The sequence below is a fragment of the Podarcis muralis genome, chromosome 7 (assembly GCF_964188315.1).
Source record: "Podarcis muralis chromosome 7, rPodMur119.hap1.1, whole genome shotgun sequence".
Lineage (NCBI taxonomy): Eukaryota > Metazoa > Chordata > Lepidosauria > Squamata > Lacertidae > Podarcis > Podarcis muralis.
Genome location: NC_135661.1, coordinates 28,336,794 through 28,458,689, shown reverse-complemented (window position 1 = coordinate 28,458,689; position 121,896 = coordinate 28,336,794). Strand labels below are relative to the sequence as shown.

General features: G+C 47.7%; 3 protein-coding genes and 1 long non-coding RNA gene across 8 annotated transcripts; 2 read left to right on the top strand and 2 right to left on the bottom strand.

Annotated features, from left to right (window-relative positions):
* Positions 1–586: 586 nt before the first annotated feature.
* Positions 587–5,489, top strand: HES3 (hes family bHLH transcription factor 3). Its single transcript, XM_028740473.2, has 4 exons — positions 587–774; positions 1,763–1,858; positions 2,656–2,740; positions 3,927–5,489. The coding sequence occupies exons 1-4, from the start codon at positions 643–645 to the stop codon at positions 4,331–4,333; spliced, it is 720 nt and encodes a 239-aa protein (XP_028596306.2). The 5' UTR covers positions 587–642; the 3' UTR covers positions 4,334–5,489.
* Positions 5,490–9,516: 4,027 nt separating this feature from the next.
* GPR153 (G protein-coupled receptor 153) lies at positions 9,517–44,207 on the bottom strand. Its single transcript, XM_028740474.2, has 6 exons — positions 44,070–44,207; positions 25,915–26,455; positions 24,801–25,230; positions 18,416–18,605; positions 17,313–17,497; positions 9,517–16,043 (listed from the first exon to the last, which is right to left on the bottom strand). The coding sequence occupies exons 2-6, from the start codon at positions 26,292–26,294 to the stop codon at positions 15,216–15,218; spliced, it is 2,013 nt and encodes a 670-aa protein (XP_028596307.2). The 5' UTR covers positions 26,295–26,455; positions 44,070–44,207; the 3' UTR covers positions 9,517–15,215.
* Positions 44,208–44,461: 254 nt separating this feature from the next.
* Positions 44,462–58,725, top strand: LOC114602352 (uncharacterized). 2 transcript variants are annotated; one of them, XR_013393599.1, is made up of 4 exons: positions 44,462–44,597; positions 46,064–46,422; positions 49,799–49,945; positions 58,220–58,725. It is a non-coding gene; the product is annotated as an uncharacterized LOC114602352 (long non-coding RNA). The 2 variants fall into 2 exon arrangements; XR_003707895.2 differs by lacking the exon at positions 58,220–58,725 and having other exon boundaries at positions 49,799–50,043.
* Positions 50,180–115,631, bottom strand: ACOT7 (acyl-CoA thioesterase 7). 4 transcript variants are annotated; one of them, XM_028740476.2, is made up of 10 exons: positions 115,392–115,622; positions 101,410–101,527; positions 99,707–99,863; positions 93,756–93,847; positions 93,083–93,197; positions 88,371–88,385; positions 87,261–87,347; positions 73,669–73,785; positions 61,642–61,826; positions 50,180–51,207 (listed from the first exon to the last, which is right to left on the bottom strand). In XM_028740476.2, the coding sequence occupies exons 1-10, from the start codon at positions 115,472–115,474 to the stop codon at positions 51,103–51,105; spliced, it is 1,074 nt and encodes a 357-aa protein (XP_028596309.1). In that variant the 5' UTR covers positions 115,475–115,622; the 3' UTR covers positions 50,180–51,102. The 4 variants fall into 4 exon arrangements, with proteins under 4 accessions (XP_028596309.1, XP_028596311.1, XP_077787577.1 ...); XM_028740478.2 differs by lacking the exon at positions 115,392–115,622 and adding an exon at positions 103,503–103,631; XM_077931451.1 differs by lacking the exon at positions 61,642–61,826 and having other exon boundaries at positions 115,392–115,631.
* Between the last annotated feature and the right edge of the window lie 6,265 nt (positions 115,632–121,896).

Genomic DNA, 121,896 nt, shown 5'->3' with positions numbered 1-121,896 from the left:
TCGTGCAGCAGCGGCACGGCGGCAGCGGGAGGCCCCATTAGCTAAAGTGGTGCTTCAGGCTAAGAACAGTTTCAGGTTAAGTACGGACCTCCGGAACGAATTAAGTACTTAACCCGAGGTACCACTGCATTTGGATTAAGCAAGCGCCAGGATCCAAGTGCCATAATCAACTCATTATTATTTGGCCTGGGCGTTTTTACAGGAGACAAAACAGTCCCCACTTGAGCCTTTAAAGCAGTCGTCCCTGGGGTTAAGCAAGTGCTTAACTGATCAACAAAGAGGTTATGGAGTCCCTTTTGGCTTCCCTCCTGATCCTAGCTTGTTTGTAGGCTGTGTGGAAATGGGAAAGCGCTTTGTACATGCTCGAGGGACATTACAATGAGGAACAATTCACCAGGGGCGTGGGGTGGGTGTTGCTGCCTTCCACCACCAAGCCCCTCTTCCTCTCCCCAAAGGCCTGGATGTTTCTAAGTAGGCAAAGCGCATGATAACAAATCTGTCCTTAAAGCGGGACCTGAAAGCCGTTTGATGCAGGCAGATCCCAATGCCTGTATCCCGCCCTCCATCTCTCTGCAAGCCGCTACCCTCTCCTCCACCCTCCACCACTTCCCTCCCCTTTGCGGGGGAGGTTCCCCAGCCTGAATGGACCCATTGAAATGGAAAAACGACTCCGGAGATAAAATGCCACCTCCTTGGTGCAGGGAGGGCAGAGGATGCAGGATGGGTACGGACCACAGACTGCAAGAGAGGAGGGCGCTCAATTCCTTCCGCAAGGTTGGTGGGTCTGATGCTACAGATGGGAGCAAAAGGACAGGGGGCAGCCTACCTGCCCTCCCTCCCCAGGGTGGAAACAGAAAAGGGTCCCTTTGCCATGTGTTTTTGCCCAGGGGTTAATGTGTTCCCAAGATCAGCATGGCACCTGTTTCCAATGCCAGGAATAGTTGGAGATTCCCCTGAGCTTATATAGGGAGAAACTGCAAAAAGCCAGTAGTCAATATCTAGACAAAAAAAGATTGCTCTGACCTGAAAGCTCTTCCCCACCCACCCACAATCTACAGGTGTCTGGCAACTCTCTGTAGGCAGTAGGGGCACCAGCAAAAAATATGGGGGGGCACAGAAGGGGAAAAGTTTATTTCTATGTGGGCAAGTTGTGTTGTGCCCCACATAATAACATCTCTGAAAGATAATTAACAGTCTCTGTTAATGGCAGAAGTCCAGCCACAGGAGGCAGACAAGTGGTGAGAGTGAGATTCTTTGTGGGGGGTGCTTGCCCCTCTGCCCCCCCCCCGGCACCACCTATGTCTTTATTCTGTGGTGGAAAGAATGCACTCTGTGTGCACTCAGGAGTCTCTTCATCTCTTCTCGCTTCAGAAGTTGTATACCTTTTTTAAAAAATGGCATTTGAGACAAAAAAAATTGTAGTAAGCAACGAATGAATATGTAATAATATGGTATTATGTGATATAATGTGGTTTAAGTTCCAGAGTTAAGCCTGGCTGATACCTGAAAGGCAGTGCGGTGTAATGGTCAGAGTGTTGGACTTCTAAGTGTTCTAATTTCCTCCGCTTCCATTAAGCTTGGGAATCAGTCCCTGCCTCTCAGCCTAACCTACCTCACAGGGTGGTTGTTGTCGTTGGGATTAAATTAGGAGGGGGAGAACTGTGCATGCCACCTTGAGCTCCTTGGAGGGGGGGAAGTGGGACTGAAATGTAATAAATAAAATAAACAAATAAATAGATCCCCCCCGTGTGCATTTTCTCAGGTCTCCAAACCCCTCATGGAGAAGAGGAGACGAGCTCGCATCAACCTCTCCCTAGAGCAACTCAAAGCTCTGCTGGAAAAGAACTACTCCCATCAGGTGAGGCTCCCACTTCCCTTGCATTTCCAGGAGAGAGGGAGAGTCAGGGAGCCAGTTTATCTCCATGGAAGCGGGTTACATTTTACTTTGAAAATGACAGAGGCAGGAGCACAAAGGACCCCCTTCTCCTCTTCACCCTCTCCGTCTTTTTACCTTTTTCATCACACCAGTGTTGGAAGAACGGAGCAGCTCAGTGGTGGAGCACTTGCTTGGCATGCAGAAGGTCCTAGTTTTAATCCCCAGTGGTAGGACTGGGGATGTCTCCTGCCTGAAACCCTGGAGAGCCACTGCTAGTCAGTGAGGACAATAACACACTAGATGCATCAATAGTCTGGCTTAGTATAGGGCGGATTCTGATGTTCGTAAGTGCAGGATGGGGTGGGGGTGGGGGTCGGCAGAAGGGAGGCGCTTGGTACATCAGGGGACAGGTGGTGAGACTCCAGTACCCTTGCTTTAGAACCAGCAACGTTGAAATAGGGGCCCATCTCATCCCCCTGTAGTGTTGTGTTCCAGACCAAAACCTAGATTCAAAGCCCCACTCAGCCATGGAAAATCTGCTTGGGTGACCTTGGGGGCTAGCCACTGGCTCTCAGTTTAACCCACCTCGCAAGGCTGCTGTGGGGATTAAATGAGTGGACATGGGATAGAAATGCAATAAATAAGTTACTTCCATCCTTCGACCCAGCTGAGAGAGAAGCCAACAGAGTTATGGGGGGAAGTCATTCACTAAGGGCAGGACAGGAAGAAATGTCCCCAGTAACCCCTTGGCTTTCTTTGGTTTGGTGGGGAAATTGCAGATCCGGAAACGCAAGCTGGAGAAGGCAGACATCCTGGAGCTGAGCGTAAAGTACATGAAGAGCCTACAGCCCTTGGCCCACCAAGGTAAGCCACCCAAATGGAACCATGGAACCCAATTAAGGAAGCATTGGTAGATTAACATTTTAGCTGATTGACATAGGGGAAAGCAACACCTCAAAAAAGATTGATTGCTTCAGCTATAATGCTACACACACTTGGGTCTAAGCCCCCTTGAGCTCAATGGAGCCTACTCCTAAGTAGACATGCACAGGGTTGCACTGTCCCTTGGGTTTCTAGAATGATGTATCAAAGAAGCCATAGTTTCAGAAGAGGCATTCTCTTTCTGCCCACACAGAGGCAGAGATGCCGCTTGCTGTTCACAGTTAGTAGCCATATTTTTTAAAATAAATAAAAAAAGTTGGGTTTTTTTGTTTTTAAAAGTCTGCTGACTGATCATTCAAGGACACATTTTCATTAAAACAAAACAAAACGTACTGCAGTTGATTAACCGACTAATTGACCAAACACTACAAGTGCTAGCAAATTGTAACTGATCATCAGACCATCACAGTTCTGAGCAAAAATAAAAAAGGAAGATCAGCTGGAGTCCTAGCAGAGTGTTTTTACACAATCGACTCTTGCAGGACACAAATTAATAGTGACCAGGTGGCTCCCCAGTTGTTATTGGGGTACAACTCCCATCATTCTTGGCTGTTAGCCTGAGGCTACTGGGAGTTGAAGTCCAGAGACGTCTGAAGGGCCCCAGGTGAACCTTCACTGCCTCTGACAAGAGCAGCTTCTGATAATTAACCTCTAGTGGTTCCGAAAGTGGGCAAGAACACTCTCTATGGGACAGTGGGATTAACTGGGGGGCAGGGGCAAGGGAGTGGGGTGGCAGCACTGGAAATGTAAAATACTACCAGACTTTGGAAAGCTGGATCTAGCTAATTAATTTTGTTGAATTAGCGAAACCAATTAGTTTTAATTTGATTTTGAATCAATGCACAATTAATTGCTCCTGTTCTGAATTTTATTCTTCCTCAGTGGGTCGTGCAAACAGATATTCTGAATAATGCTTTGTATAGAGTAGGGGACAATGCGGGTGAGTTTATGGAACCAAGAGGACGGTAGCCTGAAAAAGTTTGCGAGCCACTGGCTTAAGCCTTAAAGAGTGGTCATCTCCCCTATCTTGACTCCTGGAGCGCGAGTGGGACTGGGAGCGTAAGCGGCTCAGTCTCCATCCGACTTCCCGACTTCTTTCCTCCTCCAGGGGTGCCGCTGACCAAGAGCGCCGATTACCAGGCCGGTTTTCGGAGTTGCCTGCAAGGAGTGCGCCAGTTCCTGCTGCGCTCCGAAGCGGCCAGCGAAGCTTCCTGCTCCTCTTCCTTCCAGCTCCTGCACCAGCTCGCCCGAGTTCTGCCCATGGCCGCTGCCGGAGGCGTCTTCAGCACCACGGACAGCGACCCGCAGGCGGCGCCCCCCAAAGCCCGGCTGGCCGCGCTGGGCAGCCCTGGGGGGCCGACGACGACGACTCTCAGGAAAGCGAGGCCGCTGAAGAGCCGAGGGTGCGAGGCCTCCTTCCCCGCGGTGGGAGGCCGCAACCAGGCGGGGAGCGATCGGGGCCAGAGCGGGCAGGCGCTTCCTGAGCGGAGCCAAGAGCTGTGGCGGCCTTGGTAAGAAACCGGTGCGCCCTGGCCGTGCGCTCTCGCCGTGCGCTCTGGTGCTGCGTCTCCATTTCGGCCTCCGCCTGCGCGCTAGGTTGGGACTTGCCATGCTATGTACATTTACATGAGAGTAAACCCCACTGATCTCCATGGCGCTTGCTCCCGAGGAAACACGCATGGGCTCCGTGTGTGGCACTCGTCCTAGAACGCTGTAGAGGCACTACGGTTTGCTTGAGGGGCTGGGAGGGGGCCTTTGAAGACTGGCGGAGAGACTATTTCTCGAGTTCCATGAACGCTGTGGACCCACAAGGGATACTTTGCTCTTCCTTAAAATGCGTAAGCTGGGTGGTTCCGATCCAGACCTCAAAGGCCCAGAGTCCGGGTTCCAACTGAACCAAGCGTTTAGTTTCAACGAAGACCTGGTTCTGTCTGAACTGAGCCCCCATTCTGTGTTGGGCACCGGATTCTGACGCTTTAAAAATCCTTCCTAGCCCCGTGCCCCTATTTTGTATTAAAATTGGGCGGGGAGGCAACGCAAGAAAAACAAAACGTGTCAGAAAAAAACGTTTTCACCAGGGACAGGCAGGCAGTAGAAGAGAGGAGGCTTCACCTGTTGGATTCCTGCCCATTGCAAAGCTGTTAAAGGCACATAGCCCCCTACATTGGGAGTAGGAGTTAATATGACAACCCCGTTTTCAAATTTTTTTTTGGGGGGGGAGTCAGGAAAATTGGGAGGGATGAACAGGGCAGTATGAAATTGCCAGTTGTGGAGGGGAGTTGTGGGGGGGGGGAATTAAATGATCCTTGGGGTCCCATCCAACTCTACCATTCTATTATTCTTATGCCCTAAGCAGCCACAGGATTCAGCAAGGGACACTTTTACATGAAAGCAGCATTGCTGCCAGATAAGGGCTCGTTGGAGCTAGTTGTTTTTTTTTAATAAAAAAGGTGGCAACCTTTGCACAGGATCAGGCCCACTTCCTTTTCTGTAGTTCTGTGCATTTCCCCTCAGAGGAAGGAAAATGTAGCTTTTACGACGTTGACTTTTCTATCTATAACTCCTGTTTCTTTTTTAAACGGTTTCTTAATAAAACTAGTGTACAGTTACTTTAAAACAATGTAATAACTTTAATAATAAAAATAAAAATAAAACATTGCCTTACCCCAAACTTGGTGTGGGTCTCCTCTTTTCCACAATTCAGAAGGCTAGAATCAGCTACTGGTGCATCCCTCAACTTCTGCCCTAGGTTACTGCTTGAACCCTGCCACCTGTGTGATGTAGTGACAGCCCCCAACTTGGGTGGTTTTCAATGGAGGACCAGGCTATCATTTGCCCCTAGCTCCCATGTCAGAGGCAGCTTCCCAGATATGAGTTGCTGGGGAGTCAGCTCCTGTTACGCTCAAGTCATGCTTATGGACCTTCTTGGCCACTGTGAAAACAGGATGCTGGACTAGATGGGCATGATCCATCAAGGCTCTGCGAAGCCAGCCCCCAGAGAGGAGGGCACTTGTTGCAACTCTGCATGAGTCACCATTCTAGGGTTTTCTTCTTTGCACTTTCTAAAGCTAATATGTGATTTCTAGCTGCTTCTCAGCCCGTGGCCAGTGCCTATAAAATGTCTGGCTCTGTTGATCTGTTGTCTAACTTCATCTGCTGGGTATTTTAAAAATACAGGATGGGCGCATAGACACCACCTTATACCGTAAACCAACTGACTGACAAACATATCTACATGCCTCTAGCTACCATCCCAAACATACCAAACAGTCCATTGTATATAGCCAGGCACTACGTTACAGCCATATCTGTTCCAATTCTACAGACAGAGACTCTCACCTAAGAGATCTACAGCAAACCTTTTTAGAACTAAAATACCCAGCAGATGAAGTTAGACAACAGATCAACAGAGCCAGACTGATACCCAGAGAGAACTTGCTGCAAGACAGACCCAAAAAAGAAAATAACAGAACACATACAGCTCCCAAGTTAAAACAGTACAACGCATCATCAGAGATCTACAACCTCTCCTGGACAATGACAGTTCTCTTTCTCAAGCTCTGGGAGGAAGACCTTTCATTGCCTACAGACAGCCACCCAATCTTAAACAACTCCTAACCCACAATAATACTACAACCAGACTCAACACGGACACTGGCACCAGAGCCTGCAATAAACCCAGATGCCAACTTTGCTGCCACATACACCCGGACAACACCATTACTGGTCCCAACAACATCACACATACCATCTTGGGACTATTTAATTGCTCATCGTCTAACATTGTGTATGCCATCAAATGCCAACAGTGTCCTTCAGCTCTCTATATTGGACAAACAGGCCAAACCTTACGCCAAAGAATAAACGGACATAAATCTGACATCAAGAATCACAAGACAGAGAAACCAGTAGGAGAACACTTCAATCTCCCAGGACATTCTATACAAGATCTCAAAGTAGCTGTTTTACTACAAAGGAATTTCAGAAATAGACTGGAAAGAGAAGCTGCTGAATTGCAACTCATTACCAAACTTAAAACCATGGAGAGGCCTGGTCTGAACAAAGACATTTGATTCTTATCTCATTATACATGACAAAGCCATTTTTCACCTTCTCACCCCTTGCTTTTTCCTGTAAGACCTATTGCAGTCGTTAAGAGTCGTCAACAGGCTCATCACAGCTATCTGCCAATCACCCATTCCCACCACCCTTCTGAGTAATACCCCTCCCCACCTTCTCACTATATAGAAGGATCTGGCAACTTCTGTTTCAGTGTATCTGAAGAAGTGTGCATGCACACGAAAGCTCATACCAAGAACTAACTTAGTTGGTCTTTAAGGTGCTACTGGAAGGAATTTTTTTTGTTCTTACATTGATGAGAAAGAGAGCAATCCCCAGCCTGCACAATTGTCCCCAATCCTTATTCTAGGGGAAGGAAGAAACCCACCAACAATTGCTGTGGAACGTGTTGAAATGGCCTCATTGAAACGGCCAGGAGTTGGAGTTAATTCCTTGTCTGTCACAGCAGCCTGAATCATGGGAGAATCAAGCTTATTCCTGAGTGCCAAAAATAAAGGAAGAGGAGAAACCTTCCCTTAACGATTTGAAGCTCCCTGTGGGGCTTTTTTTATACGAGGTGCTAATTACGGTTAAGATTGAGGGGGATTTACAAAGGGCACTTGGAGATGGTTGCTGATTAACTGGGTCATTCAGTCGGCACCTGAAGCCATTAAGGTTCATTTGACTCAGAGGGGCTGTTGCATTTCCCATCCTGCTTTCAGAGGCTTCTCTTTGGAGAATCTGGCTGGCTGCTGTGAACAGATGCTGTTGAGCTAATTGGGCCCTTGGCTTGATCTAGTAGCAGGACTCAGACGAGGTCCTTAAGAGCTCATATAGCAGGGGAGGGACTGTATCTTCATGCATAAGAAATAACCTCAAGGGTGTTAGGCTCAGCCAGGAAGTGGGTTGCTTTACCTTTTGGAAGATTCGTGGGCTTCTGTTAAGGTAGGTCCAGTTGTGGCCGACTCTGGGGTTGTGGCACTCATCTCGCTTTATTGGCTGAGGGAGCCGGCGTACAGCTTCCGGGTCATGTGGCCAGCATGACTAAGCCGCTTCTGGCAAACCAGAGCAACGCACAGAAATGCCGTTTACCTTCCCACTGGAGCGGTACCTATTTATCTACTTGCACTTTGACATGCTTTCAAACTGCTAGGTTGGCAGGAGCAGGGACCGAGCAACGGGAGCTTACCCCGTCGCGGGGATTCGAACCGCCGACCTTCTGATCGGCAAGTCCTAGGCTCTGTGGTTTAACCCACAGAGCCACCCACGTCCCTGGGCTTCTGTTAGGCGGGTATTAACACCCTAGCTTTCTATGACTGCTTCAAACCCAAGGAATTTGGGTGGGTGCCTGTGATGCCCTTGCCAACCACTAGGTGGGAGTGATTCCATGCAAAATTCCAGCTGTTTGCCAAACGAGAAGCGTATTAAAAATCAAGGAGCCATTTCCTTCGTTTCCCCAGTCTTAATGCTACTACTAAGCCATGCTTAGCAGCAACGGCTGAAACCCCCCACACACACACACTCTTGTCTCCTTCCGTTCTGCTACTGGGAACCAGATTTCACTACCCTGTGGAAAGGATAGATGACCAGAGACTGGGAAATGTGTTATTTTACACCAGATGGGGTTGGACTCCAAGCTCCAAGAAGCCCCAGCGTAGCCTTGGTGAGGGATGATGTGAGTTGCAGCCAGCAACATCTGGAGAGCCACAGGCTCCCCACCTTTGATGAAGATGTTTAAACAGCATGAGGGAGCCTCGAGGGACATCCATAGGTTAATGGGTCAATGCATTGGACAACAGTCCACTGGGCCACTTAGGAAAGACCAGAACTAGCACCAAGCTTCAGGTAGGTAGCCGTGTTGGTCTGACGCAGTCGAGATATATAGATAGATAGATAGATAGATAGATAGATAGATAGATAATGTCCAGTAGCACCTTAGAGACCTTAGCAGCAAGCTGTGCTCCTCATCCTAATCCTGGTCATATTTGGGTAAGGTGAGCCTGAAAAATCTCGTCAAGAAAAGGAAAGGAAATTACAGGAGGGGAGAGTGCTCTCGTGCTTAAATCCTGCCTGCTGCTTTCCCTCAGGCATCTGGTCTGCCACTGTGAGAACAGGGTGCTGGAATAGATGGGCAATTGGCCTGATCCTGCAGGCTGCCTTTGTGCTTATCAAGCTTTTGTCTTACTGCCAGAATGACTCAATGAAAATCAGGTCCAAGAAAAAGAAAACATCCAATTCTAAAAAAAAAAAAAGAGGGGATACTTTCCATTGGTAAATTCAGACAAGCAGGCATTTTTACATACTGTATTTGCCAGAATATCCAACTGGAGAGAAAATCATCATGCCAATCAGTGTAGATGATACTAAGCAAAGATGGACCAATGGCCTGACTCGGTAAAATGCACTTCCTATGTATTTCTGTGTGTTCCTTTTTTGGACTACAACTCCCATGAGCCCCAGCCATTTTGGACTACAACTTCATGCTCGCTGAAGTTGATGGGAGTTGTAGTCCAAAACATCTGGAAGGCACCAGGTTGGATTACATAGGCTTGCCCTTGGGTGGGTTTGTTTTTTGTTTTTGTTTTTTGGTAACTAAAAAGGAGGCCAATGAGGTTTAGAGACAAAGAAAATAACAGACGGGTTTTTGTTTTCGTTTTTAATTTGGTCTTTAAGAGAAAGGAACCCTCAAAGTGGTTGGAAAAAAAGAGCAAACTACAAACAGTTTGGAAAAACCGATGAATAAAACTTTTTTTTTTTTAATCTGGTTTCGAGACAAATCCAGACACAAATCAGAAAGTTTGTCTTTGCACAGAGTGGAACGTCACCAAGAGAAAGGGACAGGACACAAAACAGAAATGGAGTCCTTTTCTGAGCTGGCCGAGAGAAGCCTCAGCGCTGGAATAAACACTCCCCACCCCAATCCCGTGGTCTTCTAGCAGTAGAAAGGTATTGCCTGGCTAGGCCTATGAATTTCAGCCTCCGGCATAGTATTCTTTATAGCCAAGGTGGTGAGTTTTTTCTTTAAAAAAGTATTATTTCCCAAAAGGTCAGTAAAAACATGGGATCTGGTTTCTGAGATACGGTGACCCTCCCAACGGGTTTGGAAAAGTATTGCCTTGTGACACTACAAAGAGTTAAAAAGATACAGTACAACAAAAGGGTTAAGCATCTCATCTTGCTCACCCCACCTCTTACCTGACTGCTTTCTGCAAAAAAGAAATCCAATATAGGCTCATCAACGGGACTATCGATGTTCGTCAGATATTAATTACCAGCATCGTTATTGTCAAACCCTTAAAAGGCACAACATCCATAATATATTTGTGGGGAGGTGGAATATCAAGTGGTTGGAATAATAATAATAATAATGAAAAAACAGTGCCCCAGACGTCTGTTGGTCACGCCACTGCGACCAAGAAGTCTGTTGGTCACACCACAGAGAGCCATGGCTGTTTTCCTGGCACAACATCTTTTTCCCTGTGGGGGGGAAGGAGGGAGGCAGTCTTGTTCCAAAGGTGCAACCTCTACAGTTAGCCTTCAAATAATTACTGCTCCCTACGACTTTGGACATTCAATGGCGGACGCAGCGAAAGAGCCCCTTTCTGGAAACCACAGCCCAAACTGACTGATCTCCTCTCAGCAACTGGCATCCTTCTCCCCCTTGCAAACCCACAATGCGGGGCGGGGGGGGGGGGGCGGGACCCCATCCTGTGGCCTGTGCGAGAACAAACTACACTTGAGATGAAGTGAGGGATCATCACAATTCCTCTGAGCTACCCTTTTCGACACAGGCGCTGCTGCTGCACCGGTTCAGACGCGAGTTAGCATCTGTAAGCATGAGCACTAGAAGCATGCTTTTTCGGCGCTGCTGTTGTTTTTCAGTAAAAGGAAGAAAAGCCATGGGGAAGGATGTGCACTGAGCACTTCTGCGCCCTAGAACCTGCCTTTTGAGATGCTCTGCCCTGATGATGAAGAAGAAGAGTTTGGATTTGATATCCCGCTTTATACCTGAAGAAGTCTCAAAGAGACTCAAAGAGGCTAACAATCTCCTTTCCCTTCCTCCCCCACAACAAACACTCTGTGAGGTGAGTGAGGCTGAGAGACTTCAGAGCAGTGTGACTAGCCCAAGGTCACCCAGCAGCTGCATGTGGAGGAGCAGGGAATCGAACCCAGATTACGAGTCCACCACTCTTAACCACTGCACCACACTGGCCTCCCTCTGTGGATTTCATAGTGATGGGGTGAGGGGAATAAATCTGCTACAATGATTAAAACAGTACAAGTTTCAAAGTGCAACCAATCCCACCCAGCCCCACCCCAAGATGTTTTTGAACCCTCCACATCCCCCACACCACAAATACAGGCATGCATAACAACCCCTTCCTTGACCTATGAGGAAAATGCTCATCCTCCCAAAGGCCCCATATTTATTCTTAAAGCGCTGGGGAATAAATTACGAATGATGCCAATCTACATTTTGGAAAGCTGTCTCCAGATTTGGCACCCAAGACAGGTGACCATCCTAAAACAGATTGGGGTAGGGGGTGGGGTGGGGGGGCACTTGAACCAATGCATCAACTCTCCACTGCAGATTGTTTTCTTTTTCAAGTTGTGGACCATATGATGGCAAACAGGCAAGCCATTGTTTGTTCCTGTATCTCTCAAACATTTGTATATGTACAGTGGTACCTCTGGTTACGTACTTAATTCATTCCGGAGTTCCGTTCTTAACCTGAAACTGTTCTTGACCTGAAGCACCACTTTAGCTAATGGTGCCTCCTGCTGCCGCTGCACGATTTCTGTTCTCATCCTGAAGCAAAGTTCTTAACCTGAGGTACTATTTCTGGGTTAGCGGAATCTGTAACCTGAAGCGTATGTAACCTGAAGCATATCTAAGCAGAGGTACCACTGTAATAGCAATTGCATTGCTACTCCCACCCCCAAGACCAATGCAGTACCGTAATTCTTTTCAGGGATTGTGACCCAAAGGATGCAAATTTGCATTTTGTGTCTTATGTTTAACTTCAATTTCGTCGCATTGTGTTTCTTTATTTCTCCACTCCTTGTATGTTATTGAAGTGTATGTCCTTTCTTAAATAATCCAAAATCCAAAAGGGAAAAATAAGGAACACCCAACAGGTTTCAGTGAGATGAGAATGTTCCTCCACAGCACAGGATTATAGCTCTGTTATCAAGGCAGCATCTGCCTCGGATGTGGGGGGACGCTCAAATAAATTATCAATTTCCGGCACCCTAAAGTGGTACAGCCTGCTCTCCACCTCTGGACTCTATCATCTCATTCTGCTCTGCTTGCAGAAGGTCCCAGGTCCAATCCTGACAGCATCTCCAAGTGGGGTGCAGAGAATGTCCCCTATGCCTGAAACCCTGGAAGAACCATTGTTGCCACTCAGGGTGGACAATATACTGAGCGAGATGAACCAGTTTGGTCTCAGTGCAAAGCAGTGTCCTAGGTGTAGATCTGCCCAGCGAAGGGATGAAAACAGCCATGGACAATGTGGGTTGATTTCAAAAGCTGTGTGCAAATAGGTTTTGAAGAGGAAGGAAAAGGGGCACCTCATATTTCTGCCTGCTCTTCAGCAGCTAAAAGGCACAGATCCCCCATTTCTGCTGCTCCAGGGAGTAGGGCCCGCACCATGGGATAATAATAATAATAATAATAATAATAATAATAATAATACCCCGCCAATCTGGCTGGGTTTCCCCAGCCACTCTGGGCGGCTCCCAAACAGATTATTATTAACAATAATAATAATAAAGCGATAAAACTTCAAACATTAAAAGCTTCCCTAAGCAGGGCTGCCCTCAGATGTCTTCTAAAAGTCAGATAGTTGTTTATTTCCTTGACATCTGATGGGAGGGCGTTCCACAGGGCGGGCGCCACCACCGAGAAGGCCCTCTGCCTGGTTCCCTGTAGCTTCACTTTTCACAGTGAGGAAACCAGCAGAAGGCCCTCGGAGCGGGACCTCAGTGTCTGGGCTGAACGATGGGTTGGAGATGAGAAAGGAGATTCTGATGAAGAACATTCTGACGGCAAGAGCTGTTTGACAGCAGAATGGACAACCTCAGAAGGTGGTGGACTCTCCTTCCTTGGAGGTTTCAAAGCAGAGGTTGGATGGCCACCTGTCATGGATTCTCTAGCTGCGGTTCCTGCACCGCACTAGATTGGACTTGAAACGGTGGCATATCCAGCCATTAGCTGAACGTAAACAAGCACCGAATCTGGTTCTATCTTAGCTCAAGGAAGCTTCTCGTGACTCCACTGGGAGAACCTCCTGCCCCAGAGGGAGGAGACTGTTTGACTGAAGACAATGCACCTGAAAGCAAAAATGTTGAGGACTCTACAAATACTAACTCCCTCCCTCCCCTCCCTTCTCCACTTGCCCTCATTCCTTTCCCAGGCATCTATTTCCCTAAAGCAAACCTTTTCGTCTCCCCTGCTACCAAGACAACATCACACACACAGTCGTGCACGCAAGACGGAACTCAAGCAGGAAACTTTGTGCTGACCCTAATGGTCCTAACATTAACTTGCCCCATGCTTAACTGGAAAAGTGACAGTGGCCAGGGGTTCAAAGCAGCCTGAAAGAGAGGCCCAGTCTCCCCACCCTGCCATCACGTAATGTGCTTTCAAATAAATAACTGGGAGTGAACTCTTTATTTTTGCTGCTGGGGCCAGATGAACTTCCACTTCCCACCAGCTCATTTTCAAAGAGCAGCATGGGGCTGTTTACAAAGGGGCTTTCAAACAGCCCTGTGCTGTGCTTTGAAGTCCCAACAACCAACTGGGCCTTCAAAGCACAGTGGCATAGTGATGTCAGGTGATTGGCAGGTGGGCAGCCACTCCCACCAGTCAAATTTGGCCCACCTGGGATGGGGAGATAAGGATCCAGCCCAAGGGCTAGAAAAGATTCCTTCCCCGCCAGTACCAAAGACATGCCACCCACCCTACATACAGAAAAACCAGAAAGGTGACGATCCCCTCCCATCATTTTCCAACCCAGCAGGCTGAAAACAGTAGCCCCAGGTGCAACACTACAATTTGAATGACGCATGCAGGTGGTGCTCCAGGCCACACAGCAGGGGCGCTGCAGCGATGCCCTGATTTTGTGTTTTTAAAAAATATCACTAGATGTTCCTGGGGCTCAGGAGAGAACAGGAGGATGGGTTGCAGCTTTGGCCCTTAACACTGTGCCTGTCGTGCTTTTTCTCCCCTGGAGAAACGCCCATTGCAGGGGGTTAGATTAGATGACCCTAGAATCATAAAGCACAGTTTCTACCTGCAATCTGCTGCTTCAGATCAGACCAGAGGCAGCAAATCAACCCATGGTGTGGGTGGCAGGGCTTTGGCACTGGAAAGGTGGTGGTGGCGGTGGTGAAATCTCCATCCTGTGGGCCAAATGTGTGTGTCAGAAGCTGCTGCCTTGAGTCCCAGGAACAGAGGGGAGAAAGCCCCAAATGCCAACATAGACTAAACCCTTATTCCAGCCTAATATTGTTGGACTCCAAGTCCCAGCAGCCAGTTTAACCAACAGTTTCTTCTCTCTCCTTGCCCATCAGCTGCCAGGCTAGATTCCACAGGGACCTCATCCTGCAACACCCTACGGTTCAGGGGATGGAGCATATCAGCACCGAGCTTTGCACCTGCCTCAAACCCTTTGCTTGTGCAGTGATATCATGGACAAATGGAACACAAACACACAGCTCTTGTCCCGCAAACCAGGACTGATGGAGGAAAGGGGAACACAGACTGCTTTGCCACCTTGCCAAAATCCTCCTCCGAGAAATTCGGTGACCCCCCCACCCCCACCCTTTTGCAAGCCCGTAGCTTTCGTCAACAGCCTCATCCAGGGGACGCATCGCGGGGTCATTTGATACAGAAAACTCATGCACAACTTTACATTGTCTTAGAAAGTACCAGGTGCGGGACACGGGATTATTAAAAAAATGGAAAATTCCTGATCGGGCCCAGCTAGTGGCTGCAGCTGGAAGTAAGGAAGGAAGAAGGAAAGGGGAAAGTGCACCCCACCGCCCTTCTGCTGGCGAGGTCTGGTTCAGCCAAGAGGGACATGGGTCTCCAAGCTGCTCCGCTGCAGCTCCCGAGTCCTCAAATCATCCTGTCCGCCCTCCTCCTTCTCCTCCATCCTCCTGCTTTTTTGCAAAACACGCAAGAGAGGCTGGAGTTTTGGTTTCTTTGGTGCTGTGCCCAGTCCTCTTTAAATAAACAACAAAAGCCTGGACCACGAAGAGGAGAAGACTTTTCCCGAGAGAAAGAGAAAACTGAACGGGACCCGCCAGTGGATTCTGGTGCTTTATGCTTCTAGGAGCTTGAACCCATGGAATCCGAGTGGTACGTGGCATACCCGGAGGAGGCTGAGGGCGTGCTCAGGAAGCTGCTGGTACTGCCCTTGCTTCCGCCCTTCCGGAGCTCCTCCTGGCCCCCCCAGGAGGGGCTGAGGCCTGTCCGGAAGCCCTCTGGCTCGGAGCAGCAGCTGCTGGCTGGGCGTTCCTCAGGAGCTTCGTATAGCTGGATGCGGATCTGCTCCAGGCACGGGGAGCCGGCGCTGCCTTTAGGGAAGAAGTTCTTGGTATCCTCCTGGGCCAGGAAAGGGCCTGGGACCATCAGGGAGCACCCCCGGCCTTGGGCCGAGAGGCGCCGCAAGCCCTGAGGTTCCCGCTCAAAATTGGTCAAGGGGAAGTTGGCAAGGTTGGCCGAGCAATGGCGGAACGTGTCCGGGATGAGGGAGACGGATGCAGAGCGCAGAGGGCCCTTCCTGGGGCTGGGCAGGGGGCTGGTGTCGATGAAGTTCACCCCTTCCTCCTTGCTGAAGCACTTGTAGCCTCCAGGCCCCCCGCCACTGCCGCCGCCGCCGCCCTTGTAGTAGTCTTCCGGAGGGAAGGGCCTGAGGGACAAGGTGCTCTCGGCGGACTTCCGGCGCCTGCGGTGTGGGTGCTGCCCTTCCTCTTGATAGGACAGGAGGCTGCTACTGCTCCTCCGGCGCTCGTAGCCGTGCCCCCGCGGGAGGAGGAGCTGGGCCAGGCTGGCGGCCATGTCCCCACTGGCCCCCCAGTGCTGGAGGTAGGCCGAGATCTGGCTGGTCGTCCAAATGTCCGTTTCGTCGTGGGAGAAGCGCCGGGTGGGGGGGACCTGCGGGAGGAGGAATGGAGAAGCTTCAGAGTGATTGCCGCCTCTGCACTGGGTTCAAGGGCTCTCAAAGGCCACATTCACACTGTACCATTGAAGCACTGTGATACCACTTAGAACAGTCATGGCTTCTCCCAAGGAATTCTGGGAAGGGGACGGAGAGTTGTTTGTAGGCCCCTATTCTCCTCACAGAGCTACAACTCCTTGTGAAGAGCGATTGGTTGTTTCACAACTCTGGGAATTGTAGTTCTGTGAGAGGAATGGAAGGGGCCTCCTAACAGCTCTCAGCACCTTTTACAAACTACCCTTCCCAGAATTCTTCTGGGGAAGCCATGACTGTTTAAAGTGGTATCATAGAGCTTTATATGGAAGGTGTGAATGTGGTCCTGGAGCACCCACAGGTTAGCCACCCCTGTTCCACAATTTCTCTGGCAGGTGCCTTAGAAAGGGTTCTTGGAGCTGTGCAAGACAACACATTTGAACCATTATTCCGCTTTAAACAGTCATGTCCTCCCCCCAGAGAATTCTGGGAACTGTACATCTCTCAGTCGGTAGAGCATGAGACTTGTGGGTTCGAGCCCCACATTGGGCAAAAGATTCCTGCATTGCTGGGGTTGGACTAGATGACCCTTGTGGTCCCTTCTCTGAAGTAGGTGAATGGAACTTAACTCCAGGACCGAGCAGTCTCAATCCATGATAAGTAAGCTGCAACGTAACACCTCTAATGTTTCTGAGCTTCTTTTCACACCATCCACAGTTGACAGGACTCGGCAGATGGGAACTGGGACTTAGAGATGTACGCATGGTTTTTTAAGACAGCTGAAAGCGAAAAGCAGCCAGAGGGGAGGAATGGGCCTTGTGTGGGGTGGAAGGAGGGGCAGAGCAGCACCATCACTGCTAAAGAACACAGAAGTGCCATTACATTAGCTGTGATCCCTGCATTACAGCGGGTTGGACTACATGACCTTTGGGGTGTCCCTCCCAACTTGACAATTATATGATTACCTTTTCCCCATTCTCCTCCCTGGTAGGTGGTAGAAAGCAGTTACACTTTTCACTTCTCCTGTTCACTGGGATGCAACACAAACCCTCTGCAGCTCAGTGGTTAGAGCACCTGCTTCCCATTCAGAAGGACCCAGTAAAGCTGGAAAAGATTCCCTGTCTGAAAACCCAGAGACCTGCTGCCACTCAGTTGAGGTGTTACTAATCTAGGTGGGCGAGTGATCTGACTCAGTATTTTAAGGCAGATACCTGTACCCCCCCCCCACTTACCTGCAGATACTGCATCTTGTCCTCTGAGGGAGGCTTTGTAGGGTAGGCTTGGGGGATGCCCCTCTCCAGGGCCGAGAGGTCGTATTTGGCAATGTGGTCCAAGGTCAGGGCGTCCCCAGCAAAGTTGTAATCGTAGGGCCGCTCGTACATCAGGTCTGTATGGATCACCCCGTCCAGGCTGTTTTCTGCAGTCCCAGAGGAAGCAAAGCTGCATTAAAAAGGGTGGGGTGGGGTCCACTGCTAAGAACTTTGGGCGAAGGGGTCGGGGCCACAGCCATGAAGGACCCACTCCTCCAAGATGTCAAAGCCCACCTCTCTAATTTCTTTTTTTTTTTTGAGGGGGAGGGGGTTTCCTTTGTGGGGGGGAAGTAAGCAGCAAGTTTCTCCTCTTTCACATTGTGTGGCAGGACTTTGGAACTCCCTGCCTAATGATATCAGGCAGTCTCCTTCGCCAGACTCTTTCCGGAACCTGCTAAAAACAAGCCTGTCCAGTTATATAGGATGTTGGCATGCACTCCGATCCATTCTTTTATTGCCAATTTTCATTCTTTTCTGAATGTTTTAAGTAGCTGCTGCCTTTTTTAAATGGTTCTCACTGCTAATTCTTATTGCTTTCTTCCTTTTCGCAAACCGCTCTGAGGTCTTGGTTTTTACACCCAAGTGAAATATATAAATTCCACAAACATGTTATGGAGAATACATGGAAGGGAAGGTAGAGTCAGCATTCCACCTGAATGCTCACTACGATATTAGCAGATAGACTATGCTGGAGGGCAGGGATGAATGCGGACAGATATAACCGCACTGCAGGGAGTTGGATTAACTCACCCTTTGGGTCCCTTCCGATTCTACAGTTCACTTGGGCTAGGAGGGGCACATGGAATGCATTTGCTGGCTGCCTTGGGTTTCTTCCTGGTCTTGTCCATCATTTCCTACTGCTCCCAAACATCAGCCTTGCAACTGAAGAGGACTGAGGTTCAGCCAAGATGCTGTCCTCCGTTCACGTAGGAAAGACACAATGCCCAGGACTGGACTGGACTGCCCAAACACCCTACCTCCAGAATTTGGAGGACTCCCCCCGCAAAAAAACAATTACCACTCACCTTCCCCCACATCGTCATTGGACATGACGGCCACACACTTCTCCCAGATGGACCTGATGTCAGCTCGGTAGCGGTCACAAGCCCAGAGGAAAAGCGGGAGCAGGAGGGACTGGACGACCGAGCACCAGAGGACGCAGAGGATCATCCAGTTGTAGGCCACGTCCGACTTCAAGCTGGCAAAGCTCACCACCTGCAGGACAAGGCACCAGGGACATCGGTAGGGGCTCCTAACAGGCCCTCAAGACTCTCACGGTGGGCAGTGGGCACATTGGCTGGTGGGGTATCTAATGCAGCCGCACTGTGGAAGCTAAGCTGGTCTCAGGCTGGTCAGGGCTTGGATGGGTGCCTGCCTGCCTGGGACCACCACAGACCCGGACTTGAGTTTCACAGAAAATAGGAAGGGTACAAGTATAGTTTTTTGGTTTTTTTTTAAAAAAGTCCTTCATGCAGCACATAGCTGAACTGCAGCACTCACTCCCACAGGAGGCAGTGGTGGTTTTAAGAGAGAATAAGACAAATTCATGGGGGAGTTGATGGCTACTATGTTCTGCCTAAGTTAGATGCAACAATGCTTCTGAAAACCAGCTGCTGGAAACCACTGGAGGGGAGAGGGTGCTCTTGCTGGTTTCCCTTTGGAGCACCTGCAAGAACAGGAAGCTGGACTGGATCAGGCCATTGGCGTGATCCAGCAGGCTCTTCTTATGATCTTAAGCAGAGTGCAAGCTGATGGTGGAGCTCCAGAACAGCTTGCATCTGGTGATGGTTTCAAGAGAAAAGGTGAGAGAAGGCAGTAGATGACTGAGCAGATTGGCAGAGCAACATAAGAAGGTTTCTGCTGGATCAGGCCAACTTGGGAGACCCATCTAGTCCTGTATCCTGTTCTCAGTGTGGCCAACCAGATGCCTGTGTAAAACCAGCAAGCAGGACCCAAGCCCAAGGGCAGCATTTTCTCCTCCTGTGGTTTCCAGCAGCTGGTGTTCAGGAGCATGACTGCTTCTGACTGTGGAGGCAAAGCATAGCCCATTATGGCTAGTAGTCATGGATAGCCACCTCTTCCTCCATGAATCTGTCCAATCCTCTTTGAAAGCCATCCAAGTGGGTGGTCAACCCTGTCTCCTGTGGGAGCGAGCTGCATAGCTTAACGAAGAAGGACTTTCTGTCACCTGTCCTGGATCTTGCAGCTTCATCGGATGTTCACAAGTCCCAGTGCCATGAGAGACGCGACTCTTCCCTTTGTACAGAAGGCACATCCTGTGCAAAGGTGTGTACCTTCCTGCTCTACAAAAGGAAATAGGTTTCTACACAGGAGCAAACCTCTCTCTTCTCCATCCAAACAAGCAAGAGGCACCACACATGGAGTCTGTTGAGTTGATCTTGTCCAGCATAGCCTACACAGACTGGCAGGTTCCTTCTAAGACTGCAGGCAGATATTCTCTCCCAACTTTTTCTGTGGAGCTGGGAATTGGAGTGGGAACTTCTGCGTGCAATGCAGATGGCTCTACTACTGAGCTGTGGCCCTTTCCCAGCTAGGCAGAAGCAGTCAAAGAGGGCGTGGTCAGTAAGGAGGCGTGGCCTGGGCAGAATTCTGAGATCCAGGGGAAAGGTTCCTGCCCCAAAGAGCCTACATTCTCAACTGAGACACATGTATGTGGTGGTGACACAATGCACAAGGAAGGCATTTAGATTCATATTATTTTATTTTTTATTTATTCCAAAAGGGAAGGGACTCATTCCAACACTTAGCATTGAAGTCTAGCTGCAAAAAGCCTTTTCTTTCCCCAGTGGAGCACATTTCCTTTTTGCTAGCCTCAGCCCTGTCTGGAGACTCAAAATCGCGGCACGGACATTCAGCCTGTCCAATGCAAAGCCATCCAATTAATAACATCTTTGAATTTAAATTGGGGGCCAGAAGGGTGAGGGTGGTGAGGGTAGATGGGAGGGGAGCCAAAACCGGAACACGTGGACATTTATATCAATCAAGGCTAGAAAACAGAGGTTTCCCCCACTGTTAATCAATGTTTCATTAGCACCCCCAGTGCAAGCCAAATTCAAATTAACTTAATTTGATCTTTATAAATTGAGTGCGTAATGTCTCTCAGCAGAACAGAGCCGTGGCGGTGAATCAGGCTTGAAGTACATGAGGGAGGATTTCGGCTTGCGGGTGGGTGAGTGGGAAGGAGGAGAACCTCATTTCCATTTTTATAAACGAAAAGGAATGGAGGAAGGAAGAGCTACAGAATGATGCTTCCAAGAAGAACAGACTACCCAGTCAGACACATCCTACCCCCCCCCCCACGCTCCTGCTGAAGCTGCCATACGTTTACAAATTTTGCAGCCATGTGGGTGGAGGGAGTATGGCACAGTGGTTAGATTGCTGGAGAGGTGTGGAATCCCGGTTCAAATCCCCATCCCACCATAAGTTTCACTGGGTGACCTTAGCCTAATCTCTGTCTCTCTCTCTCTCTCAGCCTAACCCTACTGTGGACTTCTCTAACACGCTCAATGTGGGGATGCCATTGAAAAGAGAGCTTCAATTGGTCCAGAATGCTGCAGCCAGACTGCTGATGGGAGCCAACAAGGGAACAGAGACAGCAGTCCCTAGTAGAGTGGTACCTCAGGTTAAGTACTTAATTCGTTCCAGAGGTCCGTTCTTAACCTGAAACTGTTCTTAACCTGAAGCACCATTTTAGCTAATGGGGCCTCCCGCTGCTGCCGCGCCACCAGAGCATGATTTCTGTTCTCATCCTGAAGCAAAGTTCTTAACCTGAGGTAATATTTCCGGGTTAGCGGAGTCTGTAACCTGAAGCGTATGTAACCCAAAGTACCACTGTAGTCTAATAACAACAGCAAGCTCACAAAGATTTCACAGTCCAAAGATTACTCTTTAAAAAGGTAGGGTTTGTTCTCCATTGACTAAGACGAACCCCTGATGGCTCAGGTATCACATCTACTCACAGGAAGAGTCCTCTATCCATTTCCATTGCTAGGCCCTATTCCATTCAACTGATTCACAAAATCTCTTTTGAAAGCCCAAGATCAGGACACGGAGACAAAACCTGCAAACATTCCACTTAGTAATGTTTGCTCAGAGACCCCCTTAAGGTTAACATCTCAGCAACGCTCCCTTCACCGTGATGCCCAAGCCAAGAGAGCTCTTCCATGACATCAGAGCAGCTAAGCCAATGGCAGCCCAAGCTGGCTGCGACGCCTCCCCTCCCTCTCTCCATCCTGACTGCTTGAGGGTGGACAGCACTGTCACCCACAATTGTAAGAGTTTTAGAGATGAAAGAGGAGTGATCTGCTGAATTTCACTCTGTCTTTTAGGGTGTAAAATGCAGCAGAGATTCTCCCAACCCAGTTCTTCCCTTGAGGCCCAGCACCTTTTCCAAGCGCACACATCAAAGGAACACAGAGTTCTTTCCACCCGCTCAAACTGTACATCCTTTCCCCCTCCCTCCTGGCCTCCAGGGAACGAGCAATCTGAAAAGAAATTCTGTTGCTGTCCAGCCCCACCACTCTGGCAGCTAAAATCCTGTAAGGTTTAACCCTCTTTTAAAAAGCACCAGAGATCAGTTGGGGAGGAAGGCAGCTAGTTACTTAGTTGGGGGCCAGTTTGGGCACCAAAAAATAAAGTAGACATACATTGGGTTCTCTCTGTTTTATGTCAATGACTTTCCCTTTGCTTTCCAAACAAGGAGAGGGAGTGTGGCTTCTTGGATAAGAAGCCAAGATGCTGTGGATCTTCAAATCTGGGCATAGCCCGGTGTGGGGCTTAGCAAGCCACTGTTTAGCCAGCCTCCAACTCACTCCCATCTATGTTACGGATTGGGCTTCTGCCATCTAGTGGGTTACTCAAAGGAATACTGGCAGAGACAAAAGGAAAAAGAATTCCAGTGGCTGATAGGAACTCATCTGCCTATGTTGAGTTTACATAACAATATGAGAAAGAGCCCTGCTGGATCAGGCCAATGGCCCACCTAGTCCAGCATCCTGTCCCCACCTTGGCCGACCAGGTGCCCCAGTGGGAAACCAGCAAGCAGGACCCGAGTGCAAGAACACCCTCTGCCCTCCTGGAGCTGCAGGCAACTGGTATTCAGAAGCATTGTTGCACCCAAATGTGGTGGCAGAGCAGAGCCATCACGGCTAGTAGCCAGTGATAGCCATGAATTTGTCTGATTCTCTTTTAAAGCCATCCACGTTGGTGGCCCTCATTGCTTCCTGCAGGAGGGAGTTCCATAGTTTAAAGCTGAACACTGCGTGAATAAGTCCGTTATTTGATCTGTCTTGGATTTTCCAACACTGAGCTTCACTGGACAGCAACAAGTTCTAGTGTTATGGGGGGGGGGCTTTTCCCCGTCCTTGGGGGGCCCTTCCAACTCTGAAGTGATGATTGGCTGGCCCCACACAGGGGGAAAACCAGCTCTGCCCTGATCAGCCTATCTCAATATTGATTCATTGGACTTTGATCTGCCACTGACCTTCCATGGAAAGGACTTGCGTGCTTGGCTACATGCTTCTTCCTGCCATTGTTTGTTCAAATTCCCCTTGCACGCTCCTGATTTCCACAGGAATCATACATACAGCTTCTCTGCCTTCACCTTGACTGGCAACCACCCTCTAATAAAACGATTCATCTGGATTAATTGGGAGAGCTGGAAGACGCTGCTTATTGTTCTGGAAAGTGATTAGAAACCCTTGGAATGGCAGGCAGGCAGGCATCGGGCGCGATGCCAGAGAGATAAGAACAAACCAGGACATGGGGCACCGGAACATAAGGCTTCTCCTCGTTGGGCTCCAGCCTCCGAGATGCCTTTTCTTGATTTCCAGATGATGGCAAGGCAGCAGCGGCTATGTTTAGCCGGAGCCGTCTCAGTGGGCTGCAGGGAGGTCCTGGGAAGGGGGACTGTGGGAGGCTTGGAATCCAGTCTTGGCAGGCAGGCTGTTTTCCAAGGGAGTGGAGGAGGAACCACGTGCAACAAAGGCATGCTCCTAGGGCTTGCTTTATCATCTAAGGGAGGGAATGAAAGCCCACGGAGTGACTGCAGCTTGCTAACTAGGGGAGATGTGCCTGAAACGTACCCTGGTTTCTGGAGAGGGATACACACAGGTCCCTTGTTGGCACTGTTAAGAGCCATCAGGGGATCCATTATGTTTGAAAACTCGGGTTCTCTAGCCAAGGGGAAAGTAACGTAACCATTTTGGCATTTTTTGCAAGTCAGCCTGTTCTGGGCATCATACCAGGTTGCTCTGCCCAGTGCCCTTCAGGTCTCAGACTCGGTGCCTCCTGCCTTTGGGGAGTCAGACAATATCATCTGGAGGGACTGCTCAACATTCCCCAACCTCAGCGGTTCTCAACCTGTGGGTCCCCAGATGTTGTTGGACTACAACTCCCATCATCCCTGAGCTCTGGCCTTGCTAGCTAGGGGTGATGGGAGTTGTAGTTCAACAACATCTGGGGACCCACAGGTTCAGAAAGGCTGCAAAACCAAGTGCCTTCCAGATGTTGTTGGGGACCAAGTGCCATCTTCCATGATAGTTAAGGATGATGGCCAAAACTGATGAGAGTTGGGAGACCAAGAACACCTGGAAGTCTCTCTCTCTCTCTCTCTCTCTCTCTCTCTCTCTCTCTCTCTCTCTCTCTGTGTGTGTGTGCGTGTGTGTGTGTGGTTCCATCTGCACTGTACATTAAACCTGCACCATACCACTGTAAACAGTCAGGGCTTTCCCCAAAGCATCCTGTGTAGTGTAGTTTGCTGAGGCTGCTGAGAGTTGTTAGGAGAGCCCCACTCCCCTTACTGAACTACAATTCCCAAGTCCCCCGTGATGAGAGATTGATCATTAAAGCACCCTAGGAATTGTAGGTAGGTGAGGGGGATATGGGGCTCTCCTCACAACTCTCAGCACCTTTAAAAACTACGTTTCCTTTCTCCTTGATCATTCTGGTTGCCCTTTCCTGAACCTTTTCCTCTTTGAGGCAAGGCAACCAGAACTGTGCACGGCATTCCAAACACAGTGGCACCCTAGAATTGTATACTGTATCCACTGTATACATTATTAATACTGGCTGTTTTATTTTCAATTCCTTTCCTAATCTACATAGCGGGAAATTTGCCTTTTTCACAGCCACTGCACACTGGGTTGAGATTTTCATTCAGCTGTTTACTACACCAATGTCTCATGCCTGGTCCATCACCGCCAGTTCAGAACGTATAGGTAAAGGTAAGTTTTTTTGCTCCAACATGCATCAATTTACACTTGTTTACATGGGGTTGCATTTGCCATTTTCCTGCCCTTTCACTTGGTTTGGAAAGAGCTCTTTGCAAGCCCTTTCTATTGCAGAGACCCTGGACAACTTAGTACCACCAGCAATTGCAACCACACTCACCAGTATAGGAAAGCCCATGAGGAAGTCGTAGATGAAAACGATCCCCGCGATCAGATAGGTGATCTGCAAAGAAGTCTTAATGGGTTCTGAGCCATCAATGGATGAGCGCCTCTTGCCTTGAGCATCCTCCACCACGATGGTGGGGACGTTGAATTTGTTCTTGTCGGTGTGGTTGCCTGCCTGGATGGAGAAAGTTTGGAAGAGGGCAATGGCAACGCAGACCACGCCCATGACCACGCTCCCGCTGATCAGGAGCAGGAAGCAGACGCCAAAGCCCAGGCCGATCTCGGTGACGATGAAGCGGCAGTCGGTGGCGTAGAAGCGCTCCGTGGTGTCGTGCCAGCCCACGGCCGGCAGCGTGGAGAGGATGAAGGACACCATCCAGATACCCATGACGGTGTGGACCGCTTGCTTCTTGGTGTTGCTTAACCTAGAGAGGGGAGGAAAAAAGACACCTCCCCTTAGGACAAAGCCACATTTTCCGTATCCTTTCGGCTGAAAGCGAAACAGATCATCCCAAGCGTTTGGCAATGGCAACCATACAATCCTAGAATTGTTGAGTTGGAAGGTACACCAAGGGTCATCTTGTCCAACCCCCCTGGAGTGCAGGAATCACAGCAATAGGACCTCTGGCACAAGGTTTCCCAAGCTTGGGTCTCCAGATGTTGATGGACTACAACTCCCATCATCCCTAGCTAGAAGGATCAGTGGATGATAGGAGTTGTAGTCCAAAAGCAGCTGGAGACCCAAGTTTGGGAAACCTTTTTTTGCGGCAGATGCCCATCCAACCTGTTTAAAAACCTCCAGTGAAGGTGAGATCCACCACCTTCCAAGGTCATCCATTCCACTGCTGAACAGCTCTTGCCATCAGAAAGCTCTTCCAAATGTTTATAGTCAGAACCTCCTTCCTTGTCATTTGAATCTATTGTTTTGGGTCCTCCTCTCTGGAGCAGCAGAAGACAAGCTTGCTGCACCTTCCATGGTGAAAGCCCTTCTCTAGCTGTAATTCCTACACTGCAGGGGTTGGACCAAATGATCCTTGGGGAGTTCCTCTCCACTCTACAATTCTATGATTCTGTGACCACCGTGGGACTCATCCAGAGACGGGACTTGCCTGTAGTTCACCGGCCAGCGGACCATCCACATCCGGTGATAGGAGAGGGAGGTGACTGAGAAGCAGGTGACCAGAGTCAAGGTGTAGAAGGTGGAGACGAAGACTTTGCAGAGGCCCTCGCTCCACTGGTAGTCAGAGTTTTGGCGGCGGAGCTGGACGACCGAGTACATGGTGATGGGAATGGCAATGTTAAGGATGTGCGTCCCGGCCAGTGTGCAGATGAGGAACTCCAGGGGCTTCCATTTCTTCTGCTTGGCACTCACACTGAGGATCCCCCAGGCGTTGGCCAGGACGGAGAGCCCTGAGCAAACCAGCCAAGCCACAGCATTCCTGTTCAAGGTCTGCTCATCATCCATGGTGGAGGGAGGAGTAGTGGCCATCTGGCGAGGCCAGGTGAGGATGACGTACCAGGAAGAAGGAGGGGAGGAGATGCATCCTACAAGTGGGCCGGGGCCATCAAGGGTGCATCAGGGAAGTGGGGGGATCCCACCCAAGGACCGACGGGGAAGCAGCGCCCGGGGTGGTCCTATGGCTCATGGTTCTGGAAGGAAAACAAGAGACAGCTCAGGAAACAAAGAGAGCATCACCACATGCAAAAGGTTTGCGTGAAATTGATATCCTGCTGGATTGCAAGGCTCAAACAGAGGAGGAACAAAACATAGGAAGAACAGGCTGGATTAAGCCCATCTAGTCCACCATCTTGTTCCTGCAGTGGACCCAGGCACAACAACCCTCTCCCCTCCTGCGGTTCCCGGTATTTGGAGGCATAGTTAAACTGTGGAACTCACTTCCACAGACGGCGGTGATGGCCACCAACTCAGGATGGCTTCAAAAGAGGATTAGGCAGATACATGAAGCAGAAGGCTCTCAACAGCTACTAGCCAGGAGGGCTATTGCTTTGGCTCCATAGGTGGCATCAATGCCTCTGAATACGAGTTGCTGGAAACCACAGGAGAGAGGGCTCCTGTGCTCGGGTCCTGTTTGCAGGTTTCGCATGGGGTCATTTGTGTGGCTGCTGTGAGAACAGGATGCTGGACTAGATGGGCCCAGTGGCGTAGCGTGGGTTGTCAGCACCCGGGGCAAGGCAAGTAATTTGCGCCCCCTAACCCGTGGATTTGTGCCCCCTAAGCCGTGGATTTGTGCCCCCTAACCTGTGGATTTGCCCTAACCCCAGATGTTGCGCCCGGTGCGGCCAGCCCCCCCTGCACCCCCCACGCTACGCCACTGGATGGGCCATTGACCTGATCCAGGAGGCTCATTTTATGTTCTTATGTTAAACCCCTTTCAACCCCCAGAGGGGGCTCTTGAGATTAGCATAAAGCAGCAACAACAACATGAGACACATATACTGTTCCCAACCAGGGAGCAACCTCTGATTCACTGAACTGTGGGCACCCACGTTTTTGAGGCACGATGCAAAGCCCACTGCCCCCATGTTAGGCAGCTAGCAGCCAGCAGCCCAATGCTTGGAGTCATGGTGGCTGGAAATGGAGTGTGCTGCCCTTATATCGAGCCAAGCCATTAGTCCCGCAACGCCAGTAGCCTCTACTCTCCTTTTTTATTGGGAGATGCTGGGGACCAAACCAGGGATCTTGGCTTTGCAGCTTAGGTGAGCGTAAGACAGTGGTGGAGTGCTAAATTCTGGTTTACCAGCTCAGCCTGGCAGCCTCCTCCACCACGGCAACGGTCCCCAAAGAGAATCCAAATATGCAGGCTACTGAGTCAACCCACTTGCACATAGCCAGCCACTCCCATCAGCTGACGGTCCTCGAGTACAGTCATACCTCGGGTTACAGCCGCTTCAGGTTGCGTTTTTTCAGGTTATGGACCGCTGAAACACGGAAGTACCGGAACGGGTTACTTCTGGGTTTTGGCGGTTGCGCATGCGCAGATGTGCTAAATCACACTTTGCACATGAACAGAAATGCCAAATCACAAGCCGCACGGGTTGCGAACATGCATCTTGCACGGATCACGTTCGCAACCCGAGTGTCCGCTGTAGATGCTTCTGAAGTCAAACACATTGCTAGCAAAAAGACCTTTGAAGCAGCTGAAATGAGGAAAGCTCATTTACTAAGAGGTGCTGGCTGCTGGGGGCTCCTCTCCTCCTGAGCTACCTTTACAGCTTGCTCTCTTAGCATTCCAGCTTTTTGCATTTCAGCATTTTGCTGAAATCTCTACCCTCGATGCTGCCTCCATTGAGCTTTGGCAACCTGGTCCTTATCCGCTTCCAAATCCCCAATCTTGGCTTGGCCCTTCAAAGGGTCTACTTATTATTCTGTCTGGCTGCAAAAAAAAAAAAAAAAAAAAAAAAGGAAAGGAAAGGAAAGGAAAGAAATACTTCTGCTCCGGAGGATCTTCAACAAAGGTGGTCAAGGAGCAATGGTCAGAAGAGCACCAAATCAGCTGCCAAGCACCTCCCAAACAGACAAAATGCACATCATTTTGGACTCCTGTTGGGGTCCATGACCACCGCAGGGAGGCATCTCACTAACATGTAAGAACAGTTCAGACTACAGGTGAGAGAACAGCCTGGAACATTCCCGTACAACAGCGTTGGGGGGGTTGGACTAGATGACTCTCGGGGTCCCATCCAGCTCTACACTTCCTTGACTCTATGATTCTAACTCTTCCAGAACGTACTGAGTAAGCAAAGCTTGGGCAGCAGTTACTGGGAATTGCAGGTGGGCAGAGCGGTGTTGCACTCCTGTCCCGCTTGATGGTTTCCCACTGGGGGCATCTGGGTTGCCACTGTGAGAACAGGATGCTGGACTAGATGGGCCACTGGCCTGATCCTGCAGGGCTCTCTTAAAGAGCTGAGTCAGAACAGTTGTCCCAACCTGGCCACCAACTTGGATGGCTTTGTAAAACAAGTTCATGGAGGATAAAGCTACCAATGGCTGCTAGCCAAGATGGCTATGCTCTGCCTCCCTGTTTGGAGGAAGTCATGCTCCCCATGGTTCTCTCCCTCCCCATTTAATCCTCACATCAGCCCTGCGAGTTACTTCAGGCTGAGAGAGGCAGCGACTGGCCCAAGGCCACCCAGTGAGCTTAATGGCTGACTTGAGTTTTGAACCCGGATCTCACTCAGGTCCTAACCTGATGCTCTAACCACTACACCACACCGACTTTCATGACCCCCACCCCAGGCCTGAGTTCCCACCCATGGAGAACTCAGCCAGCCCCACTCTACACAGCAACCACCCCCTTTCATCTGCCTAGCTCCACCTTTTTCTTGGTCACACTAGAGTGTGACAGAATGCTGAGAGCAGAGCAGTAGACAAGCGGGAAAGGTTGTCAAGAACTGGCTCTAAGGCAGATTATCACCACCTCCTCACAGTATATGCTCACCAGTTTAAGAGGCTGGTTTTTTGTTTTGTTAACATTTACATTTTTCCACTTCTTTTCCATCTTTTGCTTTAAAAAACGAAAAAATGCTCCTTCGACCTTCAGGATGTGACATTATCTGTCAGGGTGAGATTTAATATTTAATCTGCAAAGCTTCCTGCAGCTCTAAGCAAGACTTAATGAAATATGTCTTTTGCTATTTATTTTACATTTTTTCTCTGCACAATTCCTAAGGAGCAAGGCCGGGGGCAAAAAGGGAGTGGTGCTGTTTCCTCCTGGGAGCGCTTGGCCGTTTGCTGCAGACAGCCAGCTGCTCACCCTGCTGGGTCAAAAGGCATATGCTGTTCCTGGAGGAATCCACCATGCTGGCCCTCAGGACAAACTCCATTATCAGTTCTCCTGCCTCACAGCTGACCCTGAACACGGTGAGCCCAACCCTTGACTGCATTCCTTTTCTTGCAAAACTTGCATTGTTTGAGCAACTGTCTCAAGGCTCAAGCACTCTCATTTCTGCACCAGCAGAACGCAAAAGGGTTCCTTAGGAACTGGCTTTAAGACCATGTCAGACCATTGCTCCATCTTGCTCAGCACTGTCAACACAGACTGGGGCTCAAAGCAGGAAGTCTCTCCCAACCCTACACGGAAAGGATGCCGGATGCCAGGGATTGACCCTTCTGTATGCAAAGCAGACGCTCTACTGCTGAGCTATGGCCACTCCCCTAAAAATAAAGTAGAATGCTAGTCCTCATGATAGATAGATAATTTATTACGGTCAAAGACCAGCTCGCATAACACAATAAAAACAGCGTTCATAAAGATGAATCAGAGCAGATTGCAGCAATAGCTCATGAGTTAAAATTTAAATATATACATACACCCGTACAACTGAGATTTGGGCCACCATAAAAATTGACCCTGAGGCACCCCAAAGGGCGACTTCAGCATTTCCCTAGTAAGCTATATTATTCTAGAGGATGGTCTGTGCCTACAAATCTGGGCGCAGAATCTGGCTACCAGCCAGGTCGTCTTGTGAACTTTGCCTAAGAGGAGAGAATTTAGTTTAGACTTGTCTGAAAGATCGGCAAGCCTCTTCAGCAGAGGATCAATGGTGTCTCTACGAATCTCAACATAAAAAGGACATCTAAAAATATGTGTTTGGGGCTTCCTATTTCCCCTAATGGGCAGGCGCAAAGTCTCTGTGCGTACGGGACTCTTCTAGAACCGGTGAGGGCAAGGCCGAGCTTCCGCTAATCCTCCTGGTTCTGAACTCTCTCCTGCAGGAGTCAGCGACAGCCTCCAACTTGGATAGCTTTAAAAGAGGATTGGACAAATTCATGGAGGAGGAGAGGGCTGTCAACGGCTCCTATACGTGATGCCTATGCTCTGCCTCCACAGTTGGACACCTGTTGCTGGAAGGGAGCGTGCTCTTGTGCTCGGGTCCTGCTCCTGGGTTTCCCCAGAATAGGTACCTGGAGTTGCTAGACTAGATGGGCCAGTGGCCTGATCCAGCATGCTCTTTTTATTTCCTTATGACACCCATTTCCCTTCCTTGCAGCAATGCTTGGGACAGCATCACCATCAAGTCCAGCAGTGGAACATCCACTTTTGGGGGGCATCCCATCTCAGAGATGAGCAGGATGAGGGAGAGGAAGGATTCGGCTACCTGCCGGATGTGAGAGAAGCTGGCTAAAAATAACTCAGACTTGCAGTGTAGGGGGGGGAGTGCATGGGTATCTCTGTGGAGGAATTCAGCAGGCTTCCTTTGCTAAACCCCCCCCCCCAATTGACACCTCTCTCTTCGTTGACTGCCATGGCAACCCATCCAACACCAAGGAGATAAATATAGCCCGTAGTTTTCTTGGGCTACATACAGTTCAGGTGCAAACTGCAGCCGCCACACCGCCCCCCGCAACACTTCCATTAAGTAGCAGCGAGACTTACAATGGCAGGCACCCCACGTATTTATTTATGCTGTCCCTGCAGAGTGGGTGGTGCTGGTGGTGCAAAGACCCGGCGGGGTTTAAAAAGAGAGACTATGAACCACAGGCTTTAAATAGGCGCCTTGCAAGTGAACTGTCTGTATAGCTCAGTCAGTAGAGCACGAGGCTCTTAACTTCAAGAGTTACAGGTTTGAGCCCCACGTTGGGCAAAAGATTCCTTCATTGCAGGGGGTTGGACTAGATGACCGATTCTACGACTCTATCAACTCTACCTGGAAAAGGCAAGTCTCCCTTGCCCCAATCCACCACCACCATCATCACCATCATCATTATTAATTGCATTTATATCCCACTTTTCTCTGCACATGGCCACGGTCCAGTGGGTGACCTTGGGACAGTCACAGCCTTTCAGCCTAGCCTACCTCGCAGAGTTGTAGTGGGAATGAATTGAAGAGGGGGAGTGCCGTGTAAGACACCACAAGCTCCTTGGAGAAAAAGGTGGGCTTTAAATGCAATAAATAAATCAGCCCCAGCCAGAAAAGCTACTCTAGATGACAGTGATTAGCTGATAGACTGATTGGCTAAAATCCTTTTGAACCTTGAAGCAGCTGAATGTTGAAAGATTCATGAGAGATAAAGGAAAGAACCTCTTCATGCAGCACATGAACTGTGGAACTCACTCCCACAGGATGGCCACCAATCTAAAGGTAAAGGTAAAGGGACCCCTGACCGTTAGGTCCAGTCACGGATGACTCTGGGGTTGCGGTGCTCATCTCGCTTTATTGGCATACAGCTTCCGGGTTATGTGGCCAGCAGGACTAAGCCACTTCTGGCGAACCAGAGCAGCGCACGGAAACGCCGTTTACCTTCCCGCTGGAGTGGTACCTATTTATCTACTTGCACTTTGACGGGCTTTTGACCTGCTAGGTTGGCAGGAGCAGGGACCAAGCAACGGGAGCTCACCCCAGCACGGGGATTCGAACCACCGACCTTCTGATCGGCAAGCCCTAGGCTCTGTGGTTTAGACCACAGCGCTACCCGTGTCCCCTAGATCAGTGTTCCCCCACCTTGGGCCTCCAGCTGTTTTTGGACTACAACTCCCATCATCCCTCGCTAGCAAGACCAGTGGTCAAGGATGATGGGAATTGTAGTCCAAAACAGCTGGAGGCCCAAGGTTGGGGAACACTGCCCTAGATGGCTTTAAAAGAGTATCGGACAAATTCATGGAGGAGAGGGCAATCGATGGGTACCAGTCACAGCGGCTATTCTCTGTCTCCACAGCTGGAAGCAGTGATGCTTCTGAACACCAGCTGCTGGAAGCCACGGGGCGGGCAAGAGCTCTTGTACTTGGGTCCTGCTTGAGGGTTTCCCACGGGGCATCTGGTTGGCCACTTTGAGAACAGAATGCTGGACAAGATGGGCCATTCAGCTTGGCTGGATGCTCTAGTCCCAAATGCTGCAACTTCTCCTCAAAGGGGAACCATTCCATCGCTTTGATCATTTCGCCACATGTTTCTTTCCTTCCTCATTCCAGCTGTCATCCAGCTGTTCTGTTGTCTCAAGTTCCCTGGAAAATCAGGGAGTTGGTGGGTTCTACACAGCGTGAAAGGATGCTGAGGAGTGGTGATGTTAACCTCCTGTGATTCCCAGAAATTTTTATTGTTTGCATCATCACCGTGGTCAGTTACAGAAAGTTGGGAAATGGATTTGCAAGATACCACCATAAGGACTCTTTGAACAGAAATACTTTGGAAAAAGCTGGGAGAGATTTACCCACCAACACCATGTTCAACCAGGTCTTAAACATACAGGTCAATCATCATGAATGTTGACTGCATCACCATTATCAAGACCGAGGAAATGGCAGTGTTTCTGCCTCTGCAAAAGCAGCACTCCTAGTGAGTCCTCTTAAGGACTGGTAAACATAACTAGGTATGATTTCAGGGGGCTGGTTAGCTGTGATTGCTCCATTGCACTTGGGGTCCCTTCCAACGCTACAATTCTGAGATTCTATAACCAGCAGGCCTTAAGCAGGGGTAACCAGTATGGCGCCCCTCCCATACGATGCTAGACTCCCAACTCCCACCATCCCCGACCGCTGGTCATGCTGGGATTGCTGAGAGTCAACAACATCAACAACATCCCATTGGCTACCTCTGCCCTGAACAGCCTGTTCCTTCCCTGCTCTAAAAATCCTTTCTGCTGGGACTCTGGGACTCCTGGAGCAGGACACCTTGCCCTGCAATTCAATATGTTGGCGAGGACTGCTTAGGACCACTGTGCTGTGAGCAATAGGCACTCTGCACATCCTCTGGGGCTCATTAAGAGTTCACATGTTCTGAAGATAAGGTCTAGCACTGGAAATGGAATTTATTGATTTTTATTTTTTTATCCGAAGCTCTGGCAGAATTTCAATTGTGTGGAGTTTCAGCCACTCCCCCCCCCCTCATTTTAACAGCTTGTTCAGGAACTGTCCCTTACAGGTTGCACAGCTGTAGGTTTGTGGTTCTCTCTCCTTTCCCCTCCAACAGCACAACCCCGAAGCAGAGAACCCAGCTGTTGCTCAAGAGCAAGCTAATAAAAGCAGGCAGGCAACCTCAGGCATCTCTTGGGCACCTTGACCTCGCCCCTGTGTTCTGTGTTCAAAACACGTCTGCACACCTAGTGTAATTGAAATGGAATCGAAGGCACCAGGTGGGGGCAAAGCGTCATCGAGCCCCCAAATAGCTTGCCCGGGTGATTAAGTGCATGGCATTCAAGCGAGCACCCGGGGAATTATTATGCCTCTTTGGTGAATAATGGATCTTTCGCGCTCTCCAGAAATATAATTCATACCCTGGCTGGCACTGTGCGGGGCTGCCTTTTGTGACTGGGGAATTGGCAATTACAAAAAATAATAATTAGAGCAAGAGGGGCCAGGCGAAAGGTTTGCAGAGCGTTTTGGCTGGGGCAGGAAAGGGGAGGTGGGCTCTTTTGGTTCAGAGGAGCGATTCCCGTTAATGTGCCTCTCCAGGGACCGGGGGGGGGGGGAACGGTTCGGCCCCTGCTGCTGGCAAAGTGCCAACATTTGAACACTCCCAGGAGGCTCCGTGTTCAGAAGGTACGGTAATAAGTTGTGGCACTGCTGCAGCTCTGCACTACTAGGGAAAGCATACAGAGCAGAGGCAGCTCCCCTGCACAAAGTGAGGCTGTTAGCCCATAAGAAGAGCCTGCAGGATCAGGCCCCTAGTCCATCTAGTCCAGCATCCTGGCCAACCAGATGCCCCAAAGAGAAACCAGGTAGCAGGATCTGAGCACAAGAGCACTCTCCCCTCCTGCAGTTTCCAGCAACTGGTATTTGAAAGCATTACTGCTTCCAACTGTGGAGGCAGAGCCGAGCCACAATGGCTAGGAGCCATGAATTTGGCTAATCCTGTGGGAGAGAGTTCCACAGATTAACTATGCACTGTGTGAAGAAGTCATTTCTTCTATCTGTCCAGAATCTTCCAACATCTAGCTTCATTGGATGCCCACAAATTATTGTGTTATCAGAGTGGGAGGAAAATACTTCTTTACCTACTTTCTCCAAGCCATGCATAATTATCGGAACACGTATCATGTCTCCTCTTACTCACCTTTCCTCTAAACTAAAAAGTCCCAAACGCTGCAATCTTTTTTCATGAATAGGAGTTGCTCTAGCCTGTTGGTCATTTTGATGGCCCTTTTCTGAACCTTTTTCCAATTCTACAATTTCCTTTTTGAGATGAGGCAACCAGGATTAAAAAGTGCAATACTGCCCTCTCAAGCTAACACCACTTCCCCAGGGTCTTTCCCAGGTCTGCTCTGATCCTATTATTCATTGGGGATTCCATCACCCCAGCAAGGCAATGGCTCAGGTGAGAGGGAACAAGACCAGGCTGGTGCTAATCTGGACTGGGGCATGTTCAGCACCATGGACAGCACTGCAGATATCAGCCCACAGATTTCAGGACCACAGCCAGCAACCATATAGGAGACAAGTTGCCTCAGCACCAGCTAAGCTTTTACAGACCAGCCTGGAGACATTCCACACTTTCCAAGAGCTGCATCTGGCATCTAAAGGTTTACTATCTGGAGTAGCTGGCTTCTTCTAGTGCAGCCTTCTCCAGTCTTGTGCTTCCCAGACATTTTGAACTACCACTCCCAATCATCCCTGACCACTGGGCTGTGCTGATGGGAATTATAGTTCACAAATATCTGAATGGCCGCAGGCTTGTGAAAGGCTGTTCTACAGGGGGATGGTCAGCAGAAGCAACCTGGCTGTAAACCCTTAAACTGCTCAGGACCGCAATACCTTAAAGACCACCTCTCCCCCTAGGACAGGCATAGGCAAACTCGGCCCTCCAGATGTTTGGGGACTACAATTCCCACCATCCCTAGCTAACAGGACCAGTGGTCAGGGGTGATGGGAATTGTAGTCTCAAAACATCTGGAGGGCCGAGTTTGCCTATGCCTGCCCTAAGGAACCAACCCAGACACTGTGATCATCATGAGAACCTTGTTCATGTGCCTCCTCCACGAGAGGCCTGGATTGTGGCAACATGAGAGAGGGCCTTTTCTGCAGTGGCTCCCCACTTGTGGAATGTTCTTCCATGGGGAGACTTGCCTGTCACCTTCATTTCATATCATTAGGCACCAAGTGAAAACATTTCTCTTCTCCCAAGCCTTTGACTAATTAAACAAGCGATGGCCTTTTAAACTGTGTGAGGCTATTGTTTTTATTTGTTACTATGTTATGTTTTTATACTGTAAACCGCCCTGTGGTGCTCAGATGAAGGATGGTATAGAATAATAAATAATAAGGAATAATTATAGGGAATACTCTCCCAGCCCCTCGCTGCTCGCTGGAGAGAGTCTTGAGGTCCACTTCTGAAGGTAGCAGTACTTCTGTGGTTTTCAGTAGATGGGGTGTAGGGTCCAAAATGGAGGGACCTGCTTAGGAAGAGCTGAGAAGGAGGCCTGAAATTTCTTGGCCCAGCACCACAGCAGCTTCTTGGCAGCCTTTCAACCCACGGAAGCTGTCCTTGATTCCCCACCGCAAGTAACCTAAGCACCTGCGATCAAAATAATGCATCCTCTTGCCCAGTTCTCCTGTGCCTCTGCTTCCCCTCTTCTTCCTCTTTTGCTGACTGTGTGTTGAATTCTAGACTGTAAAGTCCTTGGGGGCAGGGACCTGTAGAAAGCACCACACGCACTGGCATTCATTCATTCACATGCCAGAACATTTATTTCCCTCCTACCTGATCTAAAAAGAAATCCACAAGGGGGCTAGCCATATAGAAACTCAAATTCAAAATATAAAAAGTAAGCGAATGGACTGTATTTTGAAGTGGTTATGGAGAGCAGATGACTCCCTTGTTAGCACAGCACCATTGTTTCTGGGCACAATTCAACAGTGCTGGTTATAAAGCCCTTTTTGACTTAGGTCAAGGCTACCTGTAGGACCATAATCTCCCATACAAACCCACCTGGGCTCTGAGATCTAGGTGGCTTCAAAAGAGATTTAGACCTATTGTTGGAGGATAAGGCTCTACTAGCCATGATGGCTCGGCTCTGCCTCCAGAAGGCTCCTCCTTACGTTCTCTGTCCCTGTGGAAACAGAGTCTTGGGCAGAATTTTGCTCTGGCAATTATTTCAAATGCCATCACTCTTTAGAGTCACAGAGCCTTTTGGCAGACTTCTCTCTGATTACTGCCCACCTCAAGAGACCTCTGAAATACCAAACTTGGAGCCAGATGAGTGCAGTGCCAAAAGAGCAACCAGCAACACACACACACACACACATTTCTGCATCGGATCGGTTGTGCCAGTTGCACATCCGCTCAAATCAAGAGAGCCATTGCTACCCTCGCAAACAACTCTTTAGCAGAAATCAAATAAAGCATTTACTCCTCGTCAATAAGTGATCCATTCTGGGTCCGTCCTGACTTAACAAGCCCTGGGAATTGCAGGCAAGCAGCTTTCGAGAGCCAAGGCTGGTGACTGCTTTGGACAGGGACGTCTTTTAGAATCATACAATCATAGAGTTTAGAGGGGACCCCAAGGCTCATCTAGTCCACCCCCTGCAATGCATGGGGGAGTGGGGATGGATGGGCACTGGTGATGGCTCCCCTCGCCCCCACCAAGCCCAATGGGCTCCTGCAAAAGGGACCCAGGGCACAGATTGGTGGCACACAGTTATATATATACTGTATATATGTATATGTATATAGATGCAAATAGAGGCTGACTTTCAGAGGAGTGAAGCAGTGCTGTCAGGACCGACTCTGAATTATAGGGTGCCAACATGCATTTCTGGGGGGTGGGCAAAGGGTCCAATCCACTCACACAATCTATTGGCAAGAATAGTCAATTATGTACATATTATTTAAACTTTTTTTAAAAAAGGTCTCCGGAGCACATAGAGGCAGTGGTTTCTAAGGCACCCAGTTGCTCTGCAAGCAAAGCAAAATAATACTAATGCTACTACTACTACTACTACTAATAATAATAATAAATAATAATAATAAGGGGAGGTAAAGGATATATAAACCTGAAGGATATGCTACCCTTTAGAGCAAACATTCAGCTCCTGCCTCATCTGTGGTCCTATGGGAAGAAGAGTGGGGGGGGAGTAGTAGCATAGATATAATGTTTGATCTACCTACAGATCTGAAAAGAAATGAGCTCTGGAAGTCAACTCTGTGCATGCTCAGGGATACTGTGCACCATGTATGGGTGTACAGTGACACTTGCTGCTCCACCTCAGGCAGCAAAATATTTTAGCCTGGCCATGATCTCAGTGTCCACATTAGGAAGAACTTTCTGACTGTCAGACAGTGGGACAGAAGGTGGTGGCCTCTCCTTCCTTGAAGGCTTGTAAACAGAGGCTGGGTGGCCATTTGTCAGGGATTCTTCAGCTGCGATTCCTGCATTGCAGGGGGCTGGACTAGATGGTCCTTTGGGGTCCCTGCCAACCCTACAATTCTATAATCCAACTGGGGGAAAACCCAGGTGGAGTCAGCTTCAAATTCCCTCTACAGTGGTACCTCGGGTACCACTTCAGGTTACAGCCGCTTCAGGTTACAGACTCCTCTAACCCAGAAATAGTACCTCGGTTTAAGAACTTTGCTTCAGGATGAGAACAGAAATCGCATGGCCACGGCAGGAGGCCCCATTAGCTAAAGTGGTACCTCAGGTTAAGAACAGTTTCAGGTTAAGAATAGATCTCCAGAACAAATTAAGTTCTTAACCTGAGGTACCACTGTATTAGCAGCCGCAAGTAAAACAGACAAATCAATCATGAAACGAAGGGCGGGTTTTTGAGACCCACAGAGCATTTTCTCAGCTCCACGGTTAAAGAAGAAGGGTTAGGGCAGCCTTGGAGGAAAACTGACAAACGAACCCCACCAAATCCAGCAGAGCTCTTCCAAGTTGTAAAAGGCCTTTTTTTTTACATCTGGGCCCTGGGGGAAGATTGTTGCAGGGGGGAGGGGGGGGCGGTGGTAGGGAGAAATGGCACAGTGGCCTGCTGCAACCAATTTGCAAGACACAGCGCTGATAAATCACTCCCTCTTGGATGCTCGCAGGGCAGCCAGAGGCAGGGCTGGCTGAGTGGGCAGCGAGGGTGATAAATGCCTCCTTAAGAGAGGGAGGAACACCAGCGAAGCTTGAAAGAAACAGCAGTGGGATCTCCACGCACAAAAAAGCCCTCACTAGCTCTGCTTGATCTTAACTAATTAATTTTCTGCAAGTTCCCCGTACTGCATTTTCGGACAAGATGCTTCAGTGGCGAAACCTGCGCCAAAACAGATTATCTAGATTAGTTTCTACCTGGCTTGAGGCCTCTTTTTTTCAGAATAAGACTGTAATAAATAAATAAATAAATAAATAAATAAATAATATAGGTGCGCAAATCAATGCTCAAAACAGGACAGGGGGAGTGCTTTTGGGGGAGGGCCAAAGCTCATTAGTAGAGCATTTGTCTTGAATGCAGAAGGTCCTGGGTTCAGTCCTCAATGGCATCTCAAGGCAGGGCTGGGAAAAACTCTGGAGCATAGGTAGGCAAACTAAGGCCCGGGGGATGGATTCAGCCCAATCGCCTTCTAAATCCGGCCTGCAGACAATCCAGGAATCAGAGTAGAATGTGTGCTTTTATTTAGAATGCATTGCTGGGTTATTTGTGGGGCATAGGAATTCATTCATATTTTTTTCCAAAATATAGTCCGGCCCCATGCTGACAAAGTTTGCTGACCCCTGCTCTGGAGAGTCTGAACTGAGCTGGATAGACCAGCAATCCTATTTAATTCAGCACAGTATTCAAAACCATGAGGATGAAGACCTTACTTTATTTTTAGGGGAGAAACTTTAGCTCAGTGGCAGAACATCTGCTTTGCATGCAGAAGGTTCAATCCCTGGCATCTCCAGGTTGGGCAAAGAAATATCCCCTACCTGAAACCCTGGAAAGCCACTGCTGCCAGTCAGGGTAGACAATACTGAGCTCAATGGACCAATGCTCTGACTCAGCATAAGGCAGCTTCCTATGGTCCTACGACCACACAGTGGCTTTAAGATGATCAACCAGCACAGAACCATAGAATTGTAGAGTTGGAAGGGACCCAAGGGCCATCGAGTGCAACCCCCTGCATGGCACGATTTAACAGTAGCTCTGACCCTTCCTAGGGATGCGGGTGGCGCTGTGGGTTAAACCACAGAGCCTAGGACTTGCCGATCAGAAGGTCGGCAGTTCGAATCCCCGCAACAGGGTGAGCTCCCGTTGCTCTGTCCCAGCTCCTGCCAACCTAGCAGTTCGAAAGCACAAAAGTGCAAGGAGATAAATAGGTACCGCTCTGGCGGGAAGGTAAATGGCGTTTCCGTGCGCTGCTCTGGTTCGCCAGAAGTGGCTTAGTCATCTGCCACATGACCTGGAAGCTGTACGCCGGCTCCCTCGGCCAGTAAAGCAAGATGAGCGCTGCAACCCCAGAGTCATCCGCAACTGGACGCTTTACCTTTACCTGACCCTTCCTGGGAAGGGAAGTCAGATTCCAGGAGATTTGGGGAGGGAGGGAAGGAGGGAGACCTGCTCACCCCTCCTGGTTGATGATGCCAGGTTAGATGCACTGCCCCAGTCTGCCCCAGGCACTCCGAAATGAACCGTTGGCAGGAAGTGAGAAGCAAAGGAGGCCACATTCATAGGACTGTGGCGTTAGAAGGGACCCCAAGGTTCATCTAACGCAAGCCCTTCAAAGCAATTCGCGGCAGGAAGTTTATCCGTAGTTCTTTTACCAGGTGTGGGGGCATCCTCTGCTGTGGGAGAAATGCAAACAAAGCCCAAACAGCGAATGCCAAAGCAAACCAGGGTCCCCGGGTGTGTGGGTGTGTGTCAGCAAGTCAACTTCAACCGCCTTCTTTTTGAGGGATTAAATGGCTGTTGGGGTTGGAAGAGAGCAATCGCTGTGGCTATTTTCTCCTTTTCATTCAGAACCAAAGTGCCTGCCGGGGTGGGTGAGGGCGGGTTTGCGCATTGCTGGAACCCTGTGGGGTGGGACTGCCTGCGGGGTCTTTATTGGCAGCTGGAAAAGTCACTGTGCTGTCCCTGAGCACAGCACCTTACTGTCCTCCCAAGGTGCCAGGGGAGAAAATTAAGGGGTGCATCCCTAGGGGAGGAGCTGAACACAGTCATTGGGGACACCCACTTCTTTCAGCCACACATGTCGCCTCTGGAGCGAGCACAGCTCCATGCTCACCAGGCAGCCTGGAATCTTGAAAGGGGTTCCTCTCTAAACAGTGCCATCCCAGAAGCCGTTTACTTGGTCACACTAGAGCGTGACCAAGAAAGACGCAGGCTGCTTTTTATGTAGGCTATCAAGACATGGGAGAGTGTTGTCCTTTTTCCTGAAGCAATTGGATGTGTGCTTTTGGATCCAAGTCCTTTGGATCCAGGCCCGTTTAAGTTGGTATGGCAGTCGTGACTCAGTGGTTATCAGTATGAAACCTGGAAGGGGTGCGCTGCCCCCTCCCTAAACAACACGCCCGGTGCAAATGCACTTCCATCACACAGTGTCAAATTTTAAAGAGATTTCAGCCGTCCGTCTCCCAACAACCATACCCAGAGTGACTGAGGCAGCCCAGTCAGATGGGCAGGGTACCAAATTATTATTGTTATGATTAATAATAATAATATTAATATGTGAAATTCCTTCCCCTGAGACATGTGGCTGTCCCCCACACTTTTATTGACCTGGGATTCAACATTTCTTTCACTATGTAGCCTTGTTGTATTGTTTTTTAAAGGAAAAATGCAGTTTGTAGGTGTTCTACTTATCGATTGCATTTTTAGTATTGTGTACTGGACTTTAGGGTCAGGGTGGTATATGAAGGAAATGAAACGAATTAATGCATCATATGGACTACAGAGAACACCTGAAATTCCATGGACTTCAACATCCAGATGAAAGCCTAGCCAGTGAATTGCATGTGCTTTAACCCATGGATCTTTCTGTTTATGAGCAAGAGCATTTCCTTCTCTTCTACTCTTCAATGGAAGTTCTACTCTTCCATGACAGAGGGGTCTGCTGATGGCTATTAGACAAAGCACCAAGGTCAGTTGCAGAGCATCTGCTGTGCATGCAGAACGTCCCTGGTTCAATCTCCAGGGAGGGCTGGTAGAACCTACACTGCTCCTGCCAGTCAGTGTAGACAACACTGAACTAGATGGGCCTGACTATGGGGCTTCTTCTTCTGTTTCCATCATCCATGGTGGCCATATGGAACCTTCATGTTCAGAGGCAGTCCATCTCTGAGCACCAGTTGCCCAGAAGCACGAGTGAGGAGAGTGCTACTGAGCTCAGGTCTTGACTGCAAGGCTTCTGGTTATAATAATAATATAATTTGGTACCCTGGTTGGATAAGACGGGCCGCTGGTCTGAGCCATCATCAAGGTTTGTCTTATGCTCTTAAGAAATCCACTCTGACAAGGTGTAGAGATAGCCACCAACTTGGATGGCTTTAGAAGAGGACCCGACAAATAAATAGAGGAGGAGGCTATTGGCTGCAATGGCTATGCTTGCCTCTGCTGTCACAGGATGGTACGAGTGGGATCATCAAATCCAACCCCCTGCAATGCAGGAAGATGCAGCCGTCCCATATGGGGATCGAACCTGCAATCTTGGTGTTATCAACACCACACTCTAACCAACTGAGTTATCCAGGAGGCACTACATCTCTGAATAGCAGAGGCTGGGTATTGTAAGCAGGGAGAGCAAGTGTTGCACTCATGTCCAGTTTGTGGACTTCCCAGTGGGGCATTTGGTTGGCTACTGTGAGAACAGGATGCTAGACTAGATGGGCTTCTGGCCTGACCAAGCTGGGGGGTTCCTCTTGCATTGCTAAGGTGGCCTCTACCATCTAAAGTCTCTAAGTACTTGAATTACGCAGTTACGCATGAGCACCTGGTGCTTTTTTTTTTTAAGTTAATCAGAACCTTGCAATCTATTAGACAAGTGGTTCCCAAACTCCCCCCACTCGACAGTCCACTTGAAAATTGCTGAGGGCCTTAATGGTTTTTATGCCTGTTGTAGCAATTGTAATGAGCTGCACTAGATGCTGTATGATTATTAATTGAATCAAGATTAAACGTCTTAATTCTAGCCTCCCATTGACTTTGCTGCTAATCCTCTCCACTCCTCTCAAGTGCCGCCTCTTCCCTCTGTCAATACTGGCCCTTCCCACTCATCTTCTGAATGGACAACCAGGTCCTAAGAACAAGCGCTTGCTGCTTCTCAGATATGGGATCACAGTTTGGGGACCCTCTTAATTAAACTAGCTGATTCACCAATCAAATGACACAGCCCTCATTCGCTGGGTGAACACAAAACATTTTCTTGGAGGAGCAACTACAAGAGTTTATGGCTGCTTCAGCGACTTTTCAGACATTGACAGCAGGTGCCCCCAGCAAATTCCAGAAATTCCTCGCAATGCTAACAGAGACATCTTTGCAAAATGTCTTAACAAAGGATCAGGGCAATTAAGTGTCCCTCCCTCCCCCACAGTTGCCCCCTCACTGGCTTTACTTTACCCTTCCTTTCCTAAGCCAGTGTCAGCTGAGGAACTGGCTGGTTGGGAGAAAGCTGGAGGGAAATGGGGCAGATGATGCCAATTTTGCAGCCTCAGCCAAAGGCGGACGAGTTACAACAAAATGCAATAGGATTACAGAATCAGGACCAATGCCAGAAATCAGCCCAAATCGACCCGTTTGCAAACAAACAAAAGCCACCATCATCCTCTTACATTGAGTACTGCAGGTGAGAGGAGCATGGACTCTGTGGCAGGCCTGGTTCACTGAGTGGGAGGAGGGATGAAGGGAAGACCCTAAAGACCAGCCCTGAAGCAGCTGGATCGTGCAAAGGCCCATCTAGCCCAGCCTTCCACGGGTGAACCAAAAGAGAAAGGCTTCGTCTTGAGAACTAGTGGTAAAGCCGAGGAGTCCTTTGCGCGCCTGCTCATCCTCGCCACCCCACCCCTTGTAAAATCTAGACGGAGAAGAAAGAAACTTGCGGTGGTTTGGGAGAGGAGGGGGAAAGGGAGGGGGGAGTCGCATTCCTTGCAGCTTAGATGGCTGGGCTCAAAAGGAGGTCGCTCCCCCCACCGTCTTCGGCTGCAAAGGAGAGAGACCCCACCCTCCGCGGCCCCCAAAGAGCGCGCTGCCTTGCGCGCCCCGGGGAAGGCGAGGGGGAAGGGAGTGTCCCCGCAGGGAGGAAGGGGGTGTCGTCCCTACACCACGAGGTGGGGGGTTTGAAGGAACCCCCCCTCCACCGGAATCCATATCCCCCTAGCATCTTGGCGCGCCAGCGTCCACGCGGGGCAGCTTACCTGCGAGAGCTCCAGGCTGCAAGCGGGCGCTTCGCTGCTGCCGCTCCTTCTGCCGCCGCCTGCCGCTCGCGCTCTTCGCCGCCGCCGCCGCCTTCGCCGCCTGCCCGGGCTGGGCGGGGGTGGGGCGTGCAAGCGCATGCTTAGACTCCTCTCGCCGCCCCTCCGCTCCGCGCTCGTCCAGGATCGGGCCCGGGGGAGGCGTTGCTGGGGGTGGAGAGGGGGCCTTCTGGACGAGGCGCTTTGGACACGCGGGGAGGGGGGATGCGTTTGTGTCTCCACCCCAGGGATGGCTCCTTTCCCCTCCCCTCTCCGTTCTCTCTTTTAGCCTGGGAGGGGGCGCACTTCCGAGCCGGTCTGTTTTCCCGCCCCCCCCTCCCACCGGTAGTCCTGGCCGAAGATGGCGATGGCGCACCGGGAGGCGCAGGAGGTTCACTCTGCAGCCCCCATGAATCATCCCACGGGCGAGGAGGAGGCGCACGTCCCCACTTTGCAGTGCTCAGATGAACTCGGGTCTCAGGAGCAGGCGAAGTACGTGAGCGCCTCTGAGCATACGCAGAGTGTATCGCTTTGCACTGCTCGGGCCTCCTTGTTTGCGTGCGAGGTGCGTGGGCGAGCTAGTGTGCCTCTGAGCATATGCAGAGTGCTTTCCCCGGCCACAGCAGTGAGGCTTCATCGAGACCGCTGGCCAGCAGAACTGGATGTAAAATAAGGAAAAACCCCTATCCTTTGTGACGCCCCCTTAGCTCGTGTCTTGAGAAGGCAGTGTGGTTGGGAAGAGGGTTGGTGGGGGGGTGCGATTCCAGACCCACTGCAGCCCTCACCCCTGGAGGAAGCCTACTCTGAAGACATCTGAGCTGCTAAGAATGCCTCTTGGGTGGGTATTGCCCACCCCTGCTGGCTCACTGCCTCCATAAGCGCAAAACTCAATGTTGGCGACATAAGCCTTGTACAAATCCAAGCCAGTCAAAACAGCTGAAATGGAACAGCACTACCAGAACCCCCAAACTCACCTTTTTCAAAAGCTTCTCCCAAAGAAAGCCATTAAGTATTATTAGACACTGTCTGAAAGGGGAGCACTTTGTTCACATCACACTACAAAGTGTGTGGCAGGGTACACCTCAATGTGGAGAGAGGGCAAGGAGATGGGAGAAGCCACCAAAAAAGGCTCCATCTCAGATGCGAACAGGAGCCTCAGGGAAAATCTCAAAGGCTGGCCAGGCGGTTGGGCTTGCAAAACATTCACTCCCTGACTTCCTAATTGTGCCAAAGAACCCCTCCAAGACTGAACCAACTTCCGGCAGTCCATCAGCCTCTCCCACCAGCATCAAACTCAAGAGATGGCCAAGTGGACCTTAGAGGAAGTCACTCTTCCCACCTGAACACTTCACCAAGTCTAGTCAGAAGCTGGAGGCTCTCTGAGCAGAATTCCCAGAAAGGCACTCTGCAGTGCACATCAGCTGCCAACACATAGGAAAGTGCCTTTTACCAAGTCAGACCCATTGGCCCGTCTAGCTTAGTACTGCCTACACTCACTGGAAGCTGCTCTCCAGGGTTTCAGGCAGGGAGTCTCTCCTGGCCCTACCAGGAAGCCATTAGGTAGATGCTTAGTGCTGAGCTGTGGTTCTTCAAGGAAGCAAAACTGAGAGATGCAGGAGCCCTGCCCCTTGCAAAGGAGGGGTGTAAGATTTGGCTTTCCACTTGCTTCCCACGTGGTCGCTTGCAGTTTGCTGACCACATATGGATGCATAGCTAGGAGGAGGTCAGATTCTGGCCAGAATCAAGGCCGGAAAACGGATTTCGGGAATGAGTAGCCATCCTTGGACCTACCTGCTTAATTCAGACGAGGTGTTCTGGTCCAGAGAGTGTTACGCCTCACCATCTCAAAAGTTACACAAGGGAGGCATCCTCTCTTTTGGCAGGGGAAGGGGGAATGTTTTGCCCTGTCAGCCCTGCTTTTGCCCATAAGCCTGAGACGCATTTCTTTCATGTTACAGAAACTTCCCCCTTTTCCTGAAGGGCAGCCCTGACTCATCCTTCAAAATGCATCTTGATGTTTAATTGGAAGTGAAAAGCCAGCGCTGAGCCTCGCTGAGCTGCTGGAGACATGCGGCCGTGTTGCTAGGCTGGCGTTCGGCCGAGGGAGGCGCAGGGCAGAGGCTGCGCTCTTGAAGAAGCTGGCCGTGAGGCCATCTGCCTGGGACAGGCACTCTCAAGGAAAAAGACAGAAAAAGGAGGAAAGGGGCCCAGCCCAGATGAGCTTCCTGCCGAAATATTTTTGGCTGACGCAGCAGACGTGTGGCTTCAAAATCCCATGTGGGACCCCTGCTCAAGTCACCTCAACACCATATTCCAGGTACCAAAGACACACTTCCTTTTTCCTAAATTAATAATAATAATGATGTTGATGATGATGATAATAAACCAAAATAACCAGGGTAACAGAGCAACTCCTGTATGAGGAAAGGTTACAGAATTTGGTGGTACTTCTTTTTTAGGACAAAAAAGCGAGTAAGAGGCAACATGATGGAAGTTTATAGAATGATTCATGGCATGGAAAAAGCAGATAAAGAGAAGCTTTTCTCCTTTCCCTAACTCTAGAACTCATGAGCATCCAATGAAAATGAGGGTTGGGAGATTCAGGACAGATAAAAGGAAGCCCTTCACATAGTTTAAGGGTCGGACAATGGAACTCACTCCCACAGGATGCAGGGACGGCCACAAAACTGGATAGCTTTAAAACAGGATTAGACAAATTCACGCCAGAGAGAGAGCTACTGATGACTGCTAGCCATGATGGTCATGCACTCCACTGTTGGAGGCTGTAATGCTTCTGAATACCAGCTGCTAGAAACCACAGGAGAGGAGAGTGCTTCTGTGCTTGGATCCTGTTTGTGCGGTTCCCATAGGCATCTGGTTGGCTCTGTGAGAACAGGATGCTGGACTAGATGGGCCATTGGCCTGATCCAGCAAGACTCTTCTTATCTTATTGAAGTGGAGGCATGCAGCATTATCCATCCCCAAACTTTAAACATAAAAAGAAGAAGGCTGTGAACAGCATTGGAACGTTGTTTACCAAGAAAAGGTGGCATCCCAAGAAATGATTATTTATTGCATTTATTTCCCACCTTTTCCTCCAAGCAGCTGAAGATGGCTGACATGGATCTCCCCCTCATTTAATCCCTACAACAGCCCTATGAGGTGGGTTAGGCTGAGAGGCAGCGACTGGCCCAAGGTTATCCAACGAGCTTCATGGCCCAGTGGGGATTTGAGCCCTGGTCTCTCCCAGGTCCTAGTCTGACATTCTCACCATTATATACTACACTGGCTCTCATGATGACGATGATGAATTACCTTAGAAAAGCTGGTCCCAGGGATGACTAATCTCAAACTTACATTTGTTGCTGAACTACATCCCCATCATCCCTGGTCACCTGCTCTAAAAGATACTGTGGATTCCTGTAGATCAGGAAGGAGCTGTCCTCAGTTTGTGAGATTCACCTGCTCACCCCTCCTCCCATCCACTGGTATTTTAGAAATTATTTCACAAAATTTATACAACTGCTTGATGGTAAACAAAGAAACCTCAATGCAGTTTGCAAAGAGAATAAAACAACACAATTATCAGTAAAAAAAAACCACCCCGTTAAAATGACTCTTTAAATAATTCAAAGCATAAAATAAACAATAAACTAAAACCAGATTGGAACAGACCTCCAGATTCTACAGGGAGAAGAGGTAATTGGGAAGAGGACCTCCCCATCACTGCAAAACAACACTTCCCAATGACTTTGTTTGTGTCTCTGTCTGTCTGTTTGTCACACACATTCTCCTCTGACCCTGAAGGACTCATCCACCCTCAGGGGATGTTGCCTGCTGTGTCTCTGCAAGAGGTACTGTTCTGCCTTTGCTTCCACTTTCAAAACCCACATCTTAGCCATTGGGCATTCACACAGAGGCTTGATCTGGCCATACAAAGCTGAGGAATAGAGGTTGCATTTTAAGGAAGAAGTCCAAAGCTTAGCTTCTTTTAGGATGGACGGATGTAGGGCCGGGTGCTGCCCTTAGGAAAGAATCCTGTAACAGTTAAACACTGCACGACAGAGACACAGCAGAGGCTCAACACTGAGGGGTGAGGGTTCCTTTCTCCCACCTGTTATCTGCCTGGGTTTTGTCATGACTCATGCGACTGGGAATTGGGGGTGGGGGAGAGAGGGGGAAAGGGAGCGCTAAACAGCTATTTCACTTAGAAATGTCACTCCTCTCCATGACTAAAGCCACACCGCTGCCCACTCGAGTTGGGGCTATTTATACTCTGCTTAATTGCAAGCTCCCTGATGACAATTCCAGCTCTGAGCAGTGGGGCTGGGACCGTCTTCTCCCACGCTGATTTGTGGGTGGGGGAGGGAGAGAGAGAACTCCTCACAAAATGGTAAACGGCGTACATTATAGATACGAACAAATATGCTGCTAGGATCTAGGAACCAGAGCAGGCTTGCCTGCACAGCCTAGGGAAATAAAAGGCCTTCTGAACATGTTCAGAGTACCTCTCCATCAGCACAGAGGAAACATAAGCAACACAGAGCCAGGGAGGAGGAGGATTGTCTAGGAACTTCAGAACCTGGCTGCTGGTTTTGAGGCAGTGCAAACATCCAAGGGCCAAGGGGTGTGGTGTTTGTTTTCAAATTCAAAGTGGAAGCAAGGACAGAATGGCACCTCTTGCAGACACTCGGCAAACAGCCTCCCCTGAGGATGGAGCCCTTCCCAATTACAGTCTTGGCTGGTGTTTATTTCCTAGGCATCCACCAACTCAAACAGATTTCAGTTGTGTTATAGGAATTCTAAGGTCTTATATAGAGAGAGAATAAATGTTCATGGCAAACACACGTGCATAAGTATAGTGTCTGAAACAGTACAGGAGAGCAATCCTGAAGCCATTTTGACTCTCCCAAATGGACCTCAAATATTTCTCTGCAAGGAGGAAGGAAATGGGAAAAGCTTTCCAGTTGTCTTTGGACTGTAGGGGCTTACACCTCCCTTTGCAAATACAGCCTGGCAAGTATCTGTTAAGCTGAGCAAACTATCAATATATGTAAGAGATTCAGGAACTATAGGCAATTTCAAAAGACTATATAAGAGCTTGCACACCATTGTTCGGGGTTCCTCTCCTCCCTTCCTGCGTGGGGGGAGTGGGGGACCCTGTTGCAACAGTTTAATGAAGATCTTGCTTAGCAGCTGCTTTGCTTCTCAATATTCTCTGGTTGGCCTCTGCTATTTTCTCCTACCGATAGAGAACCTACATAAGGACTCTATACAGGCTCTTGGATACCTCATAAGGGATAAAGGAGCAGTTTTCTCTTATAACAGTTGTTAAAACTCACATTTCCTGTAACTCCAAGGAAACAGCAGCCTGTTTAACCACAGAAAGAAGCATAGCAACCATAGTTTTCCTTTTTCTCTCCAGGTACTTTGTTCCTAGCTTGGTCAAGGGACACTTCCACTGACTGTACTGCTCTTATAAGATGTGAAACTTCTATGACGGCCTGTAACTTCCTTTCCTTTTCTCCCACTTCCAAGCTTCCCTGGAACCAGTTGCCACTGGCCAAGTGGGCTCATTCCACACTCAAAATGGTGGCAGGTCTTCCCTTTCCGCGCTTACTTACATGGTATCTGTTTGATTGATTGATTGATTGATTGATTGATTGAATATTTATATACTGCTATGGGAAAAGACTCTTGCCTGCAGGAGCTGCTGGCAGTCAGTGCAGACAAGACTGAGCAAGATGGACTGATGGTCTGATTCAGCATAAGGCAGATTTCTGTGTTTCTATGGAGTCCAAGCCTGCTAGATGTCCCATCAGCTGTGCAAACGTCTACAGGTAACTCACAATTTGCACACATTTAACTTGTACGCGCCTGGTAAATTTAAGAAGAAGAAAATTAAAAGGGGGTGGGCACACAGGAAAAAAAAAACTTTGGCAAGCCCATTCACCATTGCGCCGCGTGTGTTTTGACTATACAGAATTTTGGTTTTGCACGCTATCCCCGGAATGTAAGTTGAGAGTCACCTGCATAATCTACCTGCCCAAAGCAATTTAACAGAAACCCATCACTGAAGTAAAGGCATAGAGTCTTTATTCACAATAGTCATTAAATAAATTAGGCATACATATACATATACATATACATATACATATACATATACATATACATATACATATACATATGTATAGTCAAGAGGAATGGAACAGAAGAGAGACTGCCAGATAACAATACAGAGAACAGCGTTGTTTTTTAGGCTTGTGACTGTCATGAAGCAGCTTTTGGTGTTTGCTGAGAGGAAGGGAAGGGTGTGAAACAAGAGCATAACAAAGACACAAGGCCCTGGAAAAAAAATCTGTGCTAATGGCCTCATCATTCTTCCGAGAGAATGCTAGTGCCTTTTTGGGGGGTGAGGAGAGCAGCCCCTGTAAGTGCAACGACATAGTCCTTGTATTGCCCCAGCCAGGTGTTCTGTTTGTCTGCATGTAACAAGGGTAGCCTGCCCAACAATCCTGGTGTCCTCCAGATGTTTTGGACTACAAGCCCCATCAGTCTTGGAAGCCCAAGACATCTGGAGGGCATTAGGCTAGGGGAGGCTGGCCAGGATTTTTCAAGGCAAACCCCACCCCATCCCCTCAAAAAAACCAACACAACCTTGTTAAAATACAGTATCCCTCCTAGGTGGAGCAGCCTTCAAAATGATGAAGCTCCATAACTCCCCAAGCAGGATTACCACCCCCAATCCCTTGTCCCGAAGCCCCCCACCCCACCTTTCCAAAGGCATCCCTGGCCGCCTAGCATGGCTCCTAATGTGCCAGTTGGACTAGCTACGACAAGTACAGGTATAACAGAATGGTGGCTTTCTCTGGGGTGCCATGTGGGCTCTATGTGCTACCGGTCAGGTTCTGCTATTGAAATGCCCAAAGTGAAGATTTCTGAGTGGATGTGCTGATGGTGGCTCTCTCCTCGCGGAAGGGGCTCCGGCTGAGATTGGTCATTGCTGAGTGAGCGGCTGGGTCTGTGCCTGGCGCTTGGCTTTGGTCTGGAGGTAGCGGCCTTTCCCCTCCTCAAAACGCCGCTTTTCATCTTCTGTTTCTACCTGCCGAGCAAAGACAGAACAGGTGTGGGCATGGTCGAGGCTGGATTAAGCTGGCCCTGGAACCCAAAGCACATGAGGGACAGGCAGGGTTTTCCCAGCCACTTATTTCACTGTGTTTTAAATCTTTGACAAAAGCGGTTCTCGTTGTATTCTTACAACCACTCACCCTTACGTTGGCTGGCTAGGTTAAGGGGAGGATCTTCCCTAGAGATATCAGCACAGACAGGAAACATCTGTCAGTTCTCATCCACAGCTGCAGGAAACCAAGGGGTACCCTGGGATCCACATTTCAAAATGTTAAGGGCACATTTCCAGATGGGTGCTTTGCAAGCGATGCCCTCCAGATCCTTGGAGCTCTCCCATTCCCTTCAGCTCCCTTGTGCCTCTTTGGTTCTCCTTGTAGTTTTAGCAGCAAAGAAAGATGCTAGAAGGAAGGGGTGGTGGCTCAGTGGTAAAGCATCTGCTTTGCACAGGAAGTCCCAGATTCAATCCCCAGCAGCACCAGGTAGGGCTGGAAGAGAAACCCCAAAGAGCCATTGCTGCCAGTCAGTCTAGACTATACTGAGCTAGGTAGACAGACCAGTATAAGGCAGTACCTGATGTTCCTAGGGCTCTGATAATTTCACCTCCCAGCCCTTGTTTCTGGGTCTCAACAGAGCTGCTCACTTGGGGTTGCTCCCTGGGGTTTCTAGGCTCTGCTCTTTTCCATCACAAACCCCTGTTCACCATAGCGGGGGCGAGGGGGTCACTCACACCCAGTGAGGGATGCAAAGGAGTGTCATTTCTGTTTTGCTACCACCAGGGGCAAGCCATTGCCTCTGCCTTGTCTGAACCCTCTGCTGGGGTGGCGGCAGCATCGTTTTTGCTGCTACTTGGATGTATTGTATTTTATTTTGTTTCAGTTTTATTAACATCAAATGTTTGCTTGCCATATTGATATTAGCATGACTTTTCATTTAAATTGTATTCTGTTTTGCAACTGTTCATGCATTATCTTGAAATGTTGTTAGATTTTATTCTGCATGTTGTTGTGAACTGCTTTGAGAACGGTCCCACCATGGAAAAGCATCATACATATAAATTCATGATGATGATGATGATGATGCAGCTTGAGTTCCACAAAAACACTTCTTTTTTTTTGCTTGTTTGCTGTGGCCAAATTTAAAAGGTAAAGGTAAAGGGACCCCTGACAATTAAGTCCAGTCACGAACTCTGGTGTTGCGGTGCTCATCTCGCTTTACAGGCCGAGGGAGCTGGCGTTTGCCCGCAGACAGCTTCCAGGTCATGTGGCCAGCATGACTAAGCAGCTTCTGGCGAACCAGAGCAGCACACGGAAACGCTGTTTACCTTCCCGCTGGAGCGGCACCTGTTTATCTGCTTGCACTGTGTGCTTTCGAACTGCTAGGTTGGCAGGAGCTGGGACCGAACAACGGGAGCTCACCCCGTTGCGGGGATTCGAACCGCCGACCTTCCAATCGGCAAGCCCAAGGCTCAGTGGTTTACACCACAGCGCCACCCGCGTCCTGTGTGGCCAAATTTATATGCAATTAATTTGTGATATTATGATAGAGTCTGGCAAGACTGGCCCGTACGGGCAGGGGTACCTTTACCTTTACCTTAATTTGTGATATTGGAAGGGACGCGAGTGGCGATGTGGGTAAAACCTCAGTGCCTAGGACTTGCCGATCGCATGGTCGGCGGTTCGAATCCCCGCGGCGGGGTGCGCTCCCGTCGTTCGGTCCCAGCGCCTGCCAACCTAGCAGTTCGAAAGCACCCCCAGGTGCAAGTAGATAAATAGGGACCGCTTACCAGCGGGAAGGTAAACGACGTTCCGTGTGCTGCGCTGGCTTGCCAGATGCAGCTTGTCACGCTGGCCACGTGACCCAGAAGAGTCTGCGGACAGCGCTGGCTCCCGGCCTATAGAGTGAGATGAGCGCACAACCCTAGAGTCTAGCAAGACTGGCCCGTACGGGCAGGGGTACCTTTACCTTTATTTGTGATATTGCTACGTGATTCCACATTGTTTGTGTCATTTTGGGGAGGGGGGAGCGGCAAAAAAGTGACAACAGTGAGTACACAATCACATTTGCCTGCCTGAACTCTGTTCCTGTTTGAATCCACATAATTTCTGGTACAGTTTCCCATTCTGATGAGATTCTACAACATCCATACCTCCCACAAACCCCACTTCACATACCTAAACATCACACACTAGTCCCTGAATCACACTGCCTCGCGGACCAGCAACACGTCCACCACTGTAGACGCAAGGCAGAAGGAAAATGCTCATCTGCAATCATATTTGCTGTGGTTCCTGCATTGCAGGGAGTTGGACTCGAATATCCCTTGGGTCCCTTCCAACTCCACAAGTCTATGATCTGCTCTGTGCCAGCTGGTCATTAAACAAAGAACTGAATTTGTCCCCGAGTGTGATCTTCCTGCTTCTCTCCCTGTTCATTTTCCCTTGTGTTTTTTGAAAATTGTAAGCCTGAGTGGGCAGGGTCTGACTTGTTTTAATTGACTGTATGTAAGCCAATCCGGGAGCCTTTTTGGCTGAAGAGTGGAGGTCCAAGTGCTCCAAATCAATAAAACAAGAATCTGCTTGATTTGCGCACTCTCCCCCAATAGAATATTTGAGCCTGCACAGAATCTGTGGCGACTGAAGGGGTGGGGGCAAAGAGGGACAAAGGATCGAGCTCTGGCCTTGGCTTCGGCAAGCCCTTGGTTTTCCAATCCTCCGTTCTTCATCAGAGACAAGGACATTCCTGGCACACCTGCCAACTGATGCGACAATCCCATTTGCAGGGACATGTTTTACACACAGAGGACTTGTGGCTGAACCCAGGTACTTAATCACTTGTAAAAAGGCACACGCCAGGTGGCTGGCAGGCTCCTTGGTGGTTTAGTCAGAGGCAGCCGGGGGATGTTTCTGGATCACAGTGGTTATTATGCACCAGCCTGGCAGGACGATTCCCTCAGGAAGAGTGGTGGCGCTAATGAATTGCTCCCTTCCAACCAAGTCCTCTGTGTTTATCTGCTGCCAAGTGGTGTAACATTATCTTCCAGCTGGAAGGGAAGATCTTTGGCCCTGCATTGCTGGATACGTCCCTTGCCCCCCACCCCAAACATACATATTTCACTCAGGAGCTTCCAAGAGGCACCTGGTTGGCCACCACAGCAAAGCCAGAGCTGGAACAGATGGGCTTTTATTTTATTTATTGCATTTATATCCCACCTCTTCCTCCATGGAGCTCAAGGTGGTGCCACGTGGTTTCCCCCCTGCTCATTTAATCCCCATGACAACCCTGCGAGGTAGGCTGAGAGGTGGCAACTGGCCCAAGGTCACCCAGCGAGCTTCACGGCCGAGCAGCAGATTTGAACCCTGGTCTCACCTGGGTCCTAGCCCGACACTCTAACCACTACACCATGCTGACTCTCGGCAATATCCAACCGCAGGGCTTTCCCAAGCCTCCTTCCCAAACTTGTCCACCTTTCACCTCAATTGCTCTTCCTCCTCTGCCCCTTTCACCCTGAGAGGCCTCTCATCCTGGTGGTGAGGAACACTGTGACTCTCAGAGGATTTCCCCATTATGGAAACCATGCAAACCTGCAGGAATCACTCACTTTGGGGAACTTGACCACACCGTTTTAGAATGCTAACACTTAACAGTTAATTCAGCCAGCACTACAGAATCTTCAGCTGAACTCTGTGCCGTTATCTTAGCTGTCTTCCCCAACCTAGCTGATGCCTCCCTCCGGTGTTTTGGACCGCAACTGCCATCCACCCCAGCCAGCATGGCTTGCGCTGATGGGATCCGTAGTCCAAAAACAACTGTGGGATGGCAGCACCAGGCTCCGGAAGGCTGAACTTGGAGTCAAGCCACACATTAATGGAAAGTGTGTGTCACTTTCTAGTTTTGTCATGGAAGCCTGTGATACAGAGCAGAGCCCTGGTGGTGCTGGTGCTGCTTAACCCCTTTCCCCGAAGAGCAATTCCCTACTTGATGTAAGAACATGAGAATAATAATAATAATAATAATTTATTATTTATACCCCGCCCATCTGGCTGAGTTTCCCCAGCCACTCTGGGCGGCTCCCAATCAGTGTTAAAAACAGTACAGCATTACATATTAAAAACTTCCCTGAACAGGGCTGCCTTAAGATGTCTTCTGAATATCAGGTAATTATTTGTCTCTTTGACATCTAATGGGAGGGCGTTCCACAGGGCGGGCGCCACTACCGAGAAGGCCCTCTGTCTGGTTCCCTGTAGCCTCACTTCTCGCAATGAGGGAACCGCCAGAAGGCCCTCGGCGCTGGATCTCAGTGTCCGGGCTGAATGATGGGGGTGGAGACGCTCCTTCAGGAAGAACCTGCTGGGACATCCCAGTGGCCCATCCAGCCCAGCCTCCTGTTCAACCTCCTCCACAGATGACAATCTCCTGCTACTACTGTACAGTGGTACCTCGGGTTAAGTACTTAATTCATTCCGGAGGTCCATTCTTAACCTGAAACTGTTCTTAACCTGAAGCAATATTTTAGCTAATAGGGCCTCCTGCTGCTGCCGTGCCGCCGGAGCACAATTTCTGTTCTCATCCTGAAGCAAAGTTCTTAACCCGAGATACTATTTCTGGGTTAGCGGGGTCTGTAACCTGAAGCGTATGTAACCCGAGGTACCACTGTATTTCAAGAACTTCCTGTTGTTGGTCTTAATGCTTTTAACAACATGCGCCCCCCCCCCCCCGTTCCCCTTTTAGCATCCCTTGCTGTCTGCTTGCACTTCTTTTGCCAAAGTTCTCTTCCATTTGGACAAGGCTTCTGCTTTTTGAAGGAAGCCTCCTTGCCTCTAATAGATCCTTTGACTCTGCCCATTAACCACACTGGCATCCTCTTGTGCTTATGGTACCTTTCCTGATCTGCATTACAGACTCCTTTCTACCAATCTCCTCATTCTGAGGACTTCTTTGAAATCAAACGTGACAGTGCTGGATTGTCTTGGTAATTGGCCATTTACATGGATATTTAATTTAATAGTGCTATGGTCACTGTGCTCACAACTGGCTCAACAAACAACACTGCTATAGGCACCTGCAAGGTTGGGGCGGTGCTGCGATAAGAGCTTGGAGGGGCAGGAAAAGGTCCACCAGCCCCCTCCTGGAATTTGCAGCTTCTTGGGACTGCTTTCCATCAACAAAGGTTGGAGTAAGTTCCATGCAACTGTGTCTAATATGAACCTTGGCCTGCATTATGTCTTCCCAGCATCATAAAGTAAGCCCAGTTTCAGAGTATTACAGGTGGGTGGGTGGGTGGTCACCCAGCAAGGGACATTTGAACCTGGGATTTCCTGGTAATCCAGCCTCATAGGGCACAATTCAACAGCAGCACTCCTCTGCCCCCTGCTGAAATGACCCAGTTAAAATGCAGAACGGCCACACAGCTTGAAGAACTCCTGCCAGCTTTGCCCCATGCCTGCCAAGTCTCTCCACACCCCCCCAAAGGAGACCAAACTAAAAAAGTCACCACAGCCCCTTGCATTGCAACTGCCTGGAGGCCGTTCCTCTCCCCACCCCCAGAAGACCCGGAGTTGACCCAGAGAGAGCATATTTTAAGATGGAAAATGGCAGGAACTACCCCCCATAAGCGACTGCAGCTAAATTTCCGACACACCCAACTATCCCCTGCAGAAGTAAACTCAAGCCAGCATTCCTCCAACACAATTGGTGGTTAATCAGAGCCAGGCCTCAAAGCTCAGCCCTGGAATTCGGAAGAGGATCCTTCCCTTTATTTACCACCACTGCCTCCTGCTTAGATTATACCTATTGAAGCCAAACAACCCTGGGGGACAGGAGTGGGGCTGACCCAAAGTCAGCTAGCAAACCTGGGCCTGTCCTCTCCCTATTTCAAGCTGTCATTGAATCCTTCAAGATTGCCTCTTGGGATTAGGGGCTGGAAGCATGGCTCTGCAGCTGAGCTGGTTGGGTGGGTCCATGAGGTCGCAGGTCCAACTTTGCCTCCCCCCTCCCAAGTTTAGAGATGTGTTTGTTCAGCTTAGATTTCAAACCACGCCTGTGGAACCGCTGACCAGCAAATTCTTAACAGGCCAACCAACTTTGTGAGTGTGGATCAGGCCAGACCCCCATTCTGGCAGCTCCAACATCTGGAGGGTGCAACTTTGCCTACCCCTGGGCTAGAGAATGGAATGGGCTGGGTGGCTGGGCTGATGTTGGATCAAGGGAGGGAGCCTGCACTGTATCAGTCTTGAGACGGAATGTGGGTGGAGACAGCAGACAGGCACTCATATTAATACTGAAACTGATGTGCTAAATTTCATAACCTCACAGTTTGCCTAACAATTTCCTAGCAAGATAGGCCAATATTATTCATGAGACGGGGTGACAGCTGCTAATTTAGACATCAAAACAGTCTAAAATATTAAAGGGAATCAGACAAATCTAGAGAGAGAGATCGATAAATGACTGTTGGGTTCAGAGACCACAGAATATCCGATGCTGCGGAGGGCGGGAGAGACAGCTGTTGCCTTCATATCCTGCTTCCTGGTCTTTCCAGAGGCATCTGAGTTGCTAATAGCTGGGAGCAGAAATCCACACCAGAGGGGCTTTTGCATGGCGTTCTAGGGAGCTCAGGGGCAAGGCAAGAGTTGAACCAGGGGGCTCAGTCTCTTAGCCAAAGGTAGCTTTGGAACCCTGCCTCAAGGGACAAGGAATTGGCTACACGGGCCATGAAGTCATCCTTTGGACACCTACATTCTAGGACTCAACATTTCATTTTCCTCTCAGGACTCACTGCCCTTAAACAGGCCCACCAGCAGTATATGGGCACAGCAGATCAATAGAAGATCTGGATTCTCATTAACTAGATGTCAGTGCAGCTGAACCTCTGGTTAGAAGTGGTGGTGATGGGAAATAGTCTTAGGAAACTCCCCGTACTTAGGGGTGTTTGGGCTAGATGACCTTTGGGGTCCCTTCCAGCTCTAAAATTCTATGATTCTCTACAGCCTGAGGCAGTTCTGCTTCGCAGAAGCACTGAGCAGCAAGCAGGTGGAGCCCAGTTTGGTTTGGCAATGTGAAGTAGCCCTCGATGTGCCCCCTGGATGCCACAGCAGCGGGGAGCCTGGGATGAGAGACCTTTGCCTGGAAACTGCACAGCGGACCAGCCTCAAAGACAAACACATCAGTTCAAGGAACTCGGAACACTGCAATCCAAGAAGATTAGCATCTCCGCATTGCTCAGCGTGGGGTGGGGAACCCGTTTGCCAGAAATTTAATTCTGGCTCGAGGGAATACAGCGGCTTAGAGCAGAGGCAGAACAGAACCCTGGAAAACATTAACATACAGTGAAGCCCCCTTCCTCCGAGTCAGGCTCCATTGCATCCATCCAGCCCCAGCTTTGTCCTCTCTGACTGGCAGCAGCTCTCCAAGGCCCCAGAGAGAGAGAGAGAGAGAGTCCTTCCCAGCTGTTCTGTTGCAGGTGTCAGGGATATAACTTGAAGCCTTAGCCATGTCAGTCCTTCGCTCCTGAACTTCCGGGACTTACTGAAGACTTTATTCCAGCAGGCATTTTAACTGAGGTCTGCTTTTATAGTTTTAACCTGATTTTTAACCTTTTCTGTATTATAATTTTTGCACGCCGCCCAGAGATGTTTGTACTTAAGCAGTATGTAAAGTGTTTAAATAAATAAATAATGGCTTTAGGGAAACACAACACAATGCTAGCCAGGGAGTTGTGAGTTTCAGTTTGCCTGATGCTGGAAGCTGGAGAGAGAAGAGAGGGGCCTGCTCTGTGCTGGATGGACCTAAAGATGTGACTTGGGGTTCCCCTAGAACCCTAATGGGGAAGAAGCAAGATGTGTTGGGGTGTTAATGCTCCCATTGGGGTTCCTATGAAGAATAAATGCTTTCCCAGCTGGCTGATAACATACTTTCAGCTGCCTTGCTATGCAATTGTTGTGGCCGTTTTAAGATGTTGTTTTGCTGTTATTCCTCTTGTTGATGTAAGCTGTGGCTTGGAACATGGTGTGTAAGAGTGGCAAATAAATATATAAATTTTAGGCTACATCACCAATCTACTCTGCCCTGATCATACCCCACCTAGAGCCCTGTGTCCACTTCTGAGCACCACAGTTGCAGAGGGATATTGACAAGCTGGACGATGTGTAGAGAGGCCAACCAAGATGATCAGGGGTCTAGAAAGCAAGCCTGATGAGGAACAGTTGAGGGAGCTAGGTATGTTTAGCCTGGAGAAGAGGAGACTGAGAGGTGATATTATAGCCATCTTCAAATATTTAAAGGGCTGCCACATGGAAGATGGAGCAGGCCTGTTTTCTGCTGCTATAGAGGGCAGGACCCAAATCAATGGATCCAAATTACAAGAGAGTCTGACTAAACATTAGGAAGAACTCTCTGATGGTAAGAGCTGTTTGACAGTGGAAAGGACTCCCTTGGAAGGTGGTGGTCTCTCCATCATTGGAGGATTTTAAACAGATGTTGGATGGCCATGTGTCAGGGATACTTTAGCTGTGATTCCTGCATGGCTGGGGGTTGGGCTAGATGACCCCTATGGTTCCTTCCAGCGGTGCGATTCTATGGTTCTATGAAATACACAAGAAATAAATCAAAGCCTTGGCCCTGCCAAAAGCCTTATAAGAATGGAAAGTTACATGAAGTGGAGCTGAGCTGACTTTAAATTCCATGAAGGCAATAACAAGCTCTAGAAATAAAGAAGTGAAGCACATTTGGGGGGGATGTCCCCCCCCCCATTTAATAGCACCAAGAAATTTAAGTGGGGTGTATCTGTGTGTTTCGTTTAAGAACAAATTATATAAACACTACTCCGATAGCAAAACCAAGCCGAGTCGACTAAATGCTTGAAACACCGGGGGGCCGGGAGAGAGTTGAGTGCCGTTGGAAATCAACAAGGCATAACATATTAATCGAGGAACAACTCTCTCACTCAGCTGTTTCTGAGCGGCTGAGTGAAGACAGCTAAAAATAGGCAATAAAAGGGAAGCAGGACTGACAATAGTCGGTAGGAAAAGTAAGCCAGGAAGACTTTTTTGGAGAGGAGGAAGAGGTGACGTTCAAACATCGATAGAAGCTGGAGGCCGTATGGCTCCAAATTCTGCATCAATACTACCTTAATGCTTATAATTAAAAAACATTTCAAGAGACAGTAATGGGACAAATACTGTAGAAACGGTTAGGTGTTTTCTTATCAAGTTTTAAGGGGACTCTTCGGAGACACTAAGGGTGGACAGAGAAAAATATACAGGGTTGCCAGCCCTTTAAGTTCAGCAAAGAGGCATGCAGCAAAGAGGCATGTGTATGAGTGGGATAAATGATGGGTAGAGCAGAGAAGTGGGTAGGGTGTTTAACCCTTTCTCAGCTGATTCTCACCCACAAATGCTCCACCAGACCACTTTTTTAAGAATACCCCCTCCCTGTCTAAGCCAGGCTCTGACTGGAAAGAAATGTAAACTCAGTGGAGGGGAAAGCAGTCAAGAGGTGGAGATGTGGGAACCATTGGGAAGAATGGATGGGCCCAGGAGAGATTATGCACGCCTCCTTCCCTAGAAATGCCCCTTCGGCCCTCATATTTGTGTTAGGTTGGCAGAAGTAGGTCTGGGAAGCTACACTTGCTTAGGTAGCAACATGCAGTTATGGTAAAGGACTGGATAAATAATTCTAGAGACGTGAAAATCGTTTGAGGGGGGCATCTCTCTCTCTCTCTGTCTCATTCACTCACACACACACACGTCTTTTTTGTTCAACTGCTTTCTCTAGCCAAATAGGTTTGGCAGGTTGCTGTAAAAACAAAACAAAAACCCCCACAAAAACCTGTCAAGCCCATTTGGTCAAGGGCAAAACCAAGATGAACCCCCCCCCCCATACACACACCATGAGCAGTAGATCTCTCTTTCAAACCACTTTCAGCTCTCTGAAAAAACAAAACAAAATGTGTCTTCAGCCTAATTTAAGCAGCTTCTTCTCTCTCTTTTTTCCATGCTGAATTAAGAGAACAAGATTTTGCTGGACGGAACACAAAAAAGCCCCAGGGACATTGCATAAAGAGCTCAACTGCGTAAGACACATCATCTCTGACAAAGGAGAAACTTGAATCCATGTGACCTCTCCACCCTGGAAGCAGAGAGGGAAAACACAACCCTGGAGGGCGTTCACAATGCTGCGTGTTTTGTTTAAACAATACATTGAAATGCAGCTGGAAACGGCTAAGCAGGAGGGTTCTGTGTTTGCTTTCAAATGCTTCTCACCAACAGCGGGAGTGCAGAGTCTCCCAGGATGCTTAACATCTCTGAAGTCATCTAGGAACATGTGCCAGAATGGGGGGCGGGGAGAGAGAAGGACTCGTAGCCAAGTTCTGCAGGACCAAAAGATGGGAGGGGGGACTCGTAAGACTTACCACCAGCTGTGGGACAGGGAGCGGCCTCCCCTCCTTGCTTAGGGACACATAGGTGAAGAATGCACTGACAGCCCGATACCGCTCCTGAGACTCGTCCACAAAGGGGTCAGCATCCACAAAGACCTCGATTTCCATGGACTTATTGCTCGTGAAGGTCATGCGCCCAGAAATTGTGATCACGCTGCCTGCAAGACACAGAGGAGTTCATCAAGCTTGGCCCACAGTAGTTCATGCCTGGGTTACCTTCAAGACTGGGTTACTGCAGTGGGGCTTCGCTTGCATCAGATCCAGAAGCTGCAGGTCGCGCAGAATGCTGAGGCACAATTCCTGACGGAAGTAAAGACTTGTCCGCACCTCTGCTCAGAGATCTGCACTGTTTGCAGATTTGCTCCCGGGCCAAGTTCAAGGTGTTACCATTGGGAAACTAAGCCCTGAGTAACATGGGACCAGACTACACCTGCCAGACTGTCTTACCCTATATATGCTCACTCGACCGCTTTGATATGCAGAATTGGCATTGTTAGGAGCATCACCTGTTCCGCTTTTGTAAGAAATCAATCTTTTGGCATCGCAGCACCTGCGCTTTGGAACTCCTAGCCTATTGGCACCAGGCAGGTGGTTTCACTGTACTCTTTTGGGTGCCTGCTAAAAGCTTTTTGATTTAGACAAGCCCACCCAGATATTTAGAATGCAGATGTCTTTTTAGTTTGTTGCTAGTTTTTATTTTTTTAAAAAACATGTTATTGCCTTTACTAATAATCTAGTTGTTTTATTCTTTTTGTAAACCTTTTTATTTGCTACAATCATGCAGTATATAAATTTTATGAAATCGATCAGGTTCTCCAACAGAAGGCAGAAAGGGCAGGTGAGGGGCCAGAATGCCAAGCAGCACTTTTGATGCAGGGAATCACACAAGGTGAGCTCAGGGAGTCTCTCTTATGGCACCACATGTGAGTTCATGGAGGTCAAGCAGCTCCCCTTTACCATAGCAGGGTCCCAAGGAGGAATTCCATGCTTCTTGAGTGTTTAGGTCCTATAAGAACATCGGAAGACTCTGCTGGATCAGGCCAAAGGGGGTCTATCTAGTCCAGCATCCTGTTTTCACAGTGGCCGACCAGATGCCTGATTAGGAAACTCACAAGCAGCATCTGAATGAGAGAGTCCTCTTCCCTTCTTTGGCTTCCAGCAACCAGCATTCAGGTGCATTGCCGCCTCTGACTGTGGAGGAAGAGAATAGCCATTGTGGCTGGCAGCCATTTAGAGCCTTCTCCTCCACACCAGGCTTTGTCTGTTCAAAGCAAGTCTTTTACCAAGGGTAAAATCATAACAGTGGAATTCATGTTAGTGCCATGCACAGCAGCACTTTAGGTACGTGCAAGAGGTCCAGCAATGAAAAACCAGCTGGGGGAAGCAGGGAACGGTGCTGGGTGCCAAGTGGAGTTTGGCAGCTCAAAGCTGTTAAATAGTATTGTCTGCAGCTATCTAGGGTGGAAAAAAGCTGTACTTTTAACTGCCCCCCCCCAAAAAAGTTCTGCAAGTTGTTTGGATCCTAATGACAAGATGAACTTTTACCAATTAAAGCAGGTTTGTTTTTCAATTTCCAGTTTGATGTCATCATTTGTACTAGATAAAAACCAGTAGAACAGAGCTTGACTTAGAAGCTACAGGCACTATAAACACTATAAAATAAAATGAAACAAGCTGTAAGAGGGCAACTCCAGCTTGGGTAGCTTTTTGTTTATTTATAACTTCTTTTTTTCCAAAGACAAAGATCTTGTCCAGTGCTGGGGCAAGGAAGGCGCTGGCAGCGAGTCAGCAAATTCCTGAGAAGCAGCTCTGGGCATCTTTTCATGGGCATCACTGGGAGCCGCACAACCAGGCAAGATTGCAAAAACTGACCCTTGTCAGAGATGCCAAAGGTGTTTCATGCCATTGTGCTGTCAAATCCGTGGGCCAGTCCCAAGCAATTAACATGAGGGTGATGGAGCAAGACGTCAGAAGTAGCATTATAATCTGCAAACTGCATGCGGGCCCTGAAGTTAGCTAAAGTTCAGTGGATACAAAGCTCATTTTGAGAGGTGATACGATAGGTAAAAGTAAAGGGACCCCTGACCACGCTTCAAATATCTGCAGGGCTTTCACATGGAAGCACATTTAAAGGTTTTTAAGCAGAGTTTGGATAGCTGTGTGCTAGGGGTTCTTTAGCTGTGATTCCTGCATTGCAGAGATAGGGGATAGATGACCCTAGGGTCCCAATTCTACAGTTCTATGATATGGGGGAATCTGTGTTCAATTCACAGCTCAGCTGTGGCAGCAGCCCAGCGCTGATCATGGGTTAGTGTCCTATCCTGCTTAACACATCACAAACATGCTGACAAGACCTACCTGTCATCTTCTAAGCAGAGAGGCCACAGAACTGCCTTGACTGTGGTTTGGTTGTTGCAGTTGCACCAGTAAACCATGGTCCCTTACACACACACACACAGAAACATTCATTGCTTTTGTATGTGTGTACTGGGGATACGGTACACAGGAACAGCAGGGGGAATGATTCAGCCTGCAGTCTCCCCCTGGGAACCCAGGCCTCTACAAGCTGACCTGATGGCTACAATATTCAGCCTATTTTATACCCCCCACCCACCCTCTCTCTGCTGCTGATTTGCCTGATCAAGAATTCTGGAGAACTTTAGAGGAGAGAGAGAGAAAGAGCCTGCCTCCCCCCCCCCCAGACCAGGTTTCAAGGTGGCTCACATGGACTGAAACAACACAGGTAAAATGCAAAAAGCTAAAAACACACACAAAAGATAATTATTAAAAAGTAATTAAATTCTAACAGCTGTTGTTGTTGTTGTTGTTACAAAAACCCTATCTACTGAAAGTGTGCCATAATTTTCTCCCATTTAGCTTGGTCCCATTTGGCTGTAGATTTTTGGAGCATCTTAGGGACCAACACACAACCCTCCTGATTTTATATTTACTGTATCTGCCATGACAAATCGCTTGTTCTGTAATATTTGCTTCTATTATTTTGTTCAGATGCACATACTAAGTGTGTCATAAGTCATCTTGATCTTTAAAAACAAAACATAAACAAGCAAAACGGAAATGTGGGATAAACACATTTTCACTAATTAAATGAAGCCAAAAATGCATTAACGGTGAACTTTTAGTTTGCAGCACCATCATTTATTCCATGGCGGCAGCCGGGGTGGGGGTGAGGGGCAAATTAACAGAAAGGTACCATTTTCCAGCAAAAGCTATACATTCTGTGCTCTAATTTGTTCGTCTAAGTGCCCTACAGATTATCCAAAGCTGGCTTAGACTTTGCAAATAGATGTCAAGCAATCACTCAAGTGAGGTTTTCAAACACAGGGATGACTCATAGCCCACTAGGGCAGACCCATCTAGCCCGCCGTTCTGCTTCCCACAGTAATCTATCAGATACCTCTGCAAAGCTCGCAAGGGGGGCTTGAAAACAACATCCTGTTCTCGCTGCTGTTGCTTGGCAACCAGAACCCAGAGGTACACTGCCTCTAAACATGGAGGCTCCATACTCTGAAGACACATAAGGCTAATTGATGAAGGCTAAGGAGGTCTGAGTTTGGGCTTTATTTATTTGTTAAATGTATTTTCCACCCTTCCTCTCAAAGGAGCCCAGGACAATGAACAAGTGATAAAAAACGATATCCAGATACAGATGCAGCGTGGGAAAGATCTCAGCTTAAAAGGCTTGCTGAATGAGGAAGGTTTTTGGTAGGTGCAGAAACAGTGCCTGTCTAATATTCAAGTGGGGGGGGGGGGGGAGTTCCAAAGGGTACATACAACAACACTAAATGCTAGAATCCCGGCACTAGCCAGAACAGAGCTTCTGATAAGATGGCATCTGCAGGAGGCCCCCATATGCAGAGCACAGTGATCGACTCGGTATATAAGAGGTGAGACAATCTTTCAGGTATCCTGGGTCCCAAGCTGTATAGGACTTTATACACCAGAATTAGCACCCTGAACTTTGTGTGGGTGACTTCATGAGCTGCTTATGTTACGGACAGTCGTGACACCTTCTGCCAGTGAATTCTGCAAATTAAATTATGATTTGTGTGAAGGTCTGCTTCTGCTGCCAGACAATTTCCCTGGATGACCCTGGGAAGAAGGAGTGGGGAGAGCTTATAAAAGTATGCATGGCATAGAGAAAGGGGATAGAAAGAAGTTTTTCTCCTTATCTCACAACATGAATGGACAACCACTAGCAAAGCTGAATATTGGAAGATTCAGGACAGATAAAAGAAACGACTTCGCCATACAAATCATAAAATAAAAACATTGTCCAGTAGCACCTTAGAGACCAACTAAGTTTGTTCTTGGTATAAGCTTTCGTGTGCATACACACTTCTTCAGATGCACACGAAAGCTTATACCAAGAACAAACTTAGTTGGTTAAACCACAGAGCCAAGGACTTGCCGATCAGAAGGTCAGTGGTTCGAATCCCTGCGACGGGGTGAGCTCCCGTTGCTCGGTCCCTGCTCCTGCCAACCTAGCAGTTCGAAAGCACACCAAAAAGTGCAAGTAGATAAATAGGTACCGCTCCGGCGGGAAGGTAAACGGCTTTTCCGTGCGCTGCTCTGGTTCGCCAGAAGTGGCTTAGTCCTGCTGGCCACATGACCCAGAAGATGTACGCCGGCTCCCTCGGCCAATAAAGCGAGATGAGCGCCGCAACCCCAGAGTCGGTCATGACTGGACCTAATGGTCAGGGGTCCCTTTACCTTTAAGGTGCTACTGGACAATTTTTTTATATTTTTATATATATTTCGACTGCATCAGACCAACATGGCTACCTACCTGAATACAAATCATAGTTAAACTATGGAACTCACTCCCACAGGAGGCAGCGATGGCCACCAGTTTGGATGATTTGAAAAGAGGACTGGATACATTCGTGGAGGATAAGGCTATCAATGGTCACTAAGCATGATGGCTATGCTCTCCCTCCAGTTGGAAACAGCAATGCTTCTGAATACATTGCTGGAAAGCACAGGAGGGGAGTGGGCTCTTGTGCTCAAGTCATGCCTGTGGCAGGCATCTGGTTGGCCACTGAGAGAACAGGATGCTAGACTACATGAGCCCCCTTTGGCCTGAACCCAGAGGCTCTTCCTGTTTTCACACCATTCCTGATTTTAAGACTCATTGCAACAGCACTGACGTGTTACCCCAGGAATCAACCTAACATGCTCCTCCAGAGACACCCACGTTATATAACCCGCTGAGAGACTGTAGCTGACAGGGGGATCCATTCGGGCGCAGGAACTTCTCTCAAGCAGTCGCTCTTTACCACCCCAGGAAGAGACAACAAGAGGGTGTTTTGTAAAATGAACAGCGTTGGAGGAAAAAGGCATGCAGTGGCAAAACCTTTCAGAATAGGTTCATGACGTGCTGCATTCAGTGCTGGACCTGCTCAGCCCATTAATTTCAAGTGGTTTACTCAGAGTACACCTAAGCTAAATGCAGCCCAAGGCCGGGTGCACATTTCAGCCTTGAGCGCATCACACCAATCCTGGCTGGAGGCATTTTATTAAATCATATTATTAAGTCAAATTTGTAGGCTGGTGCCCACTTCCTTCCACCACAAAAGTCAAGAAACAGAAAGACCCTGCCTACATCTTGGAATACTCTGGCCTGCTCATTTCAGCACCTGTTCTTCTGCCACGCCTCACCACCCTCTGTGCATTTGCCTGACGGGCTGCAAATGTCAGGCGTGTTTTTGAATTACTGAAACTTGGGTTGTAGATTTGTGCTCCCATGCACTCCCTCCCTTTTTTAGGTTAACAGCCTGAATCTGCTGTTTTATTCATGCACGGAACAGCCTACTCTGCAACTTTAAGCATTAGAGTGGGGGGGGGGGGAGAGAAGAGAGGGAAAGAGCCAATCCAGAACACATGACTATCGTTAAAACACACACTGGGGGGTGGGGATGGATGAGGAACAGTAAAGTCAGATGGTTTTTCCACATCTCTGTGATTGAATAAGAGCACCTAATCAGTTTTGACATTTAAAAGAGAAACAGCAGGTTCCATCTGTTAAGAGATGCTATTATCTGTAATTTCAAGCCTCCTTTGTGATGTGAAGGAAAGGAAATGGATCCCTTAGCATGGAAAGCAAACAAGACTGATCCCCAGAACAGTGTGTGTGTGTGTGTGTGTGTGTGTGTGTGTGTGTGTGTCCTCCCCCTCCCCAGACACACATCTGGTTGGAAAAGGAAAAACATAGCTAGTGCCAGACACCCCTCCCCCTCAGATACAGAATTCCAGCTGCTGAGAGGGGTGGCCCAAGGCAGCCTGGAGCCCGCTAGATGTTTGGAACCACAACTCCCATTAGCCTCAGTCAGGAGGTTCATGCTCCTGTCACCCCCAGCATCATACAGCTATGCTGGCTAAGGCTGATGGGAGCGGTATCTCAAAACATCTGGTGAGCCCCAGGCTGTCCCACAGCAACTTGTGGGCCTGGGACCCACAGTTGCAGCCTGGTCTAAGATCAGTCACAGCACCAGTACCAGACAGATGCATGTCTAGGTTCAAGGAAGGAGCCAGGTCTGAAATCACTGAAGTCCGCTAGGCAACACTGAGGCCACCATCCCTTAGTTTCACTGATGACCTGCAGGAACTGCCATTCAGCAGCACCCTGTCTCTAAAACATGGAGGCACCATTCAGTATCAGGGAGCAAATAATAACAGATAATACATCCTCCTCCATTAATTTGTCTAATCCTTCTTTAAAGATGCCCATGAGCACACCCCATGGCAGTGAAGTACAAATTTCTGCACTGTGTGAATGGACAGTTTGTTTGTTTTTGTCTGTCCTGAATCTACAGTCCAAATCTCCATTAAGAGAGGGTTGGACAAATTCATGGAGGATATCAATGGCTACTAGACATGATGGCTATGTTCTGCTTCTACAGCGAAACCCACACGGCGGGAGAGTGCTCTTGTGGTCAGATCCCACTTGCAGGTTTCTTTTGGGGGCAACTAGTTGGCCATTGTGAGAACAGGATGCTAGGCTAGATTGGCCGCTGGCTTGATCCAGCACACCCTTCTTATGTTCTTATTTCACAATATGATCCTGAATTCTTATTACGAGAGAACTTCTCTGCACACACTGCATAATTTTATGCACCTCCATCATGTCAACCTTCTCCCACAAACTAAAAGAATCAAATGCTTAACCGCTTCCTCATAGAGGAGGTGCTACAATCCCTTGGCAATTCTCCTTGCCCTTATCTGAACCTTTCTCAGCTCTGTAACAAGATGGCACACTCAGATAGCATTCTCTGCAAACACATTAGATGTTATTTGGTTAACGCCAAGCTTGACAGCACCCCCCTAGCTGTAAGACGCTTATAACATTTGGGAACTGCTGGTATTTCTCCACAAGGGCAGCTCATCTCCAGTGCATGTGTAATACTTCTTCATAAGATCTATTTGGGCAAAATTTTAACAGCTTCATGATTTCCTTTTTTTTTCCTATAGCAAATAGCCCAGAGACAGGTAAAGGCAGGAGCAAAGACACCCGGAAGGTGTGGAAGCCGTCTTGCAATGTTATTGTCTTCTTCTGCTCCAAAAGGAATTACACACAGCTGGAGGCTCAGTCACAGAATGTGTCATGCCAGAGTTTGTTGCACCGGGTGTATGTGTTTCTCATGGAGTTTTCTGTGAACAAAGGTATCCAATACCCTGGTGGTCAAAGCCAGATGAAATAATGTGGCTCTTAACCTTCCTCCAATAGGCTACATTCCAGTCACACGGAAGTCTCTATACACATGAACAGACTCCTCTCCATCCACGGAAGCAGGAGCCATTAGCACAGTTCAGGGACATGCTCCAGCCAGGCAAAAGAATGTCAGGAGGGTGCAGAGCAGGACCAACGAGGGGTGTGGCCTGCGGAGAGTTCAAGGGGCTGATAAGAGAGTTTTGGGGGGCCACTTTTGGGCCTGAGATCACACATCTCTGCATTAACACATTCGAAACAGCCAGCAGAGACAAACAACAATTAAAAGTCAGGGGGGGGGGGAGAGAAGTCTTCGTACCTAAAAAAATTAATGCCCCCATCAAGTCTTTCTGCAGAAGAGAGTTCTGCACGAAGGGCTCCCCACGGGGGACAAAGCAGCCTCTTCAGTCACCACCCACCTCACCTGGCAGGGGTGACTAAAGAAAGAAGGCCTCTGGTGCTGTTTGTGGGGCCTAAAAGCTGGTGAGTGGGCAGGTGGATAGAAACTGAAGACACAAGCTGTGTAGGGAAGTGGCGGCTAATCCATGGCCTACCCAAATGGTTTGTACCGCCCCCGCACAAGACCCCCAACAATTTTGCAGTGGTAGCAGCAGATTTATTTGTTAACACATAAACGTACCAGGCTGCTCTGCAACCACTCAGTGTTTTTTTGGTGTGTTATGGATGGCTTTGTGCTAGCAACTGAGGCAGGATCAGCACTGTTGGTCACTTCCTGCTTCCGCATTCTAGAACGCTCAGCATTTTTTCCCTGAGTGCAAAAATTAGAACAAATAACTTGCTATTTTGAAGGTTGCTGTGGCCAGTTAGACCCCAATTAATGTGAGTGGGGGAATGCAACGCTGCCGGACCAAGGTGTCAGCGACGGGGGAAGAGAGGATCTAAATGTTTTCAAAGTAGTGAAACTCTCATCTAAACAAAACAGTTCCTTGAAGCAGCAGCTAAGGTTTAACTGAGGATTGAGCCCCCATGTATTGCTTTTTTCAATTCATATCTCCAGCAACCATACGAAGAAGGGGACAAATGAATCAGCAATGTATCAACATTGAAATTAGCATTGACTTCCAAACCGTGCATAACTTGCCAACTTTACTGTAAACAGCAAACCTTAATACCTTGTCACACAAACATGCCCCCCCCAACAAAAAAAAACAAAATACTTTTCCTGGTTTTTGTTTTGCTTTTGAGCAGGGGCCTATCTGATTCCAGCATAGTAGCATAAACATAATCAAACAAACAAAATCTCTAGAGGATTAAGCACTACCTTTGGTGATCCAGCATAGAAAGAAAGCAGATAAAAATGTCAAGAAAGGAACATATCCTGCACGCCTCCATTCTCAACTGCACTGTGTGGTAGGTAAATAACACAGATGTAAAACATGAAGGTGGGAGGGAAATCGCACTGCCTCCCTGCCCAGCTGGTTGCTTCCATGCCCAAATGCCCAGTTTGGATAATAAATTTCGGGTTTTTTTTAAAAAAAAACAACACATTGACAGAGAAAGAGGCAAGTCCCAGGGTTCATGTAATTTTAAAGTCAGCTGTGAAAGGCGTCCACCCCAGTGACTTGCAGCTGGTGAGCTGTCACTTCTGGTATGAATTTGCCTTGGGAAAGGGACAGACAAGCGGCAATTATTCCTTACTGTGCGCCCCGGCTTGTGTGGGTGGGAGCAAAAGGCAGCTTGCTTTTTCCAAGTTCACCCCTGAGAAGGAAGAGCACGCAGCCTGGCTAGGCAAGAAGCTCATCTCCATTTAGGAAGGGTTTGGCTTCCTAGCACTAGATTAATACCTGCAAGGCTGAAAAGCCCTGCCGACAACAAGGCACCCCACGAACCGGCACGTCAGGCTGGGTCATTTTAATCACTTCCTATTTCAGAAAGCAGGAATGAACAGATCACTATGCCAATTGTCAATTTCTCATTGTTTAATCCTAATTTTGTCCTGCCCTGTTTCCACATTAATCTGCAATTTTCTTTAAAAAAACCAAAACAGAAATCCACACACACAAAAATTAAATATGTATTTAGATAGGTATTGTGATGAAGTATTTTATTTCAAGCTTCGAAAGGTATTTTATCCCAACACACACCTTTTTCAAATGTATTTTTGTATGTTTTTTTGAGGAGAGAACCGGCTAGCAAACTCTAAAGGATCATTACAATCCGATCTATGTATTAGGTTTGGGAGGTGTGAATTAAGATATGCCAGCTTTAAAATTTGGATCAAACTAAATTCTCTCCCAGCTTTAATGGAGAGAAGGTTATGTGCATATGTGTGTATTGTTGTTGTTTTTTTTTAAAAAAGGTTTATTGCGGTAGGTCAGGGGTGTTCATTACAGATCTCAGATTAGCCTCAATGTTGCCAGGAAAAAGCTGGCGGCTCAAAGAGAACAACGCCGAATTGGAACTCGATGAACTCCTGCTGAAATTCGTGGGATTTTTCCACTGCAGCCAGAGACCCAACACTGAGTTGGAAAAGTCAGCCTTTCAGGAGGCTGTTTCTCTCCACGCAGGGGTAAACACCTCTGACCCACATTCTATCCCATAAAGATTTTGAGAGCTAATTTAATCCAGTCAAGCTTTCAGAAACAGAACATGCTCAAAAGTCAACGCGGCAACTGACAGTCAGAAGGGAAGGGCTTGCTTCTCAACTCAAAGGTAAATGTCACTGAGTCAAGAGGGGGAGCTCCTTCCCACACCCTACTAATGTTTTCATGTGTTTTCCTCAAAGAGTCTCAGCACTACCCACATGGTTTGCTGGGGCACACTGTGGATCAAAAGAAACAGCTGAGGGCTCCTGTGACCCAGCTGGATGTGCCCACAAGGGAGGCTGCCTGCTGCACCCCTGCATGGTTCAGTGATAGCATGCCACTGTCTGTAGCACCTAGTATTTAGGCAGAAGGAAAAAGCTATCATGCTCTCATCCTGCCTGCGGCTCTCCGCTCTTAGGAACCAAAGCTGGACTGGATGGCTCTCTGCCTGATTCAGCAGAGAGATGGGGGAAAATATATACTGACCTCTAAGTTCTCTCTATACACATAACAGAACATTCAGTATTGGTTCAGTATGGTGGGAAACGCAGCCTTGCTTGGAAGGCCACTGACACTCCATGCCCTTGCTGGAAAACCGGGCATTTCTCCCTCCCTGCTAGGAAACATGGTGTGGCAGCTTTCAAAGATCCATGCTGGGATCACCTTCCTTTGTTGCATTTCAATGCAATGTACACTCTGTATTTTCAAATATATATTCCATATTATTTTAATTCTATTGCAGTTTAATTGTTGTTTCAATGATTATCTTTCACATGCTTTTAGCTTTTTGTACTATATCTAAATACACGTAAGCTGCCTTGCATCCTGGTCCAGGAAAAAGGCGGGATACGAATAAATATAATTCATAAAATAATAATAAAAATCATGTAGGATTCTGCAGAGCAGAATCTAGATTTCCCTTCCACCCAGTTTCCCTGTGTCTTTGCGCATTTAGAACAAAAACCCAGCGGAAGAAGCAGTGCTCTGCCAGGGATGTTCTGAGCCGGGCACAGGCAAAAAGTGCAGGCTGGGCAGCAAGTCGTCAGGACCACAGAGAGCTCCCTGTGGGATGACAGCACCTTCAGGCCAGATGCAACTGGCTGACCAGCAGGGAGCTTGGAGTATGGCTTGCCTGGAGCCAACTCAAGGCTGATATGGGCTTTGCAGAGAAAGAGGTGTTTGAAGTCCTGCCCCCTAGGAGAAAGCATGCAGTCCCTCAGGCGTGGGATGCCTCCTGAAGCCCCAAGCTGGTCACGGTGGTCTACAGGGATACAAGGGAATCTGGGGAGGTGAAACTATTTTCTCAGGCGCAGGGGAGACCTCACTGCCTACAAGGACTCTTCACTTGGGATGGATGAATTGTCCATAGTAGAACATCAGCTTTGCATTCAAAAAGCCCGGTATGCCATCCCCAGCACCTCATGATAGGGCTCCATGCCTAAACCCCTGGAGATACATTGCTGGTTAGTGCATACAACACTGAACTGGATCCACCAATGGTCTGACTCAGCATAAGGCACCTCCTTATGTTCCTCCTTCCATGCGGAGATCTCTAGCAGGGCAGCCAATTTGCTGTCTCTTACAGCAGTTCAGGCATCTGGTCCTCTCCTTCCTCAAGTCTTTGGACCCTCCGTCTGACTTGGGAGTAAGGCCAGCGTCTTGGGCCATGAAAGTGTAAATGCAACGGAAAAAATGAAATGCTTATGCCCACCCCCACCAATTTACCTTTTTTAATCTTTTCATGGAAATTGATGGCATCCACGGATGCAGTGACTATGTTGGTCTTGCAATGGCGAGCAGCAACAATCCCAGCTACCTCATCCATCAGCTTCATAGTAACACCTGCAGGAAAGAGAATGGCCAGTTATTAACTGAGGCAGCAACAAGAGGAGGAAGCCTGCCCCATCTGACTGGGTTGCCCCAGCCACTCTGGGCAATAAGCAACCCAATTGCCCTCCTCCACCCTCAGCCACTGGGCTCCCCACATTCCTCCTCTGGCTCCTAAGTCTTGAGCAGAACCTGCAAAAAGGCTTTCAGATTTTTCCTCTTTAAGGACTGGAAAGCTGCTGTTTGGAAGCATGCAAAAATTACTCTGTTCTATCCTGGTGGCCATTCTTTCAGGCTGCAGAAAATAAATCATACAACTTCTCTACGGAAGTGCAGAAACTGGCACAGCCCACAGAATTCAGCAGGTTGAGTGTATCATTTTTTATGTTATTTTAAAACATGCATGTTTCTAAATCTTAAGGATGCAAACCCCCTCCCCCAAAACCACACCAGGCTCAGAAGCATATGGCGTGCCTCTGAAGCCAGAGTGGGGCTTCCTTCATATCTGGGCTTAAGAGGCATGAGAATGGATAATATTGCCTTAGTTTTATAATGCTAGCCCATCAGTTCCCTTAACATTCCGTTCACACTGCAGGTTACAGAACTCTGGCTATTTTACTGCTATACTGGCATGCTGTGCTACATTTTATTCATACCAGTGGACACAGGTGGCATAAAAACAAATGTCACTAATCTCTCCCTGCTTTCCACACAGGCATGTTTCTGTTCCCCCATGTTCCCCACACCCATAAAAATAGCAGGAAGAGTTGTAAGCCGGTATAGGTAAAGGTAAAGGGACCATTAGGTCCAGTCGTGGCCGACTCTGGGGTTGCGTTGCTCATCTCGCTTTATTGGCTGAGGGAGCCAGTGTACAGGTTCCTGGTCATGTGGCCAGTATGACTAAGCCGCTTCTGGCGAACCAGAGCAGCGCACGAAAACGCCATTTACCTTCCCGCTGGAGTGGTACCTATCTACTTGCACTTGACGTGCTTTCAAACTGCTAGGTTGGCAGGAGCAGGGACTGAGCAATGGGAGCTCACCCCGTTGCGGGGATTCGAACCACCGACCTTCTGATCGGCAAGTCCTAGGCTCTGTGGTTTAACCCACAGCGCCACCCGCGTCCCTGTAAGCCGGTATACTGCCCCAAATTTTGTCACTTTGCTCCCACAATTTTCCAGCTTAAGGGGGTTGCAAACAGATCTCTCCTGGAATCAAATAACATGGAAATGAGCGCTAAACATGCACTGTGTTCCATTAGTTTTCCAGAAGTGGCTTTTACGTCATGTGAAGGCTCAAATACAATGCAGTTTGGGGGAAATTGGGGAAATAGAATCAACTGCTGTGTGGACGCAGCCCTGGTAGGGCTTCAAAAAGCAGAGGTTATGTCTTCCCAGCAGCCTTGAATTCTTATCTTAGGAATTAGCTACACATGACTAGTTAAAGTTTTCAGCACTCAGTAACACCACTGAGGAAACACCCCAACTTCCCTCCAGCAGCTGGATCTTTCCCCCAAAAAAGTATTTGTGTGTTTGTTTAAAACAAAACAGGAAAAGCCACAGAACAAAGAACATAACGACGTTCCAGGAGTCATACCATGACATAAACACTGAAATATTCCATGATGATATGGCAGACTCAGCCCAGCAGGCCATTACTTAGTGTTTTGTCAAAGAGCAGATCCTCCAAACTTTTATCTGTGAACCAGATGGGAGTATACAGATTGGTGCGTTTCACAGCACATACTACAAATGTGAACCAAATTCTGGTGAATAAATCTTGTTTAATTAGGTCTTTGTGCAGACTTCTTTCATTTGTGAGCTTTTCTGCCAAGAAAGCTCTCCAGGCTCGGTCGAGCAAAGCAGACAGAGAGACAAGTTTGAGGCTTGTTTCCAGTTTTTAGCAATTTCCTGTCGAGGAGCAGCAGCCAGTGAGTGCTATCAAGCCTTTCTGTGCAAGCTTGTTATTTGCATTCTAGAAAGTGAATGAGAGCTAAGGACAGAGATCCACAGCTAGCTAGACTGTAAAGGAACACATTCTCTTAATATCAATTCTTAAGAGTTCCAAAATCCTGACTGACCAGAGAGGCCTTTGGGAGTAGGGCACAGCCAGAATCTAGAATGCCCATCCCGAAGAGATCTGCCTCGCCCCTTCCTGGAGGGTCTTCCACTGCAGGATGAAGACCTACCGTATTTTTCGCTCTATAACACGCACCCAACCATAACACGCACGTAGTTTTTAGAGGAGGAAAATCCGTAGGCATGCCACCCGTAGGCATTCCCTCCATAACACGCACAGACATTTCCCCTTACTTTCTAGGAGGAAAAAAGTGAGTGTTATGGTGCAAAAAATATGGTATTTTAAGGAAGGTCTTTGGTTGCTAGTGATCTTAGTGAACTCTGGAGTTTACCTCTGCTCTTTTATTGCTGTTTCTTCTTTGAAGTAGTAATGTTTTAAGCATTTTTACTGTATTTTCAAATTCCTTTTTCTTTGTTGGGCCCAACAGCCATTTTTGGAACGGCAGGACACAAACATTTTAAATAAATGCACAATACATACTGCAGCTTAACAAGGCCCTAAGATCTTCAGAGAAAATGTAGCTGATTTTGGAAGGACAATAAAATGCGCTGAAATTTTAAGGTCTGCGGGGAAACAGAATTTCTTTCCTCCAGACTCTCTTTTGGAACAGTCTCTGATCAAAAGGAAGCCTGCATTCTTCCTCCAGGCTTCAATTTCCACTTCCCCACAAGGTTTAAGGAACATAAAAGAAGAGGCCAAGCCATTCTTCTACAGGAAAAAAACAGGCAAAGCAATTTAAGGCAAAGCACAGCAAGTGTTACAGGCAAGTGGAGCATTCATCACAGCAGGTAAGAAAGGAGGGGAGGGGGAAAGAGGAAGGGCTGTGACTTATGCACAAGTCAACATCCATTCTGACAAGATTTTTAAGCAGCATAGAGGCCTTTGGGAGGGGAGGATGTGAAGTAGCTTCTCACACTCCTAGCTGAGTAAGATTGTTTTCCATGAAGACAAAGTAAAGCCTGTTCTCCAACTGGAGCACTCACAGGCCAGTGTTTCCCAGTTATCAGTGCTTATACTACATTTTTAAAGGCTTGCCTTGAGAGCATCTTCAAAACCAAACAGGGGGTGGGGGGTGAGAGATAAATTGCTTGAAATTTTGGTGCTACCGCTTTGATCCCCCAAACTTGGAGAGTGGGGAAGAAATTATTTACTTACAGTGCTTTTTATACATACATGCGATACAATAATGACAGTTTTCTGGGACAAATTAAAAGTAGCTGTACACAAAAAGGACACTATGAAAATCTAATGCAGCACAAAATAAAAAATGTAACCACAACACAAAGTTCACAGCTGCACTGAAGATTTACAGGCCTTTGAAATTCCAGGCGTACCTATATTTGAAAGAGAGAGAGATTAAAAAAGAAGATTGCCCATGTTTTCTCGGTCCTGGAAATATAATAAATTAGGTGACGGGCAAGCCACTCTGGGTAGTGCACTTTGAACAGAGGGATGCTCCAAGCATCCTGCTCGCTTTATCATTAGCTGGAAACAACAGAGGAAGAGACAACTACCGTATTTTTCTGTCTATAAGATGCCCCCATGTATAATAAACCCTCTATTCTGGGGGACTCCAATTTAAGAAAAAATCATGTATTTACTATCCGTGTATAAGACACCCCCAAATTTTTGACATTTTTAAAAGGAAAAAAACCTAGTCTAATACGTGGAAAAATACAGTATATCTGGGACTGCATCCAACCATGCTCTTGAACACCTCCACAGGAGATGATGGCTGAGTAAACCAGCATGGGATAGTGCTAAAAGGGTCAGACTAGGACTGAGTGAGAGAGGGCCACTAAAGCCTCCTCATTTCTCCATCCCATTGCAAGCCCCAGACCCCCTGCCTGTGTCCCACTGGGAGGCACAGGGAGCTGTAGACAGCAAAGCCCCCTTGTGCTGACAGAGTTTTGCTCTCACTGAGAGCCAGTGGTTGCCGCAATGGTTAAATTTGTTGGACTAGGACCTGGGAGATTGGGGTTCAAAACCCCACTCAGCCATGAAGGTCACTGGGTGGCCTTGGGCCAGTCACTCTGCCTCTCTCTGCCTAACCTACCTCACAGGGTTGTTGTAAGGATAAAATGGGGGAAAGGGAGAACCATAAAGTGCTGCCTTGTGCTCCTTGTAATCAGTTAAAATAATCTCCTGATCCAATCTATTGCATTTGGTCTGACACTGGCTTTCTGAAAGACTGCCTGCATGCCACTACATTTGGTCCACGTGGGCAGACATCAGGCTTTTTAGAATGGGGCAAAAGAATCAGATTGACATGGGGAAATGGCTTGCAAGTCTCTCTCTCTCTCTTTCTCTCTCTCTCTCTCTCACACACACACACACACACACACGGTGTTCTTCGCTGCCTAGCATCATGGCCTGTGAAATAAACGGCGTACAGGTTGGGAAGTCAGAGAGAGGCGCAACACCATTTCTTTTACTACTTGCTTTCAGTGTATTCCATAGAGATGCAGCCCCCCCCCCCCCCGGCCTGAAGCAAGGCAATGTGGCTCCAACTGACAGGGAAGCTAACAGTTACTAAAAATACCCTGGCAAGTGCACGCTCACTAGAACCGTGACTTCCTTCCTTGCACTGCTGTTAAAGCAACAGCAACAGGAGGAAGAGCATGTTGTCTTCCTAAAACAAGGACCGTCACTTCCCCCATCATGCTGTGTGCTTCCCTAGAAGCAAGGGTGGAAATGCTCAGTGCACTGATGTAGCAGCACGGAAGAGAGGGACAAGTGATCCTATATGTTATGGGGGAATCATGCAAAATAGGGAAACTGTTTAAGTGGCATCTGCATCTCTTGTTTAATGTGGGGATCTGTCCTAAGCACAGCTCATCGTTGGCAGGCCGGGTCTCGCGGACACCCCATGAAGCTGAACATTGGAGGATTCGGGGAAGATAAAAGAAAGTCCTTCTTCAAATAGTGAAACTATGGAACTCACTGCCACACTGGCTACGAAGTCAGGATAGCTATGCTCTGCATCCACGGCTGGAGAGAATAATGCTTCTGAACACCAGTTTCTGGAAGCCAAAGGATGCTTGCTGATTTCCTACAGGCATCTGGCTGGCCACTGAGAGAACAGGAGGCTGGACTACATGGGCCATGCTTATGTCTGTCTCAAAACACAGCCAGGGATAACACGTGAGAGCTCTAAAAATCCTGAACTGTATTCTCAAACTCGAACCAAGATCTTATCTTTGCACTCATGGTTGTGAAACTGTGCCAGCATTTAGCTATGTTTGGCGGGGGGCGGGGGGGGACAGTACAGTGCCACTCTGTCTCTCTCTCCCCTTTCCACGTGACCTCAGAGAGGACGTCTGAAACCAGCATCACAGTGGTATGAATTGGATGTGGGCTAACAAACAGAGACTTAAACCAAATAAGAAAAAAGTTTGGTAGATCCCGATTTATAGGGACACAGGTGGTCCTACAGGGTGAGAGTCCCCCCCCCCACCCCACCCAAGAGCAGCTTGCAGTTCTCCTGGAACCAAGCTCTGCTCCATGATACATCAGGTCAGTAGTTGTGGCATGACATGCTTTTGCAGAGATTCAACTTGTGCAGCAGCAATGCCCTTTCTTAGAAAAAGCAGGTCTTGACACTGTCACACTTGGATCACATCAAAGCTACACCGTGTGAGGCTGCCTTTGGTAACGTCAGCAGGCACAAAATGGCCAGTTCTGTCTGCAACGGGTAGGGTTGTCCCCTTTGGAACACCAACTTCAATGTTATCAGATCTCCGCTGGTTTCTGATCAGCTTCCAAGCTTCCTGCTTTATTAATGTTTGGCATATTATAAGCTCATTTGCTTCACCATAATTTTGGAGTAGATTAACTTTTGTTCCATCATCCTCCATTCTGCTGCTTTAGGCTTTTACCATTTTTTTTAATCAGACTAGCTTTGGGTTGGACTCAAACCTGGTTGGCTTTAAAGGAAGATTAGACAAATTCATGGGTGTTGATGGCTATTGGTATTCAGAAGCATTGCTGGAGGAAGCAATGCTTCTGAATACCAATTGCTGTAAACTGCAGGAGAGGAGAGTTGGATTCCCAGAGGCATCTGGTTGGCCACTATGAAAACAGGATGCTGGACTAGATGGGTCACTGGCCTGATCTAGTGGGCTCTTCTTATGACCTAGGATGGGAAGGGGGACTCCACATGGGACAGAGTTGATGAAATAAAATTTAAAAAATAAGGCAAGGGGTGCATAGCAAGCTTTGACCTGCAACATGGATTGTACCGGCCACACATTTTTCAGTTTCTCAAAAAGGTGTCTTAGGATTTTCCCTTCAACAATAGATCAGAGATTTATTGCCTGTGGACACCAATGAACATCACATAAAACTGTTTCCATCTCACAGTCTCAACAGGTCCAGAGACCTTCACCCATTTTATAAAGAAGTTCATTTAGCAGGATATGTTAAGGTTTTCCACCATGCCCTTCCTTTCTATCAGCATCCACATTTCCCCAACTTTTACAGCCACTTCATTCAAGCTGTCACCTAATGAGAACAAGAATAATTACACAGACATTTCTCAGTAATTTTGTGTTTGGTGTCAGAAGAGGAGATTTGTCATTTCATAGATGGCAGCCAAATTACAGGGTATCTGTTTGACAGGCAAACTCACTCCAGGTTTGGGGGTGTTTTCTTTTTAAACACAATATGCAAATGGGCATGGGCACACACATAGGACAGTAGCCCTGAGGTTTTTTTGTTTCTGCTTTGAAACAGAGAAGTAAATACCAATAGAGTAGGGAAAGTTGCAGCACACACAACAGCACACCAATATATCACTAAGCAATTCTCTGCTAAAATATACCTAGCAAGGAAGGGGATGGAAAACAACGCATATTGCCCACCTTCCAAGTTAATTCAACTTTTGTTTCTCCATGCCAAAAAATACATAGCCATGGTGCTTGAAGTGGGATAAAAGTCCAAAAATTGGCAGAGAGTTACAGCTCAGTCGTAGAGAGCATGCACTGTCTGGATGGGACCACAGGATTTAGTCTGCAGCATCCCCAAGGGGTGCAACATGAAGTTAAACAGGTTAACCAACTGCTACTTTCTTGGGACTGAGCTACTCTTCAGGAATAGGAAGCTGGCAAATACTGTGCCAGACCATTAGTTCACCTAGCCTAACATTGCCTATTCCAGGCAGGATTCACCAACCTGGTGCCCCCAGCAAGCCATTTTGGGTGACAACTCCCACCAGCCCCAGCCAGCTCAGCTGTCACTGCACAGCTGATGGAAGCAGCAGCCCCAAACATCTGGAGGGTATCAGGATGGTGAAGTCTGGTTCATTCTGATTGGTTCCCCAAAGTCTCCAGCAGGAACCCAGCTCTACTACCTCAAAACCTTTAAACTGAAGATGCTGCAAACTGAAGCCCATAACCCCATGAAGGATGACCAGGCTCAACTTAGAGAGAAGAGCCACTCCTTGACCCCTTATTAGAACAGATCTTTTGCCAACCCGAGAGTTGGGCCTGTGCTTGCAAGGAGAATGATTTGCTCCTGAGTCGCTTGGAAGGCGATGTCTCCCGAGCGCAGCTCTCCTCTTGCCTGCTTGCTGCCCTATTAGTGTTAGCCTGCTGGAGACAGATGAAATCACATTAACCCCGATTTGCAGAGGAGGCCTTGAAACAAAGCATCCATCTCCCCTGCCCTGCCGCTGCCCCCAACCAGGCGGTGATGGCCAATTAATCAAGCCACCCTGGGGACTGGCTGGCCCTGCATGCATCACGAGGGCAGCAAGGCCCTGGCTAGTAACAGCACTCCCTGCCCCCCAACATGGGGAAAACAATAAGATGAAGACTGCCAGGGCTATGGGGAAAACAATAAGATGAAGACTGCCAGGGCTAGCAGTTAAGCCATTACTCCCTGCTGGGGCAGAGCCTGTGGTGTACTGTGAGAGGCAAAAAAAAAGTAGAGAAGCACATGCAGTGTGGATCAGTGCTGCAATGCACCCAGGGTGGCATGATGGGGGAGCAACCTGGAACAAGGGAAGCAGCTGTAATGAGTGCATTTTAGGCTGAGTTAAGTGTGGGGGGAAAGGGGCTGTGGAGGAACAGCAAAAGGGAGAGTGGAAAGCAGCACATGCCTATCCACATCAAGAGGTCTAGTGCCTTGTGGCCACAAACAAGAAGCAGTGATTCCAAAGGATGTGCAAAAAACCCGCGCCTTCCAGGCCAGGGCCCATCCATCATATATGCCGCACCCCAGCCCAGAAGATTCAGGCCAGATAAAAGAAAGGACTTCTTCATGCAGCACATAAAATAGGGAACTCCCTCCAACAGGAGACAGTGATGGCAACCAACTTGGATGGCTTTAAAAGATTAGACAAATCATGAATGTGTCCATGGGGCTATCGATAGCTACTAGCCATGATGCCTATGCTCAACCTCCACGGTCGGTTGCAGAAATGCTTCTGACTACCAGTTGCTGGAAGCCACAAGGGAGAGTGCTCTTGTGCTCAGGTCCGATTTGCCAGTTCCTCATAATAGGCACCTGCTTGGCCACTGTGAGATGAAGATGATGGACTCGGTGGCCCACTGGCCTGATCCAGCAGGCTCTTCTTATGTTCTGACACTGTATAAAAGATCTCCATGAATGTGCCTACCAACGGCTGTTAGCAATAAGGACCAGGCGGGAACTCCATATTCAGCTCAGTTGCTGGAGGGGCACACTTGTCATCCAAGTCTGCTTGTGGGCTTCCTGAAACCATCTGGCCAGCTACTGTGGGAGCCAGGGTGCTGGAGAGAGGGAGACAGCTTGTTCTGAACCAGCTTGTTCTGCGAGAAGGCACTGGATCTATAAAATAAACTGGGATCACTGGTGGTGGGTGTACATCCTTTCCCCCAAAATTTTACTTCCTGTATTATATACCCACTTTACAAACCAGCTCTTAAAAGCTACAGACCCAAAACCATTCAAACTAAGAACATGAGAAGAGCCCTGCTGGATCAGGCCAAAGGGGGCCCATCTAGTCCAGCATCCTGTTGTTCTCACAGTGGTCAACCACCTACCTATGGGAAACCAGCAAGTAGAACTCAAGGAGAAGAGGACTCTCTCCTCCTGCAGTTCCTAGCATCTGGTATTCAGAAGCATCACTTGGTCAGAATTTCCTAATCAGGCCTACTAGAGTCTTTTGTGGATAAAAAGTCTCTCTGTGTGTGTTTGTAAACAGGTGGAAAGGGTGGGGGGGGGATAGAGAGTCTTTTTCTAAAGTTTATTAGGTCACTGGGAGTCATGCCTTGGGGAAGAGGGAAGGTGCTTTTTAGATGCTTGAATTCATATATGCTCAATACAAAAGACAACCCTGCATCATGATTGCTGGTGTCAAAGGCCTGCACAGCCTCTTTTTGGTTCCCAAGTACAAATGGGCAGTGAGGTCACCAGGGCTTAGCATCCATCAGCCATTCTATTCCTAAACCAGCTCGATGGGAGAAGGTGTTACCAGGATTCTACTCTAAGTCACGCATATACTTTTCTTTCTTTTTAGAGGCACAAGACAGGATTTTTAGCAAGTCAGTTCCGACTCCAGCACAATCCTCCCATCAAAAGGCTTCCACTTAATTTGTGAGACTTGATTTTAAAGTTGAGAGCCCCCTCCTTCTCCAAAGTGTATGTTTTAATTACACAGGTCTAGATTACCAAGGAGAGTCTTCATAATGAAGAGTTTCTATAGCAACCACTTCTCTTCTCTGGCACTACTAGAAGCACCACCTCATCTGCATTCAAGCAGGAGATTTAAATTTTGATTAAAAGAAAACTCCGAACAAATGGCATTGCCATCACATCTATCTAGGTTACTCTGCTTCAGCCTTTTGCCTGCCTGGTGCCCTCCGGATGTTGTTGGGCTACGGCTCCCATCAGCCCCAGCCAGAATGGCAAATAGTCAGGAATGATGGGAGATGTAGTCCAGCACCACCTGTAGGGAGCACTTTGGCTAGCCCTCCTCTAACATGCAGGATCTCAGGCAGCTGGGACACCCCAAGCCAGACACAGCTCAGCCTATCACAGCCTCTTCCTACCTGCACTGCAGCCTCTGAATAACACAGCACAGTCTGTGTGTTGCTTCTGCAGCCCATGGCAGCACCTGCCCATTTCATCATCTTCTGCGGCTTTAATTGTCAGAACATATGAAGAGCCCCATAGCTGGATCCAAGCAAAGACACCCTCTAGTCCTCCATCCTGGTTTCTACAATGAAATGCCTCTGTGGAACTCACTTGCAGCACTCAAGCAAAACAGCAAAACAGATTAACTGATGTCAAACATCTTCATCCACAAATTTAACCCTCCCCCACCCAAAAAAGCCAGTGAGAACCACCACAACTGGGGGGGGGGGGGGGCTCAAAAAGAATAAATAAATAAAAACCCACCATGTGTTGTGCGGAGAAGTGCTTTCTTCGGCCAGACTTGAATCTACCCCCAATCTTCCTCATTGGATCACCACACAAATGCCAGTATTATGAAACACACTTGTTCCTCATCATGCGTAATTCTACAACCATATATCATATTATCTCCCCATGTTGCCCCCCAGTCATCTCTCTCTCCTCCCCCCTTCTAAACTAAGAAGTCAAAAAGACTTGGGTCTGATCTTGTGAGGATCACTTCGGCTGCCTCTGTCTGTACCATCTGCAGATCTACAATATATATTTTTTCAGATGAGGAGACTGGACCTGCACACATAACTGATCCTGCCCTACTGACTTATTTCTATACAGCCCCCTTGGCGGTTGGAGCTGATGGGTGCAGCAGCAGTCCAAAAATATTTGGAGGTCACCAAGGTTGTTGAAGGCAGCTTGACTGAAACCATTCTGATCAGCAGAGGAATCTCAGACACAGCTCTTCTGTGACACAGGCCGAGGCCTTTCCTCGTGCTGAGGATGGATCCTAGTGCTTTACTATGAACACCAAGCCCACCCTAACAGCGACAGCCCCCTCGGTTGCTTGTGAGAATCTATTAAGAGTCAACAGTGGATTTTAAGGCAAGGTTCTCACCTTGGGGCCTTGGTGGCATCTTTCCTAGATCTCGTGGCTTTCATTGCCTTTTAAAAATAGAACACCAAGGCACGGCTACGCTCTGTGCTACGTCTGTTGCCTTCTGCCAGTCAGGCCCTCCTGGCTGCCAATTATGCTGCGATTTCTGCTGATACTCAAAGTTTGATCTTGCACATCTAAAGCTGCTACACTGAAATGACAGGCACTGCAAACAACACCCCAAACACCAAGCAGTGAGCTTGACAAAGCTCCCATTATTACTTTCTTCCCAGCTGCTCCATCTGGATGCCTGGGAAAGGCACAAGTCACACAATGGCCACCTGGAAGCCAAGGAACTTTGCAGCGTGAAGCCTGCAATCCTATACCCACTTGAACTCAATAGGATTTACTCCTGAGCAGATATGCAGAGGAGTGGACTGCTAGCCAGACTGCACCCCAGTGAGAACGACTACTGAAGCCTCAGTTTCAGAGAAGCTGATGGCCGGGGGTGGGGGGGGATGATCTTTTTATCCAGTGCCTGAAACCTGCATTATATTCTCATCTGCCCTCTAAAGTGCTGCAAATCTGGATTATTGGATCTATCTGATAGCTCACAGACCAGCATGGTTTCATTTTTATTTTTATTTTGTCCCAGCCCTGCTAACAGAACAGCATGCAGGCCCGGGGGGGGGGGGGAGGGACAGCTCCACAATATTTCACCCTTCTATTCCCCCAACTCTTCCTAGCCTTGAGCAATCCCATGTTTTTCACAGAAAATGGCACAAGGCAGTTTTGAATTTTTTAAAGGAGAAAGTTCCAACTAGGCCTAATTTGGCCAAAAACCAACTTTACCCTAATATGATTAAAATTGTTCCTGCAAATCACCCGCACACATCTGCCAAAATTTTATTCAAGAGAAAATCTATTTTGCTAAACAGTCAAGTTGCAGGTGCAGTATTTTAGGAAAGAGTCAGCTGTTGCGAAGCAACAAAAATACCAGCAGTTATGGTTTTACAATCTCTATTAAGAGCAAACCATTTTGCCATCCACCCCTCCATTGATCTCTTTGGAGGTAAAGGAGAAAAAGGCACCATTCCATTCTCTTTGAGCTGCTCTGTCTTTTCCTCCTTTCTACACACACAGACACAGACTGCTGATGGGAACTGTAGTTCAAAACATCTGGAGGACGCCAGGTTGGGGGAGGTTGGTTGAGGATTTTTCAGCACACGTAGAATAAACTGCGCAGGGCTGATGTAGTCGCCTGTAAGATACTGAGCTGCAGCTAGAAAAGAGAGTCTGTGCCAACTGAGCTTTTTGCATAAACCGACAGATGTTGCACTTTGCTGGGAAATTTGGAGCAATTCAGTCTCTCAACACATTTCCTAGAATGGTTGGGGTTTTTTTTTGTTTTGTTTTTGGCTGAATGGTCGGCTTAATGTAATGGATCCATCCAGTCAATGCAACTGTAAGAAGGCCAAAAACCGAAGCCACTAGAACTCTACATCGAGAACAAACACGACATACAATGTTATTAAAGATATCTTCCTTTGGCTCCTTGGGACTGGACACTAACCTGAATCCAGACCGGGGGGGGGGGCAGTGGCAGAGCTTCATGCTCCGGCACTGGGGGGGGGGGGCGGAGAGCAGGCGGGGGCGGAGTTGGTGCACGTCCCGGGGTGTGGCGCCCAGCACAGGCAGGAGGGCAGCCACAATGGCACCCCACCGGGATCGCGCTGCCGGGGGCGATGCGCTCCCCCCACACTCCTCTTCCTCCGCCAGTGGAGGGGGGGGGGACACTCTCCCATTCAGGATCCCTGAAGTCAGTTGCATGAGCTGGTAACTGAAAAAGGTGATACCTGAAGCACAGCAAGCAAGAAATACCATTCCATCCGCTCACCCAGAGGCTTTGTAACACAGACTGCCAATTGCAGGCACCAATGTTTACACAAGCTGAGATTGTGTGTCTAAACGCTTGAATTTGAATGGTTGTAGCCAGCTTACCATAGAAGACCCTAGCCCTGAATTCTGAGGTTCCTGATTCAAGCCTCCCAAGCCCCTGACTACTTCCCAAACAGGTGTAGGAGACCTCTGCAGCACTCATGCATTATACAACTCCTGCCCAGAAAGCCTCCAATGCAAGACCAACAGAACAAAGGGGTGTGTGGAAGAGTAGGCAGAACTTGACAGATAGGCCTGGGTGCAGTTAAGGAAAAGGTTACATGACAGCTGATGCCAAGGAACTGCTTAGAGATTTCTGCTGAAACAGGAAGCAGTATATATAAGCTAATGAATGAAACCAGCATCAACAGGCACCTCCTCAAACGGTTCACCCAGGACTTTCTAGCAAATGACGGGACGTCTGGCAGAGCCACAGTGTGGCACCAAAAGAGCACATCAAAGCCACGATGGACACAGACTGGGAACTTACCTCCGTGGACAAATCCATGCATGGTGCAGTCAGATGGTCCCACCAGGTGGATCAAGCTGGACTGGCTGTAGCCAACAGTATATGGCTCTGTAAGGGGAGGGAAGAGCACAGACCATGAGAAGACCAAATTAATTCAGCCCCACAGAAAGGATGTTTTAGAGTTCACAGAAGCGTAAGGACAGAGGAAGAGATCTGCTGGATAAGACTAAGGGTGCATTCAGACTTGGAGAATGTTGTGTTAGCAGTTTTTGCAACTGTGTCAGGATCCTCAGTAAGAATAATAATGGCAGAGGAGCTTCCCTGAAAAACAGCTTGCGCCTCTTCCCCTGCAATTCAGTTCCAAGGAAATGCTGGGGGGAAAGGTCGCAGCGTGATGCCCTGTGTACACCACGTATCAATGGAAGACGCCTTGAAGTAGCAGTGTTTGACCCCTGCCTTAAAGGGGTCAAAACAGACTATGAAAACCCACCTGAAAAGGCAGCAGTTTTGAAATCTGTGTATTTACCAACATGGCTGACATATGAAATCAAATGTACAGCCACTATTTGCACCAGTGAAACCTTATGTATTTTAAAAAATCACCTACTCATCCAGCTATATAGCTTTTAAGCAAAGGAAGAAGCATTTCTCATCCAGAATGTTTAGCACCATTGCCCCTCCTCAACTAGCAGAGGAAAGTGACTCTCTTCAGCTGAGCTCCGGCTGTCAGATCCTTTTCCCTCTTACAGCAACCACCTAAGGAAAAAAAAATCTGATCCACCTTGGCTAGCACAGTACCTGCCCAGCCCTCCAGTGCTAAAAAAATTAAGAAATCAAGCAAACCTTAACTTTTTAAAATTATATGCCTCCTCTAAACCAAATCCATTCAAGCCAACATGCCTCGGAGAGGTCTGTGTGGCAAGAAGATTTGTATATATATATAATTTTAATATAATTTTATATAATTTGCTTTAAGCAATTGTAATGAACTTTAAAACAATAAGGGGATCTGCCCCCATAGTGCCAAGCCGAGAGTTACTTCCTTTGACAAATCTTACAGCAAAGAATAAGAGAGCCAACACTTGGAAGCTTCCCTATCTTAACGGTGTTAATTAGTCTGAACAATCTTACCTTTTCTTTGTCTATCTGTGAGCAAGGAGAGCAAGAGAGACAGAAAGGTAAACTGTGAGCATTTACTGCAGGATTACAAGGCGCAATGGGATATGAAGGTCATGTAGCCTCACCCCGAACCTTCAGGCAATACAGTATCTCACACCAATCAACCATGCCAAGACTTTCACTCTCCCAAAGATTAACCTGATCACCCAGATTAAGTAGCATGCCAGGAGCTGAAGGCAAGAGCAAACACAGCAACCCCCATCCAACCACAAGACAGACTTCAGAGAAGGACCTGCTCAGTAAAACACAACCCAAGAGCTGAGAAAACAATCTAATATTAAGTGTTTGAACCTAAAGGGAATCTGGGTTATATGGATTTCATATGGGAATTAAAAAGTCACATTGACTTCACTCTGTTTTGGACATTGTGTAGCCAATGGCATTTGAATACAAAATGCTTGATGAGTGAATCACTGCATATGGGGGTATGTTGCTGCTTGCTAGCCCTTCCTTGCCCACCAGGCAAATAAATTGAGAGAAAGAGGCAGTGTCTGTGGCAGCAGTTCACCAAAAGGCTACTGTGATAAGACTTCAGATGCTGCCTTGCATGGAGTCTCTTCCAGGAGGGTGGGATTCCGACACCACGGAAAATGATCCCAGAGTGCCCACAAACACACACACACACACACACACACACACACACACACAAAATAGCACATGGGAGTTTTAATCCATTATTTATTTATTCATTTATTTATTGAATTGGTGAGTTGCTTTTTCTTGCCCAAGGCAACTCAAAGAGACTTACAAACAAACAAAAACCCACACAAACACATTAGAACCAATTTTTAAAATCCATTAAAAAAATCCCACCCACTCTAAAAGGCCTCAGACGGCTACAGGCCAAAGGCCAAAGGCCAAATATAGATGAAGGTTTTTGCCTGGCATGTAAAGATATATAATGATGACACCAGGCAAGTCTCCCCAGAAACAGCATTCTACAAATGGGGAGCCACCACTGAAAAGGCCTGCTCTCATGTTGCCACCCTCTGAACCTCACATGGAGGGGGGGCACATGAAGAAAGGCTTCGGGTGACAATTGCATGGGCCAGGTTGGTTCCTATGGCAGAGGCAGCCCCTGAGGTACTGGAATCTGGAGCTGCATAAGGCTTTATAAGACAATACCAGCACTCTGAATTATTACACAGACACAGCAATAATCATTTCAAGCCCCTGCCATTCCACACCTCTCTTGCACCAGCTCTGCACAATTTCCCTGTGCTCCCCACCCTCTCACCATGTTGGTTCTATCAATGTCCAGCCATCCTGAAAGCTACCTTCTATTAAAGTCTGTTCAGCCCTTGCACACAAGTGCAGCAGCCACCAGCCCTGAAGATACAGACAGAAGCATCATAATACGGTGCCTCCAGTACCCATCGCTCTGAGCTGGTCCAGGCGGATTTCACAGTCAAGGGCAGCAAAAGCCCCTGAGAGATTGAGCAGAAGTAACACAGTTGCATTCCCCCTGTCCTTCTCACAATAAATCAGGGTGACCAAGGGTGATTCAGTTACAAAGCCTGGTCTAAACACAGATAGTAGTGGATCTGGGATTGGGGAGCTGCCTGAACCCTTATATCCAAGTTCTGAGATCATCTGCAGGAGCATCGTTGGTCATTCCCCGAGCTGGTGAGGCTCACTCGATAACAAGAAATACAGTCATCGGCACAGTATTGTGGAATGCTCTGCCAATAGAGATTCAGCAGGTACCTTCTGTTTAAACTTGAATGAGTTTTAGATTTTTCTCTGTCTTGTTTTGTGCTGGTTTTAATGCATATGTTACTTACCGTATTTTTCATCCCATAGGACGCACCTATAAAGGAATTTTTCCTTTATTCCCCCCCCCCCAAAACCAGGTCGGGGAACAGCGGGATGGCGGCGCTGCGCCTCCCCACTGTCCCCCGAACTTGTGGGGCTGGCCGATGTCTGCCCGAAGCGCAGGGCGCTCTGCTTCAGCGCGCCCCGCGCAGCAGGCTGCTATCCGCAGCCTAGGGAGCCCTGCGGGAACTCCCGCAGGGCTCCCCAGGCTGCAGATGTCTGCCGGGCGCACGGGGCGCTCTGCTTCAGGGCGCCCCATGCGCCAGGCGGCAGGCTGCTATCCGCAGCCTAGGGAGCCCTGCAGGAACTCCTGCAGGGCTCCCCACGCTGCAGATGTCTGCCCGGCGCACGGGGCGCTCTGCTTCAGGGCGCCCCATGCGCCAGGCGGCAGGCTGCTATCCGCAGCCTAGGGAGCCCTGCGGGAACTCCCGCGGGCTCCCCAGGCTTGCTGATAGCTTCCTGAAGCCTGGAGAGCGAGAGGGGTCGGTGCGCACCAACCCCTCTCGCTCTCCAAGCTTCAGCGAAAGCCTGTATTCGCCCCATAGGACGCACACAGATTTCCCCTTCATTTTTGGAGGGGGGAAAGTGCGTCCTATAGGGCAAAAAATACGGTATTTATTGTTCAGCCAATTTGAGTTACTGTTGTTGTTTTTTAAAAAAGTGACTAATAAGTTTAATGAATAATAACAACCCAGGAACTCTGTCATCCATGGATGGAGAAAGGACTTGAGCTGGACCCTAAAGTGCAGCAGGTTGAAAGCCTTGCTCTGCGAATCAGGCCAAGTTCCTGGTGTTTATAGCCAGAGGTGGCAGTGTGCCACCCAGCTGCAGGGGCAGAACCTGCATTCCTCTCTGCTGTGGCTCTCTCTGAGCACAAGTCCTTAGATACTTCACTTGGAAGGGAGTTCCCAACACACCTTTAGTCTGGAGCACATCAAGCTTTAAATGTCCTTAACACAGACAATGACCTTTAAGTAGAACATACAGTCTATTCACTGTGGAAACAGACAGCTGTGCCCCATCCTAAAGCTTCCAAACAAAGGAAGCCCGCTGCCATTCTGTAGAAATTTTCGTCTTAAAAGCCTCCTGGACATGACAAAAGAGATCCGAGCTCTCTCTCTTTCTCTCCCCCCCCCAGCCCTTTGTGATGGGTTGCTAGGCAACTGCAGCACAAATCCCCTGTGCTCTTCCTGCTCTAAAAGACACCTAAAATTAAGCTAGTGGGGAAGGGGGGGCTCTGTTCACAGAGACAAAAATAGACCTGCAGGTCACCTCTTCGGAGCTCCTACCTCTGCAAGTTCACTCAATCACATGTTCTGGCAGCAGCCTCAGCTTTAGAGAAGGCATGACTGCTGCCGCTCACGGCTCTGGGAAGAAATCCACTGAACAGTCTCCTCGAGTCGATGGGGAGAGGGGGAATGACACGTTCCTGGGCTGCATGCACACCGCTGCATGGTCATCTATAAATACCCGAGTGCAGACAGTCTGAGCACTAAAATAGCTGGCTTTGAACCCAACTGTTTTCGTGGTGGAAGGAAGACGAAAGCATCCCTGGAGGACTGCTATTGCTCCAGGCACATTGCGCTGGTTGGGGCTCTTCACTCCCCAAAAGGCAGGCTTTGGGCTTTCATTGGAGTAGGAGGGAGGAAGGAAGTCTGTCTTTATGCATAGAAGTGGGGTAGGTAAAGAGGAGCACGTGCCTCTGGGGAAAGTCCCAAGGCATGGCATGGAAGTTCTAGACCTCCAACCTCCAGGATTCTCAGCCTGGATCCCTGTGAGCTTCTGTGAGCCAAACTGAGAGACTGAGCCTGTTCAAGACATCAGGAGGAGATGCCAGTCCCCATCCAGGTTCACACACAAGCTGGCACCGTCATCAGACAGGCTCTGCAGCAGGAAATGTAAAATGGATCCAGCTTTTATGGTGACTAGCTAAGAAGTTGTCAAATCACAGTCAACTGACTCTCAGGAAGCACCCACTGAACTACAATCCCAGATATCCCACCTCTGTAGCAAAGATGCCACCCATATTACAGGTGTGGGCAGGGGCAAAGGAAGGCTAACCAGCACCTGGTGGGGGGTCGGGGGGGGCAAACCGTCCTGCAGCCCATGTGCGGCGCCATGTACTGTGCATGTGTGACACTGTACGTACAGCGCGCACACATGCGGCGTACGTAGCGGCACTGCGCATGCGCCACGGGGCAGTTTGCCGACGGAGCTGCTCGAGCGCTGTACAGACGACGGCGGGATCCTCTGCTTGTGGCTGCAGCGGAGGGATCCATAGGAGCTGCTCAAGCGCTGTACAGACACCGATGGGATCCCTCCTCCACCACTGCAACCGCAAAAGGAGGATCCTCGGCACGCGGCTGCGGTGGCATGATGGCAGCGGCTCGTGCCACCGTGCCCAGGGGCGAGCCCCCCGTGGAGTGCCTTCTTGTTACCCCCTTAGAGATAGCACCCGGGTGGATTGCCCCCTGCCCCCCCTCCTCCGCCACTGGGTGTGGGCAACCTTCAGGCTGAACCTAGGAGCCGGCCAGAGGGATATGGGGGAGAAAAGGCCTAAAATGTTCCTGTTTGGAGCAAGGACCAGGGAGCAGGTGTGACATGTAGTTGATAAGGATACGTCAATTAATGGTGCATCCTGGGCATGATTCATGGGAAGGTATAACATTTTAGAAATCAGTAGTTCGGGGAGGGGTTGCAGTTGTTCACTCACAAAAATACCTGCCCCAAAGTTAGTACTTCTGGCTTTGGCAGCAAACTAATCAACAGTTCCATGTAAAGATGCAAGGATTCTGCTAAGCCTCACCATGTCCTTTGGAGCAGGCGTTAACTCAGATTGCCCATCTTACCTGGATTGATCACTGGCATGATGACATCCCCGTTCCTCTCCTTCGTTTCCAAACGTTCCAGCTTCTGCTCTTCGTAGCGCCTTCTCCCTTCCTCCTCCTGCGCCTTCTCTGCAAACTGATAAGAAACAGAAGGGCCACCTGGTCATCCCAAGTCAGAGGGGAAGGGACAAGGACTGCTGCCCGACTGGCCACACCACCACCATTGCTTCATGTTGCTATGAAGTGCCACTGGAGGCAAGAAAATGTCCCCTTGGGCCACCAATGGAGAAAGGATGTTGCTGGAGAGTTTTTCTATACAGCTCTTTAAGAGGACACACACTGCCCCTTTGAAGGCATGGCAAGAGAGGACTCCCCTCTAAGGTAATGGGGGTGGACAGGAGCAACGTAGACCAAGTGTTAAATCTGGTATGTCACAATATGTTGGAGCAAAGGAGGGAGTTAGAAAAAGTTTGTTCAAAGGAAGTCTGGCAGGGAGAAGAGGACATCTTTCTGGGAGAGACTCAGCTACAGTGTGAATCAAGACAACCAAACCAGATTATACAGTACAATGCAGTACATGATTAAGCAAGTGGATGTAAACATGGAAATGGGCATTGTTTATTTTGTTTGCAGAATCTGGACTAAGGCCTGACTCATATAGAGCTCCACCATCACCCTTGGAACATCCCCTTACCTGAATAGGAGGGACTTCCAATACTTTGTTCACGTTGTTAAGAGAGAGGGGCACGTACCACAGAGTTGCCTTGTTGGTCACCCGCTTGGCACCTTTTTAGGGAGGGAAAAATATCTGTAAATGAACAGACCACAGAAAACTGCAAAATATGGAATAACAACTGAGTCATCAAAGCATCTGGCCTGAAGAAATGAGAAAGCAAAACAAAGCAAGTGATATCAGCCAGTGTAACTACTGGCAAGGGGACCTTTTCTGCCATGGCGCTCAAACTCTGGCAACTATCTTTGTCTTATCAGTGCCATTGTTAATTAACTTGCAATGTGAGTATGATTGCATTGCATCAGCTATTGCTGTTGTGAGTTATCACTGTACATATCTTACATACGTTCATAATTGAGTTCTCCCAACAATTATTTTCTGCATCTCAGTGTTATTTGACAGCACTACCTACATTCCCAACCCCATGCCCCACTTATGTCATAACACATGTTAGCCTCTATGGTGCTACACCTATAAAGCTCTTTGCAGTTGGTGCACTGGCTCAGGAGGAGGCAGGGATGGCCACCAGGGATGGGTGGTTTTAGAAGCGGATTGGACAAACTAATGGAGGAGGAGGGGGGGAGGGGGAAGGGGAAGGGGAGGGGGAGGCCACTAGCCATTATGGCTATGCTCTGCCTCCACTAACAGAGGCAGTCATGCTTCCAGAATTCCAGTTACTGAAAACTGCAGGAGGGAGAGTGCTGCTGTGCTCAGGTCCTGCTTGAGGGTTTCTGGTTGGGGCATCTGGTTGGCCACTGCGAGAAGAGGATGCTGGGCCAGTTGGGCCACTGGCCTAATCCAGCAGGCTGGTCTTATGTTCCAAAAGGAGGGGAACTGATATTCCAGGCTCCTCCCTGAATGTTCAGCTTTAATTTTTGAACAAGTCCCTTTTACATTTGCAGCAATAAGGAAAAGTGTGCCGGTAGTACGCTTCCAAAAAAAGTGACCATTACCTAAGTTTGACCCTATAGAACTATATGTTATGGCTGTTCAGTTCCTGCCACACACACACACACACACACACACACACACACACCCTGATTTCTGACTATGGGCCTAAATTTTCAAGGGGGAAAGTCTGCGCAGATTTTGATCTGGTACAAACAAGTACATTGCTTTCAAAACTGGCCCGACTGCTTGAAAAAAAACATCACGCCTCTTTTCATCCGAAGATCAGAGGGACAATGCTCCCAGTACTCTGGAGAAGGCGTTTCACTGCAGCATCTCCCCCTCCCTGTTACAAAAGGAAAACAGAATTTGTGCGGAAAGTAGGGCTAATTTGCAATACTTCGGCTCTGTGCACAGCTTTTCACTGTGATGTGACAACCTTCTCTTGGGAATAAGATTTACTGCTTAAACCCAACAACAACAACCTGACAGGCTGGATTCCACAGCAGCAACCCTATGCCCCCCCCCCCCCGCCCCCAAGGCTCCCACACTCCTCCCCAAACAACACAGAATGGCTATCTGCACATTTTCCTGGGTAAAACTCTGATCAAAAGAGCGCCAATTCCCAAGGCTGCTGCTTTCAGAAGCTTCTGTGGCTGCAGTCCGCCTGTACCGGAGCTGTTCTCTCCTAATTGCATCTAACAGAAATTAGCATCCAGACATTGGGGATAAGTCAAATGAGCAGCACTGGCAGCTTAGCTTGGTTGAGCTGGATGGGCCGTGCCTGCTGAGAGCTGGCAAGCCCAGAGGGGGACCGGGGCACTTCAGACACCGCCGGCTGCTGCTAACTGGCAACTTGAAATGGGGAAACAAAGGACAAGCAAAAGAATCCTTGGCACGACCTCCCTAACCCTTCAAAATATAGGGGCAGGGAACATATCACCCTCCAGCTTTTGCAGGATTCCATAATCCCTGAGCACTGACCATGCTGGCTGATGTCCACCAATATCTGGAGAGCTGCTCATTTTCCACCCCTTGGCTGAGTCCCAGTTTGACAATCTTTCCTATATAAAACAAGAACACTGACCAGAGGTTTTAGCAGCCTGACACAGGGTCACACAAGCACACGTTTGGAATTCAAGTGCCACTTGGACCCACCTATCCATTTTCAAGGTGCAATGCACCACAATGAGGCATCTCCTGCAAACATTGCAGCCCCATTTGCACCGTACATTCAAAGCACTTTGATGCCACTTGAAACAGTCATGGCTTTCCCCAAGAATGCTGGGAGCTGCTGTTTCTTAAGCTAAACTAAGCTGATCCTGGGGAAGATGTTGGTGCAAGCAGCCTCCCAACCCTGTCCCTGCTCTGGGCAGTATCAAAGTCAGCACACTCCCAGGCCTGACGGCTCCCTTGTTCCTCTGGATAGCGGTTTTTTCCACAAACCTCACTGCAAAAAAATCTCCTTGTGCAGTGGAACCTGTGAAAGGGTTGGTTTAAATCTTAATTGCAATTTGGAGGAGATGAAAGGCAGCCCAAGCGTTTCATTCCAGGAGTCCAATTTTATTAAAGGCCTCTCCCATCAAAGCTGTCCAATTGGCCACAGTCATGCAGGGCCTCTGAACTGTGATCGTCTGTGGGAAGAGAAGGTTCTCCCTAGTTCTCCTCCATCCAGCGATATATGCAGATTAATATTTCGAAGCAGCCTCAAGGATTTGGGGAGGTTATAAAAAGGAAGTCACAGGCAGGGACTCGCTTGGTGCCACTCCTCGCAGTGGCCCACAGTTAATCAGTGGTGTCTATCACCGAGTGGGATGAACTTTTGGCTCCCGGTTTGATCTGCATATTCTCTTTCAAGGCACGGTAACCATGGAAACACATTTTCATCTTCCCACGCGTCGGCCAAGAGCATGGGGATAGACATCTGGTTTCTCTGCACCTGCTTTGTTTTTACAAAACCCAGCGTTTGCACCGACAAAGTCTCAACATCCCAGTTGGTCAAAGCCATATTCTCTTGGCAGGAAGATATTCCAAGAGAAGCTTGAGGCAGGGCCAAATATTGGGAGGAGGGGATGAGAGAAGATGGGAAGAGGGTCGCCAAGAGAGCTAAATTTTGTAATGCCACACATGGGGAATCTCTTGCCAGACTGGGTATCTGGGGAAGGAGATGAAATGCTGAGGGCCATTTTGGGCATTCCTGTCTCCTAAGTCGGCCCCCGGCTCTTGAATCCTGGCACACATTTCTTCAAACATTTGTGCTGCTATGTCGAGTTGAGTCTTACTGTAAGTAGCCAAAGGTCATGCCATGATGATATAAACATAAAACACCTATGTGTGAATCACGGGGGGAATCCTTGGTTCAATAAAGCAGGAATAAACCCTGAGAAGGGTTTAAAATATGCATTTAGTTTAAAACCTCCCTTAACATTTAGGAACTTTTTTTTCACATTTTAAAAACTTTTCTTGTTTTATTGCGCTTGTAGTGAAGGGTGGGCGAGAAATCGAATAAATAAATAGACCAAAAGGCCAAGAAAGCCAGAAATTTGCAGATTTGCTGCAGACAGTTTCCATCTCGTGAGCAATGAAGTATGCGTTCGACTGCACACCCGCCGGTAATGTCACTTCGGCCAGGCCTGGAGGGAAGGAAAGTTCTGGAATGCAGCAGCTGGGAAGCAGCCACTTCCAGAGAAGTTGGATTTGTGAGCCAAGGAGTGAGGCATCAAGCAAGAGGCAGGGTGAGCATTATATCACTTCTTTTTTTCTCCAAAGGGTCAAGGTAGCACACATGGTTCTTACCTCCTCATTTAATCACCACAACAACCCCGGAGGGAGTTTAGGCTGAGAGCCAGTGATTTGCCCAAGAGCACCTACCAAGTTTCCTGGCTGAGTGAGGGGATTTGAACCCTGGTCTCCCAGGTCCTAGCCCAACATTTTTATTCACTTTGCATGAGATCGGCTTCGAGATATTATTGGGGGGGGGGGGCTAGACATTTTGGCAAGATGAGAAAAGGGTCTACTCCAAATACAAATTAGTAGGATACAACCACAGTATACTGTAATATAGTCTATACCAGTGTTTCCCAACCAGGGGCTCCAGGATATTCCAAGGGGGCCACAGGGGAAAATTGCATAACTGAGGGACCACAACACAAGGCTAGGGGACCACAGAGGGAAGTGAGAAGTGAAAGGAGGAAAGCTTTTGTTTTTTAAGAAATCCTGATTGACTGGATATCTGCTTGGCCAATCACAAGTGGGTAAGTGGGTGGCTTACCAGGGCCTCAGCTCTGCAAGGCGGCGTGAAATCCACCCCAGCGCCTAGCCAAGCGGGGTTGTCTGGTGCTGCTGACTTGCATCTAGTAAATAAGTGTCAACTCAGAAGAAAGCCACACTGAGCTCAGTAGGCTTTACTCCCAGGTAAAGTATGGGGAGCTAGAATGTTTTATCTAGGCAGCCAGGGCTCCTATGGATGAAAAGATAGTTTTGCAGCAGGTCAGGGAGGACCACTTGCTTTTTAAAATTCTCCCATATATACAGAACTCCCTGTACGCCTTTTGGACTGTATCTGTAAGTTTCCCCCGTCTGCATCAAATAACTGGGGTCAAATAAGTGTTGTTTAATTTTTATAATACATGGAAGATGGATCTTCCTCAGGAGGTTCTGGACTCTCCTTCCTTGAAGGTTTCTAAGCAGAGGTTGGATGGCCATCTATCACAGATGCTTTAGCTAAGTTTCCTACATTGCAGAGGGTTGCACTAGAAAGATGGTGAGCTCCTGTTGCTCTGTCCCAGCTCCTGCCAACCTAGCAGTTCGAAAGCACACCAATGCAAGTAGATAAATAGGTACCGCTGCAGCAGGAAGGTAAATGGTGTTTCCATGCATTCTGGTTTCCATCACAGTGTTCCATTGTGCCAGAAGTGGTTTAGTCAACTGGCCACATGACCTGGAAAGCTGAGATTAGCGCCGCAACCCCATAGTTGCTTTTGACTAGACTTAACCGTCCAGGGGTCCTTTACCTTTAACTAGAAAGATGACCCCTAGGGTCCCTTCCAACTCCATGGTTTTTCCAGCTCTATGTTTTCCTGCTTCAACAATATTTCATTCCTTATCATTTTATGTAATTGTATTTTGTATAAATTATAAAAATTATAATTATAAAAACATGTTCTAATTACAAACAAAACATTAAAATAGCTACCTTTCTACCAGTAGGGAGCGGGGCATGGGCATAGCCAGGATTTTTGTTAGGGGGCAGGCTTTTGATAGGGGAGGGAAACCTCAGATTTGTATTGATTTTTACTTATGGGGGGTAGCTGCCCACCTGCCCTCCCTTGGCTAAGCCCATGGGGGTGCCACAGGAAGGGAAAAGGTTGGGAAACACTAGTCTATTCAAACAAATGAAAGTTCTTCATCTCGTATACAACTTAATGTATCAAAGTCAGTGCATTCTGTCTCTTGTATCCTGGTGGAATGCTTTATTCTGTGTTGTTATTCAATCATCATAATTGCTTCGCAAATCATAATAAAAAGCTTCAGCCCTGGATAAATCAAAATATTGTGAATCCATCGAGACCAACCTCCTCCTACTGCAAAACAAAATGCATCCATCAATTCCTAAAATAACATGGGCGTCATTTGTCTTCCTTACTTCTCGGGTAATTAGTTAATTTAACCACCGCAACGAATCCCCGTACTTTATCATGCTACTTTTTAACGGATGGGATAGGAGGTTATCTCCACTTTTTCACATCAAAAATTCCTGCTGCGACTAACAGGTAAGAAATGAATTCTTTATGTTCAAATCCAGTTTTGAGGGTGAAGTATAACTGCCAGCTGTGCATGGTTAAACAGGCACTTTGAGAGAAATTTCTTTCATTAAAAAGAATGATAGACACAGCAGTTGCCCTTTCCCCTCAAGAAAAATCTTGGGAAATGAAAGATTTAAGAAAGTGAAGAAGTTACGCGCCATCACGTGGTTTAACCCTTGTTCAGCAGGTGACCACAAAAGGTGCTGGGGTTCTGCTTACCTGTGAGAATGTTTTCCGACTCCACATGCACCTGGACTTCTACAGAATGCTTGGATGTGTAGGTGATCTCAGCACTGACGTGAGCCACTTCTCCGATGCACATGGGGGAAAGGAAGTCTGTGCGCTCCACGCGGGCCAGGGCGGCAACGCATCGCTCCTGAGAGGGGCAGGCGAAGCCACTGTTAGTGAGTGAGCAAAACATCACAGGCAGGTGGGGTAAAAGGAAAACAACACACACCACTGGGAGCAAAGGAGGAAAAGAGCCCGAAACGGAAGGTGGGTGGAAAAAACATGAGGCTGCTCCTGAAGTCTACAGACTCGCTATCCATTTCTACCCACTTTGCAAGGGGCGAGGGAGTCAGAGGTCTGGGTCCATTAGCATCACAGAATGCTTTCAACTGTGTACTTATGCAATAGGCTCTTTGGTAGACAGGCATCCCATCTCCAACTTTGGTGGAGTCCCCCACTCTTTATTCCCCTCTAATTATCTATCACTGCCACCTACTGGCCAGTCATAGATTACATTTGGGGTTTGTTTTTTAAAAAAGGAAGAAATTGATAAAATAGGGTGACTATCCACGAATTCTGGTCATCCAAGAAGTTTTAAAGGACAGATTTGGAAACAGAGGAGAAGCACCCACCACCCTCGGGCTTTTCTCCAGTCATGGTGGCAGAAGGTCAGTGTCCATTTCAGAACCTGGATTTGTTGTTTCTGCCCTTGCATAAATGAATACCAGACCTTTTTATTATGGATTAGGGCCCAGGTTTCGTCAGTTGGTAGGCGGGGGAGGCAAATGTCTTTCCCCCTCAGCTTTATCTCACAACCACACCCCTCCCCCACTAAAGGTGAAGAAGGAGGAGGGGCATAATGGGCGTGGACACTGCTTTTGTTGACCCTGTCCCCCCCCCCCCGCACCTTCACTGGGCTCTGGCAGCAGATGAGTAAGCAGCACCAGCATGCATGCACAGCCAGCATGGATCCAAAAGTTTGGGGGGGGGGGGAGAGCATCTACGGTAAAAGGTGAAGCCCACATTTCCTCTGGGAAACGAGCCTGCTGCCTCGTTCTTGCGTCCCTCCTGTTTGAACAAGGCCAAAATGTTTGGCAGCCCTGCCCCAGGCTTGCTTAGCTCGGAAATAAATTCGTACAGGTGACATGGGACCTAATCCTGCATAGGAGCACAGGGTCCAGACTTTTTCTTACGCCTGCTTTCTTTTGCCTGATGCATGGGAATGGTTGCACAGCACTTCCCCCACCCGCGGCACTCATGATCATCATTCAAGGTGCCGCATGGCGCCATGGCACACCTGTTGAAAACCACTGGGTTAGGTAGTGGACAAATGTCTCTTGTGATCTTTTCTATTCCATTTCTTTTTTGCTGAAGTTGGAATTTGTATTCCCATGTCATGTATCTTTAAATTTACTTAGCTTTTTTACTACTCCTTCGTTATTAAGTTGGAAACTGTTATATGACAGTTTGAAAAATAAAACAAAAGAAGACAGGAACATTATAAACCTTAACATGCAGAGCAGGCACTTGAATCTACAACGGAGGCACAGGGAGGCAACAAGGCTTTGCTCCTGCAGCTTTGCCCCATTCCACAATTTACTGCTACTAACACTGAAGGCATCACTGAGAAGAGCCTCCTCCACATATCACAGCTGCAAACAGCTTCACTGTTTGAACATGTGCAGAGTACTTACCCCAGACTGAGAGTTGCAGTGCCGAGTGCTGATGATGGCACCTGCCTCCTCAATCATTTTTAATATGGTCCCTCCATGGACGTTCCCAGCAATGTTGGCATCATCAGGGCGCATAATCCTACAGAGAGAAAAGAGGATAAAGAGGCAGTCAGCTCTAGCTCAGGCTGAAGAGACAGAACATGTGTCAACAACATGGCCCCTTACAGATGATGTTGGACTGCAGTGTTCAAAATTAGCCAGGGGCCAGGTGCATTTTGCACCTGGCTATCAGCCACTTGCGACCAAGTGAAGAAGCTTGAGCACCAGAATGGCGCCTGACATCTCCACCATCTTGGTGTGCATGCCTGGGTATCATTGGATCTTCACTGTTTTCACACACTAATACCACATCCTGTACAATACTATCAGTTATATTTTATCTGCACAATCAGAATGAATTTCAGGAACCAAAATGTTTTGTTTGTGCAGCCTGAGCAGGAGCAGTGAAGAACATTAAAATTAATTGTTGCAGCTTGTCTTCACTTACCCCACCCCACTGCCCTGCTCACAGTTGTGAAGAATATAATGTTATTAATGATCTGTGTCACCATTAAGAAAAAGAGGTAGGAATAGGCTGTTATTCCAATGGAGGACAAAACAGAGCCAACCTCCACAGGTAACCCAAATGCGTAGACAGGTTCACAGGTGCAAAGACCAGCAGAAGGCACCTGCTACAGGGATCAGAAAGCTGCATGAGACATTACCAGTACTTACTACTCCAGTTTTGAACACAATCTTCCTCTCGTTTCTAACCTGGACCACCCTCAAGAGTGACACCCTATAATCCTATAATATCTAATTGTGGATTAACGTCCTGCCAGATTTAGGGGGGGGGGAGGATTAGGTCAGGGAAGAACTGGACCAAGCAGCTGCTGTTCCCCAATTTGGGTCACTGGTTGAGCCATGGAAAGAGAGAAGGCATAGGTATGTTTCCCCAGAGGTGCTCTGGTAGTCCTTGGATTACTGAAATTCTCAAAGAGTAACAGGAAGAAGTAATAGAAAACTGAATGGTTGAAGCTGCATCTTGAAACATGAGATAAGGACAGGTTCTGAGCCAGGAACAAAAGACACAGCAGTGGCTGTAGGGAACTGTAGAGCAGAATCCATCTCTTACAGGCCAGTCTATCATGATGGCCCTTGGGTCTCTCCTTGGGTCAGAACCTCTCTCATGTCTGATGTTGGGCTGAATTCTGGAGCAAGGCATTTTGGGGCAGGACACTTTTAGCAACAACTGTCTGCTTTCAAGGATAGCAATCTTATATTCTCAATGGCCAAGGTTGGGAGCTGCTGCAAACTGTAAAATTTAATCTCATGATTGAAATGTAAACCATTTTTGCCACAAAACCTTGGTGTGAAGTCAGTTACCAAGCCATAGTTTGGAAGCAAATTAATTGCTCATGCTAAACATAATTCATCTGATTCAGACATTGTGGTAAAGAACGGTCAGGCCAAACTGGAAATGTACAAGCAAATCAGCTAAAGTGATATTCAAAATGAGTCAAGATGAAGCACACCATTTTCTTCCCAGGAAGAAGTCTCTGAACCAGGAAAAAATCCAGGCAACAGGTTGCCAAGGAGCTTGAAAAGGTGTCAACAACTCCTAGGAATATGAAATATTTTCCCACCTCTGTTGTCCGGCCAGTCACCTTCTATTCTGTAGCTCTTCCTCCTCCCTCAGCCCCAACCATGGGAGAGGAAAACCCTTGCAAAAGTCTTTGCTCCCAAAGCCATTCTCCCTCCCCCATTCCACCTGCTGTAATTGCAGCCAAATTGTAATTAGAGCCCCCAATTCACCCTTCCCAACTACCTGTCTTCTTGTATATACAGGCTTTAAGTCAAATCCTTTTCAATCATGGCATAATCGGTGATTCATATTCCTCCTTTTGAAGTCCCAGCCACTCTTGCAAGCCAACTAGCTGTTCTGCTTTCTCCTATATCTACTGTCTGGCACTGTGCCTGACTGGGACCTAGAGGAGCAACTGATCACAAAGGAGGGTCAATCCACAGATTTCAACCACACAGCACCTACAAAAAAAGTATGAAGGTTGTCATACCAGATAAGCCGACTTTGCATCCCGAGGAGGAGACAGAGAGAGTCCTCATCTCTGTTAGAAAGCACTCTGAACTGGTATTTTCATGGCATTATCTGCACTAGGCTTGGCACACACACACACCCGCCTCCCCCCTCAGAGGATTTCCTGCCTTGGTCCCCAGCATAGTTGCAGAATGAGTCATCCTAGACACCCTGCGGTCTCATACAAAAGGGAAAGGAAGAAACCCAGCTACATGACTGACAGTGTTCACGTACAGCAGCCTCAACTTGGTATCCCCCTCCAGATGTTCCAGAGTACAACTCCTATCAGCCCCACCCACAAAAGTGTTTGTAGCCTAAAACATCTGGAGGGCACCAGCTTGGGAAAGGCTGCTGTAGAGGTGGGTTTTCTAAAACACGGCAACAGTGCTGAGAGATGAACCCATGGAAAAATGCTGCAGGAAGATAAGCAGACCTTTGCCTTCATCAAGCTAGCAGAAGTTCTACTTTGGTCCTCTGCAGGGACAAATTGTTCACATACTTTTAGCAAGAAGACAAAGAGAAGTTCCCACCCACAAGTAAGTAAAAGCTTGAACTCCCCTCACCTTAAATTCTTAAGGATCTACATTCTTCAGGTTGCTTGGCGAGGAAGGGGAGGCTAAAAATATTCTTAAAAATAAAAACCATTGCTGCACCAGCTCTACAATTCTGAGATTCTATGATTAGGAACAGGTACAGCAAAAAGAAGAAAAGGAGGAGATGTTTGTGGGGGGCTGATTGCTCTCCCACTGGGAAGACTGAGAAATGAAGGACAGAGAGTTTTCCTCCCGTCATGATCCAAACTGGCACGCCATCAGCCATCAATTGAAAAAGGAGTGGGAGCAAGGGAGGAGGCCTGAAAGAGGGCCATCAAGAAGTGGTGCAGTTCTTCCCTTCTGATTGGAGAACTTGCTCTCTAGGGCAAAGGTACCCATGCCATAAGAATGCCTCTTGCAATTGGGAAACTGGCTTGAACAGGTTAAGGGTTCAACAGACTGGACAATTCATAAAACAACACACCTTTTGAGCTCCTCCTTATGCAGGCCATCCAGAGGGGAATGGCATCACACTCTACTTTTACTATTACAATTTTCACCCTACGTAAAGTTGGTATGGGAGCCAGATCTTAAGGAACAATTTGAGGTATCTCAATGGATGAAGTTCTGGTCTACCCACCCTTTAAGACTGTCTCTGCTAGCATTGGGGGTGGGGGTAGGGAGTCTTCCATCAGTAGTATTTTACCCTAGAATGTTTGGCTCACATGTATGTATTTTTCCTATTTTTGATAAAGGTAATGCCGATCCTATATGTAAACAGTAAACTGTATATCTTCTGGTAGCAGCTTGATTAGTCATCACTCAGGGCCGGGAAGACGCTTCATGCTGCACCCTAGATAGCTGGTTCAAGAAAGTTATGTTCATTGCTATTTCAGAGATATTGAGATGTAATCTTCCTGTGGCTAGGAACGACACTGATTCTTCTGATTTCACCTCTGCTTGTGGGTTATTTTTAATCAATATTTGTTTATTTTATTAAATTTATATATGACAATGCAGTCACACAGGCAAATCCCTTCAGAATACAATTTTATTTGACCATATATATAAACAGGCAATACATTTTTTCTCATCATTGTACAGTATAAGTTGTGTTTTATACCACATTTATAATTTTATTTGTGTCCATTGCATTCACTCCTGATTTTTTTCTTTTGACTTTATTATCAAGAGCTCCTTGAGCTGAACTTACATTATTTTGTTATTATGGTTGTTTCTCTCTCTGTGTGTAACGTTGTTCAATATTTTTTAATTACAAAATGTATCCTGTCAAACTGTATCCAACTAAGCTTTACATGGAATAGGTCCACAGAAATCAATAGATCTAAGTTAGTCATGTCCATTAATTTCAATAGGTCTACTTTTTCAAAAGTTGTAAAACAATGAAGTCGACTTAGCTTAAGTACTGATTAAATTTTGTATTTCCTGTTCTAATAATTGTAATGATTCAAATATAGCTGTGTTATTATTCAAAAACATTTGACCAATCAACTGACAGAATCTTTTTTTGGACATCTTTCCCGCAAATAATCCTGGGAACTATAGTTTACCCATCACAGAGCCGCGGTTCCCAAAACCCTTTTTAAAAACTACAGTTCCCTTTTCTTTGAGGCAGCTTAAGGCTAGAGTACTCCCCCAGTCTCAGGCTTTGAGGGAAGGGGAATCTCTACCTATGACTTGCATATGGGACTCCCCCATGGTGGGGTGGGCTCTTCCATTTTACATATGTAAATCTAACACTACAAGATCTATAACCCACCAACCCACAAAACTGTGGGCAGGTAGTGCCATTCACTTCCTTGGTCTCCCAGGCTAGATACCCAATTCCAAAAAAGATGTGAATATTTCCCTAAAGGCCACCTGATGAATGTGCATCTACGATGCAAGTTCTAACTGGCTAGCCCAAGGCCAACCCACTACCCAAGACAGCACCCAGCCTTACTCCCAGACCAGGGCAGCTTAAATTGCAGGATACTCACACCTGATCACTTACCTCCCGAGATTCGCATTCAGCTGGAAGAGCTTTGCTCCCACCTCCCGCCACATCTTCAGCATGGCTGCTCTAAAACTTGTAACCGCTCAGGTACAGAAAGTGGTGCCCAGGTGATGTCTCTGCTCCCTTCACACACATAACCACATTGCTCTTTATATAGTGTCTCAAAATTTCCTACACAAACATTGCCAGTGCCACAAGCCATGAATTTAGAGAACAAACTGATCTTGTGCTATTGACAGAAGAACATACACACACAAAAAGAATTCCTCTGAATCCAGACAACAACAGACTCTAAAAACAACCATCAAAGAGGCTTGACCTCCCCCTAGGAAACAGGAGATGGTTGACAATTCATATGGCTGGTCTCCCTGGTTCAGGGAACTGCTTTCACATCTAACCAGAAGCTCTGGAGAAATAAATATTCAACAGCAAACTGTTTAGCAAGTGGAAGAATCATGTACCTCCCTTTAATTGGAAGCCAACTACCAATTAAAATACTATTATCAGATGAATTAGCCTATTGCTTCAGTTGCTAAAGCAGGTTTTCAGGTAACTTACAATACAGTGATAAAAATGGGGGGCAGAATCTCCTCGCCTCAAAAAGGATGCTGCAGAGCTGGGAAAGGTTTGAAAAAGGGCAACCAGAATGATCACAAGGATGGATCAAAGCTCACAGCACTTGGAGCTTTCCAGTTTGGATAAAAACCAAGAAAGAGGAGAACATGGTGGAGGTGCATAAAATTACACAACTTGTGGGAAAAGGGAATAGAGAAACGTTTGTCTCCCTCCTTCACAATACTAAAACTCAGGGCCATCCAACGAAGCTGACTGTTGGAAGTTTCAGGATAGACAAAAGAAAGTGCATCTTCACACACCACACAACAGAATGCGCTTCATGGAGGATAAGGCTATCAATGGCTACTAGCCACTATGGCTAAGTTCCAGTGTCAGAAATCAGCCATGTGCCTGGCGTGTCGTCCCCGTCCCCCCCCCCCCCCCGAATAACACAGGTCAATTGTGAGAACTTGGAGATCTCTGGATGCCAGGTTGGTGACTGGGAAAAGCAAAATGTCACTTACAGAAACATCTGAAATATTTTCCTGGAAGCTTGAATTAGTTTTATTCTGGATTGTTTTATTTGATGTTTTAATGTGCTAGAAAGCAGTATAGAAATTATCATCATTATCATTATTCTATTATTATTATTATTATTATTATTATTATTATTATTATTATTATTATTATTTTCCCAGTAGTGATGTATGGAAGTGAGAGCTGGGCCATAAAGAAGGCTGATCGCCGAAGAATTGATGCTTTTGAATTATGGTGCTGGAGGAGACTCTTGAGAGTCCCATGGACTGCAAGAAGATCAAACCTATCCATTCTGAAGGAAATCAGCCCTGTGTGCTCACTGGAAGGACAGATCCTGAAACTGAGGCTCGAATACTTTGGCCACCTCGTGAGAAGAGAAGACTCCCTGGAAAAGACCCCGATGTTGGGAAAGATGGAGGGTGCAAGGAGAAGGGGACGACAGAGGACAAGATGGTTGGACAGTGTTCTCGAAACTACCAGCATGAGTCTGACCAAACTGCAGGAGGCAGTGGAAGACAGGAGTGCCTGGAGTGCTCTGGTTTATGGGGTCACGAAGAGTCGGACACGACTAAACGACTAAACAACAACAACTGGGGGGAATGGTGCCTAGACATTCCATTGTGGTGACTGTAACCTAGGTTTAATGTGCCATTTGGTGATTAGATTATATATCTGAGTTTCTAACACTGCTATGTCCTCTCTCCACTGTCAGAAGCAATATGCCTCTGAACACTAGCCGCTGGGAATCTCATGTGGGAAGAGAGCTTCTCAATGGGGCATCTGTTTGGACTCTGTGAGAACAGGATGCTGGGCTAGATGGGTCTTTCGCCTGATTCACTTGACTGAGTTCCACCACAACCAGTACTTTTTCTGTTTGAAAAGGCCATATCCAAAATAAAAATGTGAAACAAACAAACAGACAGCATAGCTTGACAATTAAGTAATCCTCACTTGCCTAGAAGTAGAAACATTTTATGGAAAAGTGGCTCAGAAAAACAAATCCAAGCACCCTGTGGCAAACAAATAAATGGGAAGCAGTAGTAGCAGTTTAGTGGCAGAGCATCTTCTTTACATGAAACCCTAGAGAGCCACTGCCAGTCAATGTAGGTAACAGTGAACTAAGCAGGCCAAAGGTTTGACAATTACTTCTTGCGTGCAATTAACTTGCAAAACTGCAGACTTGCGCAGCTGAAATTCCACAATTTAACTGCACACAAGGTAGAGAACTTAAAACCTCCTGTAGAGCAGGTCTTTCCTGGTGCGGAAAGAGCTGATAAGCTCTCAGACTCGCTTATAGAGCTCACAAAATCTTGCAGGAACTTGAACAGTCCCGTGAGATCTCGTGAGAGCATCCCAGAGCCTGGTAAGCGTCAGTTTTGCTTGGAAGGTAAGGATGGCTGTGCAGGGACGTATCTTGTATATAGGTACCATTTCCAAAACATAACCCCCACGCAAGACATGGTCATGCTGCATAAGGCAGCTTCCTTTAAAAAAGCAGCAGCCTGCCTCCAGCTCTTGAACATTTCCCAAAAATGTCCTGTAGAGGGCAGAGCCTGCTCACCTTCTGCCAGACACCACTACAATAGGCACTTGGTCCAGGGTGACCTTCTCTGCAGACTCCAGAACAAATTACAACAGCTTGCAGGATTAGAAGAGGCAACCTGTTTGTTTGTTTTCGTTTTGGCTACTTATTCCACACCTGAACCTTTATGAGGGCAGTTTCCCCCACATACATCTTTGGAGCAACCAACTTGGTCAGACCCTGCATTACAAAAAAGAAATCCAAGCCAACAATTTTTCGTCCTACTGAAAGATGCCAAGTAACACTATTTCTGCACTCACCCAATCTCTGTTTTTGAACAGTCAAAAAAATAATTTGATCAACTCACCAGTGGCTTACATGGTTCTCCCCCTCCTAATTTAATACCCACAGCAACCCTATGAGGTAGGTTAGGCTGAGAGGCAGTGACTGGCCAAGGTCACCCAGCGAGCTTCATGGGCAAGTGGGGATTTCAACCCTGGTCTCCCAGGTCCTAGTCCAACATACTAACCACTACACCACACTGCCTCTTTATCAGAATAAACATATTGTCCCCGCCCTAAGCATTTAGTCTGTGTCAGCTTTAAGATATTTTCACTCTGCGTCCTGTGTTAAAAGGTAAAGGTAAAGGTACCCCTGCCCGTACGGGCCAGTCTTGCCAGACTCTAGGGTTGTGCGCCCATCTCACTCAAGAGGCCGGGGGCCAGCGCTGTCCGGAGACATTTCCGGGTCACGTGGCCAGTGTGACATCGCTGCTCTGGCGAGCCAGAGCCGCACACGGAAACGCCGTTTACCTTCCCACTGGTAAGCGGTCCCTATTTATCTACTTGCACCAGGGGGTGCTTTCGAACTGCTAGGTTGGCAGGCGCTAGGACCAAATGACGGGAGCGCACCCCGCCGCAGGTATTCGAACCGCCAACCTTTCGATCGGCAAGCCCTAGGCACTGAGGCTTTTACCCACAGCGCCACCTGCGTCCCGCTCGTCCTGGGTTAAGCTGAATCTAAACTTCTATTGTTAGCAAACATTAAATTGCATTACTGTACGTATTGTTGGAGGAGACTATTGAGAGCCCCATGGACTGCAAGATCAAACCTATCCATTCTGAAGGAAATCAGCCCTGAGTGCTCACTGGAAGGACAGATCCTGAAGCTGAGGCTCCAATACTTTGGCCACCTCATGAGAAGAGAAGACTCCCTGGAAAAGACCTGATGTTGGGAAAGATGGAGAGCACAAGAAGAAGGGGACTAAGAAGACGAGATGGTTGGACAGTGTTCTCGAAGCTACCAACATGAGCGGGAGGCAGTGGAAGACAGGAGTGCCTGGCGTGCTCTGGTCCATGGGGTCATGAAGAGTCAGACACAACTAAACGACTAAACAACAACAATTGTTGGGAAGCGCCCTGAGCAACAAACATTTAGGCCAATCCAGTGCAGAGATAAGACAAAAAGTCAAAACACCACAGACATCTGGATTTTTTAAAGGCACAATCATTTGCATTTTACTGATGGATAACTGAGTGTCCACACATAACATAGGAGCAAATGTGGATTTTCTATATAGTCATCAAGGATTTGCAGCTAATCTCGGCTCTCTCTGATATGCATACCTGTTCTATATGTCTTTGTTGCATTCACACTTTCTCATTTTTTCAGAAGACATTTATAGATTAAAACTGAAGGCGCCTGCTGAATCTCTATGGGCAGAGTGTGCCACAAGACTGGGCCAATGACACCAACATTACTTGTTTTTGTCAAATGAGCCTTGCCAACTCAGGGAACAACCAAGAATGCTCCTGCAAATGATATAAGGGTTCAGGCACTCCCTGAGGTACCCTGGACCTAGGATGTTCAGGGCTTTATCAATTTTACAAGAACCTTGAACCTGGCTCTGTAGTAGATGGGCAGGCAGGCCTGATGCTTCAACAATGGTGTCCCATGTTCTCATCCAGATGCCCCCATCAGCAATCTGGCCACCACATTCTCTACCAGTTGGAGCTTCTGAACTAGGACCAAGGGCAGCCCCACAAAGAATGCATTGCAGTATTTCAGCCTCAAGGTAACCAACACTGCAGTGGTCAGGCTATGAATTGGGCTGGTGGCTTTGACAAGGCTATGCAACTGTGTTGCCCTTGAGAAAGTCAGGATTTAAAGCCAGATTGTTCAAACCCAGCTGTCCACTCTGTTTCTGTTTATTGGAATATCACAGTGTCAAAGCAATTTTACCATCAAACCAACAGCTGAATTTAACTGCAAATATAGTGATTTGCAAAGGGATGCCAGAGGTAGAGAGGACTGGGCTTGGTCAGGAAATGGTACGTTTAAAACAAAAAAGCCATAGTAAAAATAAAGAAATAATAAAAAAGAAGCTTCCAGGGGATATAAATTAAAACGCCAACAGCCCAAGGGAGATGTTTATGAATGCAATTCCCAATGCACTTATTTTAAACTTAGTCTGCAAATGCACAAAGCTGAGTGAAAACCCAGCAAGTCGGCACAACTGAGAAGAGCAGATATACAGAGAGCAGCAAACTTCTCTCCTAGATCTCTTAAGTGCCTTTGGTGTAAACCCCACCCCAGAGAGTAAGGAGATTAGAAAACCTCATGAGTGGCAGCAGCCTGGTTAGCGTAATTATTCTCCTATGCCTACTGCTAATATGACACCAAGGGAAGGCGAAAACTGGAGCCCTTTAAGTGATTTCCCGGTGTAGGTTCCATTGATCAGAGCACAAATATTGCATTGAGAGGATACACAAAGACAATAGTTTGAATCCAGTAGGAGAAATGTAACTTTGCAGCCGCCACATCTTGCTAATGGCACAGCAGCTCAATAAAAGCTGACCATCACACTGAAAATTCAGCAGGCCTGACTTTCTCCATTTTCAGGCGAGCTCAGGATGGTAGTAGAGAGATACTAAACTACAGTACATCACAAACCTGCACAGCATCAATTTGTAGATTAACACTTAGGAACGTGTGTGTTTCTTTAACCCAACCCTGAAGAAATAGGTTAGTCCCCACCCAGAGCAAACACAATTTATGCCTCCAGGTCATAAAATACTGAGTAAAATATTTACCATCTAAGTGACAATAAGTTCAAGCAGCAATACCCAGGCTACATTCACACCATGCACTATGATACCACTTTAATAAGTCATAGAGACCTGTATTTTTTTTAGGAGGACCCTATTCCCCTCTGAGAGATATAGTTCCGTGAGTTCCTTGAGAAGAGGAAGTGATTGTGAAATCACATTGAGAACCATAGGTCTTTGAGGAGAATAGGGGCTCCTAACAACTTTCATCATCCTTAATGAAATACAGCTCCCATAACATTTTTTTTTTGGGGGGGGGGACCATAACTATTTAAAGTGGCATCATAGTGCTTTAAATGTATGGTGTGAATGTGGCTAGAGAAGTGAGGCTCAGGGGGGTTGTGGGGGAGACAAAATAATAATTAAATTACCTGTTTGATCAGACTGTCTACAATAACCCTCCCCACTCACTGAAAGATTCTCCAGCAAAGGTACTGAACCACAAGCTAACACAAAGAAAACAGGGAATACAGAAACAGCATTAAAACCCACAACCATTAAAAGCAAATAAGAAGAGCAAAATCTTTCCCAGTAAGCTGAAAACCAACAGCAAAGGCCCTGGCAACCAAATAAGGAGAGGGAGTTGTAGAGAGGAACCTCCATAAATCCCCCCCCCCCATCCTTATGGCCTCCACTACACCTGATGGTGAGCCAGTAATTGGGCAGGTGGTCCACCAAGCCTCCACTTCCTGGAGCCTCTTTAATTTAAAAATTTTTAGGGTACAACCAACACTTTTGAATTGACCTATAAACGGTTTGAGCATCCACTGCGCAATTTTCGAAGGAGATGTGAGCCTCAGTACCAGCACTAGGCAACAGCCTTGCTGTTGCATTATAAACCAACTGAAGTTTCCAGATAGCCTTCAGAGGTAGTGTATTACGGTAATGTGATCTGCAGGTTATCAAGATGTGGATGACTGTGGACAAGTTCCTTCCCTGCAGTTGACACACCAGGTGAAATAAACAAGAAGGGGCTGCAAGCCATACAAAGTACCTGAGCATCCACCACTGAGGGCTGGATCTAACAGCAGCTCCTAAACATCTGATCTGTTAGTGGGTGAACAATCCCAGAAATAAATTGGGCAACAGATCTTTCCCCTAGACCCCACAAACAATACCTTGGTCTTAGCTTAACTCCCATCCAGCACATTTGGAGAACAAAAGCTGCATTACATCAAGCCAGACTCCTTGCACTAAGACATGGGCTCTCTAGAGTTTACGAAAAGTCTGATAGATCAGGCCAGTGGTCCATCTAGTCCAGCATCTTTTCCTCACAGTGGCCAACCAGACGCATGTAGGAAACCCGCAAGCAGGATCCAAGCACAAGGGCATTCTCTCCTCCTATGGTTTCCAGCAACTGGCTATGCTGAGAGGCAATGACTGGCCCAAGGTTACTCAGTGAGCTTCATCATGGCTCAGTGGGGAGCTGAACCCTGGTGTCCCAGGTCCTAGTAGTCCAATACTCTAACTACTACACCACACTGTCTCTCTGTTCTTCTCCTGCCAATCCCCATCAGGCTCAGATGTTTACATAATTTACACATTAACTTTTTTGAACTGATTTATAATGTTGACACTTTAGAGTGAATTCTGAAATGTGGCATATACTAGCATCTTGGAAGTCCCACGCAAAGCGTTAGCATTCATTGCATACTAATGCTAAATGTCCATAGTGGCAAAATATTTTTCTATTTCTGGATGTTCACAAAAGTAATCTGGGATTGTCAGCATTCATAGGGACAACTGACTTTACCATGCCAACAACTTAACCCCTATATCCCGCCACCAGTCTTCTGCCCCATTTACTTCCAATTTGATCTCCATGAACCCTTTCCTCTTCCAACATTGATAGATAGCAAGAGAGGGTAGATGGATAAGGATGTACCCTCTGAATAGCCACACCTTGAAGACAAGACAACCTTTGAGCATACAAGTGCCACTTCCCTCACTACATATATTAACAGCAATCTAAGTGGGTTCACTCTCAAAGCAGCAGAACTTTGACTGGCATAGTACCAGTGCCATGGAGTGCCCTTCCCAGAGACACTCCCCAAACTTCCTTGTAGTGCTGTAATGTCAGGTGGAAATGAAAACATAAGAATAAGTTGGACATGTGGGTTAGGCCAAACAGAGCCCATTGAGTCCAGCATTCTGGTCTCACAGTGGCCAACCAGATGCTCCAGAAGCCCACAAGCTTGAGTCTAACAGGAGCCTCTCCACACAATCCCCAGCAGTTGGCATTCAGAGCTACACTGCCTCCAAGCCCAGATGTTTTAATCTAGCCACCATATGTAGTAGCCATTGATAGACTCACAAGAACCTAAGAAGAGCCTACTGGATCAGATCAGCAGATTATCTAGGCAGCAATGTTTCTGAATACCAGTTGCTAGAAACCACAGGAGGGGAGAGTGCTTTTGTGCTTGGGTCCTGCTAGTGAGTTTCCCACATGCATCTGGTTGGCCACTGTGAGAACAGGACAGTGGACTAGGTGGCCACCTCTGGCCTGATCCAGCAGGCTCTTTTTATGTTCTATTTGCAGAGTGGCCACTCAATTGCCCCAGCAGGAAGCTCACAAACAGGATTTGACTGCACAGCAATACTCTCCCAGTTTGTGATTCCCAGCAGCTGCTATTCAGTCACATTGCTTCAGACAGTGGAGGTAAAACCCAACAATCATGTCTAGTCATCATGGATAGCCTTCTTCTCCATGAATCTGCCGAAATCCCCTTTAATGCTCTTCAAGCTGGTCGCCAACATATCTGTTCTGCAAGGCCTCACTGGCTGAAGTGATACTGAGGGTTGCAGCCAACAAAGTTCCACTTAGCATAGATCCATTGAAATTAATGACTCTTAAGTCATGTCCATTAACCTCAATGAGTCTGCTCCAAGTAGGATTAGCATCAAACACAACCCCGAACCTGCTCTTGGCCTTAAGCAACTTGTGGGTCGGTTGTTCCTGTTGATTTCAGTCCTGCTGATTTCTTCTCTCTCAAGCAGAGGTGATGCTCTATTTCAGCTCCTTTGGTATTTTAGGGTATTACATCATTTTAACGGGGCAAATCCAAAATAAGCCCAACTCGGGGTGCGCTCACTGAAATTAATGGGGACAGGGCCAATTGAGGCCCATAAACACCCATGGTTCTACTCTGAGTAACGCTTAGCTGGGTACGACCCAATATAGCATATCACTAAGCCGTATTTGTGGTGTCAATTGGCTAAAAAGGGTGGGGAGGTGAAGTTTAGAAACAGATGTACTGAGCACCCCCTGATGAGGGAAGCGGCCTTCTGCACATGCCCAGAGGCCCTCTCCCTCCCCCAATTTAGGCTCATAAACTTCCATGGGTCTACTCTGAGTAAGGCTTAGATGGGTGCAGTCCAATATCGCATCTCACTAGAAGGTGTGTCATCTGGCAGAAATGGTGGGGATCTAATGGTGGTATTGAGTCCTCCTTTCCCCAGGCCCTCTGCACATGACCAGAGGCGCCCTCTCCCCCACCCGCCCTTTTATTCTCTCTACACCTTCCACAGAAAAGCCCCCCCCCGGGGGGAGGCGGCGTTTTCCTGACAGGACGAGCCCAGTCGCTCTTGGCGGCAGTACCTGCTGATCTGGATGGCGGCCGGGCCGGAGATGGGCGAGGCGGCGGCGGCTTCCCCGCTGGCGGGGCCCCTGGCGAGCTGCATGAGGGAAGCAAGGATGGCGGGAGAGACAACGGGAACCGCAGCAAGAAAAACCGGCCGGCCGACTCAATGACTGACAGGCGGACCGAGGGAAGGCAACGGAGGGGCGGTGCCTCCCGAAGTTGGACACGCCTTCCCACGCCGCCATTGGCTCTCCGCTCCGGGCACCTCTTCTCTGCCCGCCGCCCGCCCGCCCCCAACTCCCTCCTCATTGGCCAGGCTCTCGCCTCATTTCAAACCGCCGAGCGACCGCCTCCCTTGCCCACGTGACGGCAACAAAAGAGCAAAAGGAGGGGGAAGTGGGAGAGGTCGCGGTCTCTAGGGAAGTCGACGGTCGCTTCTTCCGGCTCCGAACGGAACACGCGAGGAGAAGCGTTGCCAAGCGACGGAGGCGCCATAGAGGTGCGCAGGGGTAGAGCGCCCCCTAAAAGAAACTCTGGCGTGATTAAGCGGCTAATGCCCTGTGCGTAATATAAGATGTGATATCATCACCATTACAATTATTTTGTGTTTTTATTATTTATTGTATTTTCAAGTGCTATATGATTTATTGAGTGTGCGGTTATAAACCATAATTTATAATTATAATTTTTTCATGTTTCACAATTATTTATATTTATTTAAGTCATGAATTAAAAGCCAAAGGCACGGCAGAAAATAAATGTTTCTCCGTAGCACCTAAAGCTATGGTGCCAGACGAGCCTCCTGAGGGAGAGCATTTCAGGAGTAGGGAGCCACCACTAAAAAGTCCCTGTTCGAATATTGCAACCCCTTGGACCTCCAAAGGAAGACTTCAGATGACAATTGCAGGGTCTGGGTTGGGGAGAGCTGGTCCTTGAGGTATTGAGGTGAGGTCCTAAGAGTTTATGGGTCAAAACCACATTGAATTGGGCCTGGAAACTCATTGGCAGCCAATGCAGTCAGGCCAGGACTAGTGCTATGTATGGGCTAAAACTGACATGCCCCAGGAAACAACTTGGTAGCTGAATTCTGTGCCAGCTGCAATTTCCAAACCGCCTTCAACAGCAGCCCCGCATATCATGCACTGCAGTAATACAACCTAGAGGTTACCAGAGCACAGGCAATAGAAGTTAGGCTATCTCTGTTCAGATAGGGGCTTAGCTGGGCCACCAGCTGAAACGGATGGAAGTCACTTTGTGCCACTGAGGCCACCTGGGCCTCAAAAGAAAGTGATGACTCCAGAAATACCTCCAAACTACATACCCACTCCTTCAGAGGGAGTGTAACCCCATCAAGAGCAGGCAACCTCCCATCCATCAGGTCTAGCGAATGGCCCACTAACAGTGCCTCCATCTTGTCTGAATTGAGCTTCAGTTTATTGGCTCTCTTCAAGTCCATTAGCTAGACAAGACATCAGTCCAGTATTTCCACTGTCAACTCTGTAAATGTAAAGAAGTAGAGCTGTGTGTCATCAGCATTTTGCTGACAACATACTCAGCGGTTTCATGTAGGTGTTAAACAACATGGGGATCATATTGCACACTGCGAAGCCCCACATTGAAGGCTCCATCAGGCTAAACAGCACTCCCCAAACACCAGTCTCTGAAAGCAACCATCTATGTAGAAATGGAACCACCACAAAGCAGAGTGACCCACCCTCAATTTGGGCAGCCGCTCCAGAAGGATATCATGGTCAATGTTATGGAAAGTCACTGACAGATCAAGGAGAATTAACAGGGACTCATTCCTCCTGTCTCTCTCCTGACAAAAGTCATCTTATGGGGTGACCAAAGCAGTTTCCATGCCAAAATTGGACGTAAACCCCAATTAATATGGATCTAGAAAATCAGTTTTATCCAAAAGAGCTGTAAAAAAGGGGGGGAAATCACCTCATTGATCAAGACTCAAAAATCATAAACCTTTATTGTCGTCAACATCTTTATGGGGATGAAGAAGGGAGGGAACCTTTAAAAATAACCCAAACTCCACCCAGTTTCCAAAGAGGGTAGCCCCAATTGTGATGTTTGCTAACCTTCCCTAGCCCCCTGCCAACCCCACCATCACCTCTTTACCCTTCACTCAATCCCCCCCCCCTATTCCCTCAGTTCCTTCAAGCACCCCTGTATCCATAGGATATGCTTTAAATAATATGGTGTGAACAGGAGTGTTGCAGGTGCAAATCCTTCTGTTTTTCTGAATACCGGTATATTTTCCCTCCCAGTCCCATCTCACCCAAGCAATAAACTGCTGGCTGCTATAAGGAACTGTATGTCCTGATTACCCCCATTTCACAGATTTTTTTAAATTGCTGACCATTATTTTAAAGTGGAGAGAGATCAAGCTAATAGGCCTGGCATGACTCAGCAACTTGCCTCCATCTTGCCTTCCAGCTGGTCTTCCTCTCTAAGTGCTATTTTTAGACTTTTAGAGGCAAATGAATTATTTAATGCCTCGAAGGAGTTCTTTCAGGGGATTATTTTTCCAGTGTGCCTTTTCCTTTTGTTTATTTGCTTTTTAAAAAACAAAAAACAAAAATTCTGCTGCAGAGTTTCCTTGTGTTAATTTTCACTCTAAGTTTGACAGCCTGATTCAAAGCATCTTCACTGAGAAGTGAATCCCTTGCTTGCTCCTAACCATAACCTTAATGACATTTGGTGGCTGAGAATGTTTTAGAGGGATTGGAACAAAATCAGAGACATCCAAGCACAAGTTGCTGGGTCAAATTCATGACTGCCGCATGACCCAAATTCACTTACCCTATCTGCACGTTAGCAGCTGAAAATGCAGAGGCTCCAGTTGTGCTTGAGTTTATCTGGGGTTCGGTTTCCTTGGAATGGAAGGCAATGGAGATTGTGGTGTCTTTAGGATACAGTATATGGTTCTATTTGCACATACATGCACTGTGAGCATATGAGGAAGGGGCTCACAGCATTAGCATGTCATGCTTTCTCAGGAGGGTTACAAGGAAGCCCCACACCACAGCTCTTGGGTGCAGCTCAGAGAAAGACAAGCCTCTGTTTCTCTAGCTTCCAGAAGCGGACATGTATTATTGGAGGGGACTGTGAATTAGGTGGGCTTCCATTAAAATGAAAAGCAAAATAAATGACCCCTCTGTCCCTAGGCAAGACCTCACAACTGACCAGCTGTGGAGCAGCACCTCTCAGTTTCTTGCCTTCTGTTACATCCAGTAAACAAAAGCTAAGGGGACTTGGAGTTACTGCACTCACTCCTACTGGTTCCACTAGATGGCAGGAAAGTGCAAAAAAAAGAAAGCGGCCCTTCTTTAACTTCTATAGTAAAGGTAAAGGGACCCCTGACCATTAGGTCCAGTCGTGGCCGACTCTGGGGTTGCGGCGCTCATCTCACTTTACTGGCCCAGGGAGCCGGCGTACAGCTTCCGGGTCATGCGGCCAGCATGACTAAGCTGCTTCTGGCGAACCAGAGCAGTGCACGGAAACGCCATTTACCTTCCCGCTGGAGCGGTACCTATTTATCTACTTGCACTTTGAACTGCTAGGTTGGCAGGAGCAGGGACCGAGCAATGGGAGCTCACCCCGTTGCAGGGATTCGAACCGCCAATCTTCTGATCAGCAAGTCCTAGGCTCTGCGGTTTAACCAACAGCGCCACCTGTGTCCCAACGTCTATAGTAGGGTTGCCATGTTCCCAAAAGTGAAAACCAGGAGAAAGTTGTTGAACTTTTTTTCTTTTCTTTTTGATGTATCAGTTACTCTGTGGGGTGCGCAAAATGTGGAGTTTACGCTGTGAAACGCTTGTGAAACTTTGGCGCCGGTTTTGAGGGATCCAAGATTTTGGGGTTCATAGTTAATGAAGCCCTTCTATGGCAAGGTTCCAGAGTTCTGAGTTAGAGGCCTGTGCCTCCATCTGCTCATGCTCAGGGGCCCAATACGTAAGTATTTAAAAGATCAGTCAATAGATGCATATTTTAATAGTATGCATTTACATAAATGCAAATTGTGGTGCAGTGATAAAACTGCTAGCACATTTGCAAAGCTAAGCAGGGTCCAGTTTTGTTTTGTACTGGGTGGGTGTATATTGAGATTCCTGCATTGTAGGGGGTTGAAATAGAGGTCCCTTCCAGTTCTACAATTTGATCATTCCATGCTAAACAATGACTAGTTACTACATTTTACAGAGGGCAAGCCAATGAACCAAAATTACCTCAGATATTTTTTTTCACCACAAGTCAGATTTCCCAAATCAGTTTTTTTAAAAAAATACATCTTTATTGGTTTAAAATACAGTCATACAATAAAGGTAAGTACAACAAAGTTAAACACAAAAAAGAAAAGAAAAAAGGGGGGAAAAGAATTCTTCACATCAAAAAGTACAAAAAGAAGTTTAAAAGTAACAAGAAAAGAAAAAGAAAGTAACAATTAAAAGTACCAGATATTTATACAACATCATGTCTTATCCAATAAAGTCTTCTGTGAAAACTTCCAATTGTTCTCATTATACTTTTTCTATTGTCTTGATTTCATCGCAGTTTGTTTTATATATTTTTCCATATATTCCTCTAAGATGTTTATTCCATTTACAGTATTTATTATACACAAGTATCATTCAATTCTGCTAGGATGATATCATTTTTACAATATAGTCCTATATTTCTTAAATATTTTCCATTCTCCGTATACTTTTTGATTTAAGGTTCCCCTGACTTTTCCAGTCAACTTTGCTAATTTGAGTGTTTGCCATTCTGTTATTGTTGGTGTTGTTTTGCATTTCCAGCTTCTGGCTACAAGTATTCTTGCAGCCGTGATTGCGTACGTAAACAGTGGTCTTGTGTTTTGCTTAATTTCTATTGGCAATATTCCTAATAGGAAAATGTCCAGCCTTTTTTTGACGGTAAATTTAAATAATTTCTTTAATTTGTCATATATGTTATTCCAAAATTCGCTTAGAATTATGCAGGTCCACCACATGTGATAGTATGACCCTATCTCCTTTTTGTATCGCCAACATGTTGGTGAACTACCTTTGTACATTTTAGCGAGTTTTAATGGGGTGTGATACCATCTGTAAAGCATCTTCATGGTATTCTCCCTCAAGTTATAACATGATGTAAATTTGATATCTTGCTGCCACAGTCTTTCCCACTGCTCCATATAGATACTATATCCAAAGTCTTGTGCCCACCTTATCATTGAAGTTTTTACCTGCTCCTCTTTCACTTCCCACTCTTAAAGATATTCATACATTCTTGATATATACTTTCCTTTATTATATATTAATTCTCTTTCAAAAATGGAAGTTTCTTTGGCAAGACTTTCTTTCTTATCTGTACACAATTTTTGATTTAGTTGGAAATACTGTATCCAATCAGACAGGTGGCATCTAATTTCATAGTATTTTTTTAAAGTTGGCTTATCTTTGTCTGATTCTAGTAATATACGGGAGATGGGCCACTCTCCCTTCATGTTTTTCCTTTTAACTGCTATTGCTTCCGCTGGAGATGTCCACAAAGGTATCTTTGGTTCCAAAATTCCTCTATATTTACTCCATATCTTATAAAGTGATCTCCTTTTTACATGGCTTAAGAAACCTTCATGGACCTTCACCTTTACGTATATTAGATAGGCGTGCCACCCAAACCGGTTGTCATGCCCCTCAAGATCCAACACGTCTGTGTCTTTTAATGTGATCCATTTTTTTAGCCGTACTAATCCTGCTGCAGCATGATATAATTCCAGATCTGGTAGTCCAAATCCTCTTCTTTCCCTTTTGTCTATCAAAACCTGATGTTTAATTCTTGGTTTATTTCCATTCCAGACAAATCTGGCTAATTCCTTTTTCCAATCCTGGAAGCATTTCATTCCTCCCAGAATTGGTAGGGTTTGAGAAAAAAAATCATTTTTGGGAGGATATTCATTTTTACTACCGAGATTCTTCCCCAAAGGGAGAGGTGTAATTTAGTCCAGTTTTCCATATCCTTTTTTATGTCTTTCAATGTTTTAATATAGTTATCTTCGTAGAGATTTGTATTTTTATTTGAAATCCAAATCCCCAGGTACTTAGCCTTATTTTTTATTTCCAGACCTGTTTTTTCTTGTAATTTTTCTTGTACTTTTCTCTTCCTGTGTTAGATTTTTGGTCAATAACTTTGTTTTCTGGTGATTTATCTTCATTTCCCATATTTTATAATTAAATCAATAGCTGCTGGAAAGCTTTGATTTGGATCCTGAGTTGTTGTTATTATATCATCTGCGAATGCTCTGATTTTATATGATTTCTCTCCGATTGTAATTCCTTTTATTTTTCCTACTTTCCTTATATTCAGCAGCGGTTCCAAAGCTAATATAAATAACAGCGGTGACAAGGGGCACCCCTGTCTGGTTCCTTTAGTTATAGGGATATTGTCTGTTAGATTACCATTTATTATTAACCTTGCTTTTTGTTGTTCATATATTGCCTCTATTCCTTTTCTGAATTTTGTTCCTAGACC

Excerpts from the sequence above, each read along its gene's own strand:
- HES3 (XM_028740473.2), top strand. The coding sequence starts at position 643 with ATGGACCCATTGAAATGGAAAAACGACTCCGGAGATAAAATGCCACCT. Across the intron at positions 1,859-2,655 it reads AAAAGAACTACTCCCATCAG|ATCCGGAAACGCAAGCTGGA; the intron begins GTGAGGCTCCCA and ends GGGAAATTGCAG. Across the intron at positions 2,741-3,926 it reads ACAGCCCTTGGCCCACCAAG|GGGTGCCGCTGACCAAGAGC; the intron begins GTAAGCCACCCA and ends TTCCTCCTCCAG.
- GPR153 (XM_028740474.2), bottom strand. The coding sequence starts at position 26,294 with ATGGCCACTACTCCTCCCTCCACCATGGATGATGAGCAGACCTTGAAC. Across the intron at positions 17,498-18,415 it reads CAATGACGATGTGGGGGAAG|AAAACAGCCTGGACGGGGTG; the intron begins GTGAGTGGTAAT and ends CTGGGACTGCAG. Across the intron at positions 16,044-17,312 it reads ACAAGATGCAGTATCTGCAG|GTCCCCCCCACCCGGCGCTT; the intron begins GTAAGTGGGGGG and ends CTCCTCCCGCAG.
- ACOT7 (XM_028740476.2), bottom strand. The coding sequence starts at position 115,474 with ATGCAGCTCGCCAGGGGCCCCGCCAGCGGGGAAGCCGCCGCCGCCTCG. Across the intron at positions 73,786-87,260 it reads GCATGGATTTGTCCACGGAG|GTGTTACTATGAAGCTGATG; the intron begins GTAAGTTCCCAG and ends TCTTTCCTGCAG. Across the intron at positions 51,208-61,641 it reads TCCCTGTCCCACAGCTGGTG|GTAGAAACAGAAGATGAAAA; the intron begins GTAAGTCTTACG and ends TTTGCTCGGCAG.